General features: G+C 42.4%; 9 protein-coding genes across 24 annotated transcripts in view; 6 read left to right on the forward strand and 3 right to left on the reverse strand.

Moving 5' to 3' along the window:
- Nucleotides 1-240: 240 nt before the first annotated feature.
- On the forward strand, nt 241-26,910 carry bahd1 (bromo adjacent homology domain containing 1). Of its 2 annotated transcripts, none has more exons than XM_069718168.1 (7): nt 241-566; nt 15,065-16,837; nt 20,869-21,278; nt 21,561-21,720; nt 21,829-21,908; nt 23,032-23,123; nt 23,416-26,910. In XM_069718168.1, the coding sequence occupies exons 2-7, from the start codon at nt 15,193-15,195 to the stop codon at nt 23,606-23,608; spliced, it is 2,580 nt and encodes an 859-aa protein (XP_069574269.1). In that variant the 5' UTR covers nt 241-566; nt 15,065-15,192; the 3' UTR covers nt 23,609-26,910. The 2 variants fall into 2 exon arrangements, with proteins under 2 accessions (XP_069574269.1, XP_069574270.1); XM_069718169.1 differs by lacking the exon at nt 241-566 and adding an exon at nt 10,132-10,344.
- Nucleotides 26,911-32,850: 5,940 nt separating this feature from the next.
- On the reverse strand, nt 32,851-36,474 carry prlh2r (prolactin releasing hormone 2 receptor). The gene is made up of 3 exons (XM_069718177.1): nt 36,383-36,474; nt 34,217-35,133; nt 32,851-33,712 (listed from the first exon to the last, which is right to left on the reverse strand). The coding sequence occupies exons 1-3, from the start codon at nt 36,456-36,458 to the stop codon at nt 33,386-33,388; spliced, it is 1,320 nt and encodes a 439-aa protein (XP_069574278.1). The 5' UTR covers nt 36,459-36,474; the 3' UTR covers nt 32,851-33,385.
- A 4,518-nt stretch (nt 36,475-40,992) lies between these two features.
- On the reverse strand, nt 40,993-43,714 carry ccdc32 (coiled-coil domain containing 32). Its single transcript, XM_069718194.1, has 4 exons — nt 43,592-43,714; nt 43,089-43,345; nt 42,017-42,170; nt 40,993-41,776 (listed from the first exon to the last, which is right to left on the reverse strand). Exons 2-4 carry the CDS (start codon nt 43,330-43,332, stop codon nt 41,587-41,589), a joined length of 588 nt encoding a protein of 195 aa, XP_069574295.1. The 5' UTR covers nt 43,333-43,345; nt 43,592-43,714; the 3' UTR covers nt 40,993-41,586.
- Nucleotides 43,715-43,865: 151 nt separating this feature from the next.
- On the forward strand, nt 43,866-46,867 carry pcmtl (l-isoaspartyl protein carboxyl methyltransferase, like). 2 transcript variants are annotated; one of them, XM_069718192.1, is made up of 9 exons: nt 43,866-43,929; nt 44,186-44,362; nt 44,579-44,683; nt 44,954-44,985; nt 45,106-45,210; nt 45,329-45,449; nt 45,551-45,636; nt 45,908-46,077; nt 46,160-46,867. In XM_069718192.1, exons 2-9 carry the CDS (start codon nt 44,245-44,247, stop codon nt 46,170-46,172), a joined length of 750 nt encoding a protein of 249 aa, XP_069574293.1. In that variant the 5' UTR covers nt 43,866-43,929; nt 44,186-44,244; the 3' UTR covers nt 46,173-46,867. The 2 variants fall into 2 exon arrangements, with proteins under 2 accessions (XP_069574293.1, XP_069574292.1); XM_069718191.1 differs by having other exon boundaries at nt 46,196-46,867.
- Nucleotides 46,868-47,101: 234 nt separating this feature from the next.
- Nucleotides 47,102-50,602, forward strand: rpusd2 (RNA pseudouridine synthase domain containing 2). 2 transcript variants are annotated; one of them, XM_069718189.1, is made up of 3 exons: nt 47,102-47,844; nt 48,056-48,352; nt 48,953-50,602. In XM_069718189.1, exons 1-3 carry the CDS (start codon nt 47,215-47,217, stop codon nt 49,754-49,756), a joined length of 1,731 nt encoding a protein of 576 aa, XP_069574290.1. In that variant the 5' UTR covers nt 47,102-47,214; the 3' UTR covers nt 49,757-50,602. The 2 variants fall into 2 exon arrangements, with proteins under 2 accessions (XP_069574290.1, XP_069574291.1); XM_069718190.1 differs by having other exon boundaries at nt 48,056-48,337.
- Nucleotides 50,049-63,253, reverse strand: disp2 (dispatched RND transporter family member 2). Its single transcript, XM_069718188.1, has 10 exons — nt 62,980-63,253; nt 59,274-59,412; nt 58,784-59,058; nt 58,591-58,620; nt 58,361-58,484; nt 57,360-57,475; nt 56,483-56,598; nt 56,107-56,204; nt 55,723-55,881; nt 50,049-55,086 (listed from the first exon to the last, which is right to left on the reverse strand). The coding sequence occupies exons 1-10, from the start codon at nt 63,072-63,074 to the stop codon at nt 51,754-51,756; spliced, it is 4,485 nt and encodes a 1,494-aa protein (XP_069574289.1). The 5' UTR covers nt 63,075-63,253; the 3' UTR covers nt 50,049-51,753.
- A 3,013-nt stretch (nt 63,254-66,266) lies between these two features.
- On the forward strand, nt 66,267-75,738 carry pkdccb (protein kinase domain containing, cytoplasmic b). Its single transcript, XM_069718187.1, has 7 exons — nt 66,267-66,932; nt 67,710-67,823; nt 69,260-69,531; nt 69,865-69,944; nt 70,251-70,358; nt 74,220-74,396; nt 74,779-75,738. Exons 1-7 carry the CDS (start codon nt 66,321-66,323, stop codon nt 74,883-74,885), a joined length of 1,470 nt encoding a protein of 489 aa, XP_069574288.1. The 5' UTR covers nt 66,267-66,320; the 3' UTR covers nt 74,886-75,738.
- A 17,985-nt stretch (nt 75,739-93,723) lies between these two features.
- Nucleotides 93,724-130,228, forward strand: eml1 (EMAP like 1). 7 transcript variants are annotated; one of them, XM_069718140.1, is made up of 25 exons: nt 93,724-94,225; nt 110,788-110,970; nt 111,241-111,294; nt 113,517-113,655; nt 115,138-115,158; nt 116,630-116,758; nt 116,981-117,009; nt 118,968-118,994; nt 121,868-121,997; nt 122,827-122,976; nt 123,654-123,723; nt 123,979-124,089; nt 124,214-124,309; nt 124,420-124,554; nt 124,755-124,854; nt 125,755-125,906; nt 126,369-126,494; nt 127,140-127,271; nt 127,783-127,850; nt 127,944-128,032; nt 128,264-128,361; nt 128,640-128,727; nt 129,380-129,475; nt 129,563-129,693; nt 129,819-130,228. In XM_069718140.1, exons 1-25 carry the CDS (start codon nt 94,159-94,161, stop codon nt 129,942-129,944), a joined length of 2,547 nt encoding a protein of 848 aa, XP_069574241.1. In that variant the 5' UTR covers nt 93,724-94,158; the 3' UTR covers nt 129,945-130,228. The 7 variants fall into 7 exon arrangements, with proteins under 7 accessions (XP_069574241.1, XP_069574244.1, XP_069574247.1 ...); XM_069718143.1 differs by lacking the exon at nt 111,241-111,294; XM_069718141.1 differs by lacking the exons at nt 93,724-94,225; nt 118,968-118,994 and adding an exon at nt 108,478-108,561.
- Nucleotides 130,229-132,046: 1,818 nt separating this feature from the next.
- Nucleotides 132,047-141,314, forward strand: part of evla (Enah/Vasp-like a) — a 35,409-nt gene continuing 26,141 nt past the window's right edge. For 4 of the 7 annotated variants that reach the window (XM_069718151.1, XM_069718148.1, XM_069718147.1 and 1 more), the window contains exon 1: nt 140,634-140,942. In XM_069718151.1, coding sequence (XP_069574252.1) covers nt 140,854-140,942 — 89 coding nt within the window. In that variant the 5' untranslated portion in view covers nt 140,634-140,853. Of the gene's footprint in view, nt 132,477-135,726; nt 135,996-140,633; nt 140,943-141,314 lie in introns of those variants that run through there. The other 3 variants (XM_069718153.1, XM_069718152.1, XM_069718155.1) reach the window with 3 other exon arrangements.

Here is a 141,314-nt window from a genome sequence, read left to right on the forward strand (position 1 = left end):
GCCGGAGGTGACAAACCACAGTTTCTTCCCTCAGCAGTGGAAGCCACTGCTGCCAGGGTTAATACGAGTGTCAAAAGAACAGGGCTTAAGGACATTAACGAGGTGAAAGCCATCTGTCAGCCACAGCGGGGCTGCTGGGGACGGTGACATGTGGACGGCGCGTCCGTGGCCCTTTAAGAACTCCATGTTTTCGCTACATGATGCGTCAACATAAAAAGCGGATGATGCTGTTATGTAAAAACATGCCGAAGTGAGCCGTAGTTTGCAGGAGCTGTGCGGAGTGCTTAGTGCGCCTCTCTTCATCCTACAAACCATTGCCGTAGTTTGAAGTGTACAACGTGGTGGTTTTTACGCGGAGCGCATGGAGCAGCGCAGTTTGGAGTAGAACAAAAAAAAAAAAAAGGCTTCAGCCGATCAACTCAACATGAGTCGCCCTCCACACTGTTTTCCTCCTTCACTTGCGGGAAGCGTACACCTGACGCATCTCTCTCTCTCGCACCGTGGAACTGATCTTCATTTTTAAAATATCATCTCTGCTGGGTTATTCTCCAGTCTACAAGAAAACGGTAAGACTGAAAACTCGTATCGCTTCTTCGGCAAAACTGAAAGTGTCAGGCAGGACAGGATCGAGCGATGAGGCAGCGCGGGTTGGAATAATGTCAACCACAGACAGATTAACAGAATTTTCCTTTTGCTGGTGAACTAGAAACCTCAAAGGCAACTTTTGGAGGCCTCTGCTCTCACTTGTGCAGATGGCAAAGTCGTCTTTTGTCGGCGAAACGGTGAGCCTCGGCCGAGACGCCAGCTCGTGATCGGAGGAAATGTCACACAAGCAGCCTCTGTTAGAGTTTGAGGCTCGACTCTGCCGTGGAGTTTGTGTTTGGATGGTTACTCTTTACGTTAATGCTCGATATAGGTTCAAATCAAAGTTAACAAATTCTGAGGCGCATTGAGGTCCTTAATGTAGAGTGATTAGTTGATTTTGTGTGGATGCGTTGCTGAAGCAATTCGTCATTTTAATTGATTAGTTAGTTGCTCACCAAATCTGATAATCTTTTGATTCTTTATGTATTTTTTTTTTTTTTTTTAATGAACCTGTCTTCTGTAAACTGGATGTTTGCTGGTTTTTGGTGCCAGAAAACATCGTTTTTGTCAGATTTGGACAGTTTGATAGTCGATTAAGTCAAGTTATGAGGTACTTTTTCCATTTTTGTTTTTTTGTCACTTAATCCTTCAATTTAACAATATTTTGGAAGAAAAAAAAACTCTGGTTGCTTTGCTATTAATGTCCTAGACAAGTGCCATATATAATAGTTTAAACGGACTCTATTAAAAAGCTTCTTACCAATGCTCCAGTTGATATTTTACAGGCATCAGCCGTGCTGCATGCACAGCCTGTGCTCTTGATACCTACAATGCCTTTTGCAGGTAGTACCTTAACTTGGAATCGTGGCACATCGTGGCATTTCTGCTTTTCCTTGCAGATCTGAACACCTCTTCGACCCGTTGGTTGAGCAAAATAAGCATTGAATGCTTAAACTTTTTTTTTTTTTTTTTCTGACATTTCACACACTAAACAATCAATAAATGAAGGAAATTAAAGACTATAATCTGTGGAAAGTGGTCATCTCCTGGTGTAAAAGGTCACTGGACAGTGCAGGGTTTGACATCATGGTTATAATGCATGACACACAAGTTGCCTGGTGAGTTCCTCGGTATAATGGTGTTTCTAAAGCCTCTTGTGAACAGACGAGCCTGACAATAGGGCTCCACTTTTGTAGGTTGTGGTAGATTTGTGTCCAGTCAGTTCTCCACAGCGTACCTTGATGGGCCAGTTACAGCAGCATGCTGAATAGTGGTGCGTTGGCCACACGTGAGCTATAAAGCTGGATATCAATCCTGGACATAATCCCATTATTTCTGAAGAACTGTCCTGTTGTGGCCATACAGAGAGGAGGGCAAACACGCTGACCTCCCGGCCGTCCCAAAGCAGACAAATACTTCCAGCTCAGATGCTGGCACATGTGGTCACAGGAACAGGATGACATTTAAAGAAGAGGTGTCAAAAGAGAGCATAGTGGCCGATTAGTATTGTTAACATGTTGCTTATTAAATCAATCAAATTAGTGGGGGAAAAGATTTTCCAAAAGTCAAACAACGTGTCACACTGAGCTGCTGAGATACGTCCCATTTTTCACAAAACATCACACAGTCATCATCACGCTGTAGTTTCCCACAGAGTGATGTTAGATATCATCTAACAGAAACCTCATTGGGTTGATTTTATTTTAATTTTTTATGTGATATTTTTTTAATTTTCTTTTAATCCAAATAGCATTTGAACCCATCATCATTTGTTGAGACACTATTTCCTCCTTTTTCAGTAGCTTCAGTTGCAAGTCAGGCATAATAATCACTTCCTTTGGCCTGGATTTGTATGCCGGTGTGGCTGCTAAACCTCTTGGAGACGTGGAGAGTTCTTCTTGACTCAGAAGTGCAAGCTGACTTTATCACATTCCTAGAATAGTGTGATGTAAAATTGCACCTGCTAATACATTTTTTAAGAAAGAATCCAGGGTTAGCACAACCTGGGACTTTTCTATCATGAATAAAAGCCTACTCGTGAAGGTCTTTGCTGGTGAGTAAAGTGCTGCACAATCCAGACGAGAGAAGAAAGGACTTTATAAAAATATTTTTTTTAAAAATCATTCATCTGCTTGCCTTTTAGTTATCGTGACAGTATGATTTTTATTTGACTTCCTTGTGCCCCTCTCACTTCGGAAACCAAAACCCCTTCTCTTAAATCCAGATATTAAAACTAGACATGGACACAAATGAGGGCCTTTCAAGATCAGATGTGTACTTTAGTAACACAAGCAGTTGACGCACAGGCACCAGAGAGCTTTAAAACCCGAGCTGTGACCTGGAAGAGTTGTGGAGCCTGGGGGGGGCACAGATGTCCAAGATGCCCTTTCAGGTTAATCCAACTTTAGATGAGTTCTGGGAATATGTTGAAATTACCACAAAAAAAAAAAAAGAAGTCCAACAGGGAAAGAGAGACGATCCAAACACCCAAGTAAGTCCGTTTTATCTAGAGGAGAAAACCAGTTAAGTCACGTTGTGAATTCTTACTCTAATTTCAGGTGTGCTCATTTTCAGTTTTACCTCCAAGTAAAGTGGTTCATTAGCCAGGTTGATGATTGATTAATTTATATTTTTATCTGTTGTCACACTGTTGCTGTGTTCCCAGATGTTAGCCGTTACTTTGCTACGTACGGTTTCATCATAACAGTAAGGCCCGGGTTGTATGAAAACCAGAATTATCCTAAATGGCTGCCATGCAATTTATAGAACTTTACACTTTTGTGTTTTTATAATGCTGAAGAGTTTCTGCTCGTCCCTAATCCTGTTCAGTTGTGTGATTATATATCTGGACTGAATGAGCAGTGAATCTTATGTCCCAGGATTAGAAAAGCTGAGCTGCAGTCTGTAGTCCTCTAAAAGCCATTAGCCAGCCCCTCTCGCTCCCTCTCTTCCTCTCCCTCTCTCCCTCTTTCCCTGACTCACCCTGGCACAATGCCGAGACACAGCTGTGAAAATTACAGGTCTGTTTCATGGAAACATAGAAGAAGAGGAGGCAGGGCTGGTGTGGAAGGAGGGAGCAGGAGAGCAGAGACCCACAGACCGGCGTCAGCTGTCCACCAGTCCACAGCTGCAGTGGATGTGGAGCCGTTAGAGCCGGGGTGTCGCTCACTTCTCACACACACTGGGACTGTTTACATGGCGGGGGGTGGTGTGTGTGTGTGTGTGTGTGTGTGTGCGTGTGCGTGTGCGTGTGTGTGTGTGTGTGTGTTTGAGGGGGGGGACGTTAAATCCTGTTTGGCTCCGGCCAAACAGAACAGAAGCCCTCACTGTGACTGACAAACGTCAGGCTCGTTCAGTGAAAAGCACATGGCACCAAGCGTCCTTCATTTTGGCAGATGCTAAAAGCATGACCGAGGCCCCGGCAGGTGGGTAGGCGGGCGGGCAGCCCCCCCCCCCCATCCCCCTGTCCTCCCCACCCCACCCATCCCCTCCTCACTCCTTCCTCAGCTGGGCTAGAAATCTAGCAGCAGGCCTCCTCTATCAGAGAGTCATTGTTCATGATGATGATGATGATGATGACGATGACAATCTCTCCCTGTCTCCATTCACCATGCTCTATCAGTCCATCACTCTCTTGTCCCCTCCCTCCGTCCCCCCCCCCTCACCTTCGTCGCCGTCTCTCACATATTCCCTTAATTTTTCTCCACCCTTGTATTCGCCTGCTCCCTCAGAAAGTCTTGTGTCGAACGTCTGTATCTCCAAAAAGCTGTCATGCAAAGAAAAGCAGGAGGCATAATGTGACAAAATTGCCCCTCTGATTTCTACTGAGTTTGACTTTGCTGCTCAATGAGATGTGAGGTGTGAGACTCCCTCTCCACTTCCCCACACTCCTCTTGGGTGCTTCGCTTCGATCTGTTTAAATTCAGTCTTCATCACTATCTCTCTATCTGCTTCTCTACTCCTTTTTTCTTTTTCTTTTTTCTCTCTCCTCTCCTTCTTTGCTAGTCAGGCTGTCTGGCATCTTGCCCCGTCTCTTTGAAGAGGAACAGTAGAAGCAGATAATTACACTTCCTGTCCTGTATCTGCTCTGGAGTGCTGAACTGTCATCTTTACATGTGTAGGCTACACTCAGCCCAAACTCAGAAACAGCTCACTACCTGTTCTGGTGTGTAGAAAATATATAGTTGAAGCGTGTTGTGCTTTTGTGTTCGTGAGAAATTCTCTTTTGAGGTTGTATTCCTGCCATCAGATTCTACAAAAAGCTCTGATCATGTTTCGAATATCCACTTTGACCTCAGTCTCAGCTGGTTCAAGGCTTCATTAATTTTTCACATGTAGTTTATGATTTATGAGTTTATGTAATTTTTTTTGGTATCTCAAAATCATTTTTATTCTCGGTTTTAGTCCTCCCTGTATTTTCTCATTTCTAACAGCAATGGTCAGATTTCATCTTAAATTCTCAGTGTTCGCCCCTTTAGACGGTCGTTAACCCACACGAACAGCTTCTTGTATGAAGATGTTGTTATCACACAAACATACCAGCCATGTTTCACATTGTTGCTACCAGCCATGCATGACACAAATACTTCTGTCTGTTACACACACACGCACACACACACACACATGTGCTTCAGAAAACCCTACACTGTTCAGCCAAACAATGACAGGTTGCTGAAGCAGGATTAAGGCCTCCTGAATGACTTCATTGGATTACAGGTCCACTGTATGATTCATCACACTGAAAACACATTTTAATTTCATGACAGAACATTTCTGAACACGTCCCCCCTTCTTCTTCCGCTGTAGTATGAAATGGACTTGGTTTCAACAGGTGTGATGCCAGCCAGCTACTTTCTGCTTCTCTGTGTGTGGTTAAATTGTCCACATTCGGCGGGGCTTGCAGGATTTTAATTCCATTTTTGTTGCATTAACGCATTGTTGCCATGACGGTCACAATCACCTTGGTAGGGTGTCATCTCCTGAACTCCGCTGACCCGCTCGGTGCTGCCGTGCAGCCATAAATTGTTGGCAGATTGCCAAATTGACCATCACTCTCGCATCAGCCGCTTTTAACTCCCATGATAGCGACGGCACCCCGGCCAGTGGGTGTATGAGGTGGAGGGAATAAGCTCCTGAGTAGATCGCATCCTAATTGTGAGCAAAAACGGCTGTTTCGCCACTTGCGATTACAGATTTTTGTTTTGTTTTGTAGCATCCCTTTTTAAGTTGAAATTGAGTCTGTCTGCTGTAAAGCGTCTGTAAGGTTTCATAAAGTCAAAGGAAGCTGCAGATTTCAGGTGATTTTTCGGAGAGATCCGTTTCGCGTTGTCATTTGGTACGTTGTCAGTGTGAAAATATTGCTTCATTTAAAATGTGGGCAACAAGATTACATTTTGGTTTAAAGGGTCTGTAAAGATTCTCAGCCACCAGGTCACTCGATCAGAGAGTTATTTGAATGCACCTGAAGTTGATTGAGGTTCTTTAAGAGATTTCACTTTTCATCTGCAAGGATTCTTCAGTTTAACTCCTCGTCGGGTTGGTGACAGCTTGAGAGTCTTTGAGGTCACATATCCAGTTTAAGGGTAAATAAAAGGAGGCAGCTGTATGTTAAAGATGGTTAATTTTTACTGAATTTAATAAATTGTGTATTCGGTAGCTAAATGTAAAAATGTAGTGTACACAGTAACAGTAGCACAAACATAAAAGACTCATTAATGTCAGTTACATCCAGCCTAGGTTTGGTAATGATAGCTCACACTAGTCACTCTTAAATGGACTTTTATTGTAGGGAAGAGGAAGAATTTAATTAAAATATTTTAGTGTTGCTTTGGAGGAGTCTAAAACGAATCTGAACAGATTTTATGCTTCAGCTTTTGAAATTACAGAGCACACGAGTGATGTGAAAGAAAGAGTCTGGTAACTGTTTTTCTTTCTTTTTTATATATATATATAATATATATATATATATATTAAATGTCAAACATACTGTAGATATTTTTGTAAAGTTTTTTTGTTTCCAATGTTCGAGGGCGGCTGTTCTGTAGCAGAATCTGAGCTCTTTCTTTTCAGGCAGGGGCAAGCGGAGAAAAAGATCAATAAAGTATCGGTGTGTTATTTCACTCTCCTCGACGCTATCGCTCTACCCTCAGAGTTACAACTTCACCATCAGAGAATATCTCCCGAGATGAGAGTTTGTGGGGTAAGAGCTTGTCGAATAGGGGTACAAGACCTGATGTGGATGAGTTGGGAGTTTTCCCATATTAAAACAGTGTGGAACATGAAATTAATTAACAACTCTTAAGAACTCTGTTGTGTTTAAAATAATGTTTGTTTGGTGCGTGTCATTACTCCTTACCTCTGTGGGTCACTTGACCTCATTGTGGGCAAAAGAAATGACATCAAAATGTATGTTTAGGCTCAAAATTAATGGCGCCTAACCATAGACCGTATATCAAAGTGTGCATACTATTTGAGTCTGAAAAGTTAAGTCAATGCAGAAGTGGCTTAAACTACAAAACCATCGAGGGCCGCTGCAAGCCGGCTCCGATAAGTCATAATGGTGTCATTCATAAAACGTACTCCTGACTCAAAATAATCCTGTAATTAGGAAGAGCGAAATATTTAGGTAGGGCTTGTCTGGTTTGATTAATAAGTCTAAGGTGCAGTCGGTGTCCTCAGGTTCCCAGTCAGATCGAATTCGATCCACCGCTCGCTCCTCTCCAGCTCGTCCCTATATGGTCACTTCTGGCTCTAAAAAAAACAAGATGGCGACGGCGGAACTTGCCGCTTTTCAACAGCAGTTCGTCGACCAGCGAGTGACGTCATGTTTGGTTGCTACTTGAGGCTAATCCAATATATTTTGGTCAGATTTGTGATGACAATCTTCAATAATCTAATAAATTGGAACTCGACTCCAACTAAACGACGAGGTTGCTTCGTGCCTGCTGTGTGCGTAAATAAGCAGTTTGCTATCAAATTAGGTATGACAACTGTAAAGGGGGATGTTGGTGCCGTGTTCACGGTCTTCAATAACTGTTTCCTGTCCCAAACAAATTCTGTTTTGATACCGGGGGAAGGAAGCATTGAATCTCATTCAGGTCTCTTTTTGTAAACTTTGCTTTCAAGAAATGATTTGGATGTCTGCATTAATACCAGCACTGAGTGAGTGTATCCTGCTTGGAGGCAGCGTTTATTCCTCCAGGTTGGCGTTGTGCGCCTCTCCGCAGTGTGTTTTTGCAGTGCGGGTCAGGCCTCAGCAGTATATACTCCCACAGCTTCCACCGGAGCTCATGCCTCATTAACTCAACACACTCAGCCTCTTTATGGCTGTTAATTACACACTGTAAAGCAGATATTGATGAGGACAATCAGCATTTATCTCAATTAAGCTTGATTCTGACGACGCACTTACTTGATAACATAGCGGCTTTCCCATCAGTTTATTTCCCCCCAAAAATTAATAAATGTAACCTGCTGTTCGATGCAGATATCGAAGGTTTCCTGTAACGTGAACGCGCCATTGAATGAGTCCAGCGGCTGATAATCGACAGGGTGGATTTTATGTGTAACATCAGAGAAGTGTATTTCACATGAGGAGTAATAGAGGTGATAAATGACGGGCAGTGACTGATCACTCATAATTAGATCAAATGTGTCATTAAGAGCAGAGGATACAGTAGATGAGCCTAATTAAGAGGGATGCATGTTTCTATTTTCGGCTGTCATTTAATATGAGAAAATAATCACTGGGATGCTCCTTTAGGGATTAATGATATGGATGTAATATTCCTTAATGAGCTGACTGTGACCCTGTACTTTAATATTTGTGTTGCGTTTGTAAAGACTTACTGTGGTTTGCTATTGTCAGTTAATAATGTTTGCATCATATTTTGTGTTGTTTTAGTGTGGCGCTTTAACTCATGGGTATTTTCATTATTGGTTAAAATCTTTTTTTTATTTTTTTTTAAAGCGTTTAATCTATAAAATGTAGTCAAGTAGTAAAACAGGAACACGATGAGATGTTTTCAAATGTCCTGTTCTGTCAAATTAACGACCAAAACTCACTGCAGATTTGTTTTTAAGGGAAGACCTTACGTGACCTTATAAAACAGAAAACGCATATTTGAGAAGCCATGATTGCTTCAATCTGTGATGGGATCTGATTCTGAATTCCTGTGGATTTATAGATTAAATCATGAATCAATTGAGTTTTGTACTCACTGATGTTTATGATTCTGTATACATATGGGGAACACAAAGCACACTTCATACATACATTAGTGGGACCTTATCATTATCTTGTAGTTTTTTTTATGTTATAATGTCAATAACATTAACATGTTAAACCTTTAATCTAAAAAAAGTTAGATATAGTGATCTTATAGTTTTAACCTGTTGTAGCTGTCCTGTAGAAAACTAATAGTTTTTATTGCATGGGACATTTTTAGTCAGCTGTGTGTATTGTTATTCAGAATGTAATTATTATTTTCGCTAAAATATCCTTATTTTACTCGAGGAGAGATGCATCAAGTTTTGTTAAGAGGGCTGCATGCTTCTCTTTTCCGCTGTCATTGATTTGAACAAAAATACTACATATTTTGGGATTTATTTAATGGGCACACCCATTAGAGAGTTTTTGTTACTACAGGCTACAGGTTTTATACAAGGTGAGTTTATAATAATCCTTTTGTGTTTTAACATTTCATCATGGGTTTATTAAAAATTCAATATGCTTTAAAAACAGCCTTGTACTTTTATTTCCTGCAGGACCTATATTTTTCACACTTATGATAATAGTGAACAATCTGTGCATTGTTCATGGTTGACTGGTTATTGAGGTATCTGATCTCAGTTTATGCATCTATTATTTGTTGTCATTATTATTTATTTATTTTTTTAAACAACCATGAACTGAATCGATCTTGTACCTCCTGATCTTTATGTCACCTCTTTATCTTTACGTACAGTAGCACTTATTGTGAGTTCATAGTGATGTTTTGTGATCATATACCTGTGTTTTATAGTCTTTATTTCCATAATATTTCAATATTGACCTTTTAAACCTGCGGTTGTATGTTCACAGTGGATCGTGGCATTATACAGTAGATGGTAGTTCTGTAGGACCTATTTTTTCTGAAGTTTACAGATTATTTTTCATTCATTTCCTCATGTTTTACTCTTACACGGGGAGGGGGGGGCAATCAGCAATAAAATAAACTTCCTTCACATCTTTCAGATGATCAGTGGCTGGGTGAAGTTTTGTCCATTTCCAGTTTTTTTTGCTGTGGAAAGCACTGGATTTAAAACTGAGCTAGTTTGCCACAATAAACATTATGTTATAAAACGGATTGCAGAAAATATAATAAGTGCCTGAATTAATAGCAAACAATACAGCGACATGTGAAACGATCTGTAGTGAGGACACTTCAGCCCCTGCAGGAATATTACAGTTACATGACCGTGATTTCGCGTTACACGGGGATGTCCCGGTGCAACGGCGAATGTGAATGCAGGCAGCGCATGAATATTATCTCCAGCATGCCACTTCGGAAGTAGGTCACCGCTCACCGATTTGTTCACCATGTCTCCAGCTACTGTGGGCTCTTTGGTCCGCGGATCGCTCCCCAGGTCCACAGCCCCACCGAGTAGAAACTGATCAGCAGAAACAGGACGGACGGGGATATTTTTTTATTTATTTTTTATTTTTTTGCCTTTGGTGGTGGGGGGGAGTGATCTTTTATTTCCAACGGGACCCACAAGGTAATGTTGAATCGCGGATGTAATCCAGTCACAGTTGGAGATGAAAGGGTCGGTGGGTAGCCTGCTTCTAACAACTCGGCTGTAATACGAGCTCCTCATGATATTAATATTAACTAGCAGCTCCAAAAGCCCGATTGATCGCGGATGTTCGGATGTTTTTCCACTCGTTTCCCCGCTGAGGAGCTTTTTCCTTTTTTTGTTATTTATATATATTTTTTTACTTCTGATCCTCGCACTCCTGCTTCGGCATGCTGTCAGATTACCACTGACCACCACCACCACCACCACCACGGCCAACTACAAGCTCCAGTAGGCGAGTCTGTTCTTTACACAGCCTGATTACAATACAGGCTTAACGCTGCTGCCCTTAATTGCATTTTCTGCTTTACGTGATCCCGATCCATGAGTGGCCGTGGGTGTGTTTGCAACTGCTGGTGCCTGAACCTGCATGTAGGAGAAGCGAGGTGGTGTTGGTGGAGGATGGTTAGTGTTGGTGGTGTCGGACTGTTGAACTGCTGATTTGCTCCGGGAAAGTGGTGATCTGCGCTGAATGCGAAGCTGCACACGCAGCACACCAGCTTGGATTCCCGAGAGCTCCTGCCTCGGGGTTTTTCCTCTCATGATGACAGCTCTACACCGTGTCCTTCTTCTGAATGAGTCTGTGTGACAGCCAGGCAGCGCAGCCGCCTCCTCCTCCTCTTCTTCTTCTATCTGACTTCTGATACAGATACAGTCAGTCAATACGCCATCAGCGGGAGTGAGAGAGTGAAATCTTTGGCACAAAATTACCAGCAAGTAGGTTTCAGGTGCCAATTGTGCTCCATTTACTTTCAAATGTGTAACGTATACAAATATTTTTCCATTTGATCTTCTGCATTGGTTGGAGGGCCACCATCTCCAAAAAAAAAAAAAAAAGATATTAATCTCAGGATAATTTGAGAGGCAGAAGAAACAGCAAATATATTTTCTCATTGCTGTTCTGCTGGCTTTTTCTTGAAATACTGTTAAACGGCTTGTTTCCGTTCCCTTCCTTTATCGAAATAAGTACTTATGCTCGGTGCAAATTAAGCTTCTAAAATATGATGTGTTGTTCTTGATTAAACTGCACAAAAATAAATGTTGTTGTTAAAATTGCAACATATTAAATGCTGCTTATGCGTTGGGATCAGTAGGCTATAACAGTAGAGACAGTTCTGTGTACTTCTGATGCTTGATTGTAGTGTATCCAAGATGTTTTCCATCACCAAAGTTCAGCTTCTCAGTCCTCCTAAAAATCCCTCAGTAGACCCAGTCTTCATGTCCACCCTGAGGCTGTAACCTCTGATCAGTGTCCAAACAAGGCCTGGAACCAATATTTTAAATCACTGGTCTTCAAGGTTTTTGTCTTGTGACTCCTTAAAACAAAGGGCAGTCTGCTTGCGGCCCCTCATCACAAGTTTGATATGGCTGTGGGTGGTAACTCGGCAAAAGGAAAGTGATTTTATTTGAATGCTTTTAAGAGGTCTAAGGATGCAGTTTTTGTTTTGTGAATGTAGTGTTTCACAGGGGGAAAAAAGGGAGCTTTGGTAGGAAACATTAATACAAAAACTAAAGATTAGTTAAGAAAGAGAGTTAACCAGTAATAAGAAATATGTATTTCACCAAAATCTACATTTTAAACTTTATAGAACAAAAACATTCACAAGGTTCTTCCTGAGGAGAACAACATGTGTTGAATAGATCCTGGGTATGCCAGAAATGGTTGTAAAAATGGAGTGACTGTTGCCAACTGGGATTTTAAATCTTTTGTTTCATGTTCCCTCAAAGTGTCCCAATACAATTGTTCATATTTTCAGTAAACTGTGTGTGTGTGTGTGTGTGTGTGTGTGTGTGTGTGTGTGTGTGTGTGTGTGTGTGTGTGTGTGTGTGTGTGTGTGTGTGTGTGTGTGTGTGTGTGCGCGTGGGGCTATTGGTTTTGTTGCTGTGCATAAGGCAGAGTGTGAGAAGCACTTTTAAACAAGCGGCTTGTTTTAAGTTGCTTTTCATAACTGCATGAAAAAAGACGACCACCTTGGTTTTAGTCTCGCCTACCTGAAAGTTATCGTGTCATTTGTTGCGGTCAGTGTGGTGACGGTCTCTAGCCAGAGGAAATGATAATGCTCCTCAATGAGCTCCTGTCCTTTCCACTGTGCACGCTTGTCTTATTCAAATGGAGCAAGTTGATTTGATATCCACAGACAGAAACTCAATGTGAGGCTCCTTCTGTCCGCTTGTTATCTGGAAATTAAATTTCTCCCTCATGGATTGCATTTCACGGTTCACCGATTCATTCGGCAACAAGGGCTATAAGACCGAGCAATGAGATGTTTTTTGAAAATGTCCAGCTAGACTTTTGTGCACTTCAGTCTAAGTGAGTTTGCATTGTTTGGCAATTTAACTCAGGGTATGTCCTGCATTTGTATTTATTTTTAACAAATATGCAGCTTACAGGAGTCACAAAGTGTGTTCAGGTTTTTGTGCAGAAATTCTTACACATTTTGCAAATTAAAAACTCCTCTCACTGCATGCCCCTTGATTTAAGCACTTTAACTTGAACTAATTTAAGGATCATGTACGCTTTTAGTTGTCTAACCCGCCATTAGGTGTTACATGAGAGCAAGTAGAAAAATGTAATTTGTTGCACACTCGGTGAGAAGATGAAGTTTTGTAAATATCGAGTGGGTAAGTAAGCTGTTAATTGAACCAGTTCTTATTATTCAGCGCAAAAACAGCCTTTAAGTCACAAGCCAACATCGGTTTGTTTTTGATGCATGGTGCCTGGCTGTAAATGGTGAAAGACTCGAGTATCACAGGAAAAAATCATACCGACAAAAAGATTTAAAATTTGTTTTGTTTTTTTAAAGAGGAGAAATTCAGTTTACATCCAGCTTAAAAAAAGAAAACTAATAGCATTCAGGACATGAGATCCTTGTTGTGTTACAGACACGCATTCTCTCCTTGACTGCCCCTCCATAGTCATTAAAGCCTGGTTGCAACTATATGTGGCTGACTTTGAAAACAGGACAGAAAAATAGAGCATGATGCGATGCACTTTGATTTGTAGAAAACAAACATCAGTATGGAAATAAACATTGTTTACTGTGGGCTTCTCACAATACCGTCAGCTCTCAGTCCATTAATGTCAATACCAGCCGACGGAGATGTTGCATTTTCGTCCTGATTGGGAATTATTTTGGGCAGAATAAGTATTATTGCAGGTGGAGCCTGTTTTATTGTATGTATGCATGTATTTTCTTTCAAAATAATTAAAAAAAAAAGGTATAACTGTTGTGTTACCTGCTGCTGAGGTTTGTGTGCTATCTGCCTGCACAAGTTATATATCTGTGCACAAGACCAGAGCAAATACCACCTACTTCTGTCTAATGCACTTGTGTGTACACTGTACACATGATGTCATACAATGAAATGAAATGGATTATTTTGTATAGACTTTACAGAACAAATTTTGCAGGTGTAGAAAGATTTGACAAAAAACATGGCATATTAACTGTATGGCAATCATATTACACTTTTTTTTTTCTTTTTCTTCCCCAAAATGTAATTTTACTGTCAGTAGTAACTAGAAATGTACCATCAAATGAGTGACTTGTTAAAAGATGAGTCTTCTAATTGATCGTATACTATATGTGTCTGGTGTTAATGTAATCGAGGACCTAATCTTTTCTGAAGAGAGTGTGCGATTGTTAAAGCTCAGTGGTTTTCAGACTGAAGAGTCCCTTAATATAAAAAAAAGACACATGTTGACTTAGTTCTTGGAGGTCAAGCAGCATAATTGTGTTCCAGGGCTGCTGGAAGAAGGATGATCCATCTCTCTCTGCTGCACACACGAGTGTCATTGCATAAAGGTCACTGGCAGTTGAATCATCAGGACTCTAAAGGCTTTCCCTAAGTGGTGTGTGTGTGTGTGTGTTTGTGTGTGTGGTGAGAGAGCAGGAAGACAAGTGAATTACAGAGCATTGTAAAGCTTCTTTTGCATCTTCCTCCCTAAAGTTCCTGGAGATGCTTTGATGTGCCAGCCTGTTGACATGGAAACTGAAGCGGCTGCTGTGTGACGAGTGTTTCTGCCACCACTTTTGGTGAAATGAGGATCAATTCATGAGTCATTTGATTGTTCTCCAAACATTGAAGAATTGTGCCTTAATTTGTGGCATTGTGAATTAAAGATCTAAATCACTTCTACAGTATCCATCAAATCAAATGTTAAAGGCCTCACTTGTTTCGGCTCCTTGCTCCCGTGTTGTGGCAGTCGGTGGGTGAATTCTTGTAATGATGATCTCTTGGCGGATTGTTTGAGTCATTAATCTACTTCAACATGACTTTAAGGAGCTGAAAAATGGCACAAGGGATGAACATGCAATAGTTAAATTTTTCATGATCAGAATTCAAAACAAAAAAGTAGTTACAGCACAATTATAAAAAATGTAAACTAAAAGAGAAAGGGTAAATATATACCCAACCCTAACATGCTCCTAGTCTCCTCAAAGTGTATTTGCATGTTAAGGAGAGGGGTTGTCTTAAGTGATTGTGTTCATTGGGGACCCGGAAATTGACGGCAAACTAAGTAAAACCGGTTGTTAAATTATGCATCAGAAGATCATGTCTGTTGCATGAAGTCATTTTCAGATTCTACAAGAGTGACGTCTTTGTGGCGCTTACATTTGTCTGATCTGTGTCTCCTCAGAGAGTATTGGGACCCAGGGGATGCTCCGTGATGACGCTGACTAAAAGCCCTGTCTGAGCAGACACCCACCGGCGTACGACCCTGTGGATGACGAGGTTTTGGAGGATCTGCTCCCAGACGCTGAGACCATGGTGAAAGCTCAGCGGAGCCAGACAGTGAAATGTGGGAAGCCCCGGAAGGAGAAGAAAAGCGAGGAAAGGGGAGATGGCACAAAAAAAGGGAACGCAGGAAAGAATGAGCTGAGAGGAAAGAAGAACAGGGACAAGAAAGTCCCCCATCGACATCGAAAGAAGGCACTGGTGATGGGCGATGGAGATGCACTGGACTGCTGTGTCCTGCTCACCCGTTTGGAGGAGAAAGGAGTTGAGGGTAAAGGAAAGGATGCGTCCAAAGCTGTGAAGCAAAAGAGTGTTAAAGTCAAAAGGAAGCTGCGCGCCATTCAAAGAAGGACCAAATCTGGACTCAAGAAAACATCCACAGCAAATCTGCAAACACTGGAACCAAAAAACAACCAATCCGACGCCTTACTCATGTTGTCCCCATCTGTCCTCGAGCCCCGCAGGAGGAGGATGGCGTCTCTTAACGCTGAGGCCGTCAACAGCTTGCTGCTCTACAGAGACAATTCCCTCGTGACAAATCTCATCAAGAAATGGCAGCCTTCCAGTGAGGCTCCAGCTAAAGATCTCGCTAAACCTGAACACAAAGGTCGTAAAACCAAAACGGTTTCCTCAGAAGGAAAAGCAGTCCTCAAAGACGGGCCGAAAAAACAAAAGCGGTCGGAAGCTTCGACTCAGAACATCGACTGGTTGAGTTTGTTTGCGCCAACACCTCGGCGCCAGGCAGGCCTCACCGCTGCAACACTGCTCAAACTCACCAGTTCCCAATATGGAACCAAACGGCAAAAAAAGACTGACTCCAAGCCGGCGGGTGGAAGTGAAGCAGCAGCTACAACTCAGGATGGCGACAGTGGTAAGCCTGTGTGTGGAGGATCAACTCAGACCAAAAGAAAAACGCATCCAAAGCATGAGGAGCAACTTAAGCACAGAAAACCGGGCACAGAAGATCCGGTCCGTTCCCAGCTGAACTCTACCATTCAGGGCTGCTGTAGTTTGAGTAAGACGGAGGCCTTGGATCCGGGGTGGAAGGGTGCCGCGGGGGGGCAGGAGTGTCTCAAACATGCCCTCCATTGTGGCTCTTCTCTGGGATTCTCTTTAAAAACAATCAAAGAGGAGCAGGTGGAGACGGAGGTGTCTTCCTGCTACTGCTGCTCCCAGGAGAGATGCGTCGAGTACTGCCACAGACTGAACCTTTTCCTGAAGGACAAGACCTTCAAGGAACCAGAGGAGGGCTCGCTGTCCGAAGTGTTCCACCACCACCACCACCACCACCATCACCACCATCACCACCACCATCTGCAGTCATCCCATTCTGTCGGCCACCCGGCAGCCATGACCATCAGCCCGCACACGTACACCTGTTTCCCAGGCTACTACGTCCACTTCAGCCACCCAGACAACTCCCCCTCTCCCATGTCACCCCTCGCTTTATGCCCAAGGAGCGGCAAGAGGCCGAAGCTGCTCCCCAGCGCAAGTCCGCAACCCTCAGGGATTAGCCATCCAGTGTACTGCTGCACCTCAGTGGAGGCGTGCTACGGCGATCCCTGCAGGACCAACGGCTACCCTGCTTATACCAGTGTGATTCCAGCCGTCGCCAGAGGAGGGTGCTCCTTCAGCCCTGCAGACTGCACCAAATGTAACCACGGCGTCAAAAGAGGTAGGCTGACGTCAGTGTTTACTTCATCTGTTCTGTTTCAACAGAACATATTAACCTGAGTTAAAGCACAGGATGTCTCGATGTCTTGAACTTCCTCAAACACTCCATAATGCAAAAGGACAGTTCGTTAAAGTGTCTATTGCGTCTATGATTGTTGAAAGCTGTTCACATTTATCGCTTCTGAAGAATAAGGTGTAGCACTGATGTAGCAAAAACTTACCTCAAATTTTATCAAAGGTTTTTTTCGGATCTTTTAAAAACTTGAATAAGTTTGACAAAAAAAATTCATACCTCATGTTCCACTTAGAGCACTTGAGTGTTGTTGTTGTTTTTTTTAAAAATATCCTTAAATCAAGTGACTTTCTTTATTACCTTTATTACTTATGTTTAGGGTAACTAACCCTTTCTAAACACTTAAAATGTCATGATGCAAAGTCAGTGTAAGTCGGGGTACAGGAAAACAACTACAAGATTCAGAACATTTGTGTTTTGCTTCTTCCGGACTGTGGTTTAACTTTTGTTGCCTGTACCATTTCTGCCAGTTGTCACAAAGACAAAATGATCCTTCAAAAAAGAGAGAAATTCTTCCAGTAAATCATAAAGTTCTTGAAATAATTTTGTTATTGCAAACAGATGAGAACAAAATAATGGTCAATGAAGTGGAGGCCAAGATATCCTTACTTTAAGTCTCTTGTGTACGTCAAGTTAAAAAAAAAAAACCCACAGAATCCAAAATTTCCTATAATCAAATGCCCACTTCTATCAAACTCTCCATCATCTTTCCATTTTAAATGTTAAGTTTCCAAACCCAAGCTAAGATAACAATACTGACATTGTTTGGGTTGATTTCTTCCACTTCAGAAAGCTCCCTTAAGACCCGTAGAAGGCATTAAAAGAACTATTTCCACAAATGCAGCAGTAAATGCAACCTCCAGTGTACAATCAGTGGCCACTTTAAGTGAATCTTTTCTAGTAAGTGTTAAATGTTCGTGAGCTCAGTGTAGTTATGATATGATTTTGTATGCAGTCCACCACTAATCCAGCTGCCAAAGCACTACAATGTGCTGAGAAAGGCTCTTATATCAGGCATTTTTATTGTCCCATTTTGGAATGTCACTTGAGTGGGAAGTTACAAAAAAAAAAGTCAGATAAAGGGCAAGACCTCTTTTGTCTCAGTTTGAATACAAGCTGCTGGACAGTGAATACGAGGCCTGTGCAGCTGAAACCTAATGAGCTGATTGTGTGAGCTCGAGTGTCACCAGTTAGTTTCTGTGTTCAAGTCGGAGACGTGAGCCAGAACAGGAAAACTCTTTATGAAGTCTGTGATGAATTTAATTTGCTGCTCGCCCTAGTATTGTGTGTGTTGCCTTATTGTCACGCTGTCATGGATTACTAGGACTCTTAAATAGAACGGAGCCATTGTTAATGTTATTAGTAGCACCTGCGCTTCTCCTATTATGACATGTGTGCTGTGAAAAAGGCCCATGGTCCACCCACACAGGTGTTGCCGCTCTCCTGGCTGAATAGACCTCGTCTCATTACTGCCCGGGAACGCACAATCCAGTTAAACTGACATCCGCCTCGCTCTTCTGCTCATTTGTGGCATCCCTGTATGCGTGTCTAACTTCGGATGCATTGCATTTGGATAAATTTGGGGTTTTTTGCTTTCCGGGTGAGGAAAGCAACAACAAAAAAATCGCATTTGATCGCGGGTGAGCGTCCCTTGCTTGCATGTTCGCTCCTCCCAGCGGGATGCGAGGGAGAATCAAGGAAAAAGCGCAAGGATGGAGGAATTGTATTTACCAAACTGCTCGCTGCCCCACAGCATCATGTTGAAGATATGGCAACCCCTCATGACACACAGCTCTCAGAGCTCATTTGTTCCTCCAGAAAACACCTTGCGCCTGTCGCCTGCTGCTCCAGCACATGGATATATGCAAAATCAAGGATGTGGTGATAACAAATAACACAGATTAGCAATTTTATTTCTTGGTTAAAGAACATAATAGACATGAGGGTGCTATAAATACTCTGAATTTTTCTAACCTGAATATTTTTCTGCTAAAGACCACAGGTAGAGTCAGTCTGCTGTCCTTTTCAGCCTGAGACTGAACAACATTGGTAGCCATTACTGTGTTGCTATACTGGGCCACAGCTCTATATACCGTTTTCTGAAAAATACAATTGGAAAGGAAAATGATGACAAGAAAAAACTTATGAAGGAAATAAGAATAAACAAAGCTGCTTCAAAATTTGGATTCTGCACGTGTAATATTTTGTATCTCATGAATAAAACTGAGTAACGTTGAAAGCGTCTGGTGGTACATCCAGTCCTGTTTCTGCTGCTGTTTGCCTCCAATATTACAAATCATGCAGTGGTATTGCAGTCAATATAGAAGCCCAACACTCCTTTTCCTGTTCCATTAGATCGATAACGGCATTACAATTAAAGGGATGTTGTTTATCACTAATGCACATAGGATGCACCTGTGTCTCCTCACTATAAACTCCTATCTGGAGCCTCCTAACTCCTCACTCCTTGTCTCCTCTGCAACACATTTGAGGGATTGGATCATCCTCGATGATGGTGCAGGGAGGACAATTTCAGGTCACGGATGGAGGACGCAGGAGGGAGGATGGTAGATATGTTTGTCCTGGCATGGCGACCAAATGCCTTTGCTGCGTCCCTGATTGGTTGCTACTTTGTGGGAGGGTAGGGATTAGGATTAGGCAACAATTAATTTAGTTTGAGGCATGGTCAAGGCAAAATACCCATTTGTCATCCTTGGGAAAAAAACAAACATCTTGCAGCAAGGACTGGATGAACTATAAATTAGCTGTGAGGAAAGCACGCGCATCTCTGTGAATGAACTATGGTAGGCTGCTGTAATTCGTAGCGAGGTTCTACCCAACATCCAGATGTGCCGAGGTCTGATAAGCCAATAGAAGTGAAAACACCTTTGTGAATGTGCAGCTTTTAAATTTGAGCTAAGATGAATTAAATAAGGGGAGAGCTTCTAAGCTTCTATGCACTCAAATATTTTATTTGAAGCTACACTGTGTGCTCAATACACTGAAGGGTGTGTGGCAGTCTCTTACCTGGTCTGGTATGAAGAAGCAGCCCATGGTGGCTAATATTTGTGAACCCTCTGTTAATATTGCTGTGTAACATTACTGAGTCAGTTCTCCTGCCCTTTCACTAATGTTGTGCAACATTTCGGCATTTATGACTTGCAGTTTGTGGCCACAGTGGCAGTTGTCTGTTGAAGTCCTACTTGTAATGGAGCGTTTTCAAACTGCAGTATTTCTAGTTGAACACAAAGCAAAAGTCCTGCATTGGAAATTCGACAACTGGCGTTAGCAGCAAAACATACTTGAGAATAAAGTGCTCACTTTTTATTAAAGCTGTTAAATGCTGTAGCTCTTTTGGGGCACTTTACACTGTCGGTTTGGTTGAATATGAGATTTTAAAAGTTCATTGAATATTCTGTAATTAAAATCGAACTCTCCAAAGATGGCAAATAATTGCGGTGGGAAAAAAAGTACAATTTCTTTTGCAAGTTTTGAGAAACATAATATGGCAGTATAAATATAACTGAAAAAGCCTCATGTTTATGTATTCTCCTTGGAGTAAATACAAATGCTGATGAGGTTTGGATCCAGAGAGCTGAGAAATAAATTGATCAATACCGTAATGTCGTACCTGCAGCTGCGTCAGGGGAACAACCGTTCATGTTATGTGACTCACAAGAGAATGCTTGTGTCTGTGCTTTTCAGTGTCAGTTTCAGCGGGATGTGCACGTGTGTGTGGCCGCTCGGTTAAAGGCTATAATTGAGCTTAATTGAGGCTCTGTTTGGTTTTTTTCTGCTGCATCAGCAGAACTAATAACAGCTGAGTGTGTTGTCATGTCTCTATTATGTAACCTTGTTAAAGGTTGTTGATCACTGTGGCTGCTCCTTAAAGGACTGTGTGCACAGTTCACTCTTGTCACTTTGCTTCATTATGGTACATTTTTCTGTTCCCTCCTCAGATGACTACCCATCAACCCTCAATGACCACCACGGCCCCTCCTCTATCCCCGTCTGCCCCAGCCCGAGAGTCATCACTGGCTGCCCCGTTCCCACCGTGCCTCCGGCCGGCCAATCGGTGCCCCACGTTCAGACTCCGCTGTCCGACCCCAGCCAACCCCAGCCTCCCCTGCAGGTGGCGAGGGAGTGTCCACAGAGTGCCAAGCCGCCCAGCGGGTCGAGGTCTGGCGCACGCGGCACCGGCAGCATCAGCTCGGCTGTCTGCCCTCTCAACAGGGACAAGAAACAGAAGCTCAGCTCTGCCAGCGTCGGAGGGCAAACTGTTGCCAAGCAGCCGAAGAACGGCCGACAAAAATCCACCAATGGCTGGAGGCCAGTTGGCCTGCCCTTTCAAAAGGAGGTTTTCTCTGTGGTACGTAGGGAAAGTCACGCTGGTTCTTTTTGACAGAGCCTTGATGGTGCCACTCGTAATTAAATCTGATGTAATTTAACGGGACTGTCCCGAGAGAGTTTGGGATGCTTTATCACACCTTTATTCACAGTTTTATTAATGTTATCCAGACACCTGACTGTCGAAGCGGAGAAGTCATTCAATTGAAATCGCATGCTGCAGCTTTTTACTCCACAGCCTCTCACAGCTTATCAGTTTCGGACTGCTAGAGGAGTCACTATTTCCTGCTGCTTGTGTTCCCAGGGAGAAGAAGCTCTGGTGCTGAGGAAGTGTTTTGAGGGGGTCCACAGGGACGGGGATCTGATTCGGGTCAGAGACACTGTTCTGCTGAAGTCTGGACCTAGAAAAAAGTCTCTGCCTTACGTGGCCAAGGTGTCAGCATTGTGGGAGGAGCCAGAGACAGGTAGGACATTTGTTGTACGCAATGTTTACTTGCATCACAAGAGCAGCTGAATTGATGTGGTAATAACTGACTTGGGAACTGTCTGGGGTGTTGTTGTTTTTTCTTCAGGAGAGCTGATGATGAGTTTGTTTTGGTACTACCGTCCAGAACACACACAGGGGGGACGCAACCCCAGCATGCATTGTGAGGTAAGAAGCTGGCATGTGTACTTATCTTATCATCTCAACCATCCTTTTTTTACCACGGCCACAGACACGGTACCACTTTCTAATAAGTGTCAGGTGTAATTGTAGAGCAGGAGTCACGTCAACTCTGCAAGGTATATTCAACTCCATGTAACTAGGGCTTTAATATAGGCTTTGTGCCATTAACTAATGTATCTGTAAACAATCATAAACTGACTGTAACTTGTTAACGACAGATGTTTTAAATCAGACCAGTATCATTTAATGATTTATTATTGAAGATTTTTGTATTGTCAACTCATTTTCAATTCAATTCAGTTTTAATCATATAGCAGCAATTCACAACGAGTCGTCTCGGGTCCCTTCACACAGTGAAGTTCTTACAACTTTAGAGAGAGAAACTCAACAAAATACAGATTCCCACATGAGCATGAGTGACTGCAGATGAGAAAGATACAGCTTCAGAGCCAGAAATACCTGCAGAAAATGCACAAAACGTTGGGAACCTATAAAGACCACAACAATAAAGTGATCCTAACAAGAAGGTCTCTCTATCCGTCCAAAACCTCATCGATTTTATTTCTCTCTGCCACAGAGCTCCATTGCTGTCCAAAACCTTTTTGATAAGACATACTCTTGCACCACTCATAGTTTGCCTTATTTCCTTACCCTATACTTGGAGTGTATTAAGGAACTTATACCCACGGATGATCGTGTAGGTTTACATATAGAGTGCATACACGTGTTGAGGAACAGCTTCCGTTGTGCTTCCTTCCTGTTGTCAATTATCTCCCAGAGGAACAACTTCAATCCAATGTCTAAAAACAATAAACCACATAAAGTCTGTCATTTCACGGCTGAACTAACAAACACATCAGTGTCGCAGTGTGAGAACAGGAACAGGGCTTTGGCTCGGATGAAGAGGGGAAACCTTCTTCTTTCAAATACGTCTTTTATATGTAGAACTCAGGATAAGACAGAAGTGTTTTTCTACAATGTGGTAGAGAGACGTTTTGAGGACCCACTACTCCTCCAACATGTGAATAATGTGAAGGTTTTCACTGGGATATTGGAATATTTTGTTTTCGTATTTTTAATTTGACTTAACGCAAGTGTCTTTCCCCAGAATGAGATCTTTGCATCTCGTCACCAGGATGTGAACAGTGTGGCCTGTATTGAAGACAAATGCTATGTCCTAACATTGGCACAGTATTGTCGGTAAGAAAGAAAGTCTTTTGGCTTCAGCATTTCTCTTTGAAGTATATTTCTTTTGTATTAAACCTGCTGCTTTTGAAAGATTACTAGTGAGCAAATTCTACATTGCAGGTTTTTGATTATTTTTTTTATTTTACTTTCAAATCCCCACTGGTTTAACTGAGAAGAATAATGCATGTTTAACATAAACAGCAGGCAGGTTTGCTCAGTTCTCAGTTTTAAGCCACGAAGAAACATGTGTGCAGTTTCTTCTTTTTGAATGTTTTTGTGATTGAGTTTCTTGTGCTGTGTCCAGATTTTGTGCCTTGGTAAAGCGCCGTAGGGAGGGCATATACGACAGTGCCGCCTCCCTTGTGGTGCCACCCGTTGTTGGCAACTCTATGCCCACCCACCACTGTGTGCCCGATGACGCTGACCCGGAGCTGGTGTTTTTCTGTCGACACGTCTACGACTTCCGCTACGGACGCCTCCTCAAGAACGTGCAGTAGCATCTGAGACATTATGCTGCGGGACGTGACATAACGTTACCCTGGTTTCCTCCACATATTTTAATTAGCTACCTGCTGCCTCTGTGAGAGAGGACCTGGAGTTTAGGATGAAGGACGGGGAGTTTATTTTAATTTGAAATCTCTTGTTCATAATTTTACATGCCACACATCTATTCAGTAAAATTAAAGGTCTGACTTATTGTATAAGAGTTAACATGGTAGTGTCTTTATCATACATGGCTCTCTCTGGTGTTAGCAGCTATGTGAAGAACCTGGAACGTACCCTGCTGTAGAAAACGCTACTGTAGCTCTTAGAAATGTGACATTTGATAGATATGCAGAGAAGTTGATGCTACATGTGAATAATGCCACTATCTGTCTGACAGATATCAGATACACAAAGGATCTATGATACTCCCATAGATCATGAAATTTTGAGGTATATCATGTCAATAGATGAGGGTTTTTTTTCTGTCAATAGATTTCTCTTTAATTTGCAGTTGCTTGGTGTCCATCTTAAAGTAAAAACATAGGGTTCTTTACAGGATACTGTAAACAGAAGTTTTAGGAAAAGCTGTAGGCTATTCAAAATATTCTGAAGGAATAGTTAGACATTTTGGGAAATGGGCTTTTTTTCCAGAGAACTGAATGATAAGATAGAAACCATCCTCATGTCTGTAAGGTTAATGTCAGGCTACCACTAGCAGCTGCTTAGCTTAGCTTAGCATAAAGACTCAAAAACTGCCCATTTCCAGGCTTTGTGCTATGCTGAGCTAAGTGGCTGCAGGCTCCAGCTATATACTTACCGTATACAGACACGAGAGTGGTATCACTGTTCTCATCTAAATCCCAGCAGGTTAGCATGTCTCCCAAATATTTAACAGTTCCATGTAATTGTGATTGATCCGGAGGTCTCACCCTAAACACAGCCGTGAGGAAAACTATTGATCAGAAGGTTTGATTAAATCCACTGCAACTTTATTACCACTGATCACAGCCTACAATGAAATGTGGACGTTTTTCGGCTGCGTGTCTAATGAGTTTGAGAGAAATGTAGGTTTTATGTCATATCTATAACTCTGAAATTCACCAGAGTGGTGGTTTTCTACACTGTAGGACCGACCTGCACTCAACAAAGAAAGCACAGTTTAGTTCATTTAGGTTTCGCGATGTGAAGATGTCCAATGAGCCAAGCATTGAGGGGATTTTTGTTTTGCCAATGCTGAGGAATATTTTCCTTTACTCAAAGCTGTTTGCCAGAGTTGTGTCTTGACTCTGGTCAGCTAACTGTATACTTGCATTTAGAAAAATATCTGGATGAGTGTCTGTTCATGGCAGATGGCGTCAGTTAGTCACCTATATTCTTGTTTCTTCACCGATGAGATGGTGAGTAATGTATTCAGTGTAGCATTTAAATCTGTGATGATGCTTCGTTCCTATGTCTGAGCAAAGATATGTATTTATTTCTGTACTGAGAAAATATAATTTATTTTCAAAAGATAATTTTAAAGACTAGTTTTAGATTAGTGGCTTTCATTCCTGATTAGAAAAGGAGCTTGAATTTGTCTCTCCTTAGCTGCACTGTCTACAATGAAAAGTGTGCGAGTCACTAGTATATCTGTGTTTGAGTTTGCTTACCCAATGCAAGCCTATTAAATGTCGTGTTGAGATGTTGAAGTAAGCAGATTTGAGGACACATATGGAGTATTTGGAAGGATCTCGGTTACAATTTGAAGGACGTGTTAAGATGTGATCAGCGATGCTTAACCTGCAGGACCAAAATGTACCTTGGCCTCTCCCCGCTTCCTGTCATTCTCCTTTCACTTCTCCTCAGATGATGAAACTTTGCCTCTTCACCTTTAAATGCCGAATGCTACGATGATTTAAACTTACCTTACCATTAGCCTGTGCCCTTGATCTTGCTGCCTCGTAGAACATTCCCAGCCTTTTGTTTAGAAATGTGTACTGATCTCAGCCTGGGTTTTATAAAGCTTGTTAGTGTGCTGATCTTGATTCCTTGATGCTTGAGATGCATTTAGGTGTTTCGTGTGAACCTCTAGGCAAAACTCAATCTTGATCAACACTTTTATTTGGACAAGTTTGAGTTCAATTTAAAGTAATTTTTAGTATCAAAACACGCAACAAGTGAAGACTAAATGACTGTTAATAAAGCAGTTAAACATTTTGAGAAATGCATTTTTTTAAATTTCATTTTTGCAGGGCATTATATGAGAGAAATGATACCGCTCCTATATTAGTATGCTAAATATAAAGCAGTGGGCAGCAGCTAGTTAACCTAGCTTCGCATAAAGATTGGAAACAGGAAGAAATGGGGACACGATCCACCTACAAGCATCTTTCACATTCACATATTATACTTTGTTTAATCTGTAAAAAATCAAGGTGTAAAAACTATAAACTGGTTGATTCCAGTCTTTATGCAAAGCTAAGCCAACCACCTGGTGGTTGTAGCTTCAAATTACAGGCGTGAGAGAGGTCACCTCTCATCTAATTCTCCACAAGAAACCTTTATTGCCATAATGTCTTTTCCTTTAAGTTTGTAGTTCTTGAATAACAGAAGTTGTGGTTAGCTTGAGCAGTTGCTATGAATTCTACTTGCAACAAAAAAAAAAATTCCACAAAATGTCCACAGAAACTTTTGTACCACTTTCTCATCCACCTCTCAACTGTGCTTATAATTATGTTCCAAAGGGGTTGATAGCACAATATGATGGGATATAATCAGGTATTTTGGGGAGAAATAATGACGTATATTGAGCATGCTTAAAGGACATACAAAGTAGGCGTTTAAATAAAGAGCTGACCACAACCACTGTTCTACATGAAGGAGGAAACTATTTACACACACCCTACAAGCACAGGGGAGTATTTGATAGTCAAAACATGGATTTTGTTTGAGGTATCTCTTTAAAATGCCCATCCAGCTTACTTCTGCTTTACTTCTTGCACTCCCGGGCTGGTGATTCACTTTTTTATGTTATTTCAGGAAATAGTTTCACGAGAATAATGGTGTCATATTGGACTTTCAAACAAGGCTCCTCAGATATATGTTCACGTTGGTTAATTCACTTCATCAGACTAAAATGGAAAGAGTAAACCCTGACATTTCAATCTGCCTTCCTCTGTAAACCAAAGGTTATCACTCTATATCAGAGGTAGCAAAATGTCCCTGCTGACTGAAGTATTTTCTGATGTATGTCACACTAACCCAGCAACACAATACAACGCAGAATTGGGTGAATAACATTTGGTTAGATTTGCTTCTACAATTTATCCCCCCCCCTCCCACACACACACACACACACACACACACACACACACACACACACACACACACACACACACACACACACACTCCCACACCCTCACCTTGGATCAGAGTTAGAAAACTACACACCATACATATTATGGCCTTAGGAATCACTCAGCAATCTAATTATGTTTAATCAAGATGTGTGATACTTATGTCTTAATTGGTCCTCTGTGCCTGTTCCCATTAATCCATATATATATATATATTCCAAGAGTTTTCCTTGAAGAGTAGGATGAGTAGTTACTGTAGTTTTTGCATACCTTCCAAATGCCTTTCATTTTTGTCAGATGACACTGATCTTGAATCACCACAAAGAAAAGTTTGCACCAAAAAGTGAGACAGAGGGGAGGTATCAAAACATTAATTTCATTCCCAGGTGTACAAAAACCTGAATTTTGGTTCTTCTTATGTGAATTTATGTTTATATTCTTTGCATGGCTTTTTGGAAATATCTTGGAAATATTAATCACAGCACAGATTATTTGTATGGTTTCAAATGGACCTCTGTAATATAAGAAAAATATTTAATTGTAATAAATAATATATGAGTTTGAACATGATTCTGGGAGATTTTTTTTCTTACAGCTTACATCTAGTTGACTTTAAAAACTCTTAACATGTTGATAGCTGCAGTAATAGGTGTTGCCCACATGGTGGCTCACTCAGCCAATATTTATATGTCTGGTTTTATCAAATACAGTCATCACAATCATCAGAGCACTGAGCTTTTAAAGGGTTTCAAAGATTAATCTCAATATTAATGTCAAAAAACAAGAATGATATATGGAGAAAGTTTGCAGAACTGGAAAAATACTTTTGGGATCAGTTGACGTGAGAAGACACTCCTGGATTCAGGATTAAATCAGTTCAGTTGATCTATTCTAACATGTAGCTCTTATCTGATCAGTTGATGACATTATTTAATTTATAATTATTATTTATTGTCTGTTTCTCCCTGTCCATCAGCAGTGAAACGAAACTGCTGCATGAAAACAATCAGAATATTAAAGGGATAATGTGCCACTTTTTATGTGTATGTCCATTCAGCGTTGATAATGTAGTCAGTTGAAGCGATACATTTCTCAGTGCATGCTACATTGACCAAGAAATCTGCGGGGTTTTTTCATGCCAGCAGTGCCTGCATACCAGGAAGCATTGCCTGATGCCTAACCGCTCAAATCCTGCAGTTCCCTTTACCAAGTCTCTCTCCGTGTTCAAAGAAAGATAAGCCAGAAAATATAGTTTACCCAGAGAGCAAAGTGAAATTCCATCAGAATCAATATTTTCGTGAGGTTGAATACTTAAAGCCTTAATAATATTGAACCAGCCTCAATAATACGTTTCTTTATTAAATTTTGAAAAGACAAATGGAACATTTACATTCAATATTCAATCTGTTGGCATCAAAGGGCAAAAGGAGTAAATGCATCACAGTCACTGTTTGCTCTTGGCAGCTCTGTTGGTCCTCGCCAGTCATATCCTTTTGCACAACGAATTTAGCCGTAGCATCACCTCTCTCTGCTGCATTTATTTACCATATACTCTGGTTCAAATAAATACAGATTTCTGAGTCAACCAAAAGAGGCATCTAGCATGTCCCCGGCTGCCTGGACAGCTGAATTTTGGCACACACATAGACTTTATTTGTATATAAAAATGGGCATAGCTTCTATGTCCAAAAAATAAACTAGCTTGGAGGTGACTTTATATATATATATATATATATATATATATATCTGGCTGTGCAGACCCCCCATACAACTCACTCCCAAAATACAAAGTCAATCAATATTTTCCACAAGTAATTATGGTGTAATTAGCTGAATTCACTCCTTCTGAAAATTGTTCTGGCACTGCTTCTGAAAATAACCCAATAATTAAGTCTATTTTGGTGTCTAAAAGTGGTATATTTGGGGGCATGTTACATGTCAAGATTTTCAAACCTTATCTATTTTAAAGACATTGAAGATCACAGGCATAACAACACACTTAACCAGATTTTAATATTTCAATCACAGGAACCCAAACACCAGACGATTCAGCCTATAGAGACAGGACCACACACTTGACATTTACACTAAAAATGTGTTGGTGGTAATTTAAGGAATTGAAGTCTCACGGGAACTCGCGTGAGCAAACGTGATTTCAGAGCGAAACAAACACGGAGGCCAACTGTCGTCATCAGGCGGTTGGTCTCATGTTTGTGTTGGTGCTATGTTTTGAACATAAAAATAAACTGAGAAGAAAACTATGGATGACTGAGAGGATGGAAGGAGCCTGGCTCGTACATTTTGGAGGTGAGTTGGAAATCAACTTTTCTTGCTAGTCTCAAACGGACACATGCAAGCTGTTACAAGTTTTGTTTGTCTTCCCAATTATCCTCGACAGTGTGCGGCCAGCATCAGTCTGAAGTTCTTCCTGGCTACCAACTCCTTCACACATACTATATGAAGGAGCTGCTGCCAGTGGGAACAAGTTTGACAGCTGCTTTCCAGAATTTACTGAGGGATTTATTGCTTCAATTGACTACATTTATTATTATCACTGACTGGACATCACATAAAAAGTTTCAAATTTTCCATTTAAAGTAAATATCCTGGTAAGTGAATATTTTTATATATCAAAATCACTGCTTTACTTTCATTGCCTCAACCTTTTTCCTATTTTTTTTCTACTTATTCATTCATGCTTTTCCAGCTGAAATGGGTATGACCCCATTTATCTGCTGCACGGCGTAGATCATCATAGGACAGACAAGAGGGAGCATCTTGAAAGCCGACACTGGGACATAGAAATCATCTAACTTCAATAATCAGGCTTCTGATGAATATTTATGAGGTCATTGCCACTACTCAATCAACTTCTGAGAATTTAAACTGCACCGGCGCACAAATCATTTGCATCTGTTGCAGCAAGTATGCGTGGAATCAGAGTCGGGGGGTTCAGCTGCTTCTATTCACGGATGAGTTCATGTCTTTATGGCGTTTGTGTGCATCACCTTCGAGTAGGCTTCAGTCTAACAGTCGGTGGTGTGCATTCCCAATGATTGTGCGGTGAATGTGGGTTTATGACTTTGCGACTGACTCTTCTTAATATCTTGGTCCTGTTTTCTTTCATCCAATCCAGGATCTACGGTTCTCCTACAGGGAGTCATTCTTGTATTCCCAGGGTTCTAGGATCAAGTTAGGGGCTATGAACCAGGGGTCTCCAACCTTTTTTTCCTCTGAGTGTTACTTTAACAAAATGAAAGTGCTGCTCATGTAGCTCTCAGATACTAACATTTATTCACATAGCTGAGCTCAACCAAACCAGCTGATTAAAGTAAACAATGATAAATTGATTCTCAACACATACCTACTCAACCAGTAGCTACGTGTTGGAGACCCCTGCTATAAACATATTAAAGATCTTTACACACCACATCTATTTAACAAAATATATTTTGTCTTTTGGCTGATATATATATTGCTAAAAGTAATTTGTAAGTAAGTAAGTGAAGAGCTGTTTGCTAAAGTATAATGTAAACATATAGCAATGCTTTACTTACAGCTTACCTTCAACATCAAGGTTTCCTAAATGGATTAACAGTTGAGCTCACAATAATGGACAAATGGTTTAATGTCCATCTTTTACCACTGAAAGCTGTGGAAGTTCCGATGCAAACTTGACAGCCTAACTAATTATGCAAACTAATAATAACTAAATAAACTGAACATATGTAGATGGAGAGGGATGCTTAAGTTAATGGGGTCAAGTCAAGCTAAAAACTGTGGGAGCCACAGATTTAAATTATACAATAACTGATAACTGGCAGATAAAGCTGTGGTCAGTTAAGTCAAAAGTAAATTACAGAGAGACTACAAATTATAAAACTGCCTCTCTTCCCAAAGCCTTTCCAACAGAAGATTCTTCCATTTGTCAGAACTGAGAGGTGCAGAAACAGCTTCAGGTGGGATTTTTATACTATATGTCAGTTTTAAATGGTGGTGAGAGCAAGTGTATTTCAGTAGAGGTCTTGCAGTGTTCAAATTACACAACTTACACTGGCTGACTCATTCCTATTTCGCAATGCTCTCCTGTCCGCTGAACCTTTCTTGCCGTCTCTCGCTGTACACTGTAGTGATGTACTGAATCACAAATTTAGAGGTGCTATCTTCTCAAAGGTTTCAGGTTATTGTAACCAATTGGTCTAGTTTTTGATCTGCAAAATGTCAAGAAAAATCTAAAATGTTTCTCCTCGTTATGCTTGTTATGTCGTTAGAAATATAAATGTGATAATGTTTTTATTATTTCCTGCTGCTTACAATTTGTGCATAATCCTCTTCTCATTGAAGCAGAGCAAACGAGCCGTGACTTGTCTGGATTTCAGGGTACATCGTTCTGTCAAAATGCTCAGTAACTATTCTGAATTGTTTTTATAAACCTCTCCCGACATTGCACCTTCCATGCAAGGATGTGACTCAATGGGAGAAGCTGGTTTTGTCTTTTTTTCTCAGAGCCTTGTAGTTCTTGTGAAGATAAAAGTTGTATACAGAATGAAGTAAAATCCAGTAAAGAGGACCATCATTATGCCTGAATGTATTCACAAAGCACAGCAGCACTTAGTCTATTAAGATCACTGACATTTGCGTGAAAAGATTCTGTCAAGCCTGCTCACATTTGTATTTTCATGAAGGATGTTCACAATGCAATCATATGTAAGGCTAAAAGGATGCTTAAGTAAGAGTGTGGTTTGTGCACATCATATTGCATGTGAACAATTTTAATTTCACGCTCCCCTTAGCAGATTGACAACAGTTGTACTTCTATAAAATGACATTCAGCAAGCAGTTTTCCCTTAATCTTCTGTTGTAGACTCATACACATATATACATATATTCAGATTGTAATCTGTCCTTAATGCCCATTCATCAGTTCCTATTGTACTTTATGTTCTAGAAATTTATCTTAAAAAGTTCTTGTGACTGTCGTGAGTGCCCTCTATGCCACCACGCTGTCTGACACGTGAGTGTGGCGTACAACCACAGGGTGGTAATTCTAGTTTTTTCTGGGTTCCAGTATCTCCTCTCCGAGTTTAAATAAATTCTCAATACACCTTTCAAAATACGATTTATTTGTCATGGCTGTAATCTTGTATTAGAGATAATTGCTTCATAACCTTGACTTTGGTGAGAAGTAGCACGGCTGTTTTGTCAAACTTACTTTTGAAGGAGTAATGTGCAGAATAATATCATACCAACATTCACACTGCAGCTTGTTACCACTTGACAGCTCTGATTGGGGTCGCAACTCACAAATGAGGTCAGAAAATGCTGAGAAAGTCTGAAATGTAGTGTTTACTCACCAGACCGCTCGTCTTGCTGCTTGTTTTTAGGTGTAAGAAACTTGTCTTTTAGAAGAAACTGCTCTGAGTTGTTGGTAGTTGTGACACAGTGGTGCAGTTTGGTTGATATTTAAACCAGATTATACTGCATACAGAATGGATATGACAGTGTGAATGCTTCAGAAAAAACAGACAGAAGTGTCCTCCTATTTTTAAAATATATGCATATAGCTGGTAAACTTAGCCAACTTATCTGTCGTCATTTGTATTTACTTTGCACAGGTCCAGCTTGTAAACGCTCAGACTTTACTTTTCTATCTGCTCTTACCATCTCAAAGTTGACATTTAAACATGATTCAGATTTTGTACACAAGTGTTCGTCATATATCACAGCTTCAGCTGAGAGTGTGAAAAGTGATTCAAGTCCAAATTGAATGTCCAAAATACATTATTCATTCATTATTAAAGAAGCTTCTCATGTTCCTGTCCTATCCCTTTACCATGAAATGAATGGAAAGGGAACGAGGATTCAAATAAACTTGTTTATTGAGTCGAATTCAACAAAACAGAGCCAGTATTACACGTGTAAAATGCATACAATGAACCTAACGTACTGTTAAGGTGTACAAATGTGGCAAATAAACACTTAGGACAACACATTATTAATTACATTACACAAACATGCATAAATTTGCACATCAACTTTATGTTGACGCACAAGAATATGATTATATACAATAATTAGATAGAAAAACTTGCAAAGACAAGTGAAAAGTCACAATCTATTTCTACCTTTTCAGTGCCAAATAGACTTTCAGTAAATAAACATCCACGTTTGTTAAAAATATAAATTGTTACTCACATAAATTCTGTTCTTAATAGCAGACTGATGATTGCTTGTGACCAGCTGTACACCGTGTGGCTGTCGTATGAGAGCTTTGCAGACCCTTTGTGTGAGTAAATGTGCTGTGCTTTAAGTGAAATCTCTGTTCAGGATGAAGCCAGACGAGATTGTTAATCATATCAGATTTCATTGAGTGATTTTTTTTTTTTCATCCGACTGAGCCAAAGAAAACACAGGAGGGTAAAATTCTTGTGCGTATTCATCAGAGATAAAACCTTAAGCATAGTTAGTCTGAGGAGCGATGTTACTAATAGCAGCACCTGGTAAATCTGCCCCCATGGTGGAGGTGTCAAGCCGTGGCATTCTGTGAGACATTGTCAGGATGCTTGACCCTTGACCCCTGCCCTTTCCTTTTCCTCTCCTCCGGGACAGGAAGTGGTCACACAAACAGGACAGGAACTTGTGGTGTAATGAGGCGTAAATGAAGGGGTTGTAGCAGGCCGAGCTCATGGCGAACAGGTGACTGGTTACCTGGATGACGTTTATATAATTCTTCCCCAAGATGGAGAAGTCTGTATCCAGGTCATGAATCAGGTTCACCACCTGTAAAGTAAATGTTATTAAAAGCATTAATTCAGGCATCAACTATTACCTTTGGGAATTTGTTCATGTAAAGGAAAATTTTGACACTCAAAATATGCTTATTTGTTTCCTTGCCGTGAGTTAAGTCTGTATTATTCTTAACGTGTCGAGGGTCTGCAAGGGGTTTGTGTGACGTTGATTTACTACTAACTAGTTTCTCTTTTTTTTTTTTTTTATAGAATAAAGGAGATTTAAAATGTTATTTGTCAGCTTCAAGTACTGCTAGGTGGATTTGGGTATCTTTGTGAAGACCTATCTTGCTGTTTCCCCCTGTTCCCGGTCTTATTTTAAACTAAGCTAACACACTAAGGGGTCAGTAATGCTCCATATTTGCCCACATTCATGAAAGTGACTTTAATCTTCTAGTTTAATTAAAGACGGGGCCTTTCCTGTGATGCAGCTGCTCTGTTAAGAATTGATTTCTTCGTGTCCTCATCAAACCTCTCTCGTGTCATTCATATGCACCTGTAAAGGGAGCCAGGAGAAGGCAAAGCAGAGAACAGACACCAGCAGAAGGCAGAAGGTCTTCTTCCTCCGTCTGCTCCAGGTGGCCCGTGCAGATCTCAGCTCCGGACATGCTGTCAAACTTGACATGGTCCTCTGCTTCAGTTTATACGATATAGCACAGTAGGAGACGGAGACAGCAGCCAGGGGGACGAAGTAGGAGAAGAAGAGGATGAAGCAGGAGTAAATGAAGCGTCCTCGCTCCTCGCCGTCCCAGAACTCCTCGCACATGGCCATCTGCAGACCTGTAGCCCGCAGGTCCAGGTAGACGGTGTGCAGTGCTGTCGGCGTGGATAAAGCCAGAGCCGACAGCCAGATCAGGACCACCAGACCCACGCAGAACTGGCAACCTGCTCTTCTGCGAATGGGATAAGCCACAACTACGTAACGATCCACTGCGATGGCCATGAGAGATAAGACGGCTGCGAAGACGGCTGCAGACTGCATGACAGTGACAAAATGACACATGTGGTGTCCGAACACCCATCCACGCTTGTCAAAAGCATAGGATGCTGTCAGAGGGACGCAGAAGATGCACATTACCAGGTCGACGAGTGCCAGGTTGCTGATGAGGAAATTTGTAGTGTTGTGTCTTTTCTTGTTGTGCCATATGAGAAAGAGCAGAAGGAGGTTGCCGGAGCACGCGATCAGGACCACCGCGAAGTAGAGAGGGAGGAAGAGGAGCTTCAGATTGAACAGGAGGTCGAGCCCGGAGAAGGAAGGGACCGATAACGGGGAGGCGGAGAGGACGGGCTGAGAGGAGTTGCGGCGGGGAGAGGAGAAGGAGGCCAGAGAGTCCAACAAGGACAGAGATGAAGAAGAGGGAGGAGGAGAAGAGTCCACCCTCGATCGGTTCAGAGATTTCTCCCAGTCCATAGCTGCAAAAGCCAGAATGAATAACAAGCTATTTACTATGATGTCATTGAAACAAACAGGCATATTTTGGATGATATTCACTTCATTTAACACATGTGCATAATTTATTAAAACACGTTATGATTTAACCCAGTGACATTTTACGATACAAAGACTGACTAGATGAATCACATTCAAACAGACTAATTAGTGACCATCTTCAAAACTATCAGTCAATCAGTCTCATTTAAAAGCTGAAGCAGCTTCTTTGTGTCCCTCAGCAACACTAATACATCTGCTTACGTCTTCTCTTTTATTTCAGTCAGTCACTTCAAATCTTTTCTATCTCCCCTACATTGATTTTCATAACCAGCCAGAAATTATCCATCCAATCCCGAAAAGCTTCTTTCTGGCTTCTCTCTGTATCATAGTTGATCATCCTTAAACTCAAACTGACTCTCAAAGCTTGTCATCCTGAACATCTGCTAAAGCATCTGCACATGTAACTCACACTGACATCAATAATCCAGTTATTGCTGAGAAATGAGTAACAGTCAAATTAATCACATCTGTGACTGCTCAATGACACGAGATTTGGTTTCCACAAAAAACAAACACATTAAAAAAAGGAAGTACTTTAATGACTTTCATATTTAAGTTAGCAAGACTAGAAGAGAATCATATCAATCATTTCAATAATAATATTCACATTTAGCCTGAATTGTGTCATTTTGGCATCAGTACTGGCAATCTTTCTTTCATTTAAAAAAAAAAAAAAAAAAAAAAATCCTCCACAAAATAGCAACAGATCTCACTTTTGCCACAAAACTGTCAAACACAGAACAAACAGACAAATCCTGTCCGATTAGTTTTATTCCATAAAGTACACCCAAATAAATGGGGCAGCTGCCTCGTTGCACATTCATCTTATTGTAGAGCATAAATAAGAGCTAATAATGACTTTCTTAGGCTGAGCAAGACCTTCTGACCACAGCATTTGTCACAATGCTATTTCTCCTACTAAACTATCTGAATTTCTCCAGGTAGACTGATTAAATTATGTCCAAACACAGATGATCAATAAAAAAGGACTCTTCTCTGACCTGATAAAATGATTCACACGACTATACTTTACTCCATAAGACATAGAGATATGATATCAATATATCACCTGATTTAAAATGTGTTATACAGGGAAAAAAATATAGAATACAAAATTTACAATTGTCGGTGTATGAATTTTGAACAAGTAAATATTAAAGGAAGAAATACCTTTTAGAGACAGATGATGAGACAGACAGTCCAGCACCTGTTTGCGTCCTCCTTCTGCAGGGAGTCCAACTGTCATGCAGCCTTACTTCTTCACTGCAGCCGTCTCTGCTACAGAGTACCGAGGCGTGCTCTTTCTGTCTCTCTCACACACAGCAGATAATACAATTTACTGTGAATGAGCCGCCGGTAGCAGGGTAGAAAAAAAAGAAGATGCCCCTTAAAGTCATTATAATCTCCTATCATATTCCTCTTGGGAACTGTGTGCATCTCTGCAGATACTGTCAATAACACATTTATAAAGACGTCTTTTATGGTATATTATGTCCCGTGGTAATGCCATAATTTTTCTACTGGGACTTTTAATATGTCTGGGAATTTATACGGTCAATTTATAGTGTCCCTGACACATTTTATGATATTATTCCTCAGATATATGTCATGTTATCCCAGATTTATCCTGAAAAAGACAACGTAACTGAGTAGAGAAGGTGACTTTGACAATGAAAATGTATGAGAAAGGGAAAACAGACATATATTATCTTGAAAAGTCTGTGCTCCCAACTGCCTTGAGTCCTTCTGAATAAAGGGTGTCAGAACCTCACAGCTATGAGGTTCTTCTCAATGTGATCACTTTCTGTAGAGATCTGCTTTGTTCCAAATGGCTAAATGTGTTTTTTTTGTGCTGCCATCAGGAGTACATTCACACATATGGTACACCATCAGGAGCAACTTCGGGTTCAGTGTCTTGCTCAAGGACTCTTAGGTGTGTGGATGGGAGGAGCTGGGGATTGAACCACCAACCTTCTGTTTAGTGCACAACACACTCTACCATCTGAGCCACGGCCTCTGATGCAATGCAAATGCTACCAAGTACTATTCAAGAAACTGTACTAACCTTTAAGCGTACTCTATGCGAGTGCCATTTAAGGCACAGCTGCTGTCACCTTTTTCCCTGAATCACTGCCTCCACCTATCAGAGGGCCCCAGTCTCTCTCTCCAGTCTCCTATCTCCCGCACCTGCAACCACTCTGCCATCAACCCTCTCAGTATATCTACTACCTTCATGTTCCTGCTATTTTTTTCCTTGGTCAAGCTTTTTGGATTTGGTCCCCTCCCTGGACTTGGGACTCTTCTTTCCCCTGTGTTCACCTGCCAGGCCTTTTTCATATCCTTGTAAGTAAATTTCTCTTTAATTCCCCGTACCTCAGTGCTGTGTATTTGAGTCCTCCTTTCACTTGTTGTACCGTGATGGACAAACATATCCAGAAACCATCATTAGGGAAACAAATTGAGCCATTAAGAGACAAATCATGATCTTCCTCCAGCATGACGTGTATTAAATATTCATAATACTAAAACTAATTTACAAATTGTGAGTCTTTGTGCTAGTGCCAAACAATGCCAGCGTGACTGTATGATGCATCAAGTGAGTGTCAGCAGAGGGTAATCCAGGACAGAAATTCATTAGTGCAGGACCACTTGAAGGGAACAGAGGGCTGACTGAAGATAATGAAGGTGTCCATAAAGATTTAGTTATAATTTTTTTTCCCATGATTTTGTACACATTTGGGATATCAAGTATTTAGATTCAATTCAGGTGAAAGCAATGAATTGTAGCACTATTTTGAAGGATGCTTAAAATGCTCACGGTTTACAGCTGTAATAATTACAAGGATTTGAATTGAATTTTAATCAAGTTGAATTGTTCTTGAAGGTATGAATGTATTGCCTGTTAAAACAAGGATATTATTTATCACTAATGTTATTTACATGGCAATCCCATTTTTCGTTACATCAGCTAAACGCATGGGGTCTTGGCTACGTTTCCATTTGAATAAATTTAGAGCTATGCGGATAACGGATATCTTTTTGTTGTTGTGTAGCACAAAACAATTTATGTTTAAGTGATGTCGTATGACAGTTTGAATCGTGTCGCAAATGTTCACCAGCTTCACGTTTTGTCTCTCGTGGTCTCAAGGAAAACGGCAAAACAATTAAAAGTGTCTGTGACACAGAAAAACCAAACTATTTCTCATTTTTTTTATCATGCATGCGCTACTTTTTCCACTGATGGGGACAGGACTGTGGTCGTTTGGAGCTCATGTTGATGGCGCTGACAGACCGTTGACCTCGTGAAGGCCACGTGGGCTTCTCCGTCTACCTGACGAGTTCCTTGTGGAGAACGCAACCGTTTGTTGTTGCAATACCCGCAACGTATTTGATATGAATGTGGTGCGTGAGGCAGCTACAGCGGACGTTCCTTCATTTTCTCTGTGCCACCAGAGTGTGATGCACGCAGAGCAGACGGCAACCTACCGTGTGTCTATTCACGCCACAAACACACAAGTGGCAAATTGCATGTCTCCCTGATGGAGCCTCAGGGTTTTTTTTTGCTTTTTTTCTTCTGTTCTCATTGTTTATTTTTCTTCAAGTAGTCAAGTTCAAAAACATGTTGAGCTGTTGCCAACAAATCTATGACATCCAGTCCCCAGATATTTACGCTTCAAAAGACATTAATGATCATAAGTCAGCCCAGCTCCTGAAGGAAAAGCCATCTTTCCCATGTACGCTGAAGTCGACTGTGTGACCACTGCTGCTGCCTTCCATCACGATAATCTGCAAAGCTCATGAATGCCAAAGATGAGAAGAACTCACTGGCGGAGCGATCAGCTTTGAGATATTTCTGTTCCTTTGGAGATGGTTTTTCCTCCACCATTTCCTGTTTACCATGCCTTCATTTGGCAGAAACGGGTCAAGTGGGTTGTAGCTGCCGCTGGGATTTAGATTAATAACGGGACCTCGCTGAGAAGGATTTCTTTGAGCTTTCTCAATGCTGACTGTAACTGGAAAACAGACTGTGTTGGAGGTCTAGTGGCTTCCTTTGTTGTCTTGGAAGAGGTTTATAGTCACCAGGGTTTCTGCTGTGCAGAGGTAGAAGGCGACGCAGCCCTCTTTTGAAGCTGCAGAAGAAAGGATTATGGCAATATATCAACATTTATCAGCATCTCACACCATCAATACTCGATGGTAAAGTGGTTTTGCTCTCATTCAAAGATCCAGCATCTGTCCAGCATACATTATTGTAAGTTCCTGCCTAAGGAATCAGTCCCTGCACTCATTTGAAGTGGGTTTTTTTTAAGTTCTGATAAATGTATGCTTCAATATTCTTTTATAATTTAGATTCAAATTGTTTCCTGTTTTTTTTTTCAAGGAATGATATTCAAGGGTTAAATGACTGAAGAAGCTTTTTTTTCTCATGGGGTATCACAGGAAGACTTCTTTAACATTTTGCAGATATGAAAATGACATTTTAATCAAGGATGGGTGCTGGTCAACTTTTAATTTCCTGTCTATCTGAGCATGACACTATAATCTTGATCCAACCTATTACCACAAGGCAAGAGAAGCGTTGGTCACTAACTACACTTATTGAAATAGCTGTAATAAAGACTTTCCAGAATAAATCAGATTAAGTCCACTTTATTATATCAAGATAAGTGGCAGAGTGTGTTATTCACTTGAAAGAGAAATGAGGATAAAGATTGTTTTGTTGTGCTGCAATCAGGTCATTTCACACTTTGAGTCCTCAGAGTCTTAGAAGGTAGACAGTCGGCCAATCAAGTGGTTCCCAAAGGTTTTTCCTGTCAGAGACCTCAATTGAATTCGGTAACATTGGAGAATGAAGCCATGGCTGGTGTTTATTCAAATGGACACAGTTTGAGAGGATTTTCCCAGCTGAATCAAATTAATTACGAATTTCTGAATTGTTACCAAGAACCCTTATAAGATTCCCAGGCTTCAATTTGGAAACTGCTACTGCAGGCATCACTGGGCACATGGAGGAGACACATTCAAGACAGAGGATGGTCAAAGGTGCATATTGTCAGTATAATTATCATCCCTGCCTGATTAAAAACCCACATCTTTTAAACTTCGCACTCCCCGTTTACAACTTTGCTTAATGTTACTTTACCTTGATGTTTGACCTTCAAGGTGCAAAATAATGTTTGTGCAGAATTGAACTCTTTAAAGACTGTTTCCACATTAATTTTGCTGAAGGGCTCAAACCTCCTTATATTTGACACTGAGGCATACATACACCAAAGATTTGACTTCTCAATGACATAAGGCAACGCTTTTTCAATGAGTAGAACATAGTTTTAAGAAAATGTTCACCATGTTGAACCATATCGCACACAAATTATCATTCTAATCCAAGCAGAATTTGGAGTCTGTAGCTCTTCAACACAGGTCCTTCACAACCACAAGAGATGTTATAAAACTGTTTGACAGTCTGTGTTGAACTTAATGTGGCTGCGAAAGACTTTAAACTTGTAAAACAGTGGAGGAAATTTAGTTCTTTGCTGCCATCTAAAGAGACTGCAGTGAAAAAGGCAGCGCACAATGGAGTAAACCGCTACACTGACCCTCGCTCCCTCTTCCTCGCCGTCACACACACATTTGTACTTCTATACTCGTAAAAGAGCTTCGTTCATGTATTCAACAGACCACAGCGCTGCTCTTGTCCTAAAGCAAAACTCCCTAACCCAACGGTCTTAACTCTAAAACAGCCCTTTGAGTGTCCTTGTTCCAGTGAAGAAGCAACATGATCAAATCTACTTGTTTTTATTGAAACATGGGTAAACCTTTAAATGTAAAATTAACATGGCAAAAATAAAAATGTTACACAATATGTTAAAATAGTCTCTGGAATTTTCCTCATTCATTCCAAATACTAGACGTCACAGTTAAAAACCAGAAAATATAGTGCATTGCTTACGTCTTTGTCAGTCTCATTTGCAACAAGACACTGCATGTGGTCCTTCATTTACATCTGCATATGTAAAGGAGAGGGCCATTGTTGTAGATGGGAGACACAGACACTCTGCCAATTCGGCTGCTAAAGAACAAACAAGTCATTTTCAACACTTTATTACACATTTTCAAGGTGTGATGTGGACGAAGGGATGAATAGCAAAGAAAAAAACATAAGGGGCTAAATGAGTACTTCACAACACTCAGTTGCTGGGGATACAGAGGATAATGACAGACGGTAGTTGCTTCTCTTTGACCGATGCTCACAAAAGCTTTGGCCAAACCACTGCTATGACATAACACATTTCCAAATGAGCGTGGAGGTAATAACTCACCCTTACTGAATACACAGCAAATTAGTTCCTCCCTCGGCGTTGCTATTTTCACACTCATTTTTCTGGGTTATGACTGGCATCTTCCTCTGTGTCGTTAGTCTCTCCCTCCGTGTCCTCTCCATTTTGTGTTTGGTTTGGTTCCGCAGGTTCCTTACTCAGAGACGGCCTGAGGAGATATTCCAGCTCCTCTGCACTGATAGCCACCTTCTCAGGGATCAACCACCTCTTGAAGTGTTCGAGTGCGCTGGGAAGGGAGGTACCCAAACAGTTAGTGTCAAAATGAGGAAAAAAAAAAGAAAAAAAAAAAGGTCTATCTGAAGCCAACTGCTGGCTGGCAATGTCCTTGCACCAAAACATTTAAAGTAATGCTGTTGTCTAAACTAGTCAATTATTTTAGAAATAACTCAAATGACTAAATCTAATCAAAATAGCGATAATATGTGCAAACGGTGCTTTATGTGCTCACATAAGGTCTGTGTCCTACCTCTCGTCCATGTCACCGCCTTGGAAGAGCTCTGAGGTCTGCGCGTCATGCAGGAACCTATCCCAGCATTCTTTCTTTGCTTGAGACAAGGAGCGCAGCATGTCCCTGGACGTCACGTCACTCGACTGACCCTTTAGCTTCTTCAGGCGGTTCTCTGCAGCAAAATGGAAACAAAAACTCGTGTCTCACAACTTGCACCAAAGTTTTGATTGAAGTGCATCAAAATTGATTCTCAATGTGCCTTTTATTCTTCAAGCATTTGAACCGATTCCTATTAACTGACTCGGGTTACGTGAATTTTAAAGTAAGCAGAGATTTTAGGTGTGTAAAATAACCATGAGGTTAAAAAAAAAAAAAAATTGGTTATTGGGTCTTTTTTTTTTTTTTAAAAAAAAAAAAAAAAAAAATGTTGTCTCCCTCAATCAGTTTGTTTGTGTCATTGTGAGACTTTGGCATTATTGGGTCCGAACTCGCGTCTTAAAAAGACCATCAAAGTCCCACAATAACACAAATAAGGTAACGAGGGATTCAAAGCAACTCTTGTGTTCTGCACTGTAATATTACTGTTTATGTCAATGGAGTCTGGTGGCTTTGAGGAGAGCGTTGATGGACATGGCAGCTTCAGCGCCCAATTATAACGTGTTGTAATATTCAAAATATAGTTTACACCCAAAGATTTATTTTTTTCTGTGGCTAAAATATGTTTTGTTACTGACCACTCGTTTAGCTTCTCCGGAGAATGTGTTGACCCCCCGTCTAGTGTCGTGTTCGGCTGTGAAATTCCCCACAAACGTGTGCACAAAAACACTTTAAGAGGGAGAAAACAAACGCACAAAAACCCTACATCCACAATATGATTGTAATTTTGCAAGTGTTTAGGGGGACTTGTAATAGACACCGAATTGAAGAGGTTTGAGGGGAAACCCAAACATACAACCCTGATGAAGGTGCAATAGTTTAAAAAAAAAAATATGCCCAGTACTGACCAGCTGTATAATCTCCCATACAGTTTATTGGAAGAAACATTGAACATGAAGGCCTGAAGAGGAGAAAAATGAAAGCGGGGAAATACCTAAACTAGCTATGTAAGTCTCGGAGTCCTCCATGGGTTCCCATGTGGCACCGGAGGAGCCGTCTGTCCCGTTGGCTTGTCCGTTGACCTGCGCTGAGACCGGTGCCGACGGACGGAACGAGTCTGTGAACTCCGTGTTGTCCTCGGGAGTTGTCTCCGTGCGCACGTCCGGCAGGTCGGAGCAGATGGCCGACCACAGCTCCCCACTGGACCGGACCTCCGGGCTCTCGAAGTCGTCGATCATTGTGGTGCAGCCACTGGTTTAAAACAGATGTCAACATCAGGGTTTCTGACTGCGGTCCTGCTCTCTCAGCTACGTTGCACACCAGGCTTTTATTTTTATTTGTGTTTTTGTTTTTGTAAACAAAACAAATCTATGTGAGCTCGGTTTGGGCTTAAACAGCTAAACTGATGTCTAACCTACTTTTTTTTTATATAGATGACTGCTATGGGTTTCAAATGTCCTTCTGTCACCGTAAATGAATTACAAAACGATGTCTTACCTCCTGTGGAAATCTCGACAGGTTAACTATTATTTCGGATGGTTTATACGAAGTTTAAAGATTGAAGTTTTCAGCCTCACTAGCTAACTGTATCCATAATCCACTATTTTTTTTTTAAACACTTCCTTCTGGGAGGCACACGTGATTGGACATCGCGCCCGCCCATCAAACAGAATTGAGCTGGGATTGGTTATCTTCGGCCTTACGTAGGAGGGGGGGGAAGTCGGCATCTGATTGGCCAGGCGGTGTGACTCGCTCAGTGCCTCGGTGTCTGTATGGCTGAGGAGTCGCAGGGGGAGGGGTTGTCAGGAAGTGAGTCTCGGCTTGAAGTGACGGAGGTAAACAAGCACCGCTGACCTGTTAAATTATTATATTTGTGTGTATTGACTATTTTTTTTAAGAACTGAAATCATCATTAGCTACCGTCTAATGATGGTAACCGCGTTAAATGTAACGTTTGCTGGCTTTTCGAGCTGCAGTTTGTTTTAAAGCCGTTGGCAGTCTCAAGGTGAATAACCTGGAGGTGCCAAAAAAAAAGGGACATTTCTCATCACCCAACGAAGTATACAGACAACTTGTTGTTGTTTTTTGAAGGTGTCTGTGTGCCATGTATTCAGGGATGCAAGCCTGATCACCGTGTCTCTGCAGGGGAGATGCAAGCGGCCTTGCGCCTGGTAGTAGTGGCAGTCCCCATAGGTGTGCTGCTGTCCCGGACCATGGCGTGGATGTCCAGTGACAAAACCCATCCAGAGCTCGTCAGCAGGCTGCGGGGTAATGGACTCGGGTTATGGTTAAATATTGTAGACGTGACCAGTTGGATTAGAGTTGAGGTTAAAGTCGGATAAAAGAAATGCACATGTAAAAAAAAAAAAAAAAAAAAACAGACTTTGAAACCACAGAGTTCATCCTGCACACTTTTTTTTTTTTTTCTATTTGATTCAGTTCAGCTGCGTTACCTGTTTTTGTTGTTTGTTTTTTCTCTTTCAGATCGTGGAGTAATCCGCAGCGACAGAGTGTTTGATGCCATGCTGGCTACCGACAGAAGGCTTTATTCTACAGTCTATCCTTATGTAGACTCTCCTCAGTCCATAGGTACTCTGCCCAGTCACACTTTATAAACACACAGGCTGTGTTTCCACTGCCCGTAGGGACTCGGGAACATTTTGAGGATCTACGTTCCTCTAACTGAATTTCCACCGCTGGTACTAAGGTACTTGGACAACGATAGGCTGAGGGGGAAAAGTAGTCCGGGTGGAGACCCAGCTGTTCGTGTGTCAATGTGGTAGCAGGTGTCCGGGTCAATTTGTTGACAGAATAATCGCGGTTTAATGAGCGCTGATGTGTGATCATTTCTTTTCACAGGCTACAGGGCGACCATCAGTGCACCACACATGGTGAGTGATAAAACACTGAGCTGATGATGAGCTGCGTTATACGGTTGGTAGGACTAATGATTCCGATATATTCATACACACAATTCAACTTCGAGTTTTCTTGTCGGCCTCACTTAACAGCACGCTCACGCTCTGGAGCTGTTAAGTGACAAACTAACTGAAGGGGCATCGGTGCTGGATGTTGGTTCTGGAAGTGCATATCTCACCGCTTGCTTTGCAAGAATGGTGAGTTCTATATAAAGCCGGCAATTTGCTTTTAAAATCCTAACGCCGCCTTGATATTTTTTTTCCCCCTTAAGTTCGCATTAAAGTGACGACATCTGCATTTTGCTGTTGCGTGCAGACGGGACTGAATGGCAGAGTGGTTGGCATTGAACACATTGACGAGTTGGTCCAGATGTCGAAAAGAAACGTGCAAGCTGACGACCCGGAACTGCTGTCCTCCGGACGCATCAGACTTGTTGGTGAGTCGAGAGACGTCAAAGTCATGCTTCTATTAAAATATTGATGTTTAAACTGCTCGGCCACAAAGGACTATAAAGGTCATACCTGCATCTGTCCACAGTGGGAGATGGAAGACTTGGTTATCCAGATGGAGCGCCGTACGATGCCATTCATGTTGGTGCAGCTGCAGCTACTGTTCCCAGGGCTGTAAGGATACGTTTGGCTTTTCTTCATTCAGCTTCATGCAAAGCAAAGCACAGAAAGTTATGGTTAAAACGAGCTGCAGTATATCTGCAGTTTGCACAGTAGTAAAGTGAATTTTATACAATCAGAGGTCTCTAAAATACTTTGTTTTAAAGTAACTTTAGACATACTGACTGAATACAGACTGGGTTGACTTTGTGTCATGAACGAGATAATAACCATATGTGGAACCTCTGTTTTTTTTGTTTTTTCCCGTTGCTCTTCTTATTAAAAGCTCTTGGAGCAGCTGAAGCCAGGCGGGCGCTTGGTTCTCCCAGTGGGCCCCGACGGTGGCAGTCAGGTGCTAGAACAGTACGATCGGCAGAGTGACGGGATCTTCCTCAAGAAAACTTTGATGGGAGTGATTTACGTCCCCCTGACTGACAAAAGGCACCAGTGGCGCGAGTAAGAAAGCACTTTTAACTTTTTGTTTCTCCACGAAAATTAGTGAGTCACCTCCACCTGCTGTACTTCCTTCTCTCCCCAGAGGTGAGCTCTGACTGCAGTGTGGTTGCCCCTGCAGGAGGTGGCGTTGGTGCTGCGTCTCCGGGGCCCCGTAGCACTCCTGATGGTTTCACCGAGCTCCGGTCTTAATGGCCTCCTGCTCCGCTGGGTCGTCACCTAGCAACGTACGAGGAGGATCTCGATCCGTTTGCCTGGCAGATTGTCTTCCTTAGGGAGCTAAAACAATGAGTGACTGAACAAGTGACCACCGGTCTCCTGATTACCCTCTTCCCAGAATCTTTGGAGTCCGTTAGAGTGATGTGAATATGGTGGATGACAAAAAAACAACCAGTTGTAATATTTGTGGGGAAGCTTGTGACATTTAGCAGTGAAATATTTTCCATTACATCTTGAAAAGCATGTATGTGTTGTGGATGCTGGAAGGTGATACAGGTGAATGGTAAATGTGTGTGTGTGTGTGGGAATACCTTGGTTATGAATGCAGTAACACATAAAGACAAACCCAAAATGTTAATTAACAAAGTATTGTATATTTTGTGGTAAGATTTCTTCTTACTCGCTTCATATACTGTACCTGTAGAATATGTGTTGTTTGACTTTGTCGCCACAAAGCAGGAAGGGAAGTTGTGGCAAAAACTGATAAATTGAGGCATTTAAAAAATATTGTATGTACAAATATTGTAATTATATGTATCCACCAGATTTATTAATAAATACCGATCTTTCATTATCTACTAATTTTTTTTTTTTATTATGAAGGGAACTAGGGTCACGAGAAGCTACAGTAGGCCTATGGACAGGGATAAACATTGAGAAAATTACTAGAAATAATCAAAGACAAACACATTAAAACAAAATAATAATTTACCCTAAATTTAGAAGAAAAGCCTTTTTTTTTTTAATGAAATATTTTTCAATGAATAAATGCATAACATAAATGGTGTGCTGATACTTTTAACAACCCATGTCCGATGTGGATTTCCGTTTAAAATAAAAAAAAATTAAAATAAAAGTAGGGTTTGAACTACATGAGAAACTGACCGGACTACATTTTTACGTCATCACCACGCGCCCCCGATGAGAAGGACCTCTACTTGGAAAGCGATGCACGTGAGCGTGTCGGCCAGGTGTTTACCGTCTTTCCTCTCGGGTCAAACCGAAGTGAGCAGACGCGTAGCTCGGCTGTCTCCGTCCTGTCACATTAACCGGTTTCTGGGTCGTCCTTTTGACCCCCTGCTGCGCCGACGGAGCGGCTCGACGATGGAGCGGGCGGCCGCGAGCACCCCGGTGTCGGCGGGGGAAACCGCGGCGACGGACGCGAAAGAAACCGGCAAACGCAAACACGACGAGCCGGACGGAGCCGCGACGGGAGGCCGCGGGAAGAGGAAAAGAGGCGCCGGAGGGAAGAAGCTCCGTCCGGGCGAAAGATACATCCCCCCGCCGCAGAAACGCAACCCCGGCGTCAGCTTCAACCGGGAGCACTTTGACGAGACGTCCTACTACTTCGAGGGCGGGCTTCGTAAAGTGTGGCCGTATTACTTTGACTTCAAAACGTACTGCAAAGGTCGCTGGATCGGGAAGAGCCTCCTGGACGTGTTCAAGAGCGAGTTCAGAGCCGAGTCCATTGAGTATTATCAGCGGGCGGCCAATGAGGGTCGCATCCGGCTCAACGAGACCCCCGTGGAGGACCTATCCGTGGTGCTCAGGGTCAGTTTCCACACTTCATGTTATAATAATTAAAAACCATGTGGTGGAGCCAGACAACCAAACGAAATCCCACTACTGTAATCAGGAAGAGTAAAAACTTTTCTTTTTTTTTTTTTTAATCAGCTGATGGCTGGTTGTTCTTCTATGTGGGGCCGGTTGTGGCCAAAAAAACACACAAAAAAAGTTTTAATCTCTACGTCACTATCCACAGAACAACGACCACATGAGGAACACCATGCACCGCCATGAGCCGCCCGTGGTCGGCAGGCCCCTGGAGGTTCTGGTGGACGACGGCGAGGTGCTCGTGGTCGACAAGCCCGCCTCCATCCCGGTCCACCCCTGCGGCCGGTTCCGCCACAACACGGTGATTTTCATCCTGGGAAAAGAGCGGGGCATCTCCGAGCTTCATACGGTCCACCGGCTGGACAGGCTCACCTCGGGAGTCCTGCTGTTTGCCAGGACGCTGGAGACGTCCAAGAAACTGGACCAGATGGTGAGAGACAGACAGGTATGTTCACGATGGTTTGTACTTTACTCCGGGGTCTGACCTACCTGCTGGTCTAGTGGCCCGGGGCAGGACACGTTTATGCATTGACTGGCTCATTTGGGCCAGTAAAGGCCAATCAGATACAAACGCATTTTATATAATGTCATCGTCTTCAAGATTTGTGATCAACGAAATGCACCGTGGCCTCTTAAAAATGTCCCCTAAAGGACACACACACACACACACACACACAGCTGCATAAATATATTACTTATACTAACTGCGTGAGTCTCTGCAAGAACATCAATAACACGCCGCCCCACCCACCATCATAAGTAAACTCGCTCAACCTGTTAAAACACTTCTTTCTCAGCATTGTCTGAGACACAACTCGTTGGTATATCGTAAACAACTAAATCCGAAGGGAACTTCACTGTTGTGCATGTTGTGTATGATAAATTGCCCAAATGACCAAATAAGTGTTGTTCTCATTTCGGCCAGTAAAAATATACAGGACGGCAATTAAACTCCTGCACAGTGAGCCGGTGTGGGGGAAAAAAACTGCTAAAAATGAAATCAGTGGGTTTTCAAAAAGCTCTTCACGTTTGCTTTCTTTACCAGCTAGAAAAGGAGTACGTGTGTCGGGTGGAGGGGGAGTTTCCAGAGGGTGAGCTGATATGCGAGGAGCCCATCCTCGTAGTTTCTTTTAAAATCGGCCTCTGCCGAGTTGACCCGAAGGGAAAAGAGTGCCGAACCGTGTTCCAGAGGCTCAGCTTTAACGGGAAAACTACTGTGGTCCGCTGTTTGCCCCTCACTGGCCGCACACATCAGATCAGGGTGCACCTTCAGTACCTAGGCTTTCCCATCCTCAACGATCCCATCTACGGGTCCTCAGCCTGGGGGCCTCACAGGGGGAAAGGGGGGCTCGTGGGGAAGACGGACGAGGAGCTGCTGCAGAGTCTGGTTGAGGATCATCGCTCACAGGAAAATTTACACCTGCTGGATATGACAGACGACTGCGTTGGGGTCACACAAGAGGCGGAGAAAAAGGAGACATCTGAGAAAATGGACAAGTCAGAGGATACCTCTGAATCTGACAAAGACGGAGGAAGTTGTCAGACACGAGTAGATGCAAGAGACAACAAGTTAGAAAGCGCAGAGACACCAAACAACAGCTCACTCGACCAACCTCAGAACCCTCCACCAACCAAGTCAAATGGAAATCAGACTGAAGCAGCTGAAGCCACTCAAACTCCTGCGGGGACTCGAGACCACCTGTGTAGTGAATGTAAACTGGTGCGACCGGACCCCACAGACAAAGATCTCATCATGTACCTCCATGCTTTACGCTACAAAGGACCTGACTTTGAATATTCCACATGTTTACCTGACTGGGCCAAAGAGGACTGGGTCGCAGTCGACTAGAGCGGCCTCCATGAACGCTGATGATGGATTTGGTATTTGATGTGCGTATGGCCAGAAATCCTTTTGAGAGATTTTGTTTTAAGGTTTCATTGTGATTTATATCCGTCACGATTTTCGGAATGTGGTATAAAATGCCTACAAATTTGTTTTGCAGCTTTTAAACAATAGAAGATCATTTTATGTTGAAGACTTGTTTTACTGTCAACAATATTCTTTGACTGTAATGTGATCCTTGAAACCTGTTATCTGTCCGGTACAACAACTGAGATTTGAAATAAACCAAAAGCCAGTCTGCAGGAAAATAAATATTTTCTTTTATTTCAGTTTTGTGAAAAATGAACAACATTGACAGCTGTAAATAATAGTGGTGGTGACCTTTAGTTTTTCTTGTTCATAGAAAGCCTGTGTTGTTTATAAGGCAGGTTATTCTGCTGAGTGATTTGAAGTGAAGGCTCGTTGAAGAGTTGTGATCATACAGTCATGATGTCAAAAGCCAACACTTCTTACAGAGAGAAAGCTTGGGAAAAAAAAACAACCTGCTCATAGGCACATTTCATATAGATCTCTTCTTGTGCAGGTCGTAGTGCTGAACCACCTCTGATACCTCTTTGTTTTATACGTTACACCATATAAAGGACCATAAACACATCTTATTGGACTTTTTCGGAGAACACATCCTTTGCACAAAACACAACTTCAGCTGTTTCAACCTATGAAACAAACCGAAGACATTTGGTCACATGCTGTTCATGTAAAAACTGGAATGATATTGAGATACACAGAAGCAGCTGACGTGACTGATCAGCTGTTGGATGGGGTGTAAATAAAGGCTACTTTTTCATTGGAGTTTCTCTTAATAATGCAGCAATGTCTGTATGCAAATTATTGTCTGTTGATGGAGTGGCTTGTGTGATGGTACAATTACTGCTTTTGGAAATTAGAGCTGCTTTTTTACAAATGCTAAGGCATACGCTGACATCCATGGATCCGGGAATAGTATGCACATTAGTTTGCCAACTGTACAAACTCACATACAGTGTTCTATTATTATTATTATGATTAGAAACCCTTTTTTTGCCCTTTTAAAATCAGCACAGAAGTAAACTTTTTTTTTTTTTTTTTTTTTTTTGGCACTGACACTAGAATAAACGCCATGACTTTAATTCTGACCGTGAAACACTCAAAGCAAGCCAGGACAACACAAATGACACACTGCTAGGTTTTCTGATTTTCTACGTCAAGGACACACTGTACATATTATCACCGCAGAGTGCAAAAGTCAACTGACTTGCTCAGGGACAGCTGTTTGCTCCTCAGAAGCGAAAATGATTGAGTCATGCGGAAAAAGAAAAACAATGTGGCGTGGCTCTGCACACGCAATGGAGCTCTTTCTCTGTATATCTCCTGTTTTTATATACGGATAAATGTATATGGCTCATTAGGGTCAATTCCAGCATGGAGAAAGGCCAGCGGGTGCACACAATTGACATTGTACTTGTTAAAACCCAGTCTGTGCAGAGTTCAGTTTCAGAAGTGTAAAAGTTCCAGGCACCATGTAAATTCTGCAGGCAAGCAGGCGCGGTACTTGTTTGGCTTTGTGTCGTTGACATACTGCAGCCTTGATTTCAAGTGTGATACAGAAAGCTTCATCTTTCAATGTCCCCCTGTCTGAAAATGCTTGGCTGACATAGTCATGCTTTGATTGGACCTTTAGATGAAGAAGACACTCATGCTCTGACCTCATTTGTTACAGACACTGAAAAAAAATCCCAACAGCAACATCAGACAAACATGCTGTCACATGTTACATTTGCAGTTGGCTTATACTTCCTTAGCATAGTATACAAATGCAACCGTGTTTTCTCCTTTTGTAACTTTAATATGCTTCTGTCAATAGTGATTCCTTTTTTTTTTCCTTTTTTTTATAGATTAAGAGCAATGAATGCACAGTGTTTGCAAAAAAAAAAAAAAAAAAAAAAAAAATCCTCCTACTTTGCTCAGCACATATCCTCTCGTTGTCCATCTCTCTTTATCCAAACGTCTGGTAAGTCGGGCTTACTGTTGGGTAAAATGACCACGTCTTCACTCTGGCTGGTGCGGCCCTTCCCGCAAGTCTCATAAACTGTTTCTTTCAGTGAGAGACGGAGCGTGTCTCGCTTCCCGTTGAGGTGTCCCGGTTGTAACTGCACCTCTGCCTCTCCGTCGTGTTGCCGCGAGCTTGACGGTCCCGGTTCGATGTCACTGAGGCATGTTTCACGGGAGTGCTCCAGACCTTCGCAGGAGCTTTGAGACTGGGAGGAAAGGTGTCCTTTACGGGACCGGTGAGGGTGACATTCCTCTGCGCTATTTTCATCTTTGCAGAGAGACGGCTGGTCAATAGTCTCCAGTGTGTGACTGATGATGGTGTCCTCTATGCTTGAAGTTGAAGAGAAGGATGTATTGCTCCAGTGCTTGACACCCGCAGACTGACCCCTGCAAGTTAGACACAGCAGCTTGTCCTTGGCAACATCCTCTTGTGCTAGGGCTGTTGGATGTAAGGTGTTTTCTTTGTAAGGAGAAGAGGTCTGCAGGGCTGGAGGCGGCTGGCAGATCTTATGTTGATGACTGCACATCTCCTCAGACTCCCTCTCCATGCTGTTCGTGCCCACGTCTCTCCCACAGTACTCGATCTCATCAGAGAGCACAGAGGGCCGGTTGGACAGTTTGCTGGTGCAGGTGCTGTTGTCAAAGCTGTCACTCAGGCGATAAGCCAACGGCTGCAGCTCGTACTGCTCAGGCCCTCGCTTGCCACCGCCTCCCTCTCCTGTCTGTTTCTGTCTGTGCTGGCGTTGGTGGTTGGGGTAGAGATAGCCACCTGCTTCTTTGTCATAACTCCTCCTCTCTCTCGATCTGCCAAAGGCCCCGTTAGCAGCCGAGGCTGACGAGGAGCCGGGCTCGGAACAAGAGGAGAGCACGAGGTCTGTCTGGTCTGAGAAACACGGCAGCGTGATCATCCCACAGTTCTTCTGGGGTCCAAAAAAACAGCACAGGGACTGGAAAAAGAAAGTTGCAAATCCACACGCGACACATTTCACCAGAAAGAGGAAAATCCCAAGCTTTCTGAACAGCAAGGCCGTAGCAGGTAACATGATGATTCCCATGGAAAAAAATGCACCAGAGACTATTGCTACAGGGCATCCCATCCTTTTAGTGGCGTGTGCTACTTTGCCGATTTTGTCCGAATGAGGCGCCAAGCTGTAGGATATGCAGTAGTTAGCAATGAAGTCAACAGACAACCCTGCGGCCGATGATATGAACAGAGCCTCGATGCCACTCAGCTGCCATTCAAGAAGAACAAGAAGGCCAATGGTGACGAACACGCTGCCTCCCACAGCTACAGTCCCGTATATGCTCAGTGGAATATTCCAGGTGGTGAAAAGAAGCAAAACAAACGTGAGAGCTACTGAAAAACCGGCTACTAGCAGAGTTTCGGAGCTTAACGACTGTTGGAGATCAAACAGAGACAGCTGACTGATGAACCAGCCATTCTCCAGCCCTTGCGGTGCCCCTGATATTTCTCTGTTAAACCATGTCAGGATTTCACTGTAAAAAACACTAGTTCTGCTGTGGTTGAAGCTGTAGAGGTATGTGGTTTTGAACGCCAACACGAGGGCAGCGACCCTGCCATCTGGCTGGAAGTACAGGCCTCCGCTGTGTGCCAGATGGCCCTCGGCATACCTCTCCGCCAGCATCATGCTAAGGCAGTTCTCAAAAACACTAGGAGGGTAAGGGAAAGGGATGTTGTTACAGCAGAAATGAAGGGCGTCATCGCTCTCCGAGCACCTTCTGACAGACACCCAGTGTATTAGCTGCTCCACAAGACAGATGTTGTCTGTCATCACATCTTTATCCTCAGGTGATGGAGGGGAATAAAAGCTCTGGTTCTGCACACGTCCACACAGATCCCTCAACCAAACCTGAGCATCAGGTCGGCTCATGTTAAAGTCCGGGTCAAGAACTAAAGAGCCATTGCTTCTTGGGTCGGAGTGATCCCCATTATCAGTGGGTTTGACGCCCCAAACAAGCATCAGCGTAACAGATTTATCTTCTCCGTTTCTCTGTCTCTCAAACATAAACATTTGACGGTACTCCGCGTCATATCTCTCAAATGGGTGACTGGAGCGGAAAAGCTTGGCGACCTTGCTATCAAGAGAGGGCAGCTTCATGCCCGGGTCGATGCACGACATGTACATGCCCCCCGCAGCGAGCACCACAAACAAGCACACCCAGATGTACCGAAACTTTACCACAGCACAAGGCAGGATTTTCAGAAATAATAAGTTGGACGTGTCGGTGAGACCCCGTTTTAATTCCCTCAGCTTCTGCCCGAGGCTGAAGAGGCACCTCTTGCGTGAGCTCGTGTCCCAGAAGCCCCCGGGGTTTTTGGAACAGCAGGGTTTCCATCCCTGCGCTGCAACGGACGCGGAGGACGTTTTTGTGTATCGCTCGCGCAGAATGAAGGAGCACGGAAGCCACACCAACGCACAGAGGGAGCTGATGAAAGAGGCGGTGCCGAGATAAACAGAGAAACATCTGATTGCTGTGATGCTGCTGAGATAACCACAGAAAAAGGACACGCTGGAGGTCAACCCAGACGCTAAAATCAAATAGCCAACTTCCTGCAAAGCTCTGTTTACTCTCTTCTTCAGGGAGGCGGAGGGGTTTTGGGATATCTGCTGATTCCAGAAGTCGGCAAAGATGAAAACGTGATTGGCGCAACTTCCCAAGAGAATAAGAGCTGCCGAAAGGTTCACCATGGGAAAGAAAGTCAGACGAAATGCTACTTTGTAGAAGAAATAGGAGGTGAGGAGGGAGCCCGTGATTGCTACCACAGATAATGCTACTATAAAGAAAGAGTGGAGATATAGAGCCATAGTGAAAAGAAGAGATACGACAGCGAGGACAGGATACACCGAATCTCTCGCCAGGTAATACTTGAACAGAGTCTGCTTGATGCCAAAGTCGATGCCAGTGATGGTGGTATTACTGTAGGTCAGATCCCTGCCTTCCAGACTGTTCATGTATATCTCCATCATGTGCTGGCCTTTGTCGACGGGTAGGAAAAGAAGGCTGTACTTCAGCGTTGGGATTTGGTATTCAACAGTCTGCGGGCCAAGGAAGTCTTTGTCAACAAGGAAGTGCAGGATTTGGAACACCAGATGGGATTGTTTGCAGCGGGAGGGAACAGAGGAACAGCCGCCATGTTTGGGTCTCTCGACACAGGCTTCCACTAGATGTCCTTCATGATAGTACTGAGCACATTTCCGGAGGAGATTCAGAGACTCGGAAATCTGACGAGAAGAAGGGAAAATTGGAAAATAAACCTCCAGATGCTACAACAGAGTTGAGTTACAGTGAAACGCTGACTCATTTTTACTTCACGCTCTTTCGTATTCGCTTCTTCTTAACATGTTGTAAAAGTTAAACGAGCTAGTAGCACTTTCACATCTGCAAGACCATTTGTCACTTTACAAGAGCGAACGAGTCCGGCATATAAAACCCTGTTGTTTTTATATTTTGATATTTGTACAGCTTATAAGGTGTCAATAATTGAGCTGTACAGGTCGATGTCGGTAGTTCTTTTTCTTTTTGTTTTACCTTTAGACGGGGTCACCAGAGATATTACTTCGAATTTTCAGTCTTTATGCCAAATTAAGCCTATGTGTCTTCTGTTAGCTTCATGTTCAACAGGCACACATGACACTAGTTTCAGTCTTCTCATCTAATCAGAGCGATGAAGACTATTTCCCAAATCACTGTACTTTTCCTTTAAATAGTGAAAAATATATATATATATTTGTATTTCCAAGGTTAAAGAATGAATTTTGCTTCTCAAAATGTACCTATCAATATAAACATTTTATTACAACTGATATAGTCATTTGTTTTTCGGGTTAATTTTGAGAATGAGAAGGAAACCAAAGTACTTGTTGTGAGGTGAGGCTGAGGCAGCAGGAGGCATTAGTGAGGACCGCCAAGTAATTCCCCAGAGACCAGCTCGGACAACAGCCGCTTCTGGACATCCCCTCGGCTTCAGCCCTCACGTTCTGCTGGCACAGATCCTGGAACTGGGGCTGGGAGCGAATCTGAGTCAGACAAGAGAAAGGGTTTTTTTTTTTTGAATGCATGCCCAATTGCAAATGAAGCAATTGACAATAAAATCATTCATTCTCCATTCGATACAATTTATAGTTAAAATTTTGAATATAATCACTATTAAACAGAAATCTGAGGGTGAGATCGACTCGAGGGAAAGGAGCTAAATGCGGAAAGAAAAGGCGAGACGCGGGATTGAAAAGATCGGAGCGAACCCTGGACTGCTCCATTTCACACATGGCATGGATCGCCTTCAGGCTCCAGAGACTGGCCGAGTTTTCTGATCGAAACACCAGCTGGGCCAAACGCTCGCCTGTGAAACAGATGGATTCAACGTTCAGACACAAGATAAGCAGCAGTGAATCAATCATTTGACGAATAAGTTGGTACTATTCAGCGGTACTCTTGTCGTACGTTTTGCAGGGAGTACCGATTACTCCTCAGCAGGCTGCAGGGGTTTGCCTTCCATTATGTTACAGTCTCAACATATAGCTTACAGTCATAAAAGTTGCTCAACTGCTAAATGGGCACAATCTTTTGTTTAAATTTAAATTTCAGTTTGAAGGATTCAAACTGAAATGAATGACACACCTGGAGCGTCACAGAGGAAGGTGTCTGGAGAGGAGTCTCTAGCCAGCATCCTCTTAACGCGAACTCTGGAGGCGTCCTGGTCGCCACTACGGTCTCTGTTCACCACACCTCCGTATCTGGCACAGAAAGAACCACACATACACAAACAGATGCAAATGTTAAAGCTTTTTTAAATACATACATTTTGGTCCAAACGAGCAGAAGTCCCACTATTTAGTCATTTTTCAACTTAAATGTATTGTTATTTGGCCACTTGCGGGCAGCACAATAAATTGTAAATACAAAAACAGACAGCTTTTTTTTTTAGTTGACATTGCAAACGTGTTAGCAAACGGTTGCTCATTTACACATCTGGCAGACACGCCACAACATTAGCATTTAGTTGGATTCGATCTCCTTCTGTCTCAGATTCGTTTTCATCCACTTCTGAAAAACATGTCTGCTTAGACTTAAAATGGTCAATGGGAATGATGAGCGTGAACCTCGCACCACAAACCAAAACAATAAGCTGAATGATGCTAAAATACTCAACAGAGCAGATATTTGTCAGCGGATTCGTCATTATGACTTTAATCATTTATAACTTCTTTTATTAAAACTTTATTGACTCTTATCTTCTTACAGCACTATGCTCTTATTTCAGTGAACTTATACTGAATCAACTTTTATTTTGTATCTACTGCTTATATAATTGGAGTCATAGGTATTAGCGCTGGCAACGCCGTTTTATCAGTTTTCAAACACACAACATGATGCAGCACGCCAAGCGAACATGACCACCAGTTCATATCCATTTGTACAGCGTTTGTGTGCATTGATCAAAGGTGCAGCATCCCTGTGTTAGAAACACTACATTCCACCAAAACACTCTGCTGACCTTCTACTGAGCTGCTGTGGTAAAGGAGACAGAGTTTTCCCCGGACCGGTGTTCTCCTGCAGCTTTGACAAGCTGGACTGGCGAACTCCAATGTATGTTCCCCGCGGCTCAAAGCCCTGAAGAACAAGAGCACACACACACACACACACACACACACACACACACACACACACACACACACACACACACACACACACACACACACACACACACACACAGATATCAAAGCTGAAGACACTGTGGGGACGCTGATACCGATCGACACGCTGCAGCAGTTTGCTGAATTAATCAGCATCACAAGCAACATATGTTGTCTGAGGTACCATTTCAAAAAACACCCTGGATTTGCTTGTTTGGCGAATTAGTGTTTGTGTGTTTATGTTAAGCTGCTGTGGAAAAGCAGAACTCGAAGTGTTGGCATTATCATACCCTATTCTTATGTAAATCGTTTTAGATTAGTCATTATTGATGCATTGTTGTGGTTCACATGTTTGGGTCATGTGAATCATTTCTTAATCAGTGTTTATCCTGGAAGCATGCATGTGAAGGGTAAGGAGGTGTTTTTAATTACGATGACAGAGAGGTCTGATGCAGCCTGGCTCATTGAATCTGAGATGAGACTGAAGTAAATAGATATGGCTGAAATCATGAGTCATTAGGGAAACAATAATTATCACTCAGCCTAAGGCTGTATTGTGGGTTCGACGGAAGTTGACGGAAGCAATACTGTACTAAAGAAAGCCAAACTATATGATGTGCAGATAGAAACCTGTTTAACAGCCACATTGCCTCGATTTTAGGAACAAAAAACAACTCCCAGCAGTGTTTATCACAGTGTGTGTGTGTGTGTGTGTGTGTGTGTGTGTGTGTGTGTGTGTGTGTGTGTGTGTGTGTGTGTGTGTGTGTGTGTGTGTGTGTGTGTGTGTGTGTGTGTGTGTGTGTGTGTGTGTGTGTGTGTGTGTGTGTGTGTGTGTGTGTGTGTGTGTGTGATTGAGACTCACTTGCAGCGGATCAGAGAAGTCTGGCAGCGGACCGATGAGCAATCCGGCCAGCGAGCATCCGAGCAGCAGCAGCGCACAACCCAGCAGCACTGCCAACGGATAGTCCACTATCACATGCGTATAACTGCCAAACAGAAAGTTATTCAAAGTTAATTATCGAAAATTATTATCAAAATAAAAGACATGGAGAGGCTTAGGCTTCGAAAGTGAACATGGGTTTTACTGCTTACTTTTTAAGGATGCAGTAGAGCCCTCCATCCCTGTTAATGGTTGAAAGATATTATTTATTACACAATATAATGACAAAACAAATTTCAGTTTTGATCTTTCCGCCCTTCGTAGCTCCATAGCTGGCTCCATATTTACCATACCGACATGGTGGTATTCATCTGATCTAACTCCCAGTAAGAAAGCGAAACCCACCTTACTGTCACCACATGTCGCTGCATCGGTTTCTGTGTCCCGCTCTCGTTTGACCCGTGTAACCAGTGACATCTCACCGCTCTGTGACGCGATGCCTGATGGGCAGAACTACAGCTGTTTCCCACTTTCACAACTACACCTCCTTCAGGATGAGGACCAGCTGTGTTTGAATGGCAGTTGTGGCAGGCGTTTGTTTTGACCGGCCCCTGATGGTTGCAGTGGGGACATTTTCGGGGCTGCGGTGAACCGTAAGCAGTTTGAGGACTCTGGGGAACCTTAAGGAAAAGGGAATATAGGAATTATTATACAACACACATTATACAAAACCAAACGTGGGTTTATTATCCTCTATTCAGAGAGGATTCTAGTTTCATTCAAGTTCTTTGAGTGACATGGTGACTATACTTGCCACTGCCTCCTAAATCCAGCACCTATTTTAATGAATCCCGTTATATCTATCCCAAACAGCAGAGTCAGTCCTCAGGCTTACTTGGTGATAAAGCTGGAAGGAGGAAGAGGGTCTGCCAAGGCTGCTGCAGCTGTCACACAGCTCCCCTTCAGACTGGATGACTGTCAACTGGTCCTCAGCAGAGCTTTCAGGAGGGCACAGAGAAACCGCTGGGATGTCACTGAGGACAGGAGAGAGAGGACAGGAGACCAATGTAAAAATATGAATTACAGGAGAGAGGAAATGATTGACAGAGAGGCAGCAGTGAAAGTAACGACAATGTTCTTTTGGAACGAAGGTGCAAAAGTTCAGTCTGTAAACAGTGACTGACATCTCGGTTTCTCTGCTGTGCTTCTTGGCTTGGCTTCATCTCACGTTCAGTAGAGACTTGAGCGGTCCAGCAGAACTAATGAGGTAAGGAATGGTTTTCTGGATAACACACTGTGGCTACTGGAAATAAGGCGGGCCAATTAAAACGGGGAGGGGGGGTGTAATGATACGTCTCTCCCCTCTGAGTTTGTAATGTATTCCCTCCTCTTCCTCACAACAGATGTTTCAAGCTCCCTTGAAAACTTGGTTAAGAAAAATGTCTATTTTTAGCCATGTTAACAGTATGGCTCCGTGGATAGCAGTGTTTGTTGTGTAGTGTGTTGGCCCAACACTCTTGTCCAGATTTTAAATACCTGAACAACAACGGTATAGACTGACCTGAACTGTAGTATAGATATCTAGGCTGGCATCACCTGTAATACACGCTACCGTCCACTAGAGGGTAGAGTGCCGGTGTCGTGGTTTGCCTCACATAGGCCTGAAAAGTAAATGCGAGTAATAACAGCATTGTGAAGAAGGAAATCATGTGACGGAGGTCATGTGACAAAGTCCAAACATGTTGAAGTTCGAGAAGGGAGGAGGTCCGTGGAAAGTTATAAGTCAACATGGATTTCTTTTGAGTAGCATAAGTTAAGTGCATAATTGAATTAACCTCCGTGATGTACATTATGTGACAAACGTTACTTACGTAAAATTCCTCCTCTGGTGCCGATCTCTAACCAAATTACAACCATGTCACATTTAACCCACACTCTAAATCTTTTCCTAAACCTAAACACCTAAAAATGAGATTTTTGGTGCGTAAACTTAAGGCACCTTACTTTTCACGCCTCGGCTTCGATAAACGTTACACTGACATGGTATATTTTTTTTAATTGTTAAGACACTTGTCTCTGAATAAACTGTAATGACTGGCAATGCTATAATTTTTTTAAAGCCACATCAGCAGGTCAGAATTTTAATACTTACTTTAATACTTCAGTTTATGGCTTAATAAACGAATGACACTGTCATCAGCCTCAGCTGTGTATTTAATTATCTAACACTACATAAGCTAAGGAATAATTTATTGCAGTTTTATTTTGCCTGTCTCACCGTGTAAAGTAGGGCAAATAAACAGACCGAACTGCACAACTGTGTAATGTTCAGCTTGTATCTCAGTAAAGGGGCCATGAGGTCTGTGCAGTCAACCGCATGCTTGTTTTTCCACAGTAGACTGGATGCTACCGCACTTCCTGTCTTGTCACCATGGCAACGGAGTAAGTCAACAGAGCCTAACTGACCTCACACAGTTTTATTTGCATCCCATAATAAGGCGCACAGATGATGACTGGTCTGTTGAATTGGTGGTGTATATTAGCTGAGGAACTGTGGAGCTCAGTGAAGAACTGAGTTTAGTCTTCATGTTACAATAAAACTAATATGAGCTAAATAATAAATAGCTCAAGATGTGCTCAGCAGCTTTGAGTCACAAAGCATATCTTTGGTGGTTCAGCATATTTAGATGCTGAGCTGAGTGAGGAAACACACAAAACACTGCCATCTGATTTAAGACCATCTCTATTGCTGTAACATAATAAACTCCGATCGTTCAGTGTTCCAAGCAGCGTGAAATTAATCAAATTATATATGTGCCGATCCTCTCGGCCCGGGAGCCTCCTCAGCACGGGGCTCGGGATATTAATGTTTCAGCACAATTCTTCAGCTGGTTTCCACAGAGCTGTCTGACAGCGGTGAACACAGGAGGGGAGCAATTTGTAAAAGTCATCAATATTTCAGGGGATGAATAAAAAAAAAAATACATCCAGGAAGGTGTCACCAAGCTGGTCCCTGACACCCAGGATAGAATTAAGGACATGTCAGAATTACCTCATAAATCTGAGTTCACATCAAAACAGTGTCACTAAAGGTAGGTAAACTTTCTAAATGAACACAGTCATGAAAATGTCTGAGGGGAGACAGAATATTAGAAACACTTCTCGTTATTACAATTCAACGTCCCCCACAAACTACAGCCAGCGCCAACAGTCTCGGCAGAAACGGAAGATTATGACCTTTCTGAAGGTGGCGTTTAATGTATTATACTGACATTTGCATACTGTCAAGTGGTATGCTAAATTACAAGTGTAACATGTTTTAGAAGTTTCTAATTTAGAATGAAAAGCTGAATTTGTAAGATAACAGGAGCTGTGAAATAAGATGTTCAGTAAGAAATACTTTTCTCTGAATTGTAGTCAATTACTGCTGAAGTCATTTTGAATTTGTGCTTGAGCGCAGTACTTCCTAAAACTGCTGACTATGTTTCTGCAGTCAAAACTGAGTGAGTAAAGTCACCTTTAGGGTTGAAAAGACTCAGCGAGGAGAACATCTCTATCAGCTGCAGTCTTTCTTCTCTCTGCCTTCAGGTCTCTGTCTCGCTCCCTTTTGATAGCACGTCTCTTGCATCAGCTCTCTCCGGATGCCAGTCAATGTCATGTCTTTAAATATTTCCCAGACTGACAATCATATGCATACACGCTGAAGAACAGCGCCGAAACTTACTCTATATGCAGAAGGCCAACTAACCTTGTTGAAAAGCCTGAGCTGTGGGAGTGTGGAGGAAAAGACAAGAGCCTTCAGGGTATGAGGGAAAAAAAACAACCGAGGATTCTTCTTGGAGACAAAAATGCGGCCTGCTGCCGAGCTAAAGGGTGACAGGTCTCAGCTGTACGCAGCCCTGCTTTCATGTTTGAACCCTCCCTGCCATTTTTATTATTATTTTTTTCATATGCTGGTCTGGAGAACAAAGTGAGTGACCGGGTGACATCAGTGACCCAGAGAGCTGGCTTTTCCAAAGCAGGACGATGACACTGAACAGATCTCAAGTCAGCAGTTTGTGTGTGATTCCCTGATCTGTGCTGCTTTCTGCCCATACAGTATATCTGTCAAACGCAGAAAGGACAACCGCACAAAGTGTTTATGATGGTAAATTAGAAAACACTGAAAACACTAGCTATTTTCTTCCAAAATGATGGAATCATCGTGTGATATAAAGTAAGCTAAGTATATTTGACGTGAAAATATAGTGATTACTAAACAGAAATGATCAAAAGTAAACTGACAGTGGTACCTGGGCATCTTGTGTTTTTTACCAGCAGAACAAACAGTGCAACATAATCAGGAAATAATGCTGCAATTACGTTGAAATAACAATGATGACAGTGTAATGGAAAAATAACATGAGCAGAAATCATATCCTGCACGTAATCCAATTGTTCACAGCATAAACATCTGGATTGAGTAGCGCTGAGCGATACTCTGAGCGACCAAGAGGGGAAAAAACGCATTCACGTCTACTACTGTGAATATCATTTATTTTTCTCCACTAATTACACAGTAAGCCTCAGAAGAAATCCACAGCAAAGAGAAAACAACCCACCTTCGGCAAGCCTCTTGAATGTCCTTCTCATCTATTGGAGAATCATCCATCACTATCGCATCCGTGCTTTCTCCTATTGTCGAACAAGCCTCCATCCTCCTGGTGCGCCTTTGACATCTAAATATTCTCAAAGGCAATCATTTCCTGTCATTTTGAATTGGGTTAACTAAACCGTTGATCGAACCATCAGCCTGGACTGAGTCCACGAGGATCGGATGTACGGGCTTGTTTCTGGGGCTGCTACTACGGAGCAGCACCGGGGCTCTGTGGGTTAATCTGCCCCGAGCAGCGCTCTGATTGGCGCAGCCGCGGTGATGGTGAGGACGCTACACGGTCGCTGTCCAACCGACCACGGTGCTGGAAACCCAAGTGACGGATGAAATGCATCGGTATCTGCTGAACTGGCTTGGACACGAGCTCCAGCTGCTGTTTAACCTATTACGAATGCGCACAGACAGCGATGCTGCGCTCAATTAAAACAATCATTTCACAGGGACTTGAATTTTACATATTGATCACGTCAAGACTGATTTGGTGAAATGCACTGCTCCTAATCGATTCCCTCTGAATGTAAGTAGTCCCACGTCAGTAGCCTATAATAATCCACATTTAATTGCACAAAAAAGACAGACAAATCTTCCACTTCCGATGAAAAAACATGTCTTTATATTGATTGTCAGTATACGTGGCAAATGCATCCAAGTATCAAAGTTAGTGTAAAAAAAAAAAAAAAAAAAGTCTGGGGCCTGCTTCCTTTATGTTTTTGTTTCATTATAGTGAAATAACAAACAATTTCGTTATACCCAAGCTATGCTAAGATAATACTTCTTTTTTTAAAAGTTTACAAGTTGTAACTAGTGTTGTTGTTTTTTTGTTGTTTTTTTAATAAATCAATACTAAGGCTGAGTCAGAAATTAGCCTTTCATCTATCAACTTTTCAGGGATTTTTCACAAACTGGCAACCCACAATGTGTTCTTTCAAGGTTTACTCAGATATTGCATTCACAAAACGGTTTGGATGTAAGGTGTTAGTGACCTTTGACCTCTCACCTTTGACCACCAAAATTGACATCCTTGGTCCAATTGAAAGTTTGTGCCAAATTTGAAGAAGTTCTCTGAGATAACACGTTCACGAGAATGGAACAGATGGACGAGAGGGACGTTTGTGTTAAAGTTTAAAGAAATTCCCTCAAGGCATTCAAAATGTATTCTCAGCTACAATTAGTTTTCCTAAAAACGCTCTAGATCGTTCTATAAAAACATTTTAAAACAGAAATTTGTGAAAACATTCTTAAAATATTTTTAAAACAGTGTCAGAGCATCATGTCCGAACTCCTGAGATGTTTTCAGTTGCAAATCCTTTTGATGCTCCCAGAATGTTATTATTTTAGAGGATAACGAGAAGAACATTGTGGGAACAACAAAACCTTCCTGCTTAGAACCTTCCCAGAAAACATTGCATCATTTATACCTGGATTACGTTTTCTTTTAGGAACTTAACATCCAGAATTAGGATCACTTGAACAACAACATTCAAATATTTCTTTCTCATAATGCAATGTAACAACAAATGTAAAGAGGCTAGAGAGGAGAGGAGAGGAGAGGAGAGGAGAGGAGAGGAGAGGAGAGGAGAGGAGAGGAGAGGAGAGGAGAGGAGAGGAGAGGAGAGGAGAGGAGGAGAGGAGAGGAGAGGAGAGGAGAGGAGACAGGGGAGGGGAGATTTTGAGATACTTATTAAGATGTGAGAACCAGCCAAAAAAAAACCTGTGACACAGCAGACCTGTGTGACTCTCTGCTAATGAGGCGGCCGCTGGCCTGGCTCTGGTTATAAATATGAATCATGGCACTGGGCCTCTGTGTCTGAGGGGCCGTCGGGGGGGGGAAGAAAGCAAATGATTTATTGGAAGAAAGGCAAAGATTGGGAAAAAAGAAGTGTGAGAAAGTTTTGAAGGAGATATCATAGTTCGGTTTCATTAAAACAGAAGCAGAGACGGTGGAGATGGTGTCTTTATTTCTATCTCAATGCCGTAGGCAATTTTTTTTATCTGTTAGTGCATCAGTGATTCATGATGTTCAGCTCTGATTCATACATAGTAAAATAGTCTGAGTGAACATCTGAGCCGACTGATTCAAAACAATAGATGAGACAGTGAATCACTCAGCTGATTAAGTCTGCTCGGATTTATAGAGAACTTTCTTTACAAAATCCATGTTCAGGTTTGGAATATTTTTTGTGAAATACTGTCTTTGATATTGAACAAAAGCCTGATGTGTTGGTGGTTGGCATGGAGTTTTCCGAACAGCCTGTGTGGCAGCTGACACAGCTAAAGCCTTGTTGACTTCAGACACTGATTAACTTGCACTGTTTAGCTGCTCAGCCCGCACACACACACACACACACACACACACACACACACACACACACACACACACACACACACACACACACACACACACACACACATATAATGAGAAACTGAGGAGAGGGGGTTGGCTTGTGGCTGGTACTGAGGTGACAGCCATGGTAATTTCCTGTGGCAGATTTCTGCCCATGAATGGTGATGCGAAGGAACACGCTTCATTAAAGCTTCAGAGCAGCTTCAAGCTCTGTGGAACAAACACAGATGGATAAACAGAGAAACAAAAAGAAGTATAATACGGTGTGGAAACAAAGAGAGGGGAGAATATGTTTCTGTGAACTATAACTGATCCGATATGTCATTTAATTGAGTTGATTAGAAACACCTTTTTGTGTTTTGTTAGTAGAAACAAAAAGAGAGTTTGGTGCCACCTGTTGGACAGATTATGGAGGTGACAGCAGTGCTTTGCCTCCCGTCTCTAACTCAAGACAGTAAAACTTATACAGTACAACACAAAAAGAAGGTTATAAAGAACGTAATAACAATATCACAAGTTATATTTTAAATACCTTTTGCATAATCAGCAAAACAAGAGCACTTTCGGAAAATATCAGCCTTAATTTAAGTGCATTTTGCTATATTTGTTTTCCCTTTTGTGTGTCTGTTTTGAGTGAGAAATACTTTCGTCAGGTCAAAGTATTTCTTCAAATAGAATACATGACTGCTGTTGTAAATTCAGCTGCAGAAAGCAGCACTGAGTGGCAACATGAGGTCGGGCTCTCCTGCTAAGTTGTCCAGCGTGGGTGTAAAGTTACGAGCGCACAGGACACACCTCTAGAGGGAGTTCCCGGGGAGGTGGAAACAAGGAGCTGATCATTTCTCCTGCAGAAAAGTCAGAAGCCCTTTCACTTGGAGCGAGCGGTCATCTCGGCCTGCGGCTGTGCGTGTTTCCAGCAGCAGTAGCCGCGCCACGGGAGGAAAATGCCCGAAATGGGCAACTCGTTACGAGCGGCTGCCCTTCTGGCTGTCGTGGTTCTCTCTATTCTGGTGTCACTTTTGGTTAGCAGCGTGCAACAGTTTGGAGCAAGAATATCGCACTTTTCCAATGTAACTATTCTTGGTGATGAAGAGGAGCTGGCGTCGCTCCGTGGGGCGTTGATTTACCAGCTCAGCGAGAGGCGAAGAGAAATAATTCCGCTGCTTTTACCTGGTGATGATGAAAACGGACTACCAGAAGAAAGTCGACTTTCTCCCCAACGAGATGAAGAACTAGACTCAATTTTGGATTACAGTCTGTGGAATGAGATCACACTTGGTTCCAGGAAAGCGCATCTGGATGAAATGGGTTGTGATTCTCTGGTGGACATGCAGGCTGTGGAGATCCTCGGGTCTGGATACACCAAACTTGTTGTCAAAGTGAACCTAGCCGGAGGTCAGCCGGTGGCCTTAAAACTCGTCAACGAGCTGGGCATAGACATGGGCAAGTGTGTGGAGGATTTTAAGGATCCCCAAGGCTGCCGTGAGCTCGTTTCTTACAAGTTAAAGAAAGAAATAGTGCTGTTGCAAAGGCTGCAGCATCCAAACGTCATAAAGGTGAAGTGTCTTCTCTTTCTCGGGTATCTACATTTAAAGCCCTTTTAAGAAAACAAGTTTTCCATTGAAATTAAATGTAAATAATTAAAGTAAGACCCCAAAAGGTAAAGCATCATATAATAATGTACATCTAATTAAGTTAAGGAATATATGGGTCGTTAGAAGCTACTGTTGACTTCTCAGCTCTGAAACAACTCCTGGATTTTGTTAAGATTTTCCATAATCCATGTACGCCTGCTCACATGTTCCTTTGTCTCACACACAGTGGACTGGATGACAGGTTTCATTTGCTCTGCAGGGCCTTCCCATGTAATTAAATTAAATTCCCTCACCCTCCTGTGACCTTTGGGTCCAGTTTGGCAAGAGCAGACAATGTGCCTCTGTCCTCTCTACTATCCCTGGTTGCATCTGAAACTCCCTGCGCTTATTCACTCAAACCATTACAGCTCATTTTCGAACTAATTTGAGTTAAACAGTTTGGTTCGGCGCTTAAATCCAGTAGTGGTGGGACAGTTCAATCGATTCATTTCCCCAAGAACAATTCTCCCGTAGGCTATAATTTGATTTTACTGTCACAAGTCCCAACAGAGCGAGGTTGGCAGAACATGGTGTCCTCTCAATGTGCCTCAGCTCGGAGCTGTGAGACACTTAAAGCTGCACCTTTCTCTGGTTTTTAAACGGTAGCAAGGGATTTTTTTTTTATTTACATTTTTTTTTTTACAACCAAGACTACTTTACTGTGACTGACCATAGGTTGTTTTTTTTCCCACACTACAGCTCAAGGGCCACTGTGCAGGAGGCCAGGGAGGAAGAGTCACAGTCATTCTGGAGCAGGGGAATCCTCTCCAGATGATCCAGCTGCTCCAGAGCCCCTGGGAGGACAGATTCAGGGTAAGGCACATTAACTCCTGCTCTTCAGCTGTCGATACGCATGCTCGGTCATTTAGCTCCTACACTGCTCTGCTCCACACAGAGAGGCCGGACGTCTCACACACGCGTATTGTACGTAAAAGCATGTGCAGGTCATCGCTCTTGTTGGCAGAAGAGATGAAGGTTGAAAGATGAGGGAAGCGGACATTTGAAACTCCCGGAGGCCTGACATCTGTCCCTCAGTGTATTTGATCACGCCGTGGTTGGAATGGAGATGGGTCCTGTAGTTAATCCACTGCTGGCTGGGAATGTCATCTCATCCCTAATACACACACAAACACACACATACTCCGCTCAACCCCCATCACAGGTATGCTCACGGGAGTCAACACAGTGAATCTACACTCCGGGGATCCAAATCTGTGTGCGTCTCTGCGCACGGATGTGTTTGAAAGAGACCGAGAGAATGGGTGGGTTGGAAGAAAAATGTCTGAGCATGCATGTTTTGTTTTGGATTGACAAAAGGAACCTGACATTCTGCAAGTATCATCTCCACTGTGGGCCTCATTCTGCTGCATCACCCAAATAACCGTTCATAATACCCCCCTGGTGCTGCTCGGCCCCTTTCAGCTACGTTGCATCTGCGCAGCCTACAGTAATCCGGGGGTGTTTGGTTTCACCCAGCCCTGTTTTTACTGTGCTCCGATCCCACCAAGTGACGTCCAGGAGACTCGGGGCATTACCTAACACTGCAGCTATGTTTGTAGTGTGACAGAAGCATTTCATGCTCTGTCAGCGCGTGGCTAATGCCTTTATTTTGCCTTTGGTAGCCTACTTATTTTCTCTTTCTGTTTTTATTATAGGATTTAAAGAGCACCATAAAAATGCTCTCAGGAAATGGCTTGCAAATGTGGTTGGTGAAACGCCTTGAAAGTAAATGCTTTAGCAAGGCTGAGGGTTTTTATTTTGAACCGTTTTTAGCCAATGAAACTTAATTGCATTGATCCAATGTGTCGTCAAGACGAGTCGGTTTTTAACACTATTTTTCTTGGGGTGGAACAACTTTTTTTTTTAAAGATTTTCATTGGAAAAGAAATTGAAAGAACTGTATCTTAGCCTTATTTCTGTAAATAGTAGAACCCGACTTTTCAGCTACAAACAGGGCAATTATTTATCCTTTTTTTCCACTATTGATTAATCTAAAAAAACAAACAAGTTTTTATTAATTAAAAAGCAGAAGTTTTGCTGTTTTGTTTTTGTCTTCTGTGATAGTAAATTTAATCTTTTATTATTATTTATTTTTGTTCATTGCAGCCCAATTTAATCTAAAATTTCTGGAAATGGAGAAAAAAAAAAGGAGCCTCTAGGCCTAAAATGATACATTGATTGCTGTTTGATGAACATAAATTTGAAATGTAATGTACACCCAAAAAAAACAAACCATGTCTGATCTCCAGGTGTGTCTGGACCTGGTCAGGCTCCTCCACTTCCTGTCCCAGTCTCCTCTGGGCTCCGTGGCCCTGCTGGACTTTCAACCCCGCCAGTTCGTCACCGTGTCCGGCGAGCTGAAGCTCACAGACCTGGATGATGCCAGCGCGGACGAGACCGCCTGTCAGACAGCTGCAGACTGCTTTTTGCAGTTTCCACACAGAAACTTCACTCTGCCCTGCTCGGCGCAGGGTGTGTGCGAGGGTTTGAACGAGAAGAGGAACATTTACAACGCCTACAGGTGAAAAAAAAAAGTGACAGTTTTACTGCATGATAGACGTGTGATGGATGGATGGAGTAGCAGCTACACGGATAGGAGCTTAACTACAGGCCGAGCTGACACCTAAAATGTTGATAGTTGAGACATACAGCTGGAAATGAGCGGTTGGATGGGGAAATGCATTGTTAGTTTCAGAGGATTTTCCCTTTTTAAAAAGGATCCAGATTTTTGACAGCTTTATGGACGGTGTTTGTTTTAACACTACCGTGAGACGAGTCATGTTCTGTGGGAACTATGTGATGGGGCTTGTCTGTCTTTCTGTCTCTCTGAATGAGTTGTCTCTGGTTGCCCCAGGTATTTTTTCACCTACCTGCTGCCTCACCAGGCCCCGCCCGGCCTCACACACCTGGTAGACCACATCATGAACGCCACAGGTGAGGACGAGAGTCGTCTTGACATGACGGAACGTTAACTATCGAAGATCAGAAAGCAAATCATTCCATTACAACGGTCGTGTAATGACATGCCTCCGTCTAAGTGCTTCATTTAATGAGTTCGACAAGATGCTTCATGACATGTAATGAATACAAGTTGTTATCTGTTGAGATCACACGACTGGGATTAGACATCGTAGTTCAGGAAGAAATAACAAAATTTAAAAAATAAAACGTATAAATTGACTTTCTGCCTGTAACTACTTAATGCATTCGGTCTGGTGACGGATTTGTGTGTGTGTCCAGGAGAGCTGAAAGCTGACATCAATCAGACGCTGGAGGCCTTTGAACACATCCTCCTCCTCTACAAGTCTGGCCTACACCTGGACAACCTGCCTCCATCAATAATCAGAGGTAAGAGCTGCTGGAATGAAAGCTGCTTTTTATAAAGCACAGTGAGCTCTCTTGTCGACCTCTCTTTTTTTTTTCTTCTTCTTCTTCTTCCATGGAGAGAATGCTTGGCTTTTTTTTTTTTTTATGCAATTTTTGAGAAAGGCAGACAATCTATACCTCTGTTTTCATTTTTCTATCTTGGCAAAAAAATGGAGGGGGGTTGTATCTCCCACTCAGGCTGTTTTGACAGGTTTATTAGGCAGCTGGAATGAGAGGACAAGACCAACAAAGTGGGATTAAATCTGCATGTCTCTGGCTCAGGAAGTGCAGTCGGCGTTCATTTAAAAAAAAAAAAAAAAAAACACGCAAGGATTGGAACATGTTAAGTTATTCTTCAGCTTTTTGGATTTTCTAGATTTTAAAAATGGTTATATATTCAGAAAGTTACATATTTCAGAGCAGTTGTATTAACAAACCTTTTACAAACGTATTTGTCCCTCTCTTGTGTTTTCTGGGTATGAAAGTCCTCCACATTTCTTCTCCCCAACTCGCCTCTACTGCAGCCCCCCGTCCCCCCCCCCACACCCCCCGCCGCTCCTCTCAGCCGTATGAAATATTAATAACAGAATGACTGGCTGCGTTCCTGTGGTGAGATTTTCCATCCCCCCAGATGCTGGACTGTTTATATAGCAGTGCTTTGTGAATTTAATCACAGATTCAGGGTAAAGAGGCCGGGGTGCTGAGGCAGCCACCGGGAGGGAACGTTTCAGCTTAACAAGGAGGTGCCAGGACTCAAATGCTGCTGCTGAGTGTGTGTGATAAGACTTAAAAAAAAAAAGTGTGTGTGTATATTATTTTACCCTGTCGTGGGTTTAGCTGAAACAGAGGTGTTTTTTTAGAGGGAGGACAAGCCTGCTTTTGTTTTTAGTTTAGTAAAGTCCAGTTTAGCTGAGTTTCTAGTTGCACATATAATAAAACTAATAATGCACTCACTGAGTTGAGAAGATTAACAACCTTATACAGTAAGTATCTGTCCAGTGAATACACACCTAACAGCTGCTTAGCGTAATGTATCACATAAATGGGGACACAGCCAGCCTGACTCTGTCCAAAGGTTAAAAGACTTTCTTTTTAGTTGAAGAGATTTTGTTTCAAGTCTCTTCTGGTTGTGTTTAGCCTTTTTTTTTTTTATACAGATTAAGTAAAGGAGAGATAACTAGTGATCTTCAGCCGTGTTGGTAGCAGGGCTTTGTCTTGGCCAGAATGTGGCAATACAATACGTATCATGATGCAGGAGTTACGATTCAATGTATTGTGATGTTTTGCAATACTGTAAGGAAGGCAATATATTGCAATTTTTTTTAAATATTTTTAATTGAATTTCAGGAAAACTAACAAACGTTAGCGGTGCACCCTTACACTACTTCCTGTCTCAGTTTACATTGTTACATTAGAGTGGAAGAATCAAATGGCTGAAGATGGATTACAACACCAGGATAGCAGTCAGGAGTTTAAACACAAATTTAATCAGCTGTGGCAGCAAATCTTTGCATGTAAACTATTCATTAAAAATCAATACATTGTTTTTGAGAATCGATACTGTAAAGTAAATTATCGCGATACTCAAGTGTATGGATACTTTCTGACATCCCTTTTTGGGAGGCAGATTGTTCACTGTTAGACATAGTCAGGCTTTTTTCCCTGTTTCTAGTCACCAAGCTAAACTAAACAGCTGCTTCATGTTTAAAAATGTTAACATTTAACTTTCACCAAATTACCAAATAAAGTGTACTTCTCCAAAACATAGAATGTAGAACATAAAATTTATCATTGTGTGATTGAGTTTTAAAAACCGAATGGACTCATTAACATCTGTAACCCTCCAAAGAGAAAAAGGGATTTGCAGCCAAACACCCAACAAAGCGTAAGAAAAGAAGCCGAACGGCAAAGCAGCTCAAAGTCTGTGTGTGTGTGTGTGTGTGTGTGTGTGTGTGTGTGTGTGTGTGTGTGTGTGTGTGTGTGTGTGTGTGTGTGTGTGTGTGTGTGTGTGTGTGTGTGTGTGTGTGTGTGTGTGTGTGTGTGTGTGTGTGTAGCCTTAATTTGAAATTGCTGACAGATGGAGATTCATCAGTAATGTGGATGTAACTTTTCCACTGCTGATGTGATGAGATGTCGCTGTGATGGAGGAGGCCACAATGTGGTGAAGATGTAGTCTCCTAAAACTACTGCAAGTTTAAATTTAGCTGTGAACAGAAAGGAAAAGTCTTTCTTTAGGACCACTGTCATGAATGAAAATCTACTTGATATTCTGTATGTTAATATGAAAAGGAAGTCTGTTCTTCATCTTGAAGACAGAGACGTTATGTTCACGTCTTTGTCTTCCTTACAGCTGGGGTCTGCCACCCTTTAACTCCCCAGCAGGCCTCTTTTTCTTTTTTTTCTCCCCCGAGAAGGATCCTCTAAACACTCCTTCTCCTTGTTCCCTTTTCTCAGACCAAGAAGGCAGATCCTCGTGTCTTTTTCCTCTTAACAATACTCCCCCACACACACACACCACCTCCTGCCATTTAGGAAGGTTAACAGTTTGTAACAGTGTGCCTCCTCCGTACGGGCTCACAGACGAGGCTTTTGTCCGTTTCTGGAGTGAGTGCTCGTCCAGGCATACGTGCGCATGCTTTTCTCTCATGGCTGCTGCTAATGTGTAGCAGATGATTTAAGTGCAGATCCTCAGGACGTCTGACTGAAAGAATTATGATGATGAATGTAATGCAAATGTTTGGAAGGAGGAAGGTGAAGTGTTATTTTTTTTTTTTTTTTTTTTAATATAGATATAAATTTAGTGTGGAGCAACAGTTTCTCAGAGAAAAACTGGTGTCAAATGGCATTTTTGACACAATTAGAGACTATAATAGATGCAGAAGGCTCTGGTTTGGCATCAACATTTTAAATGGAAACATTGCTGAATCAGTTAGTTGAGCAACAGCGGTCATTTTCAAACGGGAAAAAAAAAAGTTTTATGATCCCAGATTTTCAATTGCTGCTTTTTGTTCTTTTTCCCTTGTAAAAGTCTGTTTAGTATTTTGGGGATTTTTTTTCACCATTGATCCGATCGTTAAAAAGCTATTTCAAGAAATTCCTTTGTAAAATTGGGATTTTTAAACTATTATCTGGTAAAAAAAAAAAATGTAACCAAATAATCTATTAGTTTAGAAAATCCATAACCGATTAATTGATAAACAGAAACAAGTATAAATTGCCTGTTTATTTGTCCCCCCCTCCCAAAAAAAAAAAAAAACGCAGCAAAGATTTAAATGTTAATCCGACATGTGTTCTGAATATGCTCATGCATCAGACGAAAAATACAGAAAATATTTTAAGATAGTTTAGGGAAGTTTCAGACCTGTAAAGTGGGCTAAAACTAAATATGAAATACATGCATAGAAGCATGTTGTCACTAGTCCGTATATTTAATTTTTTTTTTTTTTTTTTTTTTATCATAATCAAGAACTGCAGGTTTTTGTTGAATATGTTCACACCAAGACTGGATCCTTCTGCTTCCACCACACATTTTAATCAATGTGACACGTCTGAATATAATCTTTTTTTTTTCTTATCTCTTAACTTGAAATCTGTCAATCATAGCCATATTAGGAATCCCTTTGATTCAGTTGGAGTTCTATAGCTGCATACAGTATCTCCACCTTCAACCTGTTTTCTTTGTAGTTCGTCTTCATGTCCTTATCTGTATTCTCTTCTTTCAGCGCTGCGCTGTATTCGTTTTCCCCGCAGGGAGCATTAAACTTTCATCTTATCCTCTGAGAGCGCTTCAGAATCTTTCAGTAGCCTCGTGTATTGAAGTGGCTTCTCCTCTTCTGTGGTTAGATTACACTGTGATGCGAGGTATGGGGACCTCTGGGAACGCCGAGTACCGCTGCTGGCCGTCCTACAGCCAGCAGGGCTGCGTGCTGTCGGTCCACAGCGCCAGGGAGGCAGCGTACATCTGCAACTCCCATTCTCAGTGCAACAGCTTCACTCTAACGGGGCAGAAGACGTGGACGGGTCAGTAAAGTAACACTCCTTTCTTTTCTGGTGTCTGATCTGAAGTGTTATTGTTGTCATGATGCCGAGTCTTGTGTGTGTGTGTGTATATAGAGTTGCCAAAAGTCGTTATAGGTATTTGTGCATGAAGCCTTGAAAGGTTTTATAGAAGAACTATAAAAGCACGAGTGCTGCACAATAACGCGCACAATTCCTCACAAAATCACACCTGCCACATGCGTGCTCAGTAAACATCCTCTTTCATCTTTTGATGATGCTTTTTAAGCTTGAAATATACACGATTGTTAAGGATATCAAGTCAGGACATGTTACTGTATTGATGTATTGATGTTGCCGACGTGTTTAACATGGCTCCCTTCTCCTCTCTCTTTGTGCCCCGCAGGCCGCCTCCTCGCCTCTTTCAGGAGCAGCTTCTGTCACCTGGTGCCCGACTGGACGTCAGAGGTGTACGTGAAGAAAACCAAAGTCCCTGAAACTTCCGCAGTATGACGCACACAGCGGAAAGAACAATTGACGTTTCGGTCAAGCTGAGGAGTGAGGTGAGAGACAACACGCACCCGGGCTGTGGGAAGTACGGCAAAATGTTGCGCTTAAGAACGGCGTCCTCCTCGGGACCCCAGCTCGGCTCTGGACTTCCAGGAGCAGCGGAGAGGCTGGGCCGAGGAGGAGGAGAAAGGCATTTGAAGTGAGCAAGTGAATGTGATGTATTTATAGGGCTTCTGCTCAGTGACTGATCTGCCTGCCAGCCCACTGCCTCTGCCAGCTACTATTTAAAGGGATTTCCCTTCAGGTACAATTAAGGAGGGAGAGCCTTGCGCCCTCAACATGTTTTTTGTTGGTTTTTTTGTCTACCTTTTCTTTATTTGCCATGTGTGCTGGCTTTCGCTGGGAGGCCGGGTCCCCGTAGTCAGATTTTTAAACCAAAGAGGTAATAAGAACAGCCGCCGCAGCTCAACGTTTGAAGCCTGAGGACGAGAAAAGAAAACAAGCTCTTATACAAATACACTTTGATGTTAATGCGCTGAGGTTGCGGCTGTTTTTTCATGGTTCCTTGGCTTAGCTGCGCTGCGGTATGAGATGGCAACAACCATGTAAGCATTTACACATCAACAATGAGCAAAGATGATGAAAACCATTCCAGAGCAGCCTGTTTTTACATACTTTTGTAAACTTAGTTATAGTGTTTAGGCCATAAATATTTATATGATCAAATGAAATGTAATTGCTCTTACATGTTTGTGCATTACGGCTTATGTGCACCTTGTGGGTGAAACTTTTATTTTCAATGAAAAATTATTCACTTCAGTGTTTTTTTATACTTCACTTATTGTAACTGTACAGTTTAACTATTTGTACTTCTATAAATGTATTCTTTCTACTTTTTGCAGTTGTGGTCATTTGCATTTTTTTTTATTGTATTAAGTGTAACTACAACTAACAGCCTGTTTATTTCTCATTAGCACCTTTGTGTGGGTTCCAGTGGGGGAGGGTAAACCCGCATGTGTACACTGACCTGGTTTTCAGTGTGTGTTTAAGTCCTTTATCTGCTCGCATGCCCCCACATCTACAATCTGCAGCCCTTCTGAATGGCTGGGAAACCTATGGAGCTCTGCAGAGTTTGCACAATACCAGAGGAATGCATTCAAATGCCCTGTCATGCTGAGCTCATTATGAGGCTTAATTAATACATGTAAATGAGCTTACCCACCAACCTTTTCTCATGGTGAGAGAGGGGGCATTACAGTAAGACAAAGGCAGACATCGGGACAATCGGGCGCTCGATCTGCAGTTTACACACAAATGGGCTTCCATCTGTGCCTGCCAAGAGGAACCTGGTGAGGTTGAGATAAGGGCAGGTCTGCAGGATGGCAGGCGCAGGGATTTGGAAAGTCAGGACTTGTAGTATTCAGATTCAGCAGCCACAGAGTTCATGGTGGGAGGTGGGGAACAAAAAGCAGGCCAAATACCTGTGATGCAGTGATACAAGCCAGAGATCTCTGCTACATATCATCCACAGCTTCTTGTGTATTTCCTGTTGCCGTTGGAGAGGAAACTGTAACTCATGGTTAAATTTTTTTTTTTTAAATCTGTTTAAATTCTCAAGTATCCAATTCTGCATCTCATCGGTGAAGTTTTACACACAGCTTTCATTTTTACTGCAGAAAGAAAAAACAATAATACGGCAAATTCCAGATATGTTTGTGCCGAGCCTTCACTATTCAGCCATAGCATGACCACTGACTTGAAAAGGCACGTCCCTGTCTACAAATTACATTTTTATGGCAGAGACAGCAGGGAGGCCTGCAGGGTCGCCTTATGTTGGCCCCTTGTTGTCTGGACAAAGTTGGATGATTAGAGTCTTGATCATCCAGATAAGATGTCTGAGTTTAGTTTGGATAAGACCAGACCAACTCACTGAACCAACACAGCTGGACTGACGAGAATGACTGTTTGCATGGTGGAGAAAAAAAAACCATCCCCCACAAGAGTGTGTTTCACGTTCGCTAAATAGACTGAAAATTGGACTAAAAACTGGCAATGGCCACAAAAGCCTGAACAAAAATCCCACATTCACATCTGTACAGTAAAGAGGAAGCTGTCACAATTCATATCTCAGGCCTTTGGAGATGCAACACAGCGTATGGCTGACTCAGTTTCTTCAAGGGATGAGCTCGGAGAAGGAAATGTGTGGCGTCTGACTGATCTGTCTTGACAGAGTTTTGACAGAGCTAATGGATGTTTTGGCATCGTATGCAGTCTGCACATGTTGTCTTCTGCTAAAGTGTTTTTTTAAATGCATCGAAAATGCCTAAAGTTGATAGATCCATTCATGTGGCGGCAGTGTTCATTCACAGCAGGACAATGTGTTGTGCTCTTTGGGTTGGTGAATCCCACCATGTTCGTCTGCGGTTGTTTCAGAGGAGTTCCTGACAGCTCGGTTTGTGTAGTTGAGTCTGAAAGTATTCTCTCTCTTCCCCTGACTTTGTTTTTTTAGCTGAAACTATGTGTGGAGGTTTAAAGGTTAAGCTGCTCTAAGCTCCTTTTTTTTTTTTTTTTAATGAAAGTCATTTCTTGTTTAGGGAAGTTTTCGTATTTGCGCCGTGGTGAAACATTTAAAACATGGAATTGCCGTCCTTATGTGTGGCGCACTGTTCCTCAGGTTTTTGACCGTGTAATTGACAAGTTGGTCTTTTTGAAGGACTCGGGGAATGAGCGGGGGGAGGAGAATGATTGTTTTTTTGTTTTTTTACTCGGCTCCATGCCCCTGCGTTTCTGTTTTTTTAAGTTTCCAGTTTCACCCGACTTGTTTCCGTCAGGTTTTATTCATGACCTCCATCTGGAAATAATATAAGTTCATGAAAACAAGCCATCAGCAATTTTAAGGAAGAGTTGTGTGTGTGTGTGTGTGTGTGTGTGTGTGTGTGTGTGTGTGTGTGTGTGTGTGTGTGTGTGTGTGTGTGTGTATGAGGGAAACATGAAGGCTTCTTCTGTGGGGTTCAGGCTCCACCGATGTAACGAGTGTTAGTGCAGCGAGAAAGACGTGTATGACTAAGCTAAGAACCAAAAGCCTCCATCATCCTCTCTTAAAATCCTGGTGCAATGCATTTGTGGTCTGGATAAAGTCTTTGATTTGAATGCAAAGTTACTCATCAGATGTTAGAAACCGCAGCTGCTGGGAGAAATTATGTGTCAGGCAGGTCTTTGGCAAAATGTTTGACCTTGGCTCAGGCTAAAAATATGCATTAACTCAGTGAAAGCCTGCATAGTTCTGCAGGAAAGAAGATCTGGCTTGTGTTTGAGTTGCTCGCAGGAGCGTATGCAGCCTGTGACGGGGGAGATAGAGCAGATATTCACTCAGGTCCAGGCTCACAGAAACACCTCTGTGTCTGTCTGCCGTCTTGGCTGCGGTACACAGGAGACTGGCCGGTCACACCTGAGAGCCTCTGAAGAGTAGCCAGACATTTAGTCGGCCTGTCCCGAGCACAGAGGCGTCTTAGTTTGCAGGCATATCTAACTGTCCAACTAAGTATTTGTCTGTCTGCCTGTCTGCCTGGAGCCGATACAATCTCTTTTAGAGCCATAATGGCTTTAGCAGACCCTGAAGGAGAGAGCAAGTAGGTGTGTGTGAGGAGAGGTTTTCATTTCTGCCTGTCTGCATTGGGGTGGGTTGGGGGTGGGGTGGGTGGCTGGATCATGTTTTAAAAGCCCTGAAGTTAACCCCAGTCAAAAGGTTTATGCCTACCACTAAAGCCACAGAGGCATCTTGAAAGGTGTAATAGCTCAGTGTTGTATCCAGTGACGTCTCCATGGACCCACTGCACAGTCTTTTCAGGTGAATAGCAAAACGGATTACTACAGTGCTGTACAGTTGTTTCAGTTGTACAGTAGTTGTGGGGAAATTGAAATGAAAAAAAAGAAAGAAAAAGAAGCAGAGTCAGGGCCAGCTCTTAAACAAAACTCGGAAAATAATTGAATGAATGTCTCTCCTGAATGTGTTTGATATACAACTGTGGAGGTATTGCAAAACCCTTTTTAGTTATGAGATCCCCACATGTTCCTCTGCCCTGCATTCTCTCCCTCTACAACCACAGCAGCAGTCTGGGTCATTTTTCTTTTGAAGCCCCCCTCCCCCTCCCCCTCTCCCCCGCCTCTCTCTTCCTCACCAGTCCATCCATCATACAGAGTCTGTGGAACCTCCTTTCCCCCCGCCCGTCCTCCTGCGTTGCTGCCGCTGCCCTCCCTCTCTGTTTGAAAAAGCTCCTTCAGGCCAAAAACCTCCATAGCTTTACTATTAATTTAGGTCTCTGCTGCTGCTTGTACATTGTTCCACTTCATACGTGACTCCAACCCTCCATCAGTGTCCTCCTCTTGCCAGTCTTCCTTGGCACCCTTTTTTTTTTCTTCTTCTAAGCCCACGACGGCTGCGAAGCATCTGGAGTTTCCCCCCATCTTTCAACTGGCTGAGACCTCAGGGCAGGGCTGCTGAGGATCAGGAACTGTGGTTAACTGAGTAGTAGTGGTGTGTGTGTGTGTGTGTGTGTGTGTGTGTGTGTGTGTGTGTGTGTGTGTGTGTGTGTGTGTGTGTGTGTGTTTTTCTCTTTCTGACTACCACTGCTCTTCAAATCAAAGTGTTTGCCTTTTGTTGCGTGCTCTGGAATCCCCTCCGTCACACCTCGGCTGTTTCTCAGCAGGGGGGGACTACTGCCCCCAGCCAGAGGATGATTTCCTTCTCTACAGTTAATCTTCTACCACAAATACACTATAGACCCCCTCTGAGTCAGAGAATTATACTCAAATTGCTACATTCAGGATTTTTTTTAATTGATTATTTCAATTTGACCTATTAATTACATTTATTAGGGCAATAAACTTTACTATTGATATTTTTGCCCTTCTGACAGCAATACAAATGTTTAGTATTGAGTGGTGAGGAAAAAGGCTTTTCATAAACATGTGTCTTTTAATCTGCTAATCGGTTCTTTATTTATGTATTTATTACATAAATTACCCAAAAATGACGAAGAAATATATTATTGATATCTTTCCTTCCATCTTCTCTTTCTTTTAGTTTGTCATTGTTGTATCTTTATGTGTTTGGTACAGTATACAGCAGTGTCTTGCAATCCATTGTTGCACGTTTGACATAACAGGGAAACAAAAATGTATCCTTTAAATGTGTGTAAATACATCAGTTGTGATTTAAAGAACTTGTATGTTATTGTTGGACGTAAGAGTAATCGACTGTAAATACATTAGATGTCTGGATTCTCTCCCTCTGGCACAGTGAAGTGCAGCTTTAGTTTCCGTGTACAGGTTGTTAAACCTGTGGAAAGCTGTGAACTGCAGCTCTTTGCCACAAGTCCCCAATTAGGGTTCTGCCCACACAGCCATAAAACAGTTAGCGGAATCATTCGGAGGCTGTTAGATTTAACACTATTAAGAGTTCATTAGTACCTGCATACACAACTGCTCTTGCAATTGGAGGATCATTAAGATAGAGTCATTAAAGCAGGCTCGAGTCCTTTTTTGCCCATTTTCATCAAACCCTTTAGGCCGTCACTTGCAATAGTCCAAAAACTGCGAAATATGCTTTATTTAGATTTTTATACTCTCTTATATTTATACTCTTGTGTATGGTGTAAACTCAACATAACTGTTGTTTGAAGTGAGGTTGTTCAAACGATTTTCACTACAGGTGTTAAACTTTAAGCTACAGCTCAGCTGTTAACATTTTGAAATAAGCATCAAGATAAAAAAAAATGTTCGCCCCTTTTAAAATGATTAAATATCATGAATTAAAAAGTAAAAGAAATTAGCAATTTTCAAAAAGAGATTATTAGATTTAAATTCACACCAGAGAGAAAAAAATAATGAAATGGAAAGTCTTGTTATTTAGTATTTCAATCATTTATTGATTAGTGAGTTTTAAATGCATTTATATTACAACTTTAACACGTATAACCCACAAATAACAACAGGCTACCCTCAGGTCTCAATTTGTGTCCAAATGTGAAGGCACAAGGAAATTAGACTTTAGACAACATCCACAATAAATATGGCAATAAATATGAAAGCATCTGCTGTGTGTCAGTGTGTGTGAAACACAAAAAAATAATCAACAGGTAAAAGACAAGCAAAACCATACAGAGTGGATAAATAACATTTCCATTATGTATAGCATTAAATGTTTAATCATTTATGGGAACATCAAATTATATGAACACAGCCAAACAATACAGCCTGAAATAAACACTTTACAATCTAATTAAACGTAATCTAAGCACCATTCTGAACAATGTGGAGGACATTACCTCATCCAGAGTAATTGCATAGCGTGTAAAAACAGTCACAGTGGTCACTGGTCCACTTTCTGTTTGCCAGAGCTCACAGGGTCAAGAGGTCTTTATGGGGTGAAGGTTTCGGTTGTGTTTGCAAAAGGGCCTTCAAGCTTTCCTGCAAACGAGTCGGAGATCAAACATCAAAGCTGGTCCTGGTGTGAGGGCTGTGGGCCTGGGGGGCTGCGGGGTTGGGCGGGTGGAGGGGTTACTGACAGGTCTGCAGGACCGATAACAGAGCAGCAAACATCTCATCTCTTGTGTTCTCTCAAATCAAGATCTCGGTATTAACCTGGTCCATGAACACTAAATCCTAACCTCTCTGACACGGGTATTGCTGGACACGTCTACCATCTGACCCCACTTAGTCACATGCCCAACCTTTTCCCTCGTGATAATCCTCCCAGTCAACTGACAAAGGGTCAGCTGAGTAAGCCGAGAAGTAATTCAGGAATGAGTGTGTGGAGCTGTGCGGTGTTAAGTACGTTCCGGGGAACTTTTGTGCACTCGAGTAGATCACTAATCTGTTCAGCATTACGAAGGACCGAGCAAGCCCTTTTCTTTGTCTCCTCCTTTAGGAAAGAATTTAAAACAAGAGGCGAAGCTGGCCGTCATGTTCGATTCCCCGGCTTTTACCCTCGATGGATTCTTTGTCGTTGTCTCCCAACTTCTTGTCTCTCCACTAAAAAGAGAACTTTATGGTTTTTTTCTACCTTCTGTCTGTTTGACTGCGTAGAGTAAAAAAATGGCAGTAAATGCAACTCCTCATAAGCATCGCCTCTGAGCTATTTGTAGGAAATACAATGAAGATTGTGTTTATCTGTCGAAATTGGTGTCTTGTGCACAGAGTTACTTGACCCTGGAATTTGCTGGATATCCAGGCCACTTGAGGAACTAGGAACAACAAAGGATTTCTGCTAATCTGAAGGAGCTGCTACTCAATGAGACTTTACCGCCTCCCACAGGAAACAAAAGCTACTACTACCAGAAATACTGAAGCCCTCCAGAACACTGCCAGGTTGGGGCCAACCTGCCTCTCAAGGGATGAAAAGTTTACAGGAACTTTGTGTGTTTTCTGTTACAGACTGAATGCAAAAGGTTCAAAATGTATACTAGAAAAACAGCCGTGGTTCTGATAATGTTAAGCAGAAAGAAAGCTTGGCCTTCTTGTTTTGTTGCAGGCTGGAAAAAAAAAAAAAAAAGCTGTTGTCTTTCTTTTACTTGAATGGTGAGATGTGTGTCTATATGACCATGAAATCATTTCCAAACAGGCCTGCCATATCTAAGAGAAACAGGATCCCAAGGGAGGGGCTGTTAGTTACAAATTTAGTGTCCAATAGCACAGTGTGTGATGTTTGACTGGCATATCTACTGGCCACTAGTCGGACTGTTAGGAGAGGGAGAGAGTGGAGGAGGACACAGAGATAGAAAATAAAGTAAGCAGAGAGAGAGAGAGAGAGAGTGTGACAGCTGGAAGTAAAAACCAAAGAGTTTGATTAGACAAAGTGTAAACTGAGTCTGAGGCACAGATTCAGAGGAAGCAGCCTGCTGCAGACACTGGCAGGAGAAGACGCTGTCCTGATCCTCTCCTCTGTCCTTGGCCATGTCTGACCGTGAGGAGGAACTACCTGTGGGTAAGAGGAAACAGAGTCTGCATGACCCACCTTTGTGTTTGAGTTCAAGAGAGATATATGAGGTGCAAATCTGGGGCGTGCCTGTCTGTAAATGATTTGGATTTGTGCATCTGCATTGTGTGCTTATGATTGCCTGTGTGTGTGTGTGTGTGTGTGTGTGTGTGTGTGTGTGTGTGTGTGTGTGTGTGTGTGTGTGTGTGTGTGTGTGTGTGTGTGTGTGTGTGTGTTTGAGGGTGGGAGGGGAAGGCCGGGTGGGGGTGGGGTGGGGGTCTTTCTTGGCCCATCCTGTTTTAGTCTTAAGCCCTCCAGTAGGACAGCTCACCCAGCAAGTATTCAGCTCCAGTGAGGAGTCGGTTCAGTTTGAGCCCTTATATGGAAAACTTGGGAGTGAATTCCCTCCGGTTTCATCAAAATAATGACTGCAAACATTTTTAACCCGATGTATGTAGAGGAGAAAATGGAGGGGAGAGAAAGAAAGAGCAGAGGAAGAAGGTCAGTTGTCAGTTTCTCACAGTGGTCTGGTGCAGCGGATGTTTGGATAGACAGCACTGCATGTGAACTGGCTGTTTTTGGGGCTTGTGGGGACAAATTACATAAAGATGTGCTGTGTGTATGTGCAGGTACTGTATCTGCTGGTGTAGATGTGAGGGCCTTAATAAGTGTGTGTGTGGGTCATTTTTAGTAAGTGCAGCCAAGCTGAGAGAAGTGATGAAGCCTTACAAACAGACCAACAGAAACAATCAGCTATAAATAGAAACCGTCCCTCTCTCTCTCACTCATTCACTCACTCACTCACTCACACCCCTTATCTCACCTCTATCCCCCTCCCCCCTCCTTTTCCTTTAATCTTCCCTCTCTGCTGGGATCCATGCGTGATTCCTGCTTCGGTATAATTAAACATGACTCAGCAGTATGAGAGTCGGTTATATAAACTGCATCTTTGATGTGAACAGCCAAGATTGTTTGTAATTCTCGACTGACTATCCTCTGACCACACCTCCATTATCATATCACATCTCTCCCTGATGCAGTTTCTAGGAAATGACATCAGACCTGATAAGCGAAATCATTTTTAATTCTGTCACTGGAGCTTCTTAAACTCAGTGCCGCTTCCCTTTTTTTGGGGTCCTCTTGTCCTGTTGAACTCACAAGTTAATGAAATAAAATAATAGTAACCATCATTTTAAAGACTTAAGCCTGACGTTTCCAGTTTTACACTTAAATGTTTATGTTTTTGCATATGTGTATTTTTATTAACGCTTTTTGTACCAAACAAATCTTTATAACAAATCCAACATGACTGCAACTTTTACAGTGCTGTGCAGGTACAGCTGAATATGTTTTTGTGCAAAGATGAAACATCTACCAGGGATATGTGGGAAAGAAGTTGTTATCTGTAGGAAACAGTGTTTAAAGGAAACACCACTTGTAGAAATAAACTGTTTACACCACGAGTAGCTAGGCTGGGTCAAATATGTGGAAGGTCTCAGTTTCAGTAAACAGGGGCTCTGCACTTATGCCCCAGTTCTGTCAGAAGTAAAACTAACTTTTGCCAGCTGTGCATGCAATTAAACTATGGGCTGCATTGATCCCTGAAATATCTTCTTTCTTCTTTTTTTTTAAAATTATTATTATTGTTGGTGTCATTGCAGTGAAAGCAGACTTGTGACCAAAACAACTAGAACGATAACAAAGAGCTCGCATACACATAAACTTTTGTTACTGTCCAAAAATAGTTTGTTTTGAATAAAAATATCATTGTCATGTGACTAGTGTTTTCACACGACAATGATATTTTTATTTTTAGATTTTTTTTTTTGGTCAGACTCCCACATCCCTTTACTTCCTAGTTGCATCTCTGGAGGGATGTTTTCCTCAGACCTCCACAAAAGGAAGTAAGTAAAACACCTTAATCAACAGATAGAAGTGTCACATTTTGTAAATATTTCCTTTAAAAATAGTAGAAAGGATCTGCTGATATATTTGAAGGATTATACAATGGAAGGCTATATATGTTTTTCTCAATCACTATTAAGTAAAAAAAAAATCTAATATTTCAGTAAATTAGCCAACATACCCTTTAAATGGGCACTAAGTGCGTGAGTTATGCATTTCTAAGGAGTAAAATAATTGTACTCAAATTGCAAGAAAAACTCGGGATGGGTTTGAATTAAGTTAACTTTCACGGGAAGATAAAAAGTCGCTGTAGTTCAGTGGCTGTCCTGCAGATGGCGGTATTGGCTCATGGAGTGAAAGAAACGCACAGGGTCATAAAAAATGGGAAGTTCAGTGGGGGAAAAAGGATGAAACCATGGTTTAGGACACAAAAGGAGATGTAGTACAAAAGTGGAAGAAAATGAGACATGACAAAAGAGGGGAAGTGAGGGGGAATGAAAGGGAGGCAAGATAGGAAGCACAGAAAATGAGGGGGGGCAGGCAAGAAAGTAAGCTCCGGAGCATCAGTTTGTGAGAAATGAAAAGAATCTCTGGTTGTAGTGTGTCATGTAACTCGGATTTATGGTGGGATTCAGTGAAAACTGACAAGTCTTTATATGATAGAAAATGATCACCATCCTGTTGGTGCCTGCAATAGAGATGCTGGAAACCTCTGTGTGTGTGTGTGTGTGTGGGGGGGGGGGGGGGCATGCTAGACTCCAGGGGTTCAGAAATGCAGATGACAGATGATGATGGCGTCATGGCCTGCTGACGTCAGCCCTCCATCTGTGTCCTGAATATGAGGACAAGTAGCTCCGCTGATGTAAAACCTATTCTTCATATCAGCCAACCAGCTGAAAATGGTTCATTTGTCATGCAGGTTTGAGAGCGATCACCTGCAGTTTTTTTTGTGTGAGTGTGTGTGTCTGTAATGGTATATGCAAGAGTGTCCCTGCATTAAAGTGTGAAGCAGCAGGCGCTTTATCCAGCAGAGTTTATTTAAGGCTGCATCGATTGAAGGACTGAGACGCCCTGACTTTGAAAAGGAACAGCAGAGGAGAAACCGGCAAGTGCAGGAAAACAAATAATGTAACTCATGAAAAATGAACACGGAAGATACGAAAATAGGCAATACTTTATAGTATGAAGCTGTGGAGATGATGTGAAGGGTGAATTGAAGATAACACTGATATACATTTATCTACATGTGTGTGCAGGCTTGTACGGAGGAGAGAGTAGAGCAGAGTTCTTGGTCGTTCAGGAAATGGGGGAAGGGTGTACATGGATGTTTCAGTGGCCAAGTCAGATGTGATTAATGTTGTCGTTGCTTGAGAGAACACAGCCCCGCACATTGTGGGATACACGGTGTGTGTCCATATTACACCGCATAGCGCTGCTGGATTTTTGTACCGGTGATGAGGTGAATTCAGATTGCTGTCCTCTAGATAAATGAATCATTTTCACAGTAGTAGAACGCAGATGAATTTCAATCCCTCCTCCTGACCTGCACCGTGCTGATTTCTGATTTTTAATGGCCTTGCACAGCAGTGCTCGTGTACATGTCTGTGGATTGCAGTCCACTGAGTTACACTAAATCGTGTTTTACTTCTGTGTCCACATTATGCCTCATTAACATATAGATTAGAGAAGTCGCTGTGGTTTAAAACCCTTCTTCCTCACTTCTATGGCATCATTAGAGTGAAGGCGGATGGGTCAGGCAGGGAGGAAGGAGGCGGGAAGAGGTTTCAAAGGTTGACAGAAGCAATGAAGGCTCAGGTAATACCCACAATATGATTTGATATGGTGTCATAATGTTATGAATGTCATACTTTGGTGCCGAATAATGCAGCAGGTCCCCTATATGGTCACATTCTCCACTTCTCACACTATTTTTCTATCTGACACTACTTATTTTTTTTCCCTCTTGCCTTCCTATCTGTTTATATCAGTCGCCTCAGAGTGGTTGCTTATGTGCACACAGAAAATTCAATCCTGTTCTCTGCACATTTAAAGTAGTGATTGCATGTCTGCCCACTCTCTTTTCAAAGAAACCCTCCTCCTTTGGCTTTCTCAGAGTGTATCCCTTTTCCTTCTCGTGAAGGAGGACGGGTTTTTTTTTTTGACGTTTTTCATTCATCCATTGAGGAAATCTACATTTGGAAGATAAACACATATCAAAATGATTATTTACTCTTTTGACTGCCAACCTGTCTCAAGTTTTTTGGACTATCTTTTACTACACATACGCTGTATGTAAACCTGTGTTAAAAGCCCTCGAAGTAAGTTTACTCTGCAGTCGGGGTCTGCAGGCTTGGGTAACACTGCAAATCTGAACCCCTCAGAAATAGATGTACCCCTTGCTAAAGTTACTTTAGTAATCTGGATCTGAATACATCTTCCACTACTGTACTGATAATCCCAAATTAAATGTACACTTTACGACACTATGAAGGGCACAGAAATACTCTTGTTGCTCGGTAGCTATAACATACCTGCCCATTAGGGCAAGTGGCAGTTAGTTCATTTTGGCCATCAACATCAGACAGTTTGTAAAGTCCAGTCTTAAAAATCACAGTAAATATATTTGGTGGAATTATTTATGTTGTACAACAAAATATGAAACTCTGTTCGGTTTCCCACTGAGATTATTTTTTGGTGAAAAACCCTGGAAAATAAAGCCCTGCAAATCTAGTGGGTTAAGCTTTGGCTTTGAAAAACGCTGACTCACTTCCTGGTTTTACAGCTGCAAGCTATGAATATTGTTGTAAAACTCAGCTGAAAGTGAGATGATACTACTCTGAGCAGTTATATTGGAAAACACTGAGCACTAGGACGTGAATGTGAAACTAAAATGCTCAACGTGGTCGACATTGACGTCAGGAGAGACAAGACAGACTACAAGTTGTAGATACGATACACATAATACACATAATACATTAGTGCTGTAGTTGAGCGTGTTTTATATACCACCATAGGAGGAAGAGAAGCTGGAGTAGGACATGTAACACTGCTCTGCAGCCTGAGGATTAGGAGCCATTAACAGGTCAAACGCAGATTCTCCTCTTCTTCCCTCACGTGCCTTCTCTGTCTTTCCTCCAAGTCTGTCTATTGCACACCATAGTGAGTTAACAGGTAGTGCCATTAGTTGCACTTCTCTCACTTACCCTGAGTCGATTGTGTATCTTGCAATGACTGTGGTTGCAGCACATCCGGGCCTAAGTGCAAAACAAATTATTAATGAAATCACAGGCTTTGAATCAGTATTTGAGTTAATCTTTATAATGCATTATCCATGACTAAGCACCACAGTGACACTTGCAAAATACATTACCGACTCCCTCTTTATCTTAAATTCTTCAGCATGAATAAATGTGGGTCTCTGTAAATATAACGGTCGTAATGCGTAATGCGAATCTAACAGATTCCATGACCATAAGACTGCATTAAAACACAAGTGGTGACCCAGTTTCCCTGTATTGTAACATGATTATTTGGCATTGCTGCTGCTTGTGTGGCTCACAGCAGTGAGTGCGGCGCTGCCATTTGCTTTTATCCTGTAGCCTTGTGTCTCTCCGCTGATATCACAAAAAATATGCCACGCAATATGTTTTATTTGAATGTTTTCCATTTGGCACTCAATTTTAGAAGTAGGATGTCTGTTTGCGTGCTGTAAGAAGTTGCATTTTTAGCTGCACCAGCAATGTTGCAGAGGCGGATGTACTCCCGGCCCCCCTTCATGACTGCAGGTATAGATAATGGATGAATTGGAAATACAGTATGTAGTACTAAGTTGTCAATTCCTGAAGCTAATAATATCGGACACAAGTGTACCAGAGCTCATGATTTAGTGTCATGTGTTTTAATCTGGGCTCGACGCCTGTTCTGATAAACACATATTAGAAATGACAGGTTGTTTTCCCCAGCAGGTGGGAAAGATGTGGTTCCATCAGTCACTCGGCCGACTCTCACGTTCAATCTCTCTCTCACTGCCTCTGCCTCTGCTCTCCTGTCCAGACAGTTATTAAAAAGAGGGAACCTGCCCGTCGCTCACCATCCAGGTGCATCAATAACACAGCTACTTTTTATGAGATACCACACCTTGAGGATCTGAGATATTAGAAGATAGATCAAAAGAAGAAAAACTAGAGGAGGCAGCGCAGGTTTTCAGATGACATCACATTTAAATGTAGTATGTTTGTCCAGTTTCTGTGTCTTCAAAAGGCGAGCGGCTCTGTGAGACCATGCCAGAGCTCAATGCTAACACCGGCATACTATAAGCTTAGGACTACAATGCTAACATGCAGGTATAATGTTTGCAATGTGTGATAGCATGCTGAAATGTGCTAATTATCACGGAAGACAAAGCACAACACCGGTGAAAGTTGTTTGTTTGGAAAGTGTTTAAAAATTCAATTTACTGTCCTGATTTGATGGCAATCCATTCAATAGTTGTTTGACTCAAAGCCACAAAGTGAACCTGCTGGATGCACAAGAAAGGAAAAGTGAAGAGATCACAAAAGCCTCCCCCTCCGGGGGACCATGAATCTGAACAAAAACAAAAAAATCCCTGTGTGTCATCTCAGAGCTGCACTGCAGCATATGAGTATTTTACTCTGGCACTGCAAGACGACGAGTTGGCACAATGACCAGACAGCTGAACTCATGCAAATGTAATCACCCTGTTTCATGGTGAGGCTCTTATGCTCTCTCAACTCATCTTGGCTTTGGCACGAGCTCATATTGGGTGACCTTTGCTACCTGCTGCTACAGTGACATTTTAGATTTAACACATTCACCTCTGCTTTTTTTGTGTCACTTCAGTGAAAAAGTAAATAATCTTAATCTAATGTTTAACTTAATAGTGCCCAAAGTTGTAAAAAAAATACCTGTCTTATCTTTTCTTCTTTGTGTGATCCTTCTTCCTTATATATACAAGTTACAAATCCTCGTAAATCTTATTTGATAAAGCTGGCAACTGGCCTGGTGTTATTAGCACACTGTAATGTTTAACTAGATGAAACAAACTTCAAAGCTGCTGCTCAAAACCGCAGTCATTAAGGTGTGTGCACTGTATTTAGCACTCCAGCTTGACTGCCTGTAAAAAAAATAAAAAAAATCTAGGAAACCTACATGTGTCCTCGGGCTTAGTCTAAATCCGATGTTTATTTGAACCATTAAGGCACCAGGTTGGATTAATTCATGGTGTAAAGCACAAAGCAGCCCAATAACCAGGACAGGCACACAGATGGTGGCTAGATCATACAGAGGATTGACCTTGTTTCCTCTTCAGCTCTGGATTTGATTGTGTATAATCCTAGTCCACTGACAGACTGACTGATCATCTGCTGATGAAACCAATGTCAGCAGTTTCTTTTCTCCGACTGGAAGAAAGAAAGAAAGAAAGAAAGAAAGAAAGAAAGAAAGAAAGAAAGAAAGAAAGAAAGAAAGAAAGAAAGAAAGAAAGAAAGAAAGAAAGAAAGAAAGAAAGAAAGAAAGAAAGAAAGAAAGAAAGAAAGAAAGAAAGAAACAGCGCACTTATGTTGAACATGACCCTGAAGGGCCTCCTGAGAATAAAAAGCTGTAAAAACGGAGTCAGCGGGGCAGGTGAGAAAACAATGCAGAGCTAAGGGTCTGATGCCAAGCCATGTTTAAGTGCTTTTGAGCAGCAAGACCCTCAACCCCTGATAGATGCATTTTTGCAGCATGTACAAAACCATGTGACTATAGGGCTATTTTTGCTTCAACATTATTTAGATTTCCACTCAACCTCTATAGATTCTGGATATCCCCCTAAACGTCTTATTAGGTTGCTTAGAATCTAAAAACAGCGTGATAGTGCTAGAGCTTCTTTCACAGTTATAGGCTTCATGAGTAAAATAGTGAAACCCCAGATAAGGCTGGCTCATGACATCAAAAGGAGATATTGTTAAGAATCACGGTTTACTGTAAAAAATTTGCTTAAAGAAGACTACGTCAAAAGTTTCTTTGTTGGACTCTGAATGAAACGCTCGAGGACGTTTTGTTTGAATTGATGGCTTTTATTTGGAATTGGATGCGGTAAGTTGTGGTACTCGGCTGACCAAGTGTGTGCGGCCCGTTTTTAAAGAACGTGAAACCTGTGATGAGTGCTTTTATTTTCTGGCCACTTGGTGGCAGCGGAAACATGCGACAGCATTGACGTAGCGTTGCCTAGTAAGACGCTGTGGCGGACTTGTTAGCCGTTAGACAGAAGATTTTATCGAAGAGTTGCTTATTTTCACATCCATCAGATACGCAGCAACCTTTCTGACCTTCCTTTGGAGTTGTGTTTCTGGCCACGTGATGGATGCAAGTCTAATATTTGCTGTTTTGGGTCTGATTTTTGATCAACTCGTGAGATAAATGTTTGGCGCTTCATCTGCGAGCAGCCAAATGGAGCTATCTGCTGTTTTCACTGATGCCATGAGAACAATTTGCTAAAACAACCTATAAAAGCCCTTGACAATACACTTTATCATACTTAAAAAATAAAATTAAATTTTTTTATAGCCACTTTCAAGCAATTACGTGAAAGTCTCTCCGCTTATGTTCATGTGCAATACAAAACAAATAATCACTCATCCTATCATGGATGTCCTGGTTTGCACTTTTGACTGGGCTCACAGATTGTGTGTTGGAAGCATTAGTTAGAAGAAGTGGGATCTCCTGTGCAGCGCTATTATGTTTATTTTATAAGTGATTCACCGATGTGCGGTGAAGATGGAAACAATGGGACGGTGTGGACTTTGGCAGGACGGAGCAACCCGCTGGGCTGTAGGTGGGGTTTTAGCACCCTGTGGGGGAGTTGTTGTTTTGGAGGGAATGTACCCTAGTTTTGGCTGCCTGCTCTCACGTCAACATATGCACAGAGAGACAGACGCACACAAACACCAGACCTGTCCCTAATCTCGATCCCAAATCAGGCCCACAATGAGATTTGCAATAATCTGAGCCCCGTCTGACAAAACACCACCGTGACTCACAATCTTAGGAACAAAACACAAAGGATGTTTATTGTGTGGGAAAAGCGCTGTATGAAATTCCTTTTTTGTATCTGAATCAAAACACTGAATCTTGTGGCCTTTTGGCAGTTAAAAACATCTGAACACTGATTGAATAAAAATAAATAATACCTTGCTTTGTTTTAAATTGTGGATAAGAACATTAATTGTAAAAATCATGTAATGGTCAACACTCAAGCCTCCTTTTGCGAGTGTTTTGAAATTGAAATTTTCCAGTGGTTACACTTAACAAGTATTGCAGTGTACAAATGCAGCATAGGTCTACAAAGATCACCTTGTTTTCTTGCATAATCCCGCTGGCTGCTATGAGTTCAGTTGTTGTGTTGGTAGATTGATGTTGTTGTGTAATAAGTGAAGCAGAGTGTAGTATGTCCCTGAAGGACAGGAGGGAGCTGAGGTCAACAATATGGAGGGCCTTGAACCAGAAACTAATCAACCGTTAAAAGGTGCTGCACTGCATCGTTTTTCCTCCTTTTATTAAAGGTCAAATCCAGCCCGATCGCCTTTCAGCCACACAGGACTCAAGATATTATAACAGATACCTGCGCAGGGGACGCTCCAGTGCTGAAAGATAACATCACATCTGCTGGGCTACCATAAAACCACAGAGGGAAACAAATGTGTTCTTCCATGGTCTCCCTCCGCTGTCTTCAGAGCACCCCTGCCTTTGTACGACTTTGTCGGCTCCGTCTTGTGATCTTGGGATAAAGGGAGGAAGTGTTTCCGACATGAATATAGGCCACCGACTCTGTCTTCTTTTGGCTTATTATTTTCCCCTGCAAGCTTGAATTATAAATAATGCACCGACCCTCCCCACCCCCTCATGCACATACAAAACCCCCCTTCAGATTTAAAAAGCACTCCATTCCCCCCCTTTTTTTTCTAGCGGGTATCCCCCTCTTTTTTTCCTGATTAAACTCCCACCCTGCTCACTTTTGAATTTGCTCCTTCCCTCTCTACCCCGCACCCTCCTCAAGCACTCTCGTTTTCTTTTTCTACTCTGCCCCCCCCCCCTTTCTATCCCATTTATTCCTCTCTTTCCTCAATCCCCTGGTCTCCCTTTCATTTCTCTCCCCCTCTTGTCCTTGTTTTAAGGATCCCTTGGTCTCTTGTGCAGTCTGCAGCGGGGCAGATAAGACCGACGGAGGGCAGAATGATAATCATGTTTAGCCGCGGCAGAGTTCCCCTGGCAATGTTCGGCTCAAATGTTTGGCGGCGGTTCCAGGAAAGATGTGACGTTGGTTTGTTATGGTGTGTCCCCAGATGACTCCATACTGTGACATATGTGTGACTCATAATATACAATAACATAGGAACTGTAGCAATCGCTCTGTATTGACTAAGGTGCCTTAGTCCTCTTTCTAAGTCATTATTGGTTTCCTTTAGTCATAACATTTTGGTGAATCCTCTCCTCATCTCCTTTCCTGACCTTGTCCTCTTTTTGTGTCCTCTCACCTCCTTAGACCTCTCCTTCTTCCTCCTCTCTTTTCCTCTCCCAACTCCTTTCCTGTCCTTTCCTGCCTTACCTTGTCCTCTACTCACTTCCTGTCTCCTCTCCTCTCCTCGCCTCTCCTCTCCTCTCCTCTCCTCTCATCTCCTCCACTAAGCCAGAGGAGGAGGCTCTATCTGACAGGCCCAGCCCCCTGCGCTCTGACTCGTCCACACTGTGTGACAGGGGAAGGCTGGGCTGTCCCAAGCATTATCTAAACACTCGCACAGCTTCTGACACACAAACATGCGCACATACGCGCGCACACGGTGACCGCCTGTGCCAGAGCTCGCCTGCGCTGTCAGCTCAAGCCCTCCTAAAGCTGTTATTCGGCTGGAGATCAGTGCGAGCTAACGACACACAGCTGTCTCTGCTGAGCGCAGAAAAAGGACAAGAGGAGCAGAGAGGAGAACACCACCACCACCACCACCACCACCGGCAGCCTCTCAACTTCTGTGTGTCTCTGTCGGTCCGGTGCAGTCATTCTTCAGCAGGGAGTGTTTTCTGCTGTACTTCAGATTTCAGACTTTTTTTCGTTTTTAAAATTTTTTTTTTTAAATTTATTTATTTATTTTTTGGGGGAGAGGGGGCAGAAAAAGAAGAAGGGGCTAGAGTTCACATGACATAATCGGAATGAATGGGTTGCCATGGTAACTCACCCAGGGAGCCTGACCCGTGCACAGTGAATGGAGGGAGCGCCTTGGACGCCAAGTGAACGATAAACTAACGGGAGGGGAGTCACCACGCAGAGAGAGAGAGAGAAGCCGAGGAGAGCGAAGGAGTGGTGGATAACAGAGGGAGCACACAGGAGCGCAGCACAGGTTGAGAATGGAGGACGGCTTTTCCAGCTACAGCAGCTTGTATGACACATCATCCCTGCTGCAGTTCTGCAACGGTAAAACTAACTAATCCCCTCTCCCCTCTTCTTCCTCTGCTGCATGTTGTTTCTGTGGACTTTGCATGTCACCAGCTGACTGGCTAAAACTTGACACCAAGCGGAGGTGTTTGTGTTGCAGACCTGAGCTATTTTAGCTCCATCTCCCACTGCTTTGGTGAAAAAGGAGTTCAGTTCGTTGTGCTGCTCTTTGTGACATTTTCCCTCACTGACTTGAACCCGGTTGCTCTGGAAGTGCAGATTAATGGATGTGCTAGAGAAGAGAGTAAAACTGGAATGCATTTGACTTACAATTTGGACATTTACAGAAAAAAACAACACAGATTTGACAGGAAGTCTGTGGAATCAAGGCCAGAATAATGTCAACAGTCTGTGTGAGCCATCAGGAGAGCTAATAAACAAAGACAGAGGGAGGATGAGAAACAGTCCTGTGCTCACAGCGCTGTCCTGGTTCTGTTTGATGTGATGAAGGGTACGCTGTATACATCGCCCCTGTTGGCTGATTGCAATCAGTTTGCTGGATGTGTCCAAACAGGAGTGACAGAACAGGACAGTATTGCTCATGTTTTGTACGCTGGCCTGAATGTGATTTATCGGCTGGCAGATCTAGAAACCGTACTTCAGGCTGCTAATGTTATGGGTGGGAGAGGATGACTCAGGGAAGAGGGAAGGCACCATGACACATCAGTATGACATCAGTTTAGGATTCATTTCCACGAAGCTCTCGTTCTTCTTAAAAAGTAAGACCACTTGTGAGATTTATCTCTATATTTAAACACACTACTAAACTATGCTCAAAAAGTCCCGTAGTAGAATGGCAATGTTTTCCAAAGGGATTTTATCCCAGTGCAACCTGACTGAAAGCATGTCCTTGCAAATGGTGTATTGTTTTGGAATGAAGCTCTACAGCATTGCACAGTTTGATGCTATCGCCGCTGGCATACCTACAAACGACAACACGCACTCACAAAGGGGATCATCCCCGACACAATAACCTGTTTCTCTGAGAGAAGCTACTCATGTAACAGAGGCGCTTTAAAACCAGGCTGCTACGACAACTTCTGCTTCACCTAACCAGTTAATTCAATATACAATTAAATGTTCATCATGTGGATGGTGGAACTCGCCCCCAAAAATGCACCTTTCATCCCTCAGAGTGGCCGCCTCTTTGTTTTCACTGCACACCAAACATGTTTCAGTGTGTAGTTGCGGTGACTGAGCCGTGGTGGTTAGTCAGCGTAAGCTATCATTGTTGAGGCATAGAGTAACGTAATTGCCGTTGGTGGATAATGAAAAAATCTATAATCTTTACTGCGCTGCGTAAGCACTGGCAGTTGATGGAGTGAGGGGAAGACTACTGCCGAACAGAGCAAATCATAGACGGGAAATTACAGAAAGGTGTCTCCTGCCACCCAGACATGCCGCATACTTTAGGCTTTTCATGCATAAGTGACGAGGTGAAACTAGTTAAAAACGTTTGGCCCCAATGGAGTTCCTTCATTAGATTTATAGCAGTCACAGTGATGGAGAGGCAGACAAAGAGAAACAGATGAGTTAGTGAAGCTTATCTTTGAGTATAGATGATGCACCATTGAAAGATTGTCTATGATATGTGCTTCATTTAGAGTGGAACTGAGAGATATACTATTTTCCTGCACCTGAACAGGTTTCTTTGGAGCATAAAGGACCTTGAAAATCATCTTCATTTTTCATGCCGTATAAAGTCACGAGTAGTAAATTCAAGGCATCAGATTTAATCCATTTTCCGTCCTAGAAAATGAAGCACTGACGTCTGATAAACCAAAGTGTCAGAGGAAGAAAAGTAGTGTGGATGCACCTTCGTTGTCACGTGTTCCTGTGTGATGAGCAAAGTGCTGATAGAGCTGACGATAACAATGGAGAGGCGGGTCGGTTGGACTTGAAAAGCGGGTGTAGCAATGAGTGTACAGTAACAGAATCTCTACGACTTCCTCCGAGGAGATGGCTGACCTTTAAATCTCTAAAATTACAGTGTGAGGGCAGGGACAGGTATTGCTGTAAGTGTCGCCATTGAGGCTCAGGGCTTCGATGGCAGGTGATGAAACATGGTGTCAAACTTTAAGGTCTGAAAAGTGTTGTTTTTTTGTTTGTTTTTTTAATCATATTTACACGTTGCTAAATCTCTTCTTTTTTTTTTCTTTCTTTCTTTTTTTTTTTTTTAAGATTTCCTCTTTGTACTTCTTACCATGTCACGAGTGATAGTCGAGAGGGAGATACTGTGAGTTGTCTGACACTGTAAGCTTGTTTGTAATCACTCACAATGTCATGTTTCCCCTCTGAGAGAACGTCGATGAAAGAAGACATGTTGCTCAGGGGTTGTTGCCAGGGATTTTCTAACATCCACTCTCCTGCTTTCTCTCTCTCGCTCTATCTCTCTTTCTTTTACACACACACACACACACACACACACACACACACACACACACACACACACACACACACACACACACACACACACACACACACACACACACACACACACACACACTGAGGCAGCAGCGTCTTCCACGTTGTTCCAAGAGACTGCTTAATTGGGTGAGCCTTAGTTAAAACAAGTGTGTGTTTGTGGCCAAGTTGGAGCCGGTGTGTGTGTGTGTGTGTGTGTGTGTGTGTGTGTGTGTGTGTGTGTGTGTGTGTGTGTGTGTGTGTGTGTGTGTGTGTGTGTGTGTGTGTGTGTGTGTGTGTGTGTGTGTGTGTGTGTGTGTGTGTGTGTGTGTGTGTGTAAAGGGGGAGTATGGTCACACATCCAGTGTATGCGTGTCGGGCCTGCAGGCCAAAGTGACATCATACTGCTGCGCTGCTACCGTCCAAGTGAACCGACATCCACTCAAAACTCAATGATGTCATTCATTCCCCTCTTTCTCTCTCTCTCTCTCTCTCTCTCTCTCTCTCTCTCTGTCTCTCTTCTCTCCCATGTGTTGTGGAGCATCCAGCCAGACTAATGTTTGGAGACTAGGTCAGCTAAACTGCAGAAATGGGTGCAGGCTGCATGCTTTGTCCTCAGGAGGTCAGGGCTAGCTCAGTGGAGGCTAAATGAAAATTAGCCCGATTGCACACACACACACACACACACACACACACACACACACACACACACACACACACACACACACACACACACACACACACACACACACACACACACACACACACACACACACACACACACACACACACACACACACACACACACGCTGATTGCAGCTGATGAAGGAAGTGAATCCTTTGGAGAGGCTTTTTTCTGCCTTAAATCACATTTGGAACATGATGGTACTGGAGGAGAGGAGAGTTTGGATTGAATTAGTCCATGTTGTGCAACTGGTAATGAGATTGCTGTTGTCTTTATTACATTTCCAAACGCCCTTAATTTCACTTTGGCAGGATTCTTGTCCGTTTTCATGGAAAGAAAGCGAATGTTTGGTGTTATTCTCGGTTTCAAGTACCATCCCACTGGTTTTCTGTTTAAGCGTCCTAGAAAGTACCATCAACCGTCATCCACAACCTTTGACCTTAATTTCATGTGGAACGAGTGGATCGTCACTATTTTGGAATATTTACTAATTCCTACAATATCTGAGGTTGATTTTCACAGCAGACAGAAAAGAATAGAAACCTGTGGCTGCACACCAGTCTCACGACTTTTGAAAGGCCAAGCTTTGGACAATATTTTGCCGCGGTGATAAGTGCATTGTGTAGCTGAGGGGCTAAAACATGTAAAGCCACCAGAGCAAAAATAATCAGTTCATTCCTTCCGATTGATTCCTTGTTCATTAGCTTCTGATGCACCAAAAGCTGCCGGTATGTTAACAAGTAAATCTGTTGATAAGTAAATCCGGCTCACTTACCGCAGTATAACACAGATGATCTCGCGCTCAGGTTCATCTCGCAGCGCTCCATCCTAACAAATCTATCTGCATGTTCATTTATCTTTTGAGCTAATGATGTCTGCCCACATTTAGATCCAACATCTTTTCATCTCTTTGCTCCACACTTGCTGCCGTACGGCCGCAGGGCGCACCGGCACAGCCGTCACCTTACCAGCAGAGTACAGCAAGATGGCACCTCAGCATACCAGCATGACAGCAGGACGGGGGGGAAGGGCGACGGAGGGTAAAGCAGATATAGGAGGAAGAAAAACAGCAAAGTGAGATCATCGGATAAAAAGTAAGGAAGTTTGAATTAGTCAGAGTGCAGATGGATGGAACAGACGAGGAGGGTGAGGAGGGAAATTAATAAGGACGCAAGCTGCTTTGATGTTTCTTGGAAGTGTTTTGATAAACAGTAGAGGTGACAGGACCTCATCCAGTCTCCTCCTCTTCTTGGCTCTGCATCTATAGGTAACTCCATCCAAACCCTGATCGTTGGCGGCACGTGGAGAGGGATTAGGATTTAAGCCCCGCTCACGTTACCAACCACAGTAGCCAAGGAGGGTTCACAGAGGAGGAGGAGGAGGAGGAGGAGGCGGCGGATGTGTTTATGTTGGTGTGATTTTCGTCTGGCTCTGGCTTGTTTATACCAATTTAAACCAATCACAATCATCTTGGGCGGCGCTAAGCTCTCGATGAAGCAATGTGCCGGAGGGGGGGGGGCAACTTGCTTTGGGGAGTTGAGCCCTGACATTAAAATGCGTAAAGCTGTATTGCATGATCCAAACTTCAGTATGTAGGTTGCCACCTTTTGAGGTTGTTGTTTCCTGTTGCAACTGGGATTTTGAAAACGGTAACACTCATCTAGCTGAAGAACGGACGATATCGACTGACCCTAACCATGATACGTCCAATGAATCAGAGGTGAATAGCACTATGCTGGAATCGTAAGTCTTTTTACTGGTGTTTTCTTCAATTCAGAAGCTTCTCTGAAAGCCCTAGCTTATATAGATTTTTTAAAATGTTCTCTCTGAAATATGAATTATGCACCTGTCACTTGAAGAAATAGCTGTTTCTGCTTCAATTTCTCCTCCATTCCCCTCTCTTTGACTTTATTTATTCCTCTCTTCCTCCTGATTATTTCACATTATCAATCAAAGCCTATAAAATCACCGGCAAGCTGACCTGCACTTTGAAAGTTCCTCCACTCAGATGTCATAAAAATGTCAACGGAGAAACAATGAGAGATGGTAGTGTCTGTGCCATCAGTCATCTCTAACAGCTGTACATGTGTCAGACCAGCAGTCTAATAAATATCGATCTGAATGGGATAACTCATCCACTACTGCTGATTCATTTAAAGGTTGACATTGATTTCCTATAGCTGTGTCAGTGAAAGCACACAGCACTCTCCATTTCTTTTTGATCTCCCTCCCAGTCTCTGACTGGTTGCAGCTGGATATTTTCTATTTTTTAACACTCTTGACTCTTTTGTCCTTCACTTTGCTTTGCTTTCCCTCTTTCTCAAGCCCTTTCGCCCTCACCCTCATCCCTGCGTCAGACTTCCTCATGCTCCTCGTTTGATCTTGTGCGAGTGCCCCGAGTGGAGCTCAGAGTGCTTTTCTTTCTTTTGAATTTTTTTTTTTTTTTTTTTATCTCCTAACAGATGCGAAGCTGAGCGACTTGGGTTTCTGTAGTCACGAGTCATGCTGCACCCCCTCCCCCCACCAACTCCTTATCTCCCTCTTTTTTCTCACTTTTCTCCTGATAAGGTTCGCCCTCCACTTTTGCTTTCATGCTGCAGAACAGTGAGCCGTTAACCGCTAACTGATACAGGGTGGCGATGTGTGCGCGTTAAACGTGTACATGTCACAGTTATATTGAGTCTGTAGGAGCTGCCTTTAAGGTCTGTGGCTGACCTTGTTTCCTTGTGAGAAATGATCCCACTTATGTAATAAAAATGGTCAAGTGTCTATGTAATGGCAGCCTTGGCACGATACTTGTAAGTAGGCCGTACCGTACTGCAGCTATGTAATGCGTATATGGAGGAGAATTTATCTGCATTGTACAGCATGTTATCTAAAATCGGCATAGAAGAGGAAGATTAGGACACAAGCCAGGAATTATACTGAGTTATTCTGTCAGAAATGTGTCCACCCCCAGTGATAAAGTGTATTACCGACATCTGTTATACAGAGGTCAGTGAACAGACATCACTCAGGCCAATTCTGCCTTACAAACCAAAAGGGCAGCAATGAATTAGAACCAAGACTGAAGGAAAATGAGTGACTTTTAGTACTGTGCATCTTCATAATCTGCTAGTTGGGCTTTAAAATGTCTCAGATGATCTATAGTGTTTATTAGCAGTTATTGGGGACATTTTTGCTTGAGTCCTGATATTTAGAGTTCAAAAACTGACAAAACTGCTTTTGCTATTTACTCTTAACAGAGAAGAAATCATCTTCAGCCATTGTTAAATGTTTGTAGAGCAAAAATTTGAATCATGATACATCAGCAGTCTTTTCTTATTTTAGCAGTATCACAGTACTTTTTGTTGCTTTATTTGGGCAGAAGTCCTTCCTTTCTTCCTGTAAAACAGCTTATTTTTTTTCAGCCGTATTGTCCCACTTCTATAACTCTCATTTTGTATGGTTATCTTGAGGTAGATGGGGGAGACAATGGAAACAGCCTCTCGCTGAGCCACCAGGCAGTGTGCTGTGCCATTTTTGTTGAACTGAACTATTTCCTTTCTTCCTCTCTCTTCCTCTCTTGTCTTTTCCTCCACTGACACACATTCAGGCAGCCTCATCTCATGACCTACTAAAACAATCAGGCATGTAAAGCAGGAGTGTGTGGTTTCCTGTGCTAAATATACACACTGACTCTGCGTGTGTAACTAATGCTCCTGGCGGTCGAACATGAAAGAGAGTATCTCTCTCCGGTCATGTATGTGCATTCGGATTCGTATGACTGTGTCCATCTTCATATTCACCGTGTGTGTGCGCAGTACCATCACAAGGTCAGGAGAGGAGGCAGCATAAATCCTTGAACAGTATGTCATGGATGCATAAAAATACCCTAAAAGAGCCAGAAACAGACTGGTGTGCTCTGACGGAAAGTAGGATGCTTCCGCTCTGCACTGTAAAACTAAATGTGCTCATCCGAGAGTTGAATTCTACCTGCGGGGGAGGGCGACCAGTAATAAATCACACTGGTCAGCAGAATCTCAAAGAGATGCCATTATTTTTAGTTCCTGCTTGATGCTCAAAATGTCTGCAAAGCTATTCCGTCCAATCAAAAACCGAGAGACGGAAACAAACAGAGAGAAATGTAGGACTCAGTTATGAATTCTTAAATTTGAATATGAAGCAGAGACATACAAGTATTTAAATATGAATTGGTATGCAAATGATTTCCGGCACAGATCAGATGATGTGTGCACTGGTATGTGTATCTACATACATGCATGCATGTCTGTGCATAAATCTCACTATTAACCCCGCAGCACGCCACCAAACCTTTTAAGATGAATTAAAGATACATTCAATAACTCTGACAAGATAAGCGGTAGCTTGATTGTATTTATGGTAATTATCTTTTATCAGCATATTGTTTCCAGTGAGGCTGAAGTCATGGCCCATCGATTTGGCCGCTCTTCATTTGCAAACCCTGGCCAGTTGTGATGTGAACAGATATAATTAACCTCTCAGTGCCCGTGATGCAGCTCCCAGAGGCCTCGCAGCACCCTAATTGGTCTCTTGCATCTGCTGTTAATGGGAGAACCGAGGGGAAAGCCCCAGCTCTGCCTGTGAGTGTGTTTCCCCCCCTTTGCATGCATTCAGCCTGTCTGTAACAGATGGGCCGGGAAAAGAGAAGAGAGAGAATCCCATTAGAAATTCCATTAAAAATAGATTCTTCAAGAAGACAGGTGCAGAGATGAGAGGAAAGACGATGGACAGTGTCACTCTGTTTGCTTTTCTTTCTATTGACGAACCAGTTTTGCTGATAAATGGCAATTTGTTTTAATTCTATTGCAGCTACAATTCAGCTTGATTTCAGAGATGTTTCATCATAAACATCAACGATGAATGTCTCATTTTGCTCTAAGAAGTTAATAAAACTTTTTTTTAGACTCACGTTAGTGACTGTACACAAAATTCATCAGTGATAAAGGCAGAAATCCATGACAGAAGAGAACAAAGCTTCCCATCTCTGCACTGGATGTAAAGATCATCAGCAGACCACAACGTAAGACCTGCTACGTTATAAGTTAGGAGAACATAGTTAGAATATATCTATTGAATAAATCTTAAATCTGGCATCTTCAGTACATGTTTTGATTTTAGTCTGGACATCTGCCACTGACAGATTGACAAACTGTAAGCTATGAGAAGAATTTAAATGATGCTGGGACTGTGGACCTCTCAAACTTTCCAGAACTATTTCAACTTATCACAGTTAAAGTAGAGAAGCTGCAAGGACTACTTCTTATCCTGTTCTCTAATCTATTCAGAAACTTTACTCAAACCTCTACAAAAACCTTTAACAGCCACTGAATTGCACATTTGTCTTATCAGATGTGGGAAGCATTTAATTTGCTAACAGATTACAGCAGAATATTATACAAGAATACATCGTGCTCATGTTGGCTTGAATTGACACCTGTCCAAAGTAATTGTCCTCAATGACCCCAGCAAGAAAAGAAAATGTAATAATGTGGCTTTGTCAGGCTCATTGCTCACTCAAGCTAAACATAGCTAGATGTGACAGGCTCAGGTTGATGTCAAAAATGTGTTTATGAAAAAGGACACATAAAGCAGCAGCCAGAAAGAGAGAACTCAGAATAGTGAGTCATTATAAAGTTGAATGAATTGCACATGCAGACATACAGCAGTGTGTGTTGGAGGGTAATCAATTATAGAAAGTCTCATCACATACTAATATCCATTTGTAATATTTCTCTTCCATTTTGTTGTGTAATCATCTACTTGTGCTGCCAACAGTGCCGCTGTATGTTCTGTCCGCTCCAGATGGCAGATATATGATTGGCTGATGTTCAGTTTGGTGATAGTCTCTGTCACACACACACACACACACACACACACACACACACACACACACACACACACACACACACACACACACACACACACACACACACACACACACACACACACACACACACACACACACACACATTGTCGCAGTGTCTCTGTATGTGGTTGAGATCGTTTTCACACCATGGAAATCTGGTTTCCCATAACAACACTGTTACTGGAGGGAGCAAAACCAGTGCACACATAAACACACACACACACACACACACACACACACACACACACACACACACACACACACACACACACACACACACACACACACACACACACACACACACACACACACACACACACACACACACACACACACACTGGATGGAACAAGTATCCCGCCTCCTGTTCCTTCCTGGTTGTTTGTTGCTGGGGGACAAAGCCCTGTTTTATGTGGGGAAAGGTTGAGACTGAGAAAGAGGCTTGTGTGTCTGAGCCTGGAGCTGCAGCCAAGCATGACTTAGTGCTTCTGTGGTCTGTTTCGTCCCCTAAAGTCACAGCAATAAAAGGATCTTTCTTTAGCTGTTTATCACTTTTCTGCTGATTCAAATTGAGGCAGCGGTGTTATATAAAGTTTAGTATGTCGTTGTCCTTAAATTGTGCTTTGCCGTAACATCCAGCTGTTCATATTATTCACAAGATAGTCTCGCATAGTCAGACCTATCAGCACCATGCTGTACCATCTCTGGAGGTGGCCTGGCTGCATACATATACCATTTTGTTATTTGGTAAAAACTGTCTGGCTTGTTTGTATTTCTTTAAACCAATCACAATCATCTTAGAGGGCGCTAAGCTCAGGGTGCAGCAATGATATTCTTGCAAAATAGGGAGGAGGGGGGGACACACAGCACATGTACACGAGGGGGCCGAGCCCTGGCATCGAAATGTCTAAATCCCTGCAAAAGACTGAAAAGAATCCAGTAGACCTGCCTCACTCCATGTTACAAATCTTCGTCAAAACTTGCCATTTTCAGCGTGTAGCAAATGTTAGCAGGCCAACATGCAACAGTAAGCTGGTTTTAGCGTTTTCCTCATAGAGCTTCAAAGACCGCCTAACATGTGCTGTAATTATCTTGCTCTTGCAGTTGTGTAAAAAGTCCATATAAATGTAACGTCTGCACGATGCAGATCACTACAATGAGGCGTTCAGGCTGCCGCTACGTCTTTGCATATTGATGCCCCAAATATCCCACACTCTGCAAGCTCCATATCCTTCCAAACAGCCCACCACGAAGAGTTAATCTCTAAATGGGTGAACAACATAGACGAGAGCAAGAGAAACAGGGAAAAAAATATCGTCGAAAGATAATAAAAACATTTAACTGCCATCCCCTCTTTAAGTATAATCCTTCAGCCTCACTTTTTCCTTCCTACGTCTATTTATTTCCAGTCTTGTTTTAAGAATCCATCCTACAACAGTTTTACGAGAGAGGAGGGCAGACAAATGGGGAGAGGGAAGTGAAAGAGGTTAGAGACAGAAAAAGAGAGAGAATACAAATCCAGCCTGCTGCTAAGCTCAACCCCCCTGAGTTTAAGGATCACTATTGAGCAAGATCTGCTCCACATATCCACCATAATCCCTCTGCCACACCATAAACACTTCCTCTCTGACAGAGGAGTGTGTGTGTGTGTGTGTGTGTGTGTGTGTGTGTGTGTGTGTGTGTGTGTGTGTGTGTGTGTGTGTGTGTGTGTGTGTGTCTGTGTGTTTTGTAAAGCATGGTGTTGGTGGATACACAGTATGTGTTACAGTTAAGAAGGAATTATTCTGACTCAATGAGCCGTGTCTTTGTACTTTCTTTTTTTTTTAACCATTATCTTTTGTCTTTTTGATTTTCCTATCCCGTGTTTTTACTTCGCTCTTCATTTCTATTTGTGTCCGAAAGGCTTTTGGGACCATACCAGCGGGCAATCTTAAATTTCAGGCTAAAAGTTTTAATATTAAGACAGCGTTCTAAACAAAAACAATCTTTATCCAGGCGAGCATTTGACCACTATTTCAGAATTAATCTCAACTAATAGCATCAGCGCTGCATACAGGGCTGATAATGCTGCTGGATACAGGAATTGTTGTAAATCACTCAAATAATGACATTTAACTGCATTACAGCTGCTAGCGTTGACAACAGGGTCTGTAGTCCATGTTAAATTAACCACTGGTAGTAAAGGCTGATGTTGTTTGTTGACGCGATAAGGTCACAAGATAAGGGAGTGACTGATACCGTAAAACCCAATCAGGAAGTCAACGTCATAATTTTTTCTCCGTTTTCGCTTTCAAATTTATCCCATTTGACCTGAGTTTGACCCCAGGAAGGATTTAGCTGATGGGAGGACGGAAAGGTTTAACATGTCCATACAAGGAGAGTAGGATCTCTCTTGGGGGTCGTTTGGCCTCTCTTTATCTGACTCTTTGACCCAGATACACTCTTTGTGACACCTCCACGCTCACACAGCTCCACCTTTCTCTCTTTTCAGGCTCTGTCAGGCTTTTTGTGTTTTTTCAGTCCTGCTCTTATGACTTGAAAAGATGCCTTGTTTCTCTCCCTTTTACTTTCTCTGTTTTCTCCTCTTTAATTCCCCCTCAGGTGGTGTTTGAGGGCTTCCCTTTCTCTGATCCACCTCTAGCTATTTATATCTCCTAAGCCTCAGTCAAGCAGGAACAACCACAGGCAGCTTGTAAACCCAAACGTGTGTCTCCCTAATCTGACCAGTTGATTAACTAAACCACCCCTGTCAGGGATGATGACACTTTAAGTAACTCTTTTTTTAAGTAACTCCATTTGTCTCTTTTGTCTTTTTTTCCTCTCCAATCTGTAATTCAATTGATTTTACAATTTGCTGACATGCACCTGGTGGATGATTTCAGCCGTACCCAAGCAGACACATTTTTTAATGCTGCAATTTCAAGCTTCACATTTTTCTTGTCATATCTTCATAACACACAAACCAAAAACACATTCATATTGCTATTTTTTCCATTTTTAGCCTTGCTAAAAAACATTGCTTTATGGATGGTATTGTTGGTCTGTCGCTCAGCCACTCGGTTCCAGTCTTTTCCTCTTGGGACCAAACTGAACTATGTTTACAACTATTGGACAGATTGCCAGAAAATGTTGTGCAAACATTCGGTAGCCCTTTCAATTTTCCTCGTGTCATCATGAGGTCAAAATTGAATTTGTCCAGTATTCTAATTTGGCCGAATACCCCAAAACCGAAAACATTCCCATTATCTTCAGCTGTACTGCCTATTTAGAAAATTACGCAAATGCTAGCAAGTTAATTTGCTGCAATAATATGGAAGTCATGCTAAGATTGCACCTGCTTAACACCAGAATATTAACATGCTGACATTGGAATTTAGATCACTGTGATTAAGTGTAACCTCACAGAGCTGCTAGCACGGCTAGAGACCTTCATTTACTCTAATTCAACTCAGTCTGCATCTTTTCCCTCTGTATTGTCTCTGTTAAATCACGGCCTCCCATAATTCCTCCACTTGATTATGATTAGGTTCAGACTTCCATTAGTGAGGCCAGCTGCAGACTGAAGTCGGGTTATTTAATAAGTGTGACTCGGTCTTTGGAGAAAATGGCTTTTCTGAAGCCGCAATCTTCAGCGGCTGAACCGGCACTATGGCAGCGCACCGCCTGGCTGTGTGCATTCAGGTTAGGAAATTAAAACTAAATGGCAAGTTGCTGCGGCAAGTATATACAGTAGGTGTAGCCGACTGGGTGGATACCAGCGCTGCCTTTCTGTCTAAAAAACAGGAAAAGTTGTCAAAATGTTGTGACAGCCAGTTTCCTGCAGCTTTTTGGTTCTTTGGTCTGCTACATTTCTGCAAACACTCGTTGTGGCTTTTCAAAACCTCCCATTGTGGCGCCGCTTAACCTGGCAGCTGAACTTTCCATCAAGTCAGTGTAAGTGTGTTGTTTGGATTCTCTGCACCGCTGAGTGAAAACAAAACAGACATCAATCACCCTTTTTGTCTGTGGATTATTGCTGAAGTGTGCACTGCAGCACATGGTGAGACAGCTGATATCATGACATTTCCGCAAAGAGAATAACCTTAAAAGCCATTGGTTTTTTTTTTAGTGTGTGTCTACATGTGTGTATATTCATATTCTCATATTTTACACTTTGAGGAGTGAGTCAGCTGAAAAGGACAGACAGCTCAGATCTGCACAGGGAGATGCCGCAGAATATATTTTATACATGAAGTCCCTGTGCATTGCTCAGAGTGTGAGACTGCTCCCTCCATGTTGATCAGATGTATTTTCCCAGGACTATTTTAGCCTTTGTGCTCCTTTGGCATATTGATCCTTGTAGCTGATGAGAGTGCACGCTCCGGTGTTCATTACTGCTGGCGGTGAGGTCAGTAAATGACTCAGAAATGAGGTGGAGATGTAAGCAGAGGCAGGTTTGGTTATTTCAGAGCAGGAAAAATGAACTGAAGGGAGTGTCTGTTTTCTATTTGCCCTTCATTGTGTCTCTGTGGCTGAAGTGATAGACAAGCACTTAGGCAGGCAGGTGGTCCGGCCAGAATGACATCGCCTTGCAGAGTAACGAAATAGGGAGCAGCATGTCCAGACGCATTAGGCTGAGCAGGTAGAGAGCCTCAGAGATCCGTCTCAGATTTGTGACCCGGCTACATATTGACCACATAATGAAACAGGGGCAGAAGAAAAAAGACAAGAGAGAAGCTGAGGAAGACTGACACAAATGAAGTAATTTAAGCTGTCGGCTGACAGGTGTGAATACCACACAGGAGATCGGTGGGGTGCAATGATCAGATTTGTGGGGATGAAGGAGGGACACTGGTGTCCACGGCTCCATGTGGTGATGGATTTGTTGTCAAATGAAGACTGACATCTTACTGACACTGACTCTCTGGGCAAGGAAGCATGAGACCTGCACCCCAGAGAGGGCTGTCACATCAAGAGCAGATGTAGCCGTGCTGTGGTCTCATCAGTGTCACGCTATCAACGCACACGTTCGCTCGTGCGAAAACACAAAACTTCACTGACCTTTTCCGATTCTGAATATGGCTGCAAAGAAATTATCGGGCGTTAACTGGCCTGAGATGTTTTGAGCAGGGACCCGGGTGACAGATGGAGGTTGTTAGCGCACAGCCGGGGAATCACGGCCGCGACAGCCAGTCATTGTACTCCGACGACTGATGGTATCACCCTGTCATTGTGTCAGTGTTAGGAGCAGACCCACAACAGACGCTCAACAGATAATAGAAGCTTTATGTCTGGATATTCACTCTGTGTCACACAGTCGCATGTGAATATGTACAAAGACTGCTTGAAAGGCATCTCAGGTGAGCAGAAAGTTATTAAGATCCAATTTTATCAGTGCAAACGACTTTGTCAGTGTGTTTTGAGAGGGCGAAGTGAGATTGACTTTGTGTTCAATGAAACAAGAAAGCATTTTCTTTGAACTGAAATCTTTCAGTAAGTGAACGTATGAGTGTATAAAGTGAGGCAGACCTATTTCTGATTGTGTTTGTAAAGTTGCAACTGTAGGTGCAATGTAATAATGTGCGTCTGCAGTTTTCATCTGACACCATTACTCCAGATTAGGGGTCTCATGATGGGATTCTCACTTGGTGAGGAGGTGAGAATATTAGACAGTGCATACAAATATTACAGAGTGTGTTAGAGGTTTGGTATTATAAAAAGTCTGTCACACATGCTGAACCTTGAAGTGTGTGTGTGTGTGTGTGTGTGTGTGTGTGTGTGTGTGTGTGTGTGTGTGTGTGTGTGTGTGTGTGTGTGTGTGTGTGTGTGTGTGTGTGTGTGTGTGTGTGTGTGTGTGTGTGTGTGTGAGAGTGAACTGTAATTAGTTGATTCAGCCACTCTGTATGTATTCAAATTTCAATTTTTTGCTACAAGCGTCATGTGTCCCGTCTGATTAATGCACCAGTTTACCATCCTGTCTGATCCAGGCTCTCTGGGACTGAAACAATTCATAAGGAGCTAACAGGCAGTGGATTTTGCTCACTAATGTAATTTTCCCACTCGAAAACAAATCTGTGAAATTGCTTTTCCGGCATGTTTTGCCAATTAAATTACAATGGCTTCACTGGACCTTATAAGATTATAGTTCTTATGGATACTTGTGATGTATAAAGAATATAACAAAGCGCATGTGGCAGTCTTACAATCACACATGCATGTATGGCATTATGTCAATAAGCTAATTTATTACACGTCAAGGGATAAATGCCAGTGTTACATTTTTACAGCAAATGAGTTTGACTCAAGAAGTAGTTGAAAAAATTAGTTGATTGTTTGTTTAACAGTTAAAAGTGTGTTTTACTCAGTCCTTTACTGTATGTTGATTATTAATTATACATGACTAGCAATTGAAAAATGCATTTTCTGTCTGTTTTGATAACCATATTTGCGAGGCAATTGCATCTATAGTATTTTATTAATAACATCGGTTCTCCTGCTGTGTGTCAGGACAGCAGTTATTAAACGTACTGAATGATTTATTTTTTTCTTAATCCGACAGAATCTATTCATCTGCAAGCAATTTTTTTCGGAGTGGCTCCGGTCATGAATCCTCTGGGGCTCCTCACACAACTTTGTGTCTGAAATCAAACACACATCAGCACGTTTGAGACATTGTTGTACTTGATTGTTTGAGAACGTTATTTACAGAGGTCAAGAGCTTTTTCAGATTTCCATAACTTTGCCATGCAGTCGGGGTCTAACGCAGATTCTCAGCAGAAACACGGTCTCCCTAATCACCAGACGCTTGCTCTCTAATGCATAATGCATCAGACTGTTATTACAAGTCTGCTGGGAAAACACAGCAGTGATTCCCATTAATATTTCATCAAACCGCTGTGACATCAAAGTCTTAATGGAGGAGACCCTGCACACGTGTGTTAACATTAATGAAGTGGACCCCGATGGCCGGTGCAAGGGTGTCAGGTGGATTGGTGATAATAATGTGTTAAGTTAGTTTAAGATGAAAGAACAGACAGACATTAAAAACAGGCTCATGAATAAAGCTTTTTACAGAAAAGTAGTCAGCTCTTTGAATCGTAGGCTTCACAGACGAAGAGTCTGAATGTAGAAAAGGAGAAAAGGGAGTCTGAAAGGAGTTTACTGCTTGTATCCCATCCCATTTTTTTTATTATTTAGTTTCCAACTGCATAAATTGTAAAGGTACAAATACAGATGATAGCAGAACACTGCAAACTTGGACACGTGTCTTTGTGGGGAATAATAATACACTTGAAATGCTATATATTACACATGTACCAATTTTTGGCAATGATATTAGGACCCTGAATGAGCAGCTTGGTATCAATCTGATCATCTAACCATCTGGTTTTATATGTCGTAAAACGTCTCACTCTGTGACTGAGTGTTGACTCATTCTTTTGGAAATGATTATCTACCATGGTGCCGTGGTGTGCAGCACATAGTGACTCATATTTGACGTTATGTGAAAAGCCACTTTATAACTACCTCATTAGCTTGCTGACATTTTCCATGTTTCTGACCTGAGCTCCCTCCTGTTTCCTCAGATGACAGCGCGTCAGCCGCCAGCAGTATGGAGGTGACCGACCGCATCGCCTCCCTGGAGCAGAGGGTCCAGATGCAGGAGGATGAGATTCAGCTGCTCAAGTCCGCTTTAGCCGACGTGGTGCGCCGACTCAACCTGTCTGAGGAGCAGCAGGCCATGGGGTCACGCAGAGGACCCACCAAAGGTAACACACAGTTATCAAGCAACAGGGTGAAAAGGTCTTCTGGTATAACAGCTCTTTGCTTTCGACAATGCAACACACGCTGGCTTACGCACGTTTTTGGTGAAATCCTGTCCCTCCTTGTCCTTTCTGATTTCTCTTTGCTTGTCATGTCTTCTTCAAATCCCGTTCGTTTCCCTCCTCTGACTGCTTGTCGACCTCTTCCCCCTCGTGTTCTCCCTTCTCTTGGACTGTGTTGTGCTGTTAAACGTGTTTGTACGTCAATGTGCACAGAACCTGCTCTGATGAGAAAATCTCCCTCAGCAGACAGCAATGTTGGGAAGCCAGGTAGGCTGACTGTGGAGTCTGTCTGCACTAACCAGGCCTGGTGTGTACATGTGCACATGTCAGTCACTGCCTGCCCTGCTACGATCTTCATGTACTGAATAGTATTTCACTAGGAAATGCACAGTTACTTTTAGTACTGCACACTGTACCTCGCACTGTGATCTGAGTTTGAAGACGTGTAAAGAAAGATCTGATGTTAAACAGGGGGAATTTGTGTCTTCACAAACACAGTTTTTATGGGGGTTGTGTTTGTTTAGTGCTTGGCTTCCTGTTACTGCCTGTTTACAGTATTTGTGCAAAGCTAAACTAGCCAGCTGCAGCTGGTAGCTTCACTCTGAACCGGCAAATGTGAGACTGTCAGGATTTTCTCATAAATAAAAACAAAACAAAACAGCATACTAGGAAAGCATTAGAGGATTAGAGATGGATTATCATTGGGGTTTCCATTTTTGTTTAGTTTTTACTTTGTTACAGTACTGCATGTTGAGATGGTTTTGATCAAATCTGTTTCTCAAATAGTATATTCACCCTAGAGGTTAACAAATGAAATCATCTGCACTTCATATGTTTTATGTCCTTGGATGTGCATTTGAGCAATAGTGTAGAAAGAGATTATGATTCTGAGCTGCAGCCGGTTTGAGTCTCAGGAGCGACCGTGGATGGGTGGAGTTTCAGTTTGATTTGGGAACTGGAGGATGATTCAAGCCTAGAGCTGCTGTGTCTTATTGTTTTCCACTTTTAGCTGCAGGCAGACGGCAGCTTGCTTCCCTCTGCTGAAGCACAATGATCTGCTTCAGAAAGCTCAACACAGCCACACACACATGCATATGAACTGTCATGGACACACACCCAGAAACACACACGTTCATCTTCTTTAACATGCTAACAAAATTACAAACCTCTGTTTGGCCCTGCTGTTCAATTACTACATGAAAGATAACGGCGTGTGTGCATAGGCCTGAGTATGCATGCGAGTTTGTGTGTGTGTGCCTGAGTGAATGTGTGTCTTTCCTGGATGAAACAGCATCCATTAAATATTTATCACTGCAGATAAAGCAGCAGCTTGGATTTGTTATTCTGTGCTTGTCTGACTGGTATGTGTGTGTGTGTGTGTGTGTGTGTGTGTGTGTGTGTGTGTGTGTGTGTGTGTGTGTGTGTGTGTGTGTGTGTGTGTGTGTGTGTGTGTGTGTGTGTGTGTGTGTGTGTGTGTGTGTGTGCACTTTTTGTGACGTCAGTCCATCTCCCTGAACAATCGTAAAACTATCGGCAAAGTAAGAAAAAAGAATTGTTACTGTAATTTGTTTATTGTGATGTCATATGCTGTCTCTGATTTATGATATGATATCATACCTTATGATATAACTGCAATTATTACACATCTTTAAACCCTCACAAAAGAGCATGACAGCATGTGAACATGGTGAAACGTTTGAAGCTGTACAAAGTACAGTAACTCACAGAAATACGAACACTTATAGCTCAGTTTTGTATTTGTTTTTATCAATATGATCTGAACATGGACTGAACATACCGATATGTTCGGAAATGCACATTTATCTCAGCGGAAGGAGACAAAATAATTTTTTAGAAGGAATAACTGAAGTTGATTGTTTGATTTGATGACATTTGTCTAAAATAAATTGCAGTTATTAGGTGACAGTATGGTGTCACAGTGGTTCACACTGTTGCCTCACAGCAAAAAAAAAGTTGGATCCTCGGCCGGAGCCTCGTGTGTGGTGTTTGCATGTTCTCCGTGTGCCTGCGTGGGTTTGCTCCGGGTCCTCCAGCTTCTTCCCACCGTCCAAAGTCATGCATGTTCGGTTAATTGGTGATTTTACAATTGCCCGTAGGAATGTGAATGTCTGTTTCTGTACTGTCCCTGTGATGGACTGGCGACCTGTCCAGCCTTCGCCCAAATTCACATCAATAAAATGTAAACATTTCCAAACCTGCACATCACAAACCTGACAGTTGAAATATATTTGCTCCTAATATGGATAACAATAATGACATAAACAGGGACTGCCTTCCATAAACCTCTCCACTACTCCTGTCCACAATACCCTCTGTCCTCGTTTCATAATTATCAAGATTACAATATGTAATGCAGTCTGTCTCACTGTCTGATTACTTCAAAGACACCACAGCAGTTGACCACGATACAAGTCCTGAATCAAGCAGTTTTTTCTGAACATGTCTTGCTGTTGTCCTTTTTCTTCCAGCCAGGCCAATGATTGCCACCCTGCCGTTACGGCCCACAGTAAACAACGGGTCCATCCTACCAAAGAAAGGCAGCGGCACTCTGCCCTCCCCATCTGGATCTGGATCCAGGAAGGACTCCAGCACACCAGCCAACAAGAGGTGAGGAAACTAAACGTACCCTTTTGCAAATTGAATTCCTGTTAAATTCTGCGTTTACTCAGGTCTGGTGTCTTCTTGTCTATTGTCTTTTTTGTGCTGCATTATATTAAATTTAAGGAAGTTTCTAATATGTCCAGGGAACATTTGACTTTTTACAGAGAAGATGGACTTGAAGGGGTGGACTGCCAAATTCAGCAGATTTTTGTGGTGTTGATTTACTGCACCATCAGGCCTTATTAATACCAATGGTATAGTTTCATGTCGGCCACTTATTCAGGTTGTGAAACCTTTTATTTAATCTTTGTCTCTCCAGACATTTTATTTGTGTCTAGACATTTCTTTTCTTTACTCCTGTCTGTCTGTGCCACGTCGGATCAATTCAGCCATAAATTGTCACATTTCTGGCATTTTATCAACCGAAGCCGTTGACATTTAACAGGGTGGCAGAGAAGCAGCATCGTCATCACTGTCTTGGATTCTCTGTTGTGTGTGTGAATAGGTCTGTGTGTGCGTTTATACATGCATGTAGAGGTTATCAATCTTGCCTGCCAGAGGAACAATTGCCTTTTCCGATCTCTGGATGACATTACCATAATCAGATGAAGCTCGGCAGACAGCGGGAACCTGCGCCAATCTGCACAGATGTTAACTCCCCTGTGGTGTTTTTTTTCTTTATTTTTCCACGTGTGGTTGAAATGTTTGGAAAAATTTTAAAAGTTTTGCATCCACTACACATTACAGGAAAATATTTAATATCACTGCAGACCCCCTTAAAAACACATATATCTACTATCCAAAGAATGTCTGCGGCAATTTTGGTCGCATTTGAATAAATATTTGTGGACGGTGGAGTTATAGGTTGCAGTGAGCCAAAGATTTGTCACAGTGCAGACCATCTCCTGGGAAGATTGGTGGTGTAATGCTTAACACTGTTGCCTTTCAGTCATAATGGTTTGGGTTTGAGCCTCCCCTTTCTCATGACTTTTAAAAAAAAACAGTCATTCTATAGCAAAAAGTGACCCAAAAGTCATTTTTGGAGGGACGCGTGTACCAACTTTCATGAGTTTTTGAATATGATAAAGCCTCCAAAAACGCAGTTGTTTATGGAGAATAATGATAACGCGGAATAATAATTCCTTGAATAACAATAGGGCTTTCGCACCATCGGTGCTCGGGCCCTAATTATAGTAAAAATATAAAATATAAAAATTTTTAAAAAAAATGCACAGTATATAGAAATAAAATAGAATTAGATTAAATCTTGGAAGTTTTAAGTCAGATGAGTGACTTTGAAAGTTTCAAGTCATTACTCATCAGCTGTCTCCTTTGTTTACCCTCATGTGTTGTCCCGTGTTTTTACCACGTCCTGTCCTGCATGTCCACTCTCTTCTCTGATAACGTGTCCTTTCCGACGATGATGTTGAATCCTGTTTGTGTCTTGTCCACCCACAATGTGATGTCCTCTCTGTCTCGTTCTACCAGAATTCTCTACCTGCCCTTCAGGTGAGATTATCACCGAGTTACAGGATGTCACTGGTCACAAAATTACATCATCGCCGCATCACTAATCTAACACACGCTAAACTTCATCCGCAGTTATCAAATCAGTTTCTAAATTATATGAGACTTGGGATATTGTTTTATTTTCTTTCACCATACCTTTCATAAGTAACATGCTGTTTAAATCTTTGTACTGGCACACACACACACAACAGCCTATAAAGCCCTGTGGCCCAATTACTATAATTCCTCCTGGGATAACACAGCAAACTGTTCTGTTCTTCACCGAACAAACACACGCAGGCTCTCCAGAAGGGATAACAGCCACCAGCCAGTGTTAGGATTTGAATAGACTTTTCTCCCGTAGGGTGGATTAGGTGACTCGACATACTGGCCATTGGATTGCTGATGGAGCCCTTTCATTGTTGTGAATAGGCAGGCTGTCTGCACCACCAATATGCAGATCTGCACAGGTCTTTACTGACGCTGTGGTTGTAGAAAAACATTTTCAAAATGTGAGGTAAACAGAGGTAGTTTCAGGAGGACAAATGATGGGTTGGCTACTGCTTTGGCCACATTGTGCTGTTTTACGTTTTCCTCACAGTTTAGTGATATAGGCTATAATCTGATTAAGCACATGCCTGTTCTCCTTTGCTGTTTTGTGCTCTGTCAGTGTGGGTATGTGTGCTCTGCCGAGCCAGCGCAATTTATCGTGCTGTCTCGATGACTGCCGCTGTTTTCATGTGTAATAGTTCTCAGACTGATGCTTGAGAGGCAGTACTTGACCAGGTGCTTTCCCCTCTAAATAACCAACACAGGAAGCAAAAAGTGCTCTCTCTGACAAGGTAGTAGCTATCTGCTCTTTCCTGGAGTACCATCCTACATTAGTTCATCTGTAATATATTTTTTTTATGGGTTTGGTTTATAACAATATCCCTTTTAAAGGAATCTTTAAGACATTTCCTCCTATATTTTTCTTCAAAAGATTTGTGCTGTAGACAATAATCCACTTTGTTAATGAAGACTGTTGTTCTGTCAGCAGATGACCAAATCAGTACTTAGCAAGTAGCCAATCAAACTGCAGCAGGCTCAGAACCAAATTAGCTCCACCTGGCAACAACTTTGTGCCATCTGCTTTCATTGCCGAAGACTCTGGACTCAGGGCACCTAGGCTCGGTGCTATCCTCACATAGCAGCCTCTCTTTAACATTTTTAGACAACTTCAGATGTAGAATAACAACAAACAAAAGCAGCAACTGATTTTTATTGTTGAAGTTACTCAGTACAACTAAATGTACACTTTCTTCTGCCAAGTGGCCCGTTGTCTCCAGAGGCATACTGTAGGGACACATCTGAGCTGAGTCATGAAGTAAACACATCTTTCTAGAAAAGCAGCGTCGGGTAATTTAACGACATCTTTCTTATGATTCTCTCTCTCTTTTTCCTCCTCTGTCCACTTTCCTTTTCATCACAGCACTGTGAGGAGAGCCAACTCAAACGAACACGTGGGAACTCTTACTCGCAAAGATTCAGGTGACTCAAAGAGCAACCGGACTCGCGCTGGATCCACCGGCAGCAACTCCAGCGGCAAAAGAAGCGACAGGTAACACAGACCTCACGGTGAATGAGTTTTCCCCATTCAGCACCACACTGAGACAAGATAGGAGGCTGTTTGTATTTTAATTAGATTTCCCTCATCTGATAGACCAGAAAACAAACGGCTTTCAAAATGTGGCCCTTTCAGATTCAAGACTTACAGTAGAGATGGTTCATCTGTAGTTGGGACGCTGATTGACAGCTGTCTGTTTACCCATTTACTTTGCAGCAAACAGAAGGATCCAGTGTTCAATGCAGGTAAGAATTTATGGCTCTGCAGCCTGATGGCTTTGAGTTCTCATGCTGTGGCACAACCCACCCAGAGCCATTACACAGCAGGTGCTCTGTGGTCCTCTGTGTCACTTTCAGGTCAATGCATTTTTAGGATTCATGCCAAAGTAAAAAATGATTTATTTGTTTTCTATTTATTCCAAAAAGAAGACGTCAGCTATAATTTTAATCAGTGCCTTGATCTGTTTTCCTGCTCACTGAGGACCACTGAGAGCTACTCTACATCAGTGTTAAACACTCATTCTTCCCATCCTCCATTCCCTCACATGTCCACCTCATCCATTCCTACATCCTCACATTCAAATTCCATTTGTCTGTTTTCTTTTTAATCAGCTGTTTCTTCACGGTTCACATTTAACTTTTTGTTGCACAATTTCAAGGTTTTCTTTTAATTTACATTCAGTCAAAGGCCAATTCTAATCGTTTTTGATGAGGTGATAAACATTGCCCACACCACTTGTGTTGAAGAGATTTGAAGAGAAGCAGCAGAAACCCGCTGAAGACTTTCCAAAATAAATTTGACTTTGACATCAATTATTTCAAGCATTTGTTTCTGAATCCTACTGTCAGTAAACACAGGATGGCCACTCTTATATTAGCTAATCGCAGAGGGATCTATTATGGCAATTTTCCGGCCAACCAAATTAGTGGCCAAAATAAATGAAGTAATGAAATTAAAGGGAAATTCATTTGAAAAGCTGGCAAGTACAAAGTTAACATGATCCATACATTTGTCTTTTATACTATAATAACAAGAATAGAGGTTAAAATACTGAAATGTCCCTTTAGGTATCTGTCATTACCTGCACACATCAACAAACATCCTTGTCCAGATAGTATTAGCTCATGAACTCTTCGGGGTTAAAGGCAGATTCTAAAAATCGTTTACATTTTTTATGTGGTATTTGTCAGCTCTAAATAAAAATAAAAAAACATCAGATAAGTCTTCCATTGAATCGTTTATAACCATGATTCATTCTTTGAAAAAAAAGAAGCAGCAGGAAGCGCATTGTAACAAAACAATGAGACTGAATATGAAATGAGAGGAGTATTGATCAGAATTTCCATCTCCAGCATGCTATTGATTTTTGAGTAAATTGAAAAGCTGTTTTCCATTTGGTTTACACACCTGGCTCCAGATTTCTTCAACTCAGACTGCAGAACGAGACAAAGCTTAAACACACTCGACTTCTCTTTGCATTTGAAAAGAGTTAAACTGATCCATTCCCGCAAACACAGTAACTTCAGTATTATTTCTTTTTTTAGTTTGAGGTTACAAATATAAACCACATAAAGATTAATACACTGTTTGTATATTTAATTACTGTAACCATCCACTTACATGGTACAAATGTGAATACAGACAGAATTCCTGGCAGTAAATCACATATTACCTTGTTTCTGTTAATGATCTTTAAATACCTCTGAGGTTCCTGTATTAGGTGTGCCACAGGGATGATTATTATTACTACTGTACACCAATTACTGGAGATCTGAGATAATTACAAATCCATAATGTTGCCACAGCAGCAGAATCAGCTCAGAGCCACAGACATAAACTACCACTGGGAGACAGTTATCCAATACAAATCTTATGCTACTTACCTTTTATGTTTGATTTCATTTACAAATTAAAATTAGATTATTTTTCTTTGTTTTCGGGTAAACAAAGGGGTAAAGAGTGAAGTAGGGTCACATCATAGGAGCCGAGGGCGGGATACCGGCACACAGGAAATGAGCATTGATTCTTTGAGACGATTAAAGGACGTAACCGTTAAGGAGGGAGTCAGATTGATTGAGAGCATTACGGACAGAAGCTGCGCATTAACACCGGGAAACAGGAAGTGCGCTCATATTAGAGCAGACCAGGAAGTGAGGAAACTCTTCCACTCCTCACCTGTGTGTCTCTCTGTGACCTTTACAAGGAATGCGACGTGTGACCCACTGCAAAGGTAGGCCACCCCCTCCCGCCCCCCCGCCCTCTCCCGTCCCGTCTTTCCCTAATGCCCCCCGGCCTGCACAGCTCTCTGGACACTGCAGATGCTCTGATCACCTCTGCTTGTGGCTGTAGTGTAGAAACAAAGGATAAAAGTGGGACCATTATTTTTGAAATTTCAATCCCAGATCAAGATTTTAGTGATTCTTTTAAAACTTTGCCTTGCAATGAGCAGAGAGCTGTCCAGACAGGGGCAGGAGTGGGTTGACAAAGTGTGTGTGAAAGTTGCCTTCCTTTTTAATTGTTTTGAGACTTAATTAAACACAGACATGCATACATCCTTCCTAACCTCCACTGAGTGCTGCACCAGAGTGCGATTTGCAGTGTTGGCAAGTCACTGAACTGGCTTCACCAGACTTGTGTCTGTTTGCTCTCAGCCTCACCATCGCTCACAGGCATTTAGTCTCTGTCACCATAGTAACGACACAAAGATTTCTGACACTTGCTGCCTCGCAGTCGCTTTGAGTTTTTGTGCGAACTCTTTAAACCCTCTGTTCTGAGATTCCTCGCTTCAGTACAGAGCAAGTAGATGTGCCTCTGCTCTTATTATCTCTCTGCCCTCAGAATGAATATTTGCATTACAAACAAATTCAGTCTCTTTTTTCTTTTTTGGGTAGTTCCTATTGAAGCCTGTTTGATTTTTCAGCATGTAGTTTTCTCTCAAGGCCTGAAGTGTCGCCTGTTTGTGTGTAGTTCCCTTGAGCTAAGTATTCACCAAGCTGCCAAGAATGTAAATAAAAAGAAGCCTGGTCAAAGCCGGGCTCATTTCTTCACAGATATACTGCTGTTTATTCATTATTGTGAAAGGAGAGTTTAATCTTGTAAACAAAAAAAATCATCCAAGATAATCTGAGCATTTTCTCATGAAAAGCCTTTAGTGGTTCCCAACATTTATACTGGTGACTTGAAGCAGCTTCTGTAGCCTTTGTCATAGGCTGAATACATTTGTGTGTTGTGAGCAGTTGAACCGAGAAAAAAAAAAACTTTTCTCCTCTGAACCTTTCATTTTATTTCATCTGAATAACTAATATATGCCTTATAAAAAAATATTAAGTTAATCTTGCTCTTAGCTTCAATTTCATTCATGAAACCAGCATTAGAAAACACCCTAAATGTCCATATCCTTATGAAATTATTGGACCCAAAAAGTAAACCATTCCCACCAAAGAAGCTACAAAAGATTTGAGCATCAGAACATTATAATTATTTTCTCCTGCAATATTATGTATTATGTGTATTATATGGGTCCCAGTCCCAGGTTTGGAACCACAGAGGAGGATCATTTTGGAAAAAAAAACTTTAATAATGATCATAATAAGCAGATACATTTATGCCAGTGTTTAATGATAAGAAGTGAAAAGCTGGTGGTTTATATTATGAATCAGCTTCCAGAATTTCCTTTTGATTGAATGTATGTTGCTTTTACTAAATGTGACATAAAAGCAGGCTTTTAATGTGTCTAACTTCTACCAACCTCCTCCACCCTTTTTGCGTTTCCTGATCCTGCTTGTCCCCGTTTCGCCCTCTGCATCCATCTGGCCCTCCACTACCCCGCTCCATCATCGGCTCCTCTGCTCTGCCCCTCCCCCCCCCCATCCTCCCCCCTCCCATCTACATTATAGTCACAGTACAGATTTACCTCAGCCGCTCTCCCAAATGGACGGGGAACAGCAGCAGCAGCCCTGCAGCTACAGCTGTAACGGCCCGTTCAGCCACCAACCCCCAACAAACCTCAAAAAGCAGCAAGGCCAGCGTGGCCAGAAAAGGCGGCGCTGCCAAGGTGTCAGCAGTCAGAAAGACCCCGACTTTTAACCTCCAGTTGAGGAAGTCAGGGTCCTCGTACTCTCATCTTGATACGCCCATCTACCGCAGCCCCATCAAATCACCCAGCCAGTACTTCCAGATTTGTTACTAGCTCATGAATAATAAGCATTAGAGCACATAGAGCACATTTACTTCTCGGGACATAATTCTTTTCTCCAGATATCATGCTGTAATAATGCTCAAGTCAGTCAATACTGAACCAAATTTTTATTTCATATATCCGATTTTCACCATTAAAAGCAGCACAAGGTTTTGTTTTGTTTTTTCCAAATATCCCCTTATACCAAAGATGAAATAGCAGCATCACGTAAAAACTAAATAATTTCCCAACCTCACCTAAAAATCCATTAATACAAAGTAATAGTCTCCCCTTCTAATGAGCATTTGTTGACATTAATATTTCATTTTGTTTTTTTTGGTTCCCTTAATGTTTTCTGCATGATTCCTTTTTCAGTATTAGCATGTTTTAAATTCATGAGGATTTCTCATTATTCCCTTTTCTAAACTTGAATCTGATTTTTTTTATTTTATTTCAATAACATTTCCATTGCTCTGCTTGTGTCTGCATTTTATGTTGGTTAGTCTCTGCTGTGAGCTGAATATTTATGAGTTGTGGGAGTTTTTAACAGAGTGTTTGCAGTATATTTTGCGCTCTTCGTTGTCACAAAAATGTGTTTGAAATGACGAATAAAAGTCAGTGAAAAAGCCGTGTTTGTGTTTGCAAGTTCTGTGTTGGTTTTTTTTGTATTTAATAAAGTTTTCTTCACAGTTTAAAAAGACAACTCATCATATCATCTCACATCATTCATCTATACTCTAACCATGTCATACATTCAGTATTACCACCCTTGTCATTCACATTATAATAACAATTGCATATTGTCTAGTGTTCTAGCGTGTGCTCCTTGTATTGAGTCATATATTAAAAGATGTGACACCATAATTCATATCAGTATTTGTGTATATGTATATTATCTCACGGACTATTTCTGTTGCCTTTTCTAGAGGAAGGTTATGTGAAAATGTATTTGAAGGGTCGTCCCATCACCATGTACATGCCCAAAGACCAAGTGGACAGCTACTGCCTGGAGGCCCGAGCTGAGCTGCCCTGCAACAAACTCAAACTGGACTGGGTGTATCCTTTTACTGCAGTTTGCTAAAAAAGGAGAGACAGAATTTGGTAGCAGCTTAAATTTTTCTGCAGAAACTTCAGATACAATCCTGCTTGCGTTTTGAAAGGCCTTGAAAAGTAATCGTCTGAGGAAAATAAATCCAGATTGTGATGTGGCTGTGAGAGTCGAGAGAGGGAGCAACAAATGTGTCTTCTTCTGCTCTCCCTGCTTGTCAGAATAGATCTGCTCAGATTTTCATTTTCACCGTGTTGTGCCGCCGCTGTCGGAGCCGGGCTCATCGCTCTGCAGCCCGGAGTCAGTAATAACCTGCACACAGCTGGCAGGCTGAGGCGCGACCAGTCAGCAGCTCCTCGTGTGCTCTTTTATTTCTGTTTTGTTTCATAGTGGGTTTCTTATTTTGTTTGTTTGTTGATGATGGAGTGAATGTAGAGTGTTGTTCAGTATAGCAGAATCCCAAAGGGGGAAAAGGCTGTAGGGAAAAGAAGGAAAGATCTCATTTGCAGAGAAAAGCGCACACACACGCGCGCACACACACACACACACACACACACACACACACACACACACACACACACACACACACACACACACACACACACACACACACACACACACACAAAAGCAAGCACACTTACAGAAATAGATTTGTGAGCAGCCTACACTGTATATGCTCAAACCACTACGAACTATATTGAAGGTGGATTTTTAGAATAAACTATCCACATGCGTACAGAAGATGTAATTAGTGATAGTTTGAACATGTATTTAATGTCATTCTTTGATTTCTTCTCACACATCCAGTTGTTTTATTCCTTGACTTCTATCCTTCAGCTACGGGTACCGCGGGCGAGACTGTCGCTCCAACCTTTACTTGCTCCCCACCGGAGAAACTGTGTATTTCATCGCCTCGGTGGTCGTCCTGTTCAATGTGGACGAGCAGCTGCAGAGACACTACACTGGACACACAGACGACATCAAATGGTGAGAGACACATGTAGCTACTAGTTAATTTCTTTCCCCTGGTGGAGTTACAGGTTTTCAGCACCCCTTTAGTCACAGCATGTTTGCTATTCCTGACTGCTAATAACAACACACACACACACACACACACACACACACACACACACACACACACACACACACACACACACACACACACACACACACACACACACACACTGGTAGCAGGACAGCATGTCACTCCAGTAGAATAATTATACCAGAGGAAGTAACAGGTGCACCATACTGCCAAACTGGCACATGCAGACATTGGTGCAGCGAGAGTAACCTTGAGTAGTTACTGCCATAATTATGGTATTACACTCAAGGTTAATAAAAGTTAAATTTATTAATCAGCAGCTAGGATTACAGATCAAAGGATGGACCACAGACAGATTCTTGCTACTTTGAAGACAACGAGCTGCAAAAAGGGGATGAATTTATCCTAATGTTTCATTCCCCCCTCACACATTAGCCCAGACAGCGTGTGGTGGCGACAGTGGATATCGCATTCACAGCTTTTAAAAGCTCACTCACCAAATGCAGCCTTTCATGTTCTGTGAGCGTGTTGCTCATCTTTATTCAAATGTTCCTTTTGATGTCAAAAAGGCTTTTTAAACCGTTTTCATGTCTGTTTCTCGTGACTTTCTCTTCACCAGCCTGGCCGTCCACCCCGATAAAATCACCATAGCAACCGGGCAGGTGGCGGGCACTTCTTCAGATGGAAAAGTAAGTGAGATATTGTATCGCATTACCTTTCAACATCTGATTTATTATTGCAGCGAGGAGTCCTGGTGTTGCTGTTTCCTTTAAGAAATGATGTTTACTGATCTGCTCCAGACAATTTTGCCTAATCAGCAGAATCGTTCACGCTTATGTTCACTGAGCTCCCTGAGCCGCTTCAGTTGGCCTATGTTGCATCACACTGATGATATGCTTCTCCTGGTGTTGTGCCCATGTTTGTGTGTAATTGTTTTGTGGCAGCAGCTGGCTCCTCACGTTCGCGTGTGGGACTCTGTCAGCCTCAACACCCTCCATGTTCTGGGCACGGGTTTCTTCGACCGAGCGCTGGTCTGTCTGGCCTTCTCCAAGTCGGTGAGGAAACACCACAGACACACTTCACATTTCTGATATGCTCCTACCTAATGTCGGTCTTTACGTCATGTTAACCTTTATGTCAGAAAACAATGGCAGTTCTGTGTCTGTTTTTGTGTGTTAGAATGGAGGAAACACTCTTTGCGTCGTAGACGACTCCAACGACCACGTCCTCTCTGTCTGGGACTGGCAGAGAGAGGACAGGCTGGCTGAGGTTAAGGTATGTTAACATGGGTCGTACTCAATGTGTTGTGTGTGCTCTAGTGTCTCAGAGTCTTTTCAACTTCTTTCCGTCGATCACCTGAACTTGTTTCATGTGTTTCGGTTCAGTGCTCCAACGAGTCGGTGTTTGCCGCAGACTTCCACCCGACCGACAGCCACATCGTCGTGACTTGTGGCAAGTCCCATCTCTATTTCTGGAACCTGGAGAAAGGCATGCTGATCAAGAAGCAAGGACTGTTCGAGGTAGGACGCCAGACTGTTTCCCACACGTTATATTCACGCGACGAAACAGTACAGTTTGACATAGGGGCAGAAATTCAATCGTGACAACTTTGAGGTGATTTGAGTTATTGTGTAGAGTATATATTTAAAAAAAAAAAAAAATTGTGGCAGTCAAACAAATTTAAACAACACGTGTGTTCTTGTTTTTGTTTGTTTTGCAGAAACAAGAGAAACCCAAGTTTGTGTTGTGCGTGACCTTTGCAGAAAATGGAAATACTATCACTGGAGACTCGAGTGGGAACATCCTGGTGTGGGGAAAAGGTGCACACTGTTCCTCAGTTTTTGGCTATATGTGAACACTGTTTGTGCAAGGTGGAAGTAGAACGTTTTACACTGCAAAAACTGTGGATCTAACCAAGTAAAATAATCTTCTATTTACATTTACAATCTAATGATCTAGTACTAACTCAGGCATATCCTTTGGAAATATCACTTACCTTTTCCTGCTTCGCATCTTTGTCTTTAATTGAGTTGCTTTTAACTAGATACAAGGGACATGTCTGCAAAACATCCACTTCAAGGAAGTCTTATTTTAAGCTGCACTTCTTGACACTAGAACTACTAAAAAAATTAACACTTCCAATCTTATTTCAAGTTTTCTTATCAAGTAAAATTATCTAGCTGCATGGACACCTAATTTCACTGGTATAAGCTTATTGTCTCCTCAAAAATCTGTTTTGTCTTGTAGTTTAGCCAAGCTTTTTGGCAGTGCAGAGGGGGAAAAAAAGAGAGTATGCAATTGCCAAAAATATGGTATGTTCCAAAATAGAAAAAGCCGTGTGTTTTCACTTGACTCATTGAACAAGGGTTAGTCAGAGATACAAAAAACACAAATAAAAACCAGAGAAACAGGAGTGTGACTCTCTGTGTGCTCATGCTTTTGTGGTCATAAGCTCAAAGACGTCTCATTGTGTCAGACTAGTCAGGAGATCAGGGGTCTCAGCAGGGTCACACTGAGGATAGACCATGTGAGCACATGTTAAATGGAAAAAGTGCGCCGCTCGTCTTCTATCTTCAGAATCACCATCACTGTCTGTGTCCGTTTTATCCTTCGATCATCCTGTCTGTCAGTTAATCCGCCCTCCTCGAGCAGTCGACCTTTACGTCCGCCTATCTGCGACTGAACCTTCTCGTCCATCTCGTCCCATCTATGTCGTGCAGGTACTAATCGCATCAGCCACGTAATCCAAGGAGCTCACGAGGGCAGCATCTTCGCTCTCTGCATGCTGAGGAACGGCACGCTGGTGTCTGGAGGGAAGGACCGCAGGCTCATTTCCTGGGACGGCAGCTACCAGCAGATACAAACAGTGGAGGTGAAAAACCCAAAACCCTCCAGGGACACTTCCCTGAAAAACACAAATGAAGTGTGTGATTTACACATAATTTGAGATTCATTTGTCATGCTGATTAAAATATTTTGACTCTAAAGTGTCATAATGATCTGCTAGAATCACAACTTGTTCATATTTGGTGATATAATTTTAAGATGCATATCTAGCTCCTTCTTTTTAAAGTAGGTCTGTTACATTAGGCAAAAATTTCACTGCTGCCCGAGGCGGTCGACTGCATTCTGAATACTGCATCATTTCATAAATATTACAGAGGATGAGATAGATTTCTGCTCTCAATGCGTTTCATGGGTATTTATAGCGATGAAAATTATTTGCTCTTTGGAGACCAAATTATGCAGTAAAAGATTAGTTTATGTTTATCGTGGCGAATGTTGGATTCCAGGTGAACAGCTTGTTTACATGAATACTGCATTTTCTCTGCAGGTGCCTGAGATGTTTGGTCCAATCAGGACCATCGCAGAGGGCAGAGGAGAGACTGTGCTCATCGGGACCACCAAGAACTTTGTTCTACAAGGAAGCCTGGACGGAGAATTCATGTCCATTACACAGGTAGCATAACGTTCTTTCTTTCTTTCTTTCTTTCTTTCTTTCTTTCTTTCTTTCTTTCTTTCTTTCTTTCTTTCTTTCTTTCTTTCTTTCCTTCTTCCATCCTTTGTTTCTTTGAGACTCACTATAACCTACGTAAGCAGAAACAACAATCTCTCTCATCACAGGATTATTAACCATCAAGTTCATACAAAGACACAGAAATTGTCACCTTTTAACATACTAATTAAAGCCCAAAATAATTTGTTTTAATAAATCCTCATTTCTGCAGGTAATGTCTGTTTTTGTTATTGACTAATCTGCCACTTATTGTTTTATGATTAATCATTTAATTCATTTGATCTATGTAAAAAAATAGTGAAAAAAAAAAGTCAAACGAGATAACCTCAAATGTTTTGTCTGATCAATAGTTCACAATCCAAACACATTCAGAAAGACATAACACAGAAAAGCTTCTCCAGAGATCGTCTGAATAGATCATCTGTCAGAGGAACCACAGAATATTTTAAATTTTTGCATGAAACAGTTGCTAATTCATCAATTAATCCACTCATTGTAACAGCTTTTCATGGAATTGGACACCGTCTGTGGTTATTATAGCCTGAAGAATCAGTAAAAATAAGGTGAAAGACAAACTTTCCTCTCCAGGGTCACATTGATGAGTTGTGGGGTCTGGCTGTTCATCCCTGGAAGCCTCAGTTCCTGACCTGCGGATACGACAGGCAGGTCTGCCTGTGGGACTCCAGCTGCCATCAGCTCATCTGGAGCAAGAACATGGAAGTAAGTTTAGTCAACACTGCCCCCTGGGGTCTGTCATGGACGTTACAAAGCACTCAACAGATGATTGATGGCCACTATATTATCAGTTTTGATGTCCTTGAGAAACAACAGCATCTTTTAATAACTTCGATTTTCCATATGTAAATGTAAACAATCACCACGTCCTCATTCTAAATTTCAAATTGACATGAATCTGGTGAATGTCAGACTTTTTCTTTTCATTGTTGACATTAAGGATCCCCCAACACGTGCTTTTTGACATATACTCCACTTTGAATAGTAATTTGTGCTAATGGTTGTTTTTGTCAAAGACAATTCAAATTCATTGTCAAAAATTCTTTAAAAAAATTCCATCCATTTCTTCCCCCTCACCGAAAAATCCATGATAATTTTTCCAGCATGTTAAAGTGCTTGACACATGCACTGTCGACTAAAAGTTTTTGCATTGCTCTTTTTAACGTGTTCGAGTGGTGGGGGATGTTCAATTTCCTCCTCTTTCTTGTTCTTGCAGGATGCTGCCCAGTCAGCAGGTTTCCACCCCTCTGGAGCTGTGGTTGCCATAGGAACCCAGACTGGCAGGTACAAATCCCATCACCAAAATGTATTTAGTGGCTGTTCAGTTTGTTAAATGTCGATAGCAGATTGTTGATCAGTCTGTCATCGATCCTGCAGGTGGCTGGTTCTGGACACGGACTCTAAGGATTTAGTCACAGTGCACACAGATGGGAATGAACAGCTGTCTGTTATGCGCTATGGCCCAGGTATGTTGGTAACTGCTGACAGTGTGTTTCCCCTAAGTGCTGGTCTCAAAGTCTGTTTTTCCTTTCTCTGTCTGGATGTTTAGGGGAAAATAAGAAATTATACAAAGAAGGACTTGTAATTTTTGTGGTTTCATGCCGTACCATACTTCGTCTACTTAATATCTCAACGTCTGCAAATATTGCCATTTTATTTTATCACCAATAATCTCCGTTTTCCTTTTTCCTATGAAGACGGTAACTTCCTGGCCATCGGTTCCCATGACAACTACATCTATATTTACGCTGTGGCAGAAAATGGGAGGAAATACAGTCGAGTGGGGAAATGTTCGGTGAGCACCTGCATTTAGAACCCCCCCCTCATCCGTGGCTTCTTTATTTTAAGTTCCTACCCGCTTCAACTGTATATTTAGTTCCCTCCGCAGCTTTATATTTCAGTCTCTCCTGTCTCACTATGTGTTTATAGAGAAGCTGCAAAATGATACATGACAACTAGCTGAGTCCAACACTGCTGTGTCTGCTTCAACATTTCTCGGATTATTTCTGCTTCTTAAGCAACCATACCACTACCACTCTGGAAATACTTTTGTTCCTTTTTTCCTTACCTCAGGGTCACTCCAGTTTCATTACCCATCTGGACTGGTCAGTGGACTCCCAGTACCTGGTATCAAATTCAGGCGACTATGAGATCCTTTACTGTAAGTAAAATCGCTGTCCTCGTTGTCCTTTCACTGCTTTGCTATGCTGATTGGTTAAATCTGTGGAACATGACAAGATGACATAGTGCCTGACAATGCTGCAACATGTACAAGAGTGATGGACAGAAATGGAAAAAGAACTATGCATAACATCGGTTTATTCCTTTATTTTCCTCCTCCGTTGACATCGACTGTTTGATCACTATACTGTGCTCTCTGTATGATTGTCTTTTTGAGTTCAAAATCAGAACTAAGTAGTAGTACAGTAAAATATTTCACGTGTAAATGAAAGTTTTTTTTAAGAACTCAATTTTCTGCCCTGCAAAAAAAAAAAAAAATCTCCTTTGAAGATTTTTGACATGTGTTGACTGGAGCTGATATTGGCTTGGAAGCAGGTGTTGACAGCCGGTTTTTAACAATGATTAATGAACAATAAAACACCATTTTCGCTCAAACTTGAGACAGTTGTCACATGAGAGACTTCTGTATTTGAGCTGTTTCTTTCTGTGCTCTTCATGTAACAATGTTTGAATTTGCTAAATCCTGATTGGTGCACAGCAGACAGGTTTTCAGGGGCTCTAGGCTACAACACTCGTTACACTAAGTTCTGCTAAAAGCTCTTATGTATTTGGTTTGTGCTTTGTTTTCTCAGGGATCCCATCAGTGTGTAAACAGGTGGTCAGCGTGGAGACCACCAGAGACATAGAGTGGGCCACCTGCACCTGCCCTCTGGGCTTCCAGGTCTTTGGTAAGTGATGGCTCCTTCACTCTTCCTCCTTATGTGTGTGTTGGCGTCTTAATGTCCATTCAACAGTTTTTTTCCTCTGCTGATCAGGCCTGTGGCCCGACGGCTCAGATGGCACCGACATCAACGCCGTGTGCAGGTCCTGTGATAAGAGCCTCCTGGTTACCGGGGACGACTTCGGGAAGGTCCACCTCTTCGCATACCCCTGTTCACAGTTCAGGGTACGATGCAAGCATAGATCTCAATAAAGCTAAGAAGATAAAGCTCTGTCAAAACTTTGATTCACAGTTTGTTGATAGACAAAATGATGGCAAAGTTACTGATTTGTTTTGTTTTTTCTGTCCAGGCTCCCAGCCATGTTTACGGCGGCCACAGCAGTCACGTAACCAATGTAACCTTCCTGCACGACGACAACTACTTGGTGTCCACTGGTGGGAAGGACATGAGTGTGATGCAGTGGAGGATAGTCTGAGCAAGCAGACAGAAACAGACACTGTTAGCTTCTTAGCTGTGCTGAGGGCCTGAACCAAACTTAAATGAACTCTGAAACAGAAGTGGATCTGAATGAACTGAAGTGATTTGATAGAAGAGAAACTGAGAGGTTTCCTTCCTGATCTGCTCACAGATCCCAAATGAGATGAACTGTTGGAGGTGTAACATGCTGCTGCTTGAAACAGAAATCCTCCCCCTTCTTCTTTTTTCATTCTCCACACCACATGTAAAAAAAAAAAAAAAAAAAAAAAAAAAAAAATCAAATCTCCCTCTCACGTACTGTAGCTTCGTCACCAATGACACAAGACAAAACTAATCAAACAAAACAGAACCAAAGGCTCTGACTTTAAGACTGCACTTGTACAGTTTGGCTTTCACCGTTCTTGTATAGTGTGCACTCTCCTGCCACAGATAATGGACTGAAGAGGTTTGCTTTGCCGCCTGTCAGAGCCGTTCCCGACTGAATTATCATCGAGCTGGAGATCCAAGAGCTTTGCAACAAAAACTGTGTACGGAAAGAGAGTACGTGGTGATTTTCTAATCGTTAAACTTTCTTTTATTTTGTATTTAATAACTCAGGAAAGCACTAGTGAAGCAAGACTCTTCCCTGTTCTTAACGCTGACATATCAGAGAGCAGCCCAGAAAACATCTTACTCAAATATTCAGAGGGATCAATCACCGTTAATAATAGATTCAACTGTTGTTCAACCATTATTGATCTGTTAGCATTAGCTATTGTGTGTGGATCTATCTATTCAGACTAGGAAGAGGCTGAATGTGGTGGACATAAGAAATACACAGCAAGAGGAATTCTGTCCACCTCCAGGGTGCTAGCCACTATTTGAATACATTATCTGGATTCATGATGTCTAGCAAAATGATCAGAACATATTCCAAGTGTTTGTGCTTCCAGGTCTTAAAAAAAGACACCTTTCCTATTATTTATTGATCCTAAGTCAAATCCTTCACTGCCAGTTTGCATATCCTGAGTTTTTTTTCTTGCATTAAATCCCCGTTTAGTCCTAGATTGGTAAATGTACTGACAGACGTGAAACTGATCTGAGGAAAATTTGGGTGAATATACATCATTTGAAACTCTTTCAGATTTTAAGATGCAATGTCATGTGCTCGTATTTCTCTTGCTTTTGCCTTGAGTGCAAGAAGAATCCAAAAAAATCAAGCAGTTGGTCAATGACGTGAAGCCCTTTCAAATCTCTTTCTACATTTTACTGAACCAAGTTTAGTTTATGAACGGGACGGATGAGACCATTACACTGTAACTGTCTGATGTTGCCCCTCGGCTGAGCACCATCAGTCACTAGGAAGATATTTAACTGACCTGAACCAACTTGAGGTGGTTTTCTTTCTCCTTAATGCGCTGCTTCTGCCTGATAAACATACATCAGGTATAGTTGAGCTTTTCATTAACCGTCTGCTCTCAACAATTCGAGCTGTTTACCATCTGTGCAGATCTATGGTACGTAGCATGTCTCACTCCTCGTCTTATGGTGAACCGAAAACCGAGCTTACACGCACATGCATGAATAACTATGATTTCTTTCAATTGATATTTGATTGGGATGGGTTGTGCAGTTTTGACATCATTGCCGCTGTTTTAAGGATTGTTGGAGGTGTTGTATCAGGAAAACCCCAGAAATCTTCTAACAGCAGTGATTTGAAGTCACCACTCTACAGAGTGAATGTAACATGACCTGTCTTACCACTTAACACTCGGGGCTACAGAATACCACTGAACATTTGACATCTGTCTGAAAGTAAAAGAAACATGAAATTGCTCCGATTCTGTGTCTTGCATTTTTCACTTTATCACCTTGTTATTTTTTTTTATTTAACTCTGTATTTTACGGGAAAGTATAATGCAGATCCATGGGGAAGGTTGTGTGGAAAGAGAATGCATTTAGTAGTAAAAAAAAAATAAAAAAAATGCATTTAATTCTACACTTCCGGCGTTTATAGACCACCATATAGTGTGATGGTGATGTGACGGGTGGGGTTGGGGGCGTCAGTGGCCTGCATGGGTGCGTCTTGGCCGCAGGTGGGCAGCATTGAGCCGGTCAGCAGCTCCCCCTCCTCCTCTTCCTTCGCACGCCGCATTAGCATTTCCCCCAAATCTCTCCACCTCACCAAAACACTCCGAATGGGAAGAGAATATGGCATGAAGGAGGCGGCCGCTGACGACCACCGTTCACCGTCTTGCACCGAGCACGAACCCCGGCTGATCATGGATTTAAGCAGCAGCAGAAGCGCGTGCGGAAAGCAGAGACAACGGAGCACAAAGCGGATGGAGGAAAACGCTCGTGTTGTCGCTTAGCGTCTCACGACTCATCAGCTCGTAATATCGCCACAGACGCGCACAAGGGGGACACAAGGTGGAGGCTGGCGGGCTGATCCGAGCCTCCCAGACGGTATAAGCCGAAGTAAGAGCGGGACACGTTGACCGGCCTCATCGGTGCCATCGTCTCCGGTTGGATAAAAGAGGAGGAAAATGAGGTAAGCGGCGGCCAGCACCATGCGCTCTGTTTGACGCGTCATGACAGATGCGCACCGACACTCAGCCCTCCGGGCTCCATCTGCATGCGTGCATTTACCTCACACGAATAAACATGCTCGTGTAGTGCCCGAGTGCAACATCTTTGACATCCTGTGGCTCGTTTTCACCTTGTAGGATGAGCATTGTGTGCAGGCAGAGGCCCACCCACCCACCCACCCGGCCTCAGCTCCATAGACGCGTTCTTTACTGTCCTCTTCTTAATCCTTACATCCAGGGCGAATCATTTCAATGAGTTCTGCTCTTTTCTCCTCTATTGTCACCGCCGGACCCGCCCAGTGTATTCAATGCACGATTCAGGCCAGGTTAATGTTGCCATGGTAACGACAGCATCATGTATTTCTCCACATTTGCAATATGGCGCGCCAGGTGGAATAAAAAAAATAATTTAAAAAAAAAATGCTGGATTCACTAAATTGATGCACAAGTGAGTGGCTGCATGGGGGGGAGGAGGGGGGTGGGGGACAAGAGAAGTGAGGGCGCTTGTAACCATCTCAGGAGGAGGAGCTGGGTGTTTATTCTGGTGGTTGCCAGGCAGGTTAAGAGACCCCCACCCCCTCTTCCTCACTCACACCTACATACTCCATGATGGATCCATACATCCACACACAGAAAATGTGTCTCATGTTTAAATCCTCACTCTGTATCTGAGCTTATAGAGGCTATTTTAGGCTCTTTTCTGCTGCATGCAGGAGGCCCAAATATTCTCCAGCAGCAGCCTCTGTATTCTGATCTATTTATGAAACAGTCCTTTTATATTTCTCCCTGCTGCCAGTAGTTTGACTCCTCCATGTCTCCGTAGCTGCAGCCTGCACCATTCTGTTTTATGGCTTCAGATTTACTCTGACAGCTCCCCAGAGATAAAGTGCACTCTCTCACTCTGCTTTCACTGTAGCTACCGGTGTTTGTCTAAATGTGTGTGTGTGTGTGTGTGTGTGTGTGTGTGTGTGTGTGTGTGTGTGTGTGTGTGTGTGTGTGTGTGTGTGTGTGTGTGTGTGTGAGACTGTCTGGGTGTGTAGCTGTGGCATTTCTTTCTTCTTTTTTTTTAAAGGAAAAAGAAACAGTAAGGCAATGAGTCAGAATTGGTTCTGCTACTGTATTTTCTTTACATATCCTGATCCAAATACTTCACCCTTCTCCAGTAACCTCCCTTTACTCAAAGCCAGGAGTCCATTTTTTTTGCTCTCAGACAGTAAACATGTAAGATTCCTATCTTCCAGTCCAGTTGGATGAACGCGCCGTTTCCTCTTCTTCTGTAAAGCTGTGCGTCTTGTATCCCATCCTGTGTGTTTATTTTTCACCAGAGGCAGATCTGAGCTTTGACTCAACCCCAAAAGGGAAGTCTTAAATCTCCACAAAGCAACAACAAGGTGACCTGGCTTCTCTTCTGCAGAGTCAAGAAGGAAGAATTTAATTCAATGAGATCATTTGTTCAGCCTCGCTGCCTCCATTTCAGCATTTATGTAAGGGTGCACATGCATTTATGTATGTGCATGACCATATCCATGCATATGCACACAAGTGAGTGGAGTTATTTTTAGCCTGGTAGCGTTAGGGGCTTCATTATGCGATGCTTCACTTCTGTTGTCAGGCTAGTCTGCTGTCTGAGTTGCTTTATCCTGGTTGCTTTTGGATGCGTGAGTACACGGGAGGACAACAGTGTCAGAGGGCACAAAGCGAGGCATCTGTCCTGCACTAATAATGCAGGATGATTGCAGAAGCGCCTGTTGTGGTGACTCATTGTAGAAAAGGTAGAATGAGCGAGTGCACCCACTGGAAGGTAAAATGCTGAGTTATGCCTCTTACTGCAGGCTGCTGCTGCTGCTGCCGCCGCCCTCCGAGCTGATCAGAGAGCTGCTCCACGTGAGGCAGCACAACAGCAGCCTCAACACTTCAATCCTCCAGCTTTTCTTTGACAAGATAATATAATAACTAAGAATCATATTATAAATATAGAAAAAAAACACATTTCTCTGAGAACAGTTAAAGTTAGGAGAGAGGAAAAAGACTTTTAAATATAACTACTAAAAATACAATATATTGAGTTTTGGTACCAAGATAATTCTTCAACATGACATATATGAGCAGGTTTAGCTACAGACCCTCTTATGTGCACTCTAATCTGGTCATTCTCTCTCAGATCCCATACATTATACCCGAGGCTTCATGATGAATCTGCATCATTTGTCCGTTATAACAAAGGTCAAACAGGCCGTCTCAGATGACCCCAACACATACGGTGAACAGCATTTACAGCTCAGCGAGCCATATTCTCTCTCAGTTTTCACGCCCCAGCTTTGTGAACGCAGCTTCCGAGAGTTTAACCCTGTTTAACCCTGTTTCATATGTTGTGTAGTTCTCAGCCAGCTCAATAGCTTTACTTCCCTCGCACACGTTAGCTTCTGCAGCTCTAACAGTTATTTTATACAAGCCCTGTTTCTGGAAAAGAATATTACCTTGCATTTCTCTGACCTTTCTGACTCTTTTAGATCCAAGATCCGATGCATGTTCCCTTCCTTTTTTTAACCCCCTAACCCCAAGCTTTCTAATCTTTTAGTGGACTACATGGCTCTTTGTTTCCCACACCTCGGCTCACCGTCGCAAAGAAGCTTAATAGTCTAAATTTGCTTCAGCCAGATGGACCACCGGTTGAGGACATAATTCTGACAAAGCCACAAGGAAACCACAAATATTGCTTTCGATCAATGAAACCTTTGTTGCGAACATGTAAAACTAATCATTACATCTGTTCCTGCAGAGAACTGGAATGTTGTGTCCTCTATGAAAGCACAGCTGAATGAATGAACTGGTGTGTTGCTGTTTTTTCCTCCTCTAAAACTAATTGGTGATTAAGGGTTAGGCTGACATGCATTTTTTTTTTTTTTTTATTGAGTTTTCTTTAACTATTTAAAGCATCACCCTAGTTTTTTTTTTTTTTTTTTTTTCAGAGGTTCTCATGGTATAGAAAGGAGAGTGTGAAAGCACTCCTGTATGGTATGTAGGCTAACATGTAATTTCCATCCAGTGGAAATGATTCCTTGGTGGTTGAAAGACGGCAGTCCAATCGTTGAAGCAGAGAGAGGTGACTGGTCTGCACTGGTCACATGTTCTCTCTGTTCTCTCTATCTCTCTCTCCCTATCTCTCTCGCTTGCATTCCCTTACTCTGTTGCAACACTCCTCATCTCCCTCGCTCACTCCTACCCGCCTACTCTCTCAGGCGTGTGTCTGCTTCGCTGGCGTAGTGGATTTTTTTTTATTTTTTACTTGTAGAGGATGTGAAGAGGGGAAAGATTGAGTTTACTGCTGCAGCGTTGGACAGCATGTACACTCCTCTCTCTTCTCAGGCTGATGACACTTCCCCCTCTCCTTCATAATCTCCCTCTTTTATACCTCCTTTCATCCCATTGCTCGAGGACTGAGCTGCCTCCTTCTGCGACATGTATTCCCTGGATGATTTTGGGTAAGGCGCAATGACTCCTTCATCATCACCTCTGTCTGGGTCTCTTTTCCTTTCTCTTGGAGCGTGTGGTGACAACGTTGCTTCTTCACTCTCTCGTGGTTCTGTTTAAAACCTGGCTCGGCTTTCAGACCGCAGGATCTGTTTGGTTCTTGGAAATAGCATTTGTAGGATTGTTTGTCTGCAAGAAAACGTGTCTTCCTCCCTCTCTGTGTGTCGATGTCGCTGCTTCTCAAGCTTGAGTTTGAGAGAAAGCGTGGAAAAATGGGAGAGGAAAATCTCCAAGAGTTGCTGACTTTCTCTGGTCTGTTTCCTTCTTTCCACCCCTCTGCCCGTGTTTTCTTAGACGGCAGCTGTTAGCAGAGAAGTCTGATTGGTTACCCTTCAGCAATCATTTCATTGGTTCAATCTTTTCCTGGGAAGAAAGAAGAAGTGAGTTTCTTGCCGCCTGTCAGTGCGTCCTCTCAGCTGCCGTAGCTCGTTCACAGGACTGATCCCATCTGACTCGTTGCGTGTGTGTGTGTGTGTGTGTGTGTGTGTGTGTGTGTGTGTGTGTGTGTGTGTGTGTGTGTGTGTGTGTGTGTGTGTGTGTGTGTGTGTGTGTGTGTGTGTGTGTGTGTGTGTGTGTGTGTGTGTGTGTGAGAGAAGAAAAGACGGGAAGACAGGGCTGCAGAGCGCTAATCTCTGAATGACTGAATGAGTGGGACTATCAAAGACCAGATGATACGACGATGGAAAGGGTCTCTGTAATAACATGGCCCTGGCAGATTACAGCGGGTCATGGTGATTTGTTGAAGCTCAAATACAGATGTGCAGCAGAGATAACCGCAGCGGTTTACACTTGACCACATGCAATCTAGTAATCTACTACAAAGTACAGTAGAGTGAAGGGAAAACATCTCTGCATCTCTCACAGCATGTTCAGGATTATTTAGCTTAATCATTCACACTGTAATATTATAAATAGAAAAAGTGTTCCCTCCTTAATTTTTAATACAGCTGTGGTGCTTTGACAAATAATTGTCCCATATGTGTTGTTGTTTGGGTCTCAGTGATGTTAGAAAGTTGGCAGTCGGGTGTTAAAAATGTTTTTAATCACTACATAATTACTTCTAAAGCATCTGAACTGCACTTTAGTTGTGGATCCTATAAATTAATTGATATTTCTTTATTTTGATTATGGTCATGTGGTGCACCACTGCCACATAAATACAGAGGAAACACTCAATAATAGTGTTGTTTTTATTTGGACATTTTTAGAAAACATAACCACCAATAGCAGTTTTATTAAATCGAACCCAGTTATTCCTTTTCCTGCCCCAACCTTGTCATTGTCTCGACACTTCAGCTGACAGACCCATACATGTTCCCATTAATAACAGGATAGAAAAGAAGCTCTGCGGGGTTATATATTAATCTCTGACTGGGAAATCTTAGAAGTGCATCAAATGTAGACAGAATAATGTTCGTCCTGCACCCGCTGTGTGTTCATCTGTGCGTTCAGTATGAATTATGTTCCTCCAAACGGAAGCGGCGTTTCCCTTTAAGGATCAGGATTAGTGACACGACCGGGTAGTGCTGAAGAAGGTGGAGTGAGGAGGGGGAGGAGGAGGAAGAGGAGGTAGTGGAGGGCTGGGGGAAGGGTGACAGAGAAGTGGGGGGTTGCTATCCATATTGTACTGTATGTGTCCATGACAGTCAGCCTGAAGCCAAACTGGCATCCAAGGTGCTTTGTGATGAATAAGTGATGTCATCATGGGGCTCAGTGTGCTGTTTACTGTCGCTTGTTATAGATACACGCACCAAATTACCCCTCATATTAAGACAATGATTCCTGATCAACATCTCATCTAAGTCTCATTCGACATATTGATTCTGTGTCAATATATTATCCGTTTTGTAATATTGCACTGCAGCTACTTGCTGAGCCATCATATTCACATTACAGATGATGATTTTTTTTTTTTCAACCCATCTATTTTTAGATTAAATACTGACAGACCGTAATGGTGGAAAAAAAAAAAACATAACCCACACATCGTTTTTTTTTTTTTATTATTATTCTTTCCCAGTCAGTTTATGATCTGACTCACTCATTCTTGGAAATCTGGGCTGTGTGAAAGGCTTGAAGACTTTGGAAGTTACGGGTATCGACCAAAAAAATCTACCAGAACCAGCAAAAAAAAGAACATTTGATCCTCTTTTGTTAGGATTTGGGTGTATTTCTCTTGAACTGTCTGAGAAAATCTAAAAGTCTGTTATGTTTTACAGAGACTTGTCAGGACAAAGTTGAGATCTTTTGAATTTTTATTTATGACTTCTAACAGTAAAGCTCATAAATCTCTTAACCCTATCTCGAAGCAACAATTGTGACACGGAGAAAGCGACGAGGTCACGCATATATTACCATCCTGTTTGATTCTCGATGGGGTCACTCGCCCTGGAGCAGTTTAGCCGTTATAATTTTATAAATGTTAGTGAGCAGGCGGGGTCTCCTCCTCGGGTCACAACAGAGCCTCGTCTGTCACAGATCGAGCCTGTTCACATTTACCCGGCCTGTCACAGAAATGTCCCGCAGTACAGCTGGGCCCTCTGAGCCGCAGACGACCCAGCCGTAATTCCGCTTGACACGGGCGTTACTGTGAGCCCCGAAAAACAAATCTCTGTTGACTGGCGTCCCTGTTCGACCAATCCCTGTCGACTGTGACCCTCATTTAACCAATCACGAGTGGCATTTTCTGATCCAAAGTGTCCTCTCACACCCTTTGGCGCTGTGAATCTGTCGTTTGCTGCCTGCGCGGCACATGAGATCAGACGTCAGGAAGGAAGCCGGTGAACCAGAGAGTTCAAAGTTCAAAGGGTTAATATACTATCATCCAACTACTGGATTACTGTCAGTCTGTGGTTGTTTGTGTGCGTGTGCTCTATGGGAGAGGTGGTTTAATTTTAACCTGCAGGACACCACTGATTGACGATTCTAAATTGGCGGTTGACTTTTTTTTTTTCCTTGACATTTTCACCTTTATGGGACAGCTGGTAGGGGAGGTCCAGACAGACAGGCGTGACACGCAGCGCAGCTCTCCACACTCTCATGTGCACCCTGAATGACGGGCACACAGAGAGGACCAGTGAAAAGAAGGTTGGTAAAAACTTCTTTTTTTTTTTTTTTTTAAAGTCCAATGCGGCTTGCCCACTGGAATTTGTCGCAATATGACCAATGGTCAGTACTGTAATACAAATACTAATCTTCACACCGACCGTGGAACAAAATGCCAATGTTAACCCTTATTTTGCTCCAATTTTTCCAGGAGTCTCAGACACCGTTGTGTTTACTTTTCCATTCGTTATAGCACAAGGTTATAATGTCAAACCCAGCCATTGGTTTGTGAATGGCAGGTTTGAAGCCTTCAGTCTGGCATTTTGACCATTGACCTTCTAGGGTTTTTTTTTAGAGCCGGGAGTGACTATATTAGGAAGAGCTGAGGGGGAGCGAGGGGTCAATCCGAATACCTGAAGATCCAATGCACATCCACCTCTAAGGGCAACCTTACTGCAACCCAGACATGTCAATAAACCAGGCAGGACCCCACACGTACTTCTCTTTGATGCCTGATATATAAACAGTTCTGGAATTTTTTTTAGAAGGACCACCAGAACACTGATTAATAGGAGCGGATTTTGCAAATGACGCCATAATGTCTCGTGAAAAAATTTGTAACACTTTGTATTTCATGAGAGAAGTAAATGCTGTTTGAATGGGAGTGTATTGCAACCAGAGGTTTTTGGAGGCCGCCCCTAGTGGCCCTCAGAGGTATTGCACTTCTTAGACCCTGAGATTATGTCCATTTTGAGATTTTGTGCTGGATTAACATCAGGGGTTTACCACATTTCTTACAATTGTTCCAGAGGGCTACATGAATGTTTGTCAATGTATTCATAATGCTTTATTGGTATAGCTGTTGTTTCATCACATCGGGATCACTCTCTAAGTGCCTCCAGTCAATGATGAAGCTGATGACTTCCAAAAAGCCCGCACATCTCCTTCCTCTCTTACCAGTGCGTCAAATGTTTTTAGAATTCGCCAGCCATCCACTGAGGATGTTAATAGACATCCAGCTAACGTGCGTTGTACATGTCGGTGTGCGTTCACCAGCTGCATGTGTCCTCTGAGGTAGAGGGCATCCCAATCAATAGTAGCTGACCACAGTATGGACCGCTGGCTGTTAAATCAGGGTCTGCTTAAGGCTGGGTGGCTATGGCAACAGCAGCCGGGACTCAACAGGAGGAGTGGGGGAGATAACAGCAGGGACCCCAACAACCCCCCTCTCCCCTCCCTCTCCCCCCCGGGACACAAACATGCACACACTCACTAAACTGTAGTGTGTGTAGATTGGGGAGGGGGGGCTGGCTGAGACGGATATGAGGTAATCTCCCTCGGGTTAACAGTATGACAATAGCGCGGAGGTTCAGTGACACACACACACACACACACACACACACACACACACACACACGCACGCTCATCTATTATACGGTCCGACAACTGGCTGGTCAATGACTTCATCTCTGTCAGTCATCTCTTTGTTGCTGGATGGATAGATCATTGCTCTCATCGTGGATGCAGCAGTACGAGAATGCATAACTGTGGGACGTTTTATTTTTTTTAAATCTCATTTCGTGTTTTTAAGCAGATGTTTTAAGTCGCTCGTCTTTGTAATTTATGTGCCGGGCTTTCAGCAGGATTAAACTGCTTTCAATGACTTTTAGTTTTAAGGTAATGGAAGAGCACAAGAGGGAATTTGTGTCCTAGACTGCTGCTGTCCCTGTTGTTGTTGTTGTTGCTGTTTTCCTGTGGACCAAAATGGACATACATCGGCTCCAAGTGCTGCGCTACTGCCTCCCTCAGAGTGTCAGCGACTCAGGGTTGTTTTACAGCCACATCGCTGCCAGGTTTGTGCTGACACTTTGTTTGACAGTGTGTTTAATTCTGTCTTCTTCCAGGGTGTTGTGTGTCCGAGTGAAGTCAAATCTCAAAGGCAGCGAGTAAACTGAAAGAAAATAGACATTTAAAAAAGAAAACACGCTTGTATGTTTGAAAAAGGGAATTTAAAGTATGCACACTTGACGTTTTATTGTTTAATCATTATTTAATTATTGTGTGATTCAAAAAAAAAAAAAAAGTGTCGTGATATTGGTGTAGCACAGACGGACACATCTTTCCCTGCTGTATTTTAATCAGAGCTAACATACTAAGCTGTAATGTTAATCTGGCCTCAGCAAACTGTCATTTAGAAAAAGAATTGAGGTTATTTGGGATTAGTT

Source organism: Brachyistius frenatus, unplaced genomic scaffold (assembly GCF_029030835.1).
Source record: "Brachyistius frenatus isolate BFR_SWC_R1_liver_20210118 unplaced genomic scaffold, ASM2903083v1 Contig_187, whole genome shotgun sequence".
Taxonomy (NCBI): Eukaryota; Metazoa; Chordata; class Actinopteri; family Embiotocidae; genus Brachyistius; species Brachyistius frenatus.

What these genes read in the sequence shown, in the direction of transcription:
- bahd1 (XM_069718168.1), top strand. Translation starts at nt 15,193, where the DNA reads ATGGTGAAAGCTCAGCGGAGCCAGACAGTGAAATGTGGGAAGCCCCGG. An exon ending in ACCCCAGCATGCATTGTGAG is followed by an intron (nt 21,909 to 23,031) that starts GTAAGAAGCTGG and finishes GTCTTTCCCCAG; the next exon opens with AATGAGATCTTTGCATCTCG. An exon ending in ACATTGGCACAGTATTGTCG is followed by an intron (nt 23,124 to 23,415) that starts GTAAGAAAGAAA and finishes TGCTGTGTCCAG; the next exon opens with ATTTTGTGCCTTGGTAAAGC.
- ccdc32 (XM_069718194.1), bottom strand. Translation starts at nt 43,332, where the DNA reads ATGATCGACGACTTCGAGAGCCCGGAGGTCCGGTCCAGTGGGGAGCTG. An exon ending in GACTTACATAGCTAGTTTAG is followed by an intron (nt 42,171 to 43,088) that starts GTATTTCCCCGC and finishes ATTTTGCTGCAG; the next exon opens with AGAACCGCCTGAAGAAGCTA. An exon ending in GGCGGTGACATGGACGAGAG is followed by an intron (nt 41,777 to 42,016) that starts GTAGGACACAGA and finishes CTCCCTTCCCAG; the next exon opens with CGCACTCGAACACTTCAAGA.
- eml1 (XM_069718140.1), top strand. Translation starts at nt 94,159, where the DNA reads ATGGAGGACGGCTTTTCCAGCTACAGCAGCTTGTATGACACATCATCC. An exon ending in AAACTCAAACTGGACTGGGT is followed by an intron (nt 121,998 to 122,826) that starts GTATCCTTTTAC and finishes TCTATCCTTCAG; the next exon opens with CTACGGGTACCGCGGGCGAG. An exon ending in GTCGAGTGGGGAAATGTTCG is followed by an intron (nt 128,362 to 128,639) that starts GTGAGCACCTGC and finishes TCCTTACCTCAG; the next exon opens with GGTCACTCCAGTTTCATTAC.
- prlh2r (XM_069718177.1), bottom strand. Translation starts at nt 36,458, where the DNA reads ATGACAGTTGGACTCCCTGCAGAAGGAGGACGCAAACAGGTGCTGGAC. An exon ending in TCATCATCTGTCTCTAAAAG is followed by an intron (nt 35,134 to 36,382) that starts GTATTTCTTCCT and finishes TGGCTTTTGCAG; the next exon opens with CTATGGACTGGGAGAAATCT. An exon ending in TCTCCTGGCTCCCTTTACAG is followed by an intron (nt 33,713 to 34,216) that starts GTGCATATGAAT and finishes TTTACTTTACAG; the next exon opens with GTGGTGAACCTGATTCATGA.
- pkdccb (XM_069718187.1), top strand. Translation starts at nt 66,321, where the DNA reads ATGCCCGAAATGGGCAACTCGTTACGAGCGGCTGCCCTTCTGGCTGTC. An exon ending in AGCATCCAAACGTCATAAAG is followed by an intron (nt 66,933 to 67,709) that starts GTGAAGTGTCTT and finishes CCCACACTACAG; the next exon opens with CTCAAGGGCCACTGTGCAGG. An exon ending in CCTGGGAGGACAGATTCAGG is followed by an intron (nt 67,824 to 69,259) that starts GTAAGGCACATT and finishes TCTGATCTCCAG; the next exon opens with GTGTGTCTGGACCTGGTCAG.
- pcmtl (XM_069718191.1), top strand. Translation starts at nt 44,245, where the DNA reads ATGCAAGCGGCCTTGCGCCTGGTAGTAGTGGCAGTCCCCATAGGTGTG. An exon ending in CCGCTTGCTTTGCAAGAATG is followed by an intron (nt 45,211 to 45,328) that starts GTGAGTTCTATA and finishes TGTTGCGTGCAG; the next exon opens with ACGGGACTGAATGGCAGAGT. An exon ending in CAGCTACTGTTCCCAGGGCT is followed by an intron (nt 45,637 to 45,907) that starts GTAAGGATACGT and finishes TCTTATTAAAAG; the next exon opens with CTCTTGGAGCAGCTGAAGCC.
- disp2 (XM_069718188.1), bottom strand. Translation starts at nt 63,074, where the DNA reads ATGGAGGCTTGTTCGACAATAGGAGAAAGCACGGATGCGATAGTGATG. An exon ending in ATTCAAGAGGCTTGCCGAAG is followed by an intron (nt 59,413 to 62,979) that starts GTGGGTTGTTTT and finishes TCCTGTCCTCAG; the next exon opens with TGACATCCCAGCGGTTTCTC. An exon ending in GTGAAATGGAGCAGTCCAGG is followed by an intron (nt 55,882 to 56,106) that starts GTTCGCTCCGAT and finishes TGTCTGACTCAG; the next exon opens with ATTCGCTCCCAGCCCCAGTT.
- rpusd2 (XM_069718189.1), top strand. Translation starts at nt 47,215, where the DNA reads ATGAGAAGGACCTCTACTTGGAAAGCGATGCACGTGAGCGTGTCGGCC. An exon ending in ACCTATCCGTGGTGCTCAGG is followed by an intron (nt 47,845 to 48,055) that starts GTCAGTTTCCAC and finishes CACTATCCACAG; the next exon opens with AACAACGACCACATGAGGAA. An exon ending in AGATGGTGAGAGACAGACAG is followed by an intron (nt 48,353 to 48,952) that starts GTATGTTCACGA and finishes TTTCTTTACCAG; the next exon opens with CTAGAAAAGGAGTACGTGTG.